Source organism: Eulemur rufifrons, chromosome 8 (assembly GCF_041146395.1).
Source record: "Eulemur rufifrons isolate Redbay chromosome 8, OSU_ERuf_1, whole genome shotgun sequence".
In the NCBI taxonomy this organism is placed as follows: Eukaryota; Metazoa; Chordata; class Mammalia; order Primates; family Lemuridae; genus Eulemur; species Eulemur rufifrons.
Window position 1 is genome coordinate 78,542,939 of NC_090990.1, and position 144,179 is coordinate 78,687,117.

General features: G+C 37.0%; 1 protein-coding gene across 2 annotated transcripts; it reads right to left on the reverse strand.

Moving 5' to 3' along the window:
* Positions 1 to 7,537: 7,537 nt before the first annotated feature.
* Positions 7,538 to 120,304, reverse strand: PLPPR5 (phospholipid phosphatase related 5). Of its 2 annotated transcripts, none has more exons than XM_069478269.1 (6): positions 119,878 to 120,304; positions 75,333 to 75,465; positions 71,891 to 72,141; positions 35,855 to 36,031; positions 30,327 to 30,446; positions 7,538 to 10,392 (listed from the first exon to the last, which is right to left on the reverse strand). In XM_069478269.1, the coding sequence occupies exons 1-6, from the start codon at positions 120,112 to 120,114 to the stop codon at positions 10,360 to 10,362; spliced, it is 951 nt and encodes a 316-aa protein (XP_069334370.1). In that variant the 5' UTR covers positions 120,115 to 120,304; the 3' UTR covers positions 7,538 to 10,359. The 2 variants fall into 2 exon arrangements, with proteins under 2 accessions (XP_069334370.1, XP_069334369.1); XM_069478268.1 differs by having other exon boundaries at positions 30,312 to 30,446.
* Positions 120,305 to 144,179: the final 23,875 nt, after the last annotated feature.

Genomic DNA, 144,179 nt, shown 5'->3' on the forward strand with positions numbered 1-144,179 from the left:
TTTCACTTTTCCATTCCCTTTTAATCTCATAGATTTACATATATGATTTTTACATAACCATAATCATAGGGTATAATTTGCATCCCTTTTTAACATAAAATTATATCATAAGCATTTTTCCTGTTGCTCCATAATGTGCATAATTATCATTTTAATGACTACATAATATTCTGTGTAATTGGTAAGCCATAATCTATTTAACTATTCCCCTATTGCTGGATATTCAGATTGTTTATGCTATCATGAATAACATGCAATAGTCATCTTTGTGATTATTAAATTATATTACTTTTGGAGACAGATTCATAGGAATGAAATTACTGAGTCAAGGTTATGAGCATTTTAGTGGCTCATGAAATGTAATGCCAAATTGCTTTCCAAAGGGATTTACACTGCCAGCAGAAATATATGTTTGCTTCGGTTAAATTACATCCTTGCCAGAATTAGGCATTTGAATTTTTTTTCTGTGTTTTATAATTTAATTGTCACAAAATTCACTTTGAGTCTTCTGGTTATTGATGTAATGACCTAGGGTATTGGAAGAAAGAAAATAAAAACAATTATTGGGTGCCTACACCTATCATTGTGCTAGGAAATTTGCATTCATTGCCAAAAATATCTACCCTGCCTCTGTCTCCCCATTCTAGTGTCTCTCAACATCCATATCCTGTTTTATTTTCTTCATTACACTTATAAGTATCTGAAATTATATTACAAGTTTATATTCTTCTTTATTTTGCTAACTCCTCCAATAAAAATGAAAACTCACTAGAGGCAGGAGCCTTGTCTTGTTCATTGCTATCTGGCTGGTGTCTGGGACAGTACCTGGATAAACATTGTTGAATGAATTTATGAAGGACTTAATTATCTAAATTGACGACTATGTCCTGAAGGATGTGACGTCATTGAGACTGCTTATAGATATTTGGTGCTCTCTCTCCATTTCTGGCACTTCCCCACTCTCTTGCATTCCAGCATGGTTATGTGATTTGCTTTGACCAATGAAAGTGAGCAGAAGTGGTGTGTGTCTCTTTGGAGCAGAGTATTTGGGAGCAAGGCACCACTGGTCTCTTTCCCCTGCCACAGTTAGTCCTATGTTCCATATAGCGTCTCCTCTGCCTGCCTGGGTCTCAATTTAGGATGGCTGTTAAACACATTAGAGTCTCCACTTGAACGACGTGCAGTGTGAACTCAAGATAGACATTAATTACTTTGGGCTGAGATTTGGGAGTTGCCTGTTACTGTACTGTCATCTAGCGTAACCTGACAGGTACAGAGATCAGTAGGTTTAAATAACGTGGTCTAAGTTACAGAGCCAGCAGTGGAGAAGCCAAGATTCAAAGCTGGTTCTGTCTTTGCTTTTCTACTATTCCAGGAGGTAAGTAGGTGTATTAGTTTGCTAGGGCTGTGTACCACAAACCATGGGGCATAAACAACAAAAATGTATTGTCTCACAGTTCTGATGTCTAGAAGTCCAAAGTCAAGGTGTCAGCAGGGTTGGTTGCTTTCGAGGGGTGTGAAAGAGAATCTATTCTAGACATCTCACTAAGCTTCTGGTGGTTTTCTGGCAATCCGTGGTGCTCTTGAGCATGTAGAGGCACCATCCCTATCTCTGCCTTCATCTGCACGTGGTGTTCTCCCTGTGTGTGTGACTCTGCATTTGAACTTCTCCTTTTTATAAGGACACCAATCACATTGGACTAAAGCCTACCCTATTATGGTATGATCTCATCTTAACTAATTATATCTGCAACTACCGTATTTCCAAATAAGGTCATATTCTGAGGTACTGAGGGCTAGGACTTTAAACACGTGAATTTTGGGGGAATACATTCAACACATGGCAATAGGAATCAAAATGCTTGGTTGGTCTATTACCCACAATGAAATTTTATATATATCTACCAAAATTTAAAAATAAATAACATGAATTTATATCAGAATATAAATAGTATAAGCAATTTTGTGACAGCATCTAGATGAACCTGGATAGAAAAGTATTTAGCTTGATATTGCTTCTGTTATCCTTACAATGTTCCTGGAAATTCATTGAATTAGAAAGAGCCAGCAATAGTGAAAAAATAAATGGCAGTTGAAAAATAGCCATGTTATTTTTTAAAATATATATTGTTAAAGTGAGCAGTGTTAGAGTTTCAATTGATGTTGGCCCAGTTGTTTTGTGTGTATATCTCCAGCATTTCAAGATTAGAACCAAGTATTCAGAATAAATATAAAGGCGTCTGAAATGATATGGATCTGATCCCAGAGGCTGTCACCATATGTCTTATGAATTTACCATTTCAAAATACCTAGTCCATATCATTAGACTCATCTGGTATAATACATAAGTTGTTCTCCTATAATACAAAGCACTGAATCATAAATAAAGCAAACTAGCTAAGGGAGCTTGAACTTTTCCTAGCATTGAAGTTTCACTTTTAATCATTGCAATTTAGGATCCCAAAGGTTTATGTAAAGGTTTTTTGGATTGGCCGGCGCCAGAGAAAGAAAGACGAGCAGAGTTGAAAGGGCTTTATTGGGGGGCTCCTGGGGGTAACGAATCCCAAGAGAGGGACCCGGGTGAGCTTCACAGTCCCATGAGTGGACCAGAGAAATCACCCCGCCCAGAAGTTTGAATGGGCTTATATATGTTTTTAGGGCTGGGGGTGGGGGTTTCTTTGGCGGAAAGATTTATAGCGGGGAGAGCAAGGAATTTTCCGTTTCAGTTTTAGGGTAGGTGTGGAGAAATAGGAGGGGCTGGTGGTATGGGTGGACTCCAGGAACCAAGACAGACCCCAGGAGCGGAGACCCTTGTCATAGTAACCATCAGGTGTGATTATTCTTTTAAATCAGCTGGGCCTAGCAGGCATTGTTCTCAGCAGCTCTCGTGGGCTTTTTCTTTTTTTTTCATTAGGCAGGGGAGGGGTGCCCGCCACCAGCCTTACAGTTTAAATTTCATTTATAATATTATAAAACTATTTTAACATTGAACTATATGCTAAAATAATTCTCTAAGAGAGCAAACATTATTTGACATCTATTTGGGCTCTTGCAGATTATGCTTCAAAAATCTCGTTTCACTTTTTTACTTTTAATAATGAGAAAAAAAATAACTCTAAGATATACTTACAACAAATATATAATCATGGCCCCACTTTTGATGATCAGATGACCTTCATTTGAACCATAGAGAGCCATCTGAAATCAGAAGTGCAGCAGATAAGTCAGAGTAACAGCAGGGAAAACATCTATTACAAAGACCAAGCATTTTATTTTATAAGAGAGAAGTAGAGTACACTTCAGCCTAATTGACTTAATTTTACATACATTAATAATAACACCAGGTTGTACGTGTTACATTGACATCCTTTAGTTCTTCTGCAGGACATAACTATAGGAGATGGAGTTTAAGGCAGTGGTTAGCTGTTATGGACTGAATTGTGTTCCCCCACCCAAATGAATGTGTTGAAGCCCTAATCCCCAATGTAACTGTGTTTGGAGATTGGGCCTCCAGGGAGGCTATTAAGGTTAAATGAGGTCATAAGGGTGGAGCCCTAATCCTGTAGAACTGGTTTCCTTATAAAAAGAGAAAGAGACACCATAGAGATTTCTCTCTCGTCTCCTCCCCTCCCCTCCCTTCCTTCCCTCCCCTGTCCTCCTCTCCCCTCTCCTCTCTTCTCCTTTACTTTCCTCTTCTCTCCTCTCCTCCTTTCTCTCCCCCTCCCCTCCCCTCCTTGCTTCCTCCGCCCTGTCACTGTCTCCATTTGTGCCTAGACAAGGCAGGACAAGGCAGATGTCTGCAACTCAAGGAGAGAGCCCTAACAACCCTGCTGGCACCTTGATCTTGGACTTCCAGTCTCCATAACTGGGAGAAATAAATTTGTTGTTTAAGCCACTCAATCTGTGGTATTCTCTTACGGTAGCCTGAGCTGGCAAATACAATAGCAGACCTGAAGAGGTGAGAAAGTTTCTAGGAGAGTTTTCAAGCAAGAAAAAATGAGAATTAACAGCAGAGAGCAGAGAAAGCCATAAAAAAGGTGAATAGGAAAAAAAAAATCAGGTAAACAATCATAGCTTCTGAGATTCTTTATATAAAGGGAATAAACTCCCCTATATATCTCTTTATAATTCTCAAGAGCTCTACTTAATTAGATCACCAAAAAATAATTCATGTTCAAAATGCTTGATGGAGATATTTATGTACTAAGTTAGAATGTGAGCAATATAATTTTATAAGATTGCTTAAAATCTCAAGCTCAAAAAATTGGGGGAAAAAAACACTTTTCCAGATCCCTCTTCCTCTCCTTCCAATGAGTACTCTGAATAGCTGAGTTGACGCTCTAATACAAATACTTTCTATCCTTTGATTTGACCAGTAATTTTTAATTTGGCCATAGAAAGATAAGTGACTAAATAATCACAATAAAAATAAATCTAATAATTGACAGTCATTATTTCTTATTTCTCTATATTAATAGAAAGTATCAACAAAATTACTTCTAAAAAAGAAATCTTATATGGGGTTTTATACATATACAGGGGTATGTGTGTATGTGTATATATAAACATTCCTATATATAAATATAAACAGGCAGTCCTCACTTCATACAATACTGTGGGATCAAAAAAATGACCATGTAATCTGAAACTATGCCAAGTGATCTTAAGAAGCAATAGGAAAAATTACAGTTAATTGTTACTTTTATACATTTTTGTCGAAACATTAAAAACTCTCTTATGTACAGTTTGAAATGCATAGAAAATGAAGAAATAGCTAAGCTAATATTTATTTGGTACCAGGTAATTTAAAATAGAAACATTGAGAATTAAATGTTTCATTTCTTTGTAAAAATTTTATCAAGAGTAGTTTCATTATGGACTGAACATTTGTGTGCCCTGCATATTTTATATGTTGATGACTTAATTTCCAATGTGATGGTAGGTGGGGCCTTTAGGAGGTAATTAGTCTAGATTAGGCCTTGAGGGTGGGGCCCTCATGGTGGGATTAGTGGCTTTATAAGTAAAGGAAAAGACCTGAGTGTGCTTTCTGTCTCTCCACCATGTATGTGCACATCCAGAAGGCACCTGCATGTCTGCCAGCAAGAGGGCACTCACTAGAACCCAGCCAGGCTAGCTGGCACCTTGATTTCAGACTTCCTAGGCTCCAGAACTATAAGAATTAATCAATCATGCACTGCATACTAACATTCCAGTCAATAACAGACTGCATATATGAGGATGCTGGTCCCATAGGTCATAATACCATATTTTTAGTGTAACTTTTCTGTGTTTGGATACACAAATCCTTACCATGGTGTTACAATTACCTACAGTATTCAGTACAATAACAAGCTTTATAGGTTTGTAGCCTAGGAGCAGTAAGATATATCATGTAGCCTAGGTGCGTAGTAGGCTATACTATCTAGGTTTGTGTAAGTATACTCTATGATGTTCACACAATGACAAAATCGCCTAACAATGCATTTCTCAGAATATGTCCCTGTCATTAAAACGATGCTTGACTGTATTTAGGCCACTCAGTCTACAGTATTTTGTCATAGCAGTCCAAGCCAAGCAAGTCAAGTTTGAACAATGTTTTCTGTTGCCTTCTTGTCATACAACTTAGGATATGGGGTGAATATCTTTTTTTTAATGCCTTGGCTAATTGTCATATTCCTTTCTAAGTTTGGATCAGTTACTAATATTTTATCCTTTGCACTTTCAATGTTGTGAAATATCTCTAAGAGTTCTTTTAATGTGAAGTTTTTGTTGTTGGAATCACTTCCTCTAGGACATCTTCATCTTTGTCATCACAAACTTTTCCCTCATTTATATCAATACGCTCACTTTTGCTAAGTTTTTCTGGTTGCACTTCTAGAATGTCTCAGATGTTGGTGGCAGTGTCAGTATTTTCAAGGTCAGCTATGTCTTCTGTAACTCTATTTATGTTCAATTCAAATTTCATTTTCTGTATTATCACCTTTTTTTATTTGCTGCTGTTCCATTTTGTTTTGACCAGATCCTCTTTAAATTATGCATTTTTTAAAAAAGATGTCATGTGAATTTATTACTGGGAAACAAGAAGTCAACGTAACTACATGCTTTGCTGAGCATGAAGAGAATAATAAATGTGCAGTGACTGGTCACTGGCAGACTCTGAGAGAAGTGACATGACTGGTACTGACCGTATGTGCATGTGTTATTTATATAGTGACTTGTGGACTGAGAGCTGGCAGCAAAGTCTGCACATTATGCAGTTACTCACGGTTACTATACCAATAACTAAAATTTGAACCCTTTTGTTGGGAGAGTAGTGTTGTTTAAACCTTGGTAAGTGAAATTTTTGAAAATCAGAACTGCACAAAGCAAGTACACACATACACCACACACACACACACACACACACACACATATATAATTAATGTATCATAATCTGGTCTTACATTTCAGTTATTTTCCTTTTTTTTTTGTCCTAAATGGTTTTTTTTCCTATTTTAATTCTGCTTTAAAATTATCTCCTCTTCCTTTACTATTGCCTATAGTAAAGAACTAGGAAGTTTGTCTCTAAACAAAAGCTTCAGCAAGTTCATAAGACAGAGTGGGGAGGTCAGACATTTTATTAAATGTTGACCATGTCCTAAGGTTCAATTAGACTAAAAGTCAGGTATAAACTAAAGAGCAAGGGGGCTGGGCACGGTGGCTCATGCCTGTAATCCTAGCGTTCTGGCAGGAGGATTGCTTGAGATCAGGAGTTCGAGACCAGCCTGAACAAGCGTGAGACCCTGTCTTTACTAAAAATAGAAAAAATTAGCCAGGCATGGTGGTGCATGCCTGTAGTCTCAGCTACTTGGGAGGCTGAGGCAGGAGGATTGCCTGAGCCCAAGAGTTTGAGGTTGCTGTGAGCTAGGCTGACGCCATGGCACTCTAGCCCAGGTGACAAAGTGAGACTCTGTCTCTGAAAAAAAAAAAGCGAAGGGGACAGGAAAGAAGAATTTAAATATTCTTTTTTCTCTTCTTAGAAGACATTCATTCACTTAGAGTCTGGAGGAAATTTCCTTAATATTTTAAAGGAATCATAATTTACATTTCATTAGAAAATCCATGCCTGGAAAATTGTGAGAAGATCACAAGGCATAAATAGAGTCATCTGATATATTTCCAGAGCAACTTTTCATGCAACCAAAATTTAATACATGGTGCCCTAAAGGCAGGAACAAGATAATTTACATCCATTCCTTTGTGCTTTGCTCATACACAGGAGGCAGATTATATAGTGGATCATATACCTGCTCAGTGCCCCAAATAGTTTTCTGGGGGTTGTGATTTTGAAATAAGAAGATTGGTAAGATCCCAGGATGGCCCATGGGATCCGGGGTCATCAAGCTGTCCAAACAAAGAACTGGCCTAATCTGACCCACTGTGATCTATTTCCAAGCATTCTTCAGACACTTTGAGAATTCTGCTTTTCACACACATGAACAAGCATTCATTGTTCCTTCACTCCCAGTACAGACCAGCACGTGGGGAAAAATCAAAATTCACTTTTTAAATTTAATTTTTTTAAATTTTATTTGAAAAATACAATACACAGCAGAGAATTATTTCCTCCCCTACTGCTCTTTCACAAAGGAAATTGTATGGTAAATGTAACTGAGATATTTGGCTAGGATAGATCCTGAGAAAAGAGAGGCCCAGTTAGAAGTGGAATAGACAAAGTCTGTCAAAGAAGTTTCACCTCTCTTTTAACATAAAAGAGCCTTTTAAGTTATCATAAGAATCAGATAAAACATGTGCAGAATTTCTGCCATGCAAACAGAGACTACCGAAATTTTCAGGTTGACCAATTTATGCTGACCTGGGCCCCAAGTAAGTAGAATAAAAAGGAGATGTCTTTATCAGAATGATATGTATTTGCCTGCTTTTACTAGACTATATATGTACATATTTACATATTAATATTTTCTTAAGTATGTTTTTCATTATTCTCAGTAATAGCATCATGACTAAGGGCTCTTTGCTGGCTTTTACTTTATTCATATATATCTTTTTTTTAATGAATTACCTTCATGACAGGCTTATTCATTACACAGTCTTGGGCCCATGATGTTTAAATATTAGAGATGATCTTACTCTGATCCTGGGTTAAATCTAGGTTTTTGAGCAATTTATAACTCCTGCATTCAGACCAGGTTTAGCAAGGTGCAATGATACAACATTGATATACAAATGTATAGCTAAGGCTTCCAATAGGAAAAACAATCTTGCTTGGCTCCTTGGAAAACTGATGTAGAGCCAATAGAACTAATCAAACACTGGAAGCCTTACTAGTAATCCCACCTTCTAGGACATTATGATCATCCCTTTACTTCCATTCCAAGTGAATAAACTCCACATTGCTGTTATTGCCTAAAAAGTCTTTAAAGAGGGTCAAGGCATTAAAAGCTTTTTCATGTTCTAAATTCCCAAAAGAATTGAATTGCTATAAAGGTCTGAAATGAGTAGAAATACGAATTTTTTTTTTTTTTTTGGCCCTAGTAGAAATGTTTTAATCCCCACAGTGATGGAAATGGGCAAGTATTAATATAAATATCATCTATTTTGAGAGTAAGGGACAATCTTTGGTTATATTTATTTGCTGATTTCTGTTGGAATTACAGAGAAAATTAAAAGTTTACTTTCTTTAGTACTATCAAGGTTAGGAAGATTCATTTTAGTCAATTAACTACTTTTATATAAGCCAAAGTCACTGGGGTAGCTTTAAAGATTGCAAAGTGGTCATTGAGGAAGCTGTCTTCCTTGTATTACTGCGATTTCCATCCTTAGCTCCATATGCTCAATGGAAGGTCTGCCCCTCGGGCCTCTCCTGAGTTGGGACTGGGTCTGGGGGTGAAGGCAGAAAGAGAGATGCTGACTTCAGGCTTTGCTTTTACAAAGGGCTTCACATCTAGACTCTTGACATTCACTATTTTTAAAAAGGTTTATAAATAGGTTACTATATATCTGTTTATTTAAAAAGTGTTCATTCTTTAAACATAAACATTTAAAATACAGCACAGCTTTCATAACTCTATTTTGGCATTTCTTCATTTTTCAAACCATAGGTAGTTGCCCAGGACTCTACCGACCTCTGGAAGGCCTCCGTGTCCAAAATGGCACGGCAGCTGCGGCATGTTTGAAAGGGAAATGGGTTTGGGGTCAGACAACCTGAATTTAAGTTTCAACTATGCCTCTTACTAGCTTGGGATTGGGCATGTTATTTACCCTGTCTTGGCTTCATTTTTCTCATCTACAAAAATAAAGCCATCCTCTTAATGTTTACGGTGGGCTCTTATGAGGATTAAATGAAATACTTTGTAAACTATAAAGTACTACACAAATGCAAGGTAAAATACATTAACTATATTTTTAGCATTTATATAATTCAAATTATGTGTCAGGGTGTGGTTGTTTCCCATTTAAATGATGCAGACTATTGACTAGTAAAAAAGCCTCAGAATGGAGCCTTTGACCACTTTCCAGACACTGTTACCAATGGAAAATTACTCAATAATAAGGTACCAGTGCTAGATTTACTCATTTAAACTATCCTAAATAAAATACTGCCTGTATTCAAACCTACAAGTCATCAATTAAACCACAATTGTCAGGAGAAGAAGTCCAAATAAATAATTTTTAATTATGATACATTACTTATTACAGTAAAAATTGGCATTTTCCCCTTCAAAAGCAGAAGCACCAGTCTTAGAATGTATAGTATGAATGATATTTAAGTGAAATATAGCATAATATAATGTGCAAACATTATTTTAGTACTTTCTAAAAGTAAAGTAATTTCACACACTGAAATCTGTTAGGATGGAAATAATGTCATGCTGAATAATAAAATAAAAGCCCCCATGACTTTCAAAGTCCACTTCAAATTAAATATGGCATACTGTTGAATAGATATATGAAAAATTAAAAAAATTTAACTAGCCCAAAATAGAGGGTTTTCATATACAAATATGATTCATGTAGTGGTTTCTTTTAACATAGGTACAGTGATTCTGTGAGAAACTAAAATGAATGTTTTATTTTGGAATTAATTTGTTCTTTCGATCATCAAATTTTTATTGAACACCTACTCTATGCTAGGCTTTGTGGTAGGTGCTGGGGATACGGAAAAGAACGACACAGTCCTGCCCTCGAGGAGCTCACAGTCTAGTGGGGGAAACAGATAGGTTGACATTGATTTTAAAATTATAAAAATTATTAGACAACTTTATAAACTTCTTTTGTAATCAAACAAACTTTGGGTGTTATGAATGAATGGTAAAAAGAGATGATGTCCAATGCAGTGAAAAACCATCTGCTTCAATATCATGTGACTTCCGCGAAGGCGGTGATGTGGTTCTGCAAAGAGAAAAAAGAATTACAAAGTGAGAGGCTTGGGAAAATTGGCTTTGTAACATATGTACCACTCTTACAAATAATCATTAGCCCATATACTGTATGTTTAAGTTGCCAAAACATACAGCATTCTTAAACTAAATTCTATGTATTACTACATAATTTTAGCTGCTAATTATATATTTTATTTAATGTTCTTAATTAACCAAAGAGATTAAAATGTTATACCTATTTTATTCAAAATTAACAGTGAAATTTGGAGAGATAAAAATGGCAATGCAAGACACCTTAATATTCTGTTCAGTGTTAATGGAATTTTAATGCTGCATATTAGAGTTTCAGATTAATTGCTCCCTGTGAGACAGATGGTGCAGAATGAAGTGGTGAAATGCTCAGACTGAAATGGCATTTGGTAGTTGACAAAAATCTACTTAAACACTTCATTTCTGATGCATGAATCCAGACTCCAGACTGCAATCCCTGTTGTTTACCTCTACCATAGAATTCTTTACAGAGACTTTTTTACTTTTTTTTTATAGCAATGGAATAATTTACAAAGAAACCCTGTGGAAGGGTTAATATCTAAATAAATTCAGGCATGCAACAGGTCATGTCATAGCTGCTGAAATACTGCAGTGAAAAATTGATTTACATAATTAATCATGCTACCTATGGGATTATGTCAAGCTCTAACATGACAGCCCCAACAAATAACAGCAACATTACAAATGGATTCTGCCATCACAATACCTGTTTTGAATGTTTTTTGTAGCAGTTTTTGCATATGAAGAGTAGTGGCTCTTCATATACAATGATATCATCAATAGAATTTCATATAATGAACGTATTCCATGAAATTTTTCAATGTACATGTAGCTCTTTTCAAGTTAAAGTGTTTTAACTAGTTAAAACATATTTAAAATGTGTGTGAAGAAATTAAAAGTCATTTTAATTGACTTTAGGCATATTAAACCACACTAGGAGAATATCATTGACTATAGTTTAGGGCATTATTTTCTAGGCTTAACTCACTCAATACCAGAGAAAAACAATATTAATAAAAATCAGTAGTGAGCAGATCATGCTGGCTTTTTCACTAATGCCTGATAACACCTTAGAAACTTAAATTTCTCATTTAAAAAAATCCATAATAAAAATGTCAGGAAATTCAGCAGCTCATCTCTAAGTTTTCTTGAGTTCTCCTTACAAAAACACAAGCATGACTTTAGGACAAAGAAGACTTGTCAGAGTTATATAATCCACTATGATTGAATAAAAAACATGAGAACTGTGGAAATAATACATCACAGTTTTATTTCCAGTGGCCCCACAGGGACTTGAAACCAGTGAACTGAGAAAATACAATTTGATATAGAGTGTTTCAGCACAAAACTGCCATAAGCGTTACACCTCTGGACAAGACCTAGCACAAAATAATTGCTGGAAAGATATTAAGATAGAAATTGAAGATGAATCAGTCAGTAAGTAGCAACTGGTGGGCAGAGAACAGGCAAAGAAGGGGCAGCAGAGAGAAAGGAAAAGGTATAAAAAAAGAAAAGGGATGGTGTCCCAAAGGCCATTGGCCTGGGCCTTGTGTTCCTGTCATTGACCCAGATAAAGAATGGTCCATGAGGCTCATTAAATTTGCTGAAGATGATCTCAAGGGGACATCCATCACCCTGGAAGGTAGAATTAAATATTAAAAGATCTTTAAAATGCACAGACGTGATCAGAAACAACCTGCTGATGATCAATGCGAAGCTTGACAGAAGCAGAGGAAAAACCATGCATACGAGTGCAAGCTGGACAGTGGGACAAAGGAGTGATGACTGTAGGGTGACCACATAATTGATCATCTCACCCTGGACACGGGGAAGGGAGAAGGGGTGCTATTAATATACAAGGACAACAGGTTTAAATCAGGACTGCCCCACACAGAGATGTAAGGTCACCTTATGCTACGTTTGAATGTGTTGGAAACTGAATCCCCAGAGCAAGTGTTGAGAGGTGGGGCCTAATGAGAGGTGATTAGGCCATGCAGGCTCTGCCCTCAAGAATGGATTAATGTCACGATCTCAGGAGTGGGGTCATTATTAAAGGGCAAGTTCAGTCCCCTTTGTCTCTTGTTCTCTCCCCCTCACTCTCTCTTTGCTCTTCCACCATGGAATGAGGCAACAAGAAGGCCCCCTCCAGATACCCGCCGTCGATCTTGGACATTCCAGCCTCCAGAATTATGAGCCAATAAATTTCTGTTCCTTATAAATTACCCAGTCTGTGGTATTCTGTTATAGCAACACATAATGGTATAAGACACCTTAATAATGAGGCACAGAACATAGAAGTGCGCTATTGAGATTGAGAAAATACTGGAATTCAGTCTTTACATTTAAAATCATGTGCTTCCATGGCCACTTCCTTTCACTGCTCATAAATTCCAAACCATATCACCCTTTTCTTCATGCCAAGTCATGCCAAGTCATTACCACGTTAAACTACAAGGGTAACAGTTTGTTTCCAGACTAACTGCATTTTTAGATCCCAGTGTTCTGGGGAAAACTCCTGCTGTTTCTCCCCCCCCCCCAATAGCACCCTTTCTAATTCACACAACATTTAAGTTTTAACCTGTGAGATGATTTTTCCTACTTGACTGGAATTAGAAGGAGCCTGCTCCAGGCTCCTCATTTTAAGGTGGTCGTGGTTAGCAGAGAGATAAACATATGAAAATAAGACACTGAAGTGACTTTGCATAGGGAAGAGAAAAATTAAGAGGAAATTTAATCACAGGTTCTAAGCACATGAAAAGAGTACACAGAGAGGATAGGGACCTTATGTTCATTTACTTCACTGTCTGAGAGCAAGAGCAAATGAACCATATCATAAATGAAGGGGATGGATTATTTGTTTCAGTAGGCTTTAAAAAAATAAGATTAATTGTCTTCTAGCACAGGGGTGATTTTCTCCCAATCTAGAGAAGGCAAAAGATAATTATTTAAGGTCCTTCCCATCTATAAGCCTCTACAATTCCATATTATAAAATTTATATTAGCAAGGTATGTAAATGCACAATTTGAAACATACAGATGGCATAATTCCCATGCAGGAAGCTATGATATTGTTCACTTCCCCATCAGCATTTTTCTCAGTAATATAAAAAAACCAGAATTGCATTTAACATTTTCAGATCACTTATCTTAAGAAATGGCCTCCCTATGAAGCAAACTAGCTGACAAAAGGCTTTCTCTTTTTAATCTGGCTGAATTCTTAATACTCACTACTAAAATTTATTAGCAGATGCTAGTGCAAACATGCAGTAAGCAAACCAAAAAATTCAACCACAAAAGATTAATTCTGAGTCACAAGAAGAAAGTGGTTGTATAATTTATCAGCACACTTCCTGGTACTTTCCACAATCACACATACAGAGGTTTATAGTGAAGATGATAGTTGAAGGTTAGAATATGCTACACGACTTATCCATTAGAAAATGTTCATTCAAGTCCACAGCAAACCAGGGAGCAAAATACTGAGTCTAGTCCTTGAGTGCAGGTGTTCCATAGGAAAACAAGTGCTTTGTTTCTGAAAAATTATTTTGGATTCTTTAATTTGGTAAATTCTAGAGTCTATTTTAAAAACTCTAAGTTCTACTCTAATATTCATTCCTATATCTCCACTCATAGGAATTATACTCTATAATTTTTAAAAATGTTATTTAAAACAAAACTGTCATATATTTATGATATAAAACCTTGGTGATGACTGGTCACTTGACAAGATCTGCCAGTCACCATTTTTCTTTGAAGACATAGGGGAAAATGCAAAAAAAAGAACTCCAAGGAAGTGTTCAGAATTACAGCTATAGGAAAACAAACACAAAAAACCAGCCATTAACAGCTAGTTAAGGAATGCTCAATTCCCATTGAGTGAAAAATAAAATATATTTAAAAGATTAATAATAACAGCAATAACAAACTCTAGTTCCTAGATCCCTTTTGTCATAAGGGAAACCTACACAGAAGGACATGTTTTTCTGTATTTGCCTTAGCTTTGCAACCCAACTCCACACCAGTGCGCTCCAGCGCACATACGTTTATTGCCTTAATTGAAGGTGTTCACGGTGGCTTATTCCCATTATCCAGCTGAAGAGCCTGGCAAGACAGTCTTTAAAGGGCCTTCCCTGTGAATTTTCTTCTTGAACATTCTCAGTAGGGTGGTTTCTGGACACCTACAAAATGTGTTTTACATATTATTTAAATGTTCATTTAAATATCCACTTAATTTACTTAAAGCACTAGTTTATTTCAAGTTCTATGTTGTTATATTGTTAGAACAAACGCTGAAATTCAATATTGTTCCAGTTCCATTCTTTCAAGGTGACTGATGATAAAAAGCTTTTGTATTAGTAGCAGGCTGTCAACAATCAGCTTAGGTTTTTAACCTAAACATAAAATGGGTCTGTGCACATGATGTCTTTGATTCAGTGATTTATGTCTTTAGCTCCATTGGTGAGGAAGCTGTGTGGTACCGTGGACTTTGCAATCAAGTAGTTTGCATATCAAGAGTTTGAATGAGGGCTGAAATTTTCACAAACAATTTAACCTTTCACAAGCTCAGCTTTCTCGTCTGTGAAATGGAAATAATAATCCCTATTTGAATGAGTTTTTATTAAAATTAAATGAGTTTATATACAAAATGGTCCCTATTCTTACTCAAACATATCTGCTGTTCATTTATAGTTGCTTATAAAAGTCACAGAAAGAAGCTAAAAAGAAAAGTTAAAAAAATAAAGAAATAGAGAAGAATTTTTTAATGATTAATTGGAATTTTATAAATAAAACTCATCATTTGTTTCTTTGACCAAAAAGTACAAACTTCTGCCAATCTACAATTCTAATAGCCAAACAAACTTTAAAACCCAAAGATGTTTCTTATAAAATTGGTGCAAACTCATTTGGTGGCAAAAACATGACCTGAACTGATGAGGTAATTTATGCCCTGTTTTGCTGCAGAAATATCCATCTTTGATTATAAATTGCTGTTTCAGAGCATGCTTGTGTAACAGAATACACATATTCCTAAATATAAAATATTTTGAAATCTGAAAAACATGTGGCACTAAGGATTTTGGCTAAAAACTCATGGTCTTGTAATTAAAATAATAAACAATCCTAATGCTATGCAGATGAAGCCTACATTTTATCAGGAAAAGATAGATGGATGTCATAATCCTGAATATTGTCCGTTGTTATTTTGCATTCATTGTGTTCTTTTATGAGGGCAGAGTGGGCAGGAGAAGAGAGAAGAGACAAAGCATAGTATATGGACCACGTGCTCCAAGGCACTACTGTGTCATGTGAAGTCTTCCTTTGATAGGTTGTGAAACTGCTGAGTATTTTAGTAAAGAGAAGTAATGTCAGACCCATTTAATAAGAAATTAGTGAAATTTAGGCTTGAAGCTGTGACACTGATTGTGAAATTCAAGTTAAGCCAGTTCTTGTTGCTGTAAGAATTTGGTGATGTGGAGACATAAAAGCTAAAATGTGACAGAACCAGAGTTCTCTTGGGAAAGAAGACTCTTTTGGATTATTTATTTCTTTATAGTGGTTCTGTTTCAGTTCAGAGTTTTATATTAGTTCAGAGTTTTGTTTCCATTCAGAAATTTCCCTTTTGTACTGTTCAGAGAAAGGGGCTAAGAGCTACTTTCTGAAAGAATCTTTTCTCCCCCAAGAAAGGAGAAATCTCTAGGCAGCTTTCTCTGATAAGCTAATTAAACCAGAGGCAGGCCCAGCTTTTACTGGAGTATTAGCTAACAGCCCTTATGAAGTATTTCCAGTCCTAAGAAGCCAAAGAAGCTAAGATTTCCACACCAAATCTTTAGGGGCACTGGTTCTCCACCATGGCTTCATATTGGAATCACCTGGGAGCTTTAAGAAAATACTGATGCAACCCCAGAGACTTGGATTTAATTGGTCTGAGGCATGGCCTGGTCATTGGAATTTTTAAAGGCTCTCTGATGATACTAATACACAGCCAATAAGCTCTGCAGGCCCAGCTGGATCCAGGCCACGAGTTGGCTCCATATCCAAATCACCTGACATGCCTGATGTAGTACAGACCTCCAGGCCCGAGCCCAGGCCTACTGGATCAGAGTCTCTTGGCATGCAACCCAGATATTTTCCATTTTTGCAAGTGCCGCAAGTGATGGATTCCCTTTACAGCAGTCTGAGTACTACTGCCTAAAGCTGCAGAAAAGTGATTAATGAAGTAAGCCTTATCAGGGATATAAAATCAATTCTTTCTGTAAAATGCTGTCCTTTCACTGGTACAAGACTGCCTTAAAAAGCAGTCAATCTGAGTGATTCTAAAAATAAAAAATCTTTAAATTCAAACCCTTTGGGACCAAATGCACATTATATGCCTTGCTTAGACCTTCACAATGCATAAAGGTGTTGAGAAGGCCTGCCGCAAAGACTTGTTTCACTTTAACTCAATGTTTCCCAAACGTATTGATATGAAACTTCATATAATTCTATCAGTACTAATGTGTTTATGTTATTTGGTAGATGTGAGTATTCATGCACTCTGTCCTCTTAACCTCCATAAGTCCAATGACTATACTGTGTACCACATTTTTATTCCATATTCACAGCTCTGTTCTCCACCATCAATCCCGTTAGCAATATAAAACCCCAGTGTACCTCCTGCCATACCTCCAGCACACCACAAGGCTTCTTTGGCCATGCGCAACTTTCCTGACTGCTAATTTATCCATCCACTCCGGTCTACCTTGCTCCTTATGAATTCTATGTCTTTTCCACTCACTCTGGACCCCATAGTTGATCAGCTGAACAATCTTTAAGAGCATTCTCAAGTCTCTTGCCCCTGTACCCTTATCTTACCTGCCAAACAAAACCTTTGCACAAGCTGATTCCCCTATCTGGAACATTATTTTTTCTCCTCTTCTCTTGGCTAATGGTCCTTCAGATTTCCCCTTAGATGACGTTGCAAGATTTGCTAAGTTTAGATACGTCCCTCTTTGTTTGCTCCTCCAGCATAGCCAGCCCCAGCTCTTCTGTATACGGTTACAACATTTCCTCTCTCCCCATCAGCTGCACCACACTGCTTCTTATATGGTATTTGTTATATGTTTCATTTATTACAAATCTGTGATAAATAAGTTTCACTGTGCATAACAACTAAAGATAAAGGTGACTCATCAGCAAATTGTACCAGTGCTTTGTTTTATACTAGTTTTTAACTTATAAACTTGAATTCTTCTTAGTTATTTCGTTTTTCTCTAACTTTTTAAAATGCTTTAGATTTGCTGAGGAAGCATCCTGATGCTACTTTACAGAGAAGAATCAGAGAATGTGGATAATGGACCCCTAGTGCATGATAAATTCTTGTCTAACAGGGAACTGATTAAAGCTCCTCATTTAAAAACATTCCTATTTTCACAAAGAGGCACCAGTTGGTAAAAATCTGAATGATCTGTATCAAGATTCACTTTAGAACCATTCAAAATCATAAGTGCCATTAGACATGACACAGACAGTTTGGAAAAGTTTTTATAAAAGTTAATATACATTTGCTGTATAGCCCAGCAATCTCACTCCTAGGTATTTATCCAAAAGAAAGAAAAATATATATTCACAAACAAACCTGTACATGAACGTTTATGTCCACTTTATTCAGTTGGTGACTGAGTAAACAGACTGTGGAACATCCACATAACAGGATACTATTCAGCAATAAAATGGGGACCACCCCCAACTACTGATACATGTAACAAAGAACTCAGACTCAAAACCCCAAAAGGCTACATATTACACACATCTATTTATATAACATCTCTAGAAAAGCAAGACTCTAAGAACAGAAAACAGATCAGTGATTTCTAGGGGTTGGGGGCTAAAGGAGGGATTGACTACAAAGGAAAGCAGAGAACTTTGGGGAGTCATAAAACGTTCCATAACTTGATTATGGTCATTATAGGACAATATGCATTTGTCAAAACTCATGAAACTGTATGTCAAAAATGGATAATTTTACAGGATGTAAATTATGTCTTAATAAACTCGTATTTTTTTTTTAAAAAGTTAAGACCACTAGCCATGGCATGAATTAAGTCTTAAGACAGCCAACAGATATCTAAAATTTGGTTTGTCAGTTATTGAAATATTGTTCCAACATTTGATTGTTTCAGTGACAAAAGAAAAATAAAAAATAAATTTATTGAAAAATATTCAAAAATACAAATTAAAATGAGTTACTTCATTTATTTTTGGCTTAAAAGATCGGTGAAGATTATGAAAAACAATTATTCTCCACTGTTGGAGAGGATGTAAGGATATGAATCAAACCAAATCCTTCAGAGTATTCATCCTCTTTGTGTCAGCATTTCCACTTCTATGAATTTATCTTAAATTATTAGTTGAGCTTACAAAGATATACATATTTTAGGGATATTTACTCTAGTAATATTTATAATTGTGGAAACTTGGAAGTGGAAACAATCTTCTACATTTAACAAATGTAATGGTTAGGTAATTTATATGGATTATAGCTTTTTAATATATAATTTTATAACATTATATAGCATAGTGATTATGAGTTTGAGCTCTGAAGTGATACTTCCATGAAAATAGAAAAATTTGGTTTCATATTATTTCAGAATACAGATCAGTTTTGTGACCTTGGGCACATTACTTAACCTCTCCATGCCTCTTTTTCTGTAAAATGGAAACAAGACACACTCAAATGACTTCCATACAAACCAAAATGCTATTTTATGTGTGAAATTCTCTGCATAGTTCCAGGCGCATATAATAAGCTCTAATTGAAGATTACCTTTTACTGTTAAGTGTGATATGATTACTATATTTATTGATCTGTAATCATACCCATGATGCAGTGTTCTGTGAGCAAAAGCAGAAAGAGGATATATAGGGAGACGTGTTATACGCAAACCCACATACACATTCATGGGGTCTGGAAGCCTATTTTAAAAAAATGTTTCCATTGATTACTGTGATGGCATATGGATACTTTCTATTCATTACGTGTTTTGCTTACCCAGATTTTCATATTTTAAACAATATAAACAGATTATTTATTAATTACTTCTTAAAAAACAAACCGTGATTGTTTCATAACACTGTGAATTGGGTCTTAAATTCCTAATTTTAGTCAAATAAAATTTTACACTTTTTTCTGCAAAACCTTCTCATAGGATTGTGGTGCTGTGATTGCTTTTGAAGTCCTCGATAGTATCTCCAGGATGGTCCACCACAAGTGAACAGATCTGAGAGAAGAGTGAGTAAATGCCGTGAGCAGTTTCCCATGTGTAACTAATTATGTGTGCATTGGCAATGATTTTTAAATCTATCATTGTTTATTCTCTCCTTAACTAATGACTGATTGAATCATATAATCTAAAGATGTAGTCATCAACTCTATATTTATTCACGCAAATGAGATGAGCAAGCTTCCTACCTATATTCAAAAGTGATTTACTGAAAAATTCTTTTATAAAAGGCCTGTTAGATAACTGGGGTAAAAATCTGGCTTTTATTCTTCATGTAGCATATTATAATTCATAAATAGTGTGGAAAAATAAATACTGAATATATGGGAGCACAAATAGGAAAATGACATATGGTAAAGTAATAACAGAATGTGCTAGTATTTTTAAGCTAAAATAGTTGATGCCTGTTGGAAAGTTTTAAGCTTCCATGTTCAATTTACTGTTTTAAAACACAATTAAATTTAATAAATGAGAACAGAGTACGGCTTGTAAACATTGATTTACTTCAAATATTTTTTGTAAATGTTCAAAGCTTAGATTAAGGAAAAATGCCTAAAATATGAATATATTTAGTTCCACTAACTATTCCAATATCTAATCACTAATAAGGTTGTTTTGACAAGGTCCTATATAACATTTATATTACAGTTCAGCAGCTCTGTAAAACAAAGATTTGCATTATAGAAAAGCAACTGAATCTTAAATAGATTGCCAGAGTTATTCACACACAACATTCTGAAACCTCAAAGGAATTTATTACAGGATGCAGGGTAATATATAATCATATTTGTCTTGGCAAGAAACCACAGGATTGTTTTGCTGTTGCTACGACACAAAAGTATGCCACATTTGATGCTATAATATTTTCTGCCACATGTGTTATGTATGAAATACACAATCTGTATAAACTTTCAAATCCATGAAATATTTGTATAGGGTTATACTGGTCTGAAATTTTTTTAAAAATCCCATTAAGAGAATTATTATTGCAGGAGAGAACTATTACAATATGTGTGAAGCACCCACTAGGTGCCAAGAAGTTGATCTGTGAACTGTTACTTCCAACGATAACCCTACAGGGGAACCATCACTGTATCAGTTTTTCAGGTAAGGAGAGGAAAAGTGATTTGTCCAATGCCACCTAGTTATTATGCAGCTGAACCAGGCTTCAAACCCAGGATTTCTAGTTGCAAAAGCTGAGCTCTCCGTCCAGCCACCACTCTGACTAAATTTCAGTTCATGCTTTATCTTGACCCCTGTAATCCTATAATCTTTAAGTGTCAATATAAAGGTCAATGCTTATGCTTCCCTGGGTCACTGTGAGTTCTCTTAGAACTGTCCTATCCATATAATTTTTCTTTGCAGTTGCCCTGGAGATTTTCATCTATAATAGCACATATTCATTATGATATTTCTAGATTTTTGGAACTGTCATCACCACTTACCACTTTCATTCAGCTGATGCTTCTGGCATGAAGCATGGGCTTTTACATTCTGAGCTTTGTTGGGTAGTACAGGCTAGTGAAAAGCTCCTTACCCCAGATATAAAACTGGAATCTTATAAACTATTCCTATCATTACTTTCCCTTTCTTGTTGGCAAGAGGGAATTCCCTTTGGTTCAACTGATTAAGATCACAACAGCCTAAGAGAAAATAATGCCTGGGTTTAGATGGAAGAAAATTATTTTCTCAGAAAGCCTTTTCTACATCTGGCTCTATTCGCTTTAGCTGTCAAAGTTATCCCAAATTAGCCACGAGTGGCTATAGTGGCCTATTGTAACTGCCTTAATCAAACTATGTGAATATTAATTCCCCTTAGATCTATTTGAAATATTCCATTTTCGACAAAATTCTATCTATCCTTAATTTATATTTAAATAATTTTGTTCCTTTGCCAGATAAAGTGCCCCTTTTCTCAGATTTTCTGTAAGACATCAATCAAAATAAATATTGCGTACATTATTTCCATGCGCTTACCTATGCCGGTCTCAATGTCGGTACTGGGCCTTAGAGTGAGAACAAGCAGGGTCAAGAATGAGGAAAGAATAAAAGAGCTCAGTGCTTTGCTGCTGGGATGAATGAAGTTTGACCTGAGAGGATCATCTGGAAGGAAGGCCAATGTACACGGTACCCATTAATTATGAGCAAGAGAAGTCTCTGAAGAACGGATAGGGAGATGCCATAGAGAAAGGATCAGCAGGTTCTTTGGCAATGGGGAGAGAAATGATTTTCTTAGTGACACCATGTCTAGCAGCCTTTTTCTACTGTAAATCATGGGGATAGCTAGGAATCAGCACCGAAGTGAAAGAGACTTTTCCAAGTGATACTTGGCCAGTCAAAATGGCATGACGTGGCTTTATTGAGATCTAGTAAACGTCATCAACAGCATTCAACTGGATTTCTACAGTAGCCTCACAGATTTTTTTGTTATTGTTCTGTGTTACTCTAATTTATTCTCCTTTCTGAACATGCCATTTCCTTCCATAAACTCTTTAATGGCTCCCAATTTCTTACCAGGTGAGAATCAACTTCTCAATATTGCATAAAAGACCCTTCAGGAAATTTAATCCAAAGTGACAGAGACTTTTTCCATGTATTTATTTCCCAATTGTATTTGATCTCTAATGATTTGTCCACTTATGGGCTTTATCCAGTTTTCAATTAGGATGTTTTAAATGTTATAGACATCAACACTTTGACATGTGTGTTGTTTGTATTTTATACTTTGCTATCGACCTTTTGTAAACTGTTTTAAACTACTCTTGGTAAACTTTATTTTTCAAAATGCTTGAACATTTCTCTAGTTAGCAATTCTAAGAATGAAGCAGTGACACTGAGTCCCTCCTATACGAAATCTGACAAACTTCATACCTCTACACTTTTACCAACTCCAAATCCTAGGTATTATGTAGGGTTTCTATCTCATTTTGTCATTTTACATTATTTTCTTTGGTTAAATATTTCTTTAAATAAAATTTATAATTTTGCACTGTTTCTGTTACTGTATTTTATTGCAGTTAATTCTAATTAGCTTTATATTTAAATGATTTCTATGCTTTCTGCCAATTGTTTTATGTCATGGTTTTCCTAATTTGATTTCTGGATATTGGTATATTACTCAGTTAGTAAACATTTCTGGTACCTTTTCATAAGTAGTACAATTCTTGAATTCTTGTATAGTTGATTTTTTTGTGGTTATTTGAATACTTAAATTACTTTTTGGGTGGGAATAGAATTCTCATGTCACAAATTTATTCCTTGAAAACTCTGAAGACATTACTTCATCTAGGATATATCTTGCATCTCGTATTACGAAGGTACAAGTCTTAGGCCAGCATACTATCAGTATTGGGTAGGTAAACTACTTTTTCTGCCTTGGTGTTTATATCAGTTTTCACTAGATATACTGTATAACAACCTCAAAAGCTCAGTGGCTTCCAACAATAAATACCTATTTCTCCCTCATACTACATGTTGGTGGCCAGGTGCTATGGGTCTGCTCTAGGATACATGTCGGATGAGGGTCTGTTTCCTCTGCCTTTCTATTCTGGTGTCAAGGCCGGGGGAATAGTATTTATCTAGAAAATGGCCTTCTCCTGCAAGAAAGCGTAGGAGCAATAAAGCCGGCAGAAACTCATGATGGCTCCACCAGTTTCTGATTGATGAGGAATATATCAGGTCAATTCATATGTTATTGACCAACTTCAAAGTTCTTGAGCAGGAAGGATATTCTGCCTAAGGAAGGAGGTAGATAATAATTGGGAACAATACTATAAAATACCACAGAATTTATAGTATTCTTTCTTCAGTTTTGAAATTCAAATCTTCCACTGAGAAATATCTACTTTTTGGTACATATTTCAATTTTTACTTTGTATCCAGTTAACTCTTCTAGCTTAAAGATTCAAGTATTTATTTAGAAGAAGTTTTCCCTTAAAGAATCTCTCTGAATTTTGCTATTGCTCCATTTGTCCTCTTCTTCGGGACATATGATGATTCATATGCTAGGTCTCTGTGGCATGTCCTCCGTATCTATTATCTTTCCTCTGGCATCAATTTCATTCTTTTATTCTTTCATTACAAAACCTGTCAGTAACATAGCTGATTTGACTTTCTCCAGTGTGGATTTAGTTCTTTTTGGTTTCCAGTGTTGGTTCCAGTCCTACCATGCCATTATCTGTTTTCTTACATTACTTTCTTGGTTGTGTCAACTATCTTTCATCTCTCATTTCACATGTTTTCTTTAATTTCCTTGACTGTGGAAAGGAGATGCTATCTACAATAAAGTTAATTAAATTTCTTATAGTTGATCTTTAACAAAAATGCGCTATCTCTTGAAATATGTCTTTCCCTCTCTTCTGTGTCAAGAAATCATTTTAAAGAATTTAAGTTCTTTAAAATCTGATTAAAGTTCTTTAAAATTCTTAAAGAAATTAAGTTCTTTAAAATCTGATTAAGTTCTTTAAAATCTGATTATTCATGCTTGAAACAGGATAGATTTAGCTCAGTTCATTTTCCTAAAATGAGTGGGAGAGAATTCACCAACGATCTCTTAACTATACCCATGAATAGTTAGGGAATCCTCTACTTAGATCTTGAGTGGAGGATGTAGTTTTGTATCATCATATAGACAGATTTACCAGCCTGAGTGTACTGTGAGAAGAAGCTGAGACCATGGGCATTTCCAGGAAGGTCACTTTGTTTCTATACAGTTTCATTCCTCTGTTTGTTGAAATCCAAAAAGATTGCTGTTTTCTTTAGTTTAACTTCTACTCCAGGGGGATGATGCAGTCCTTGGAGACAGTTTTTGGTTTTGTTTTTTGAATGAAGGTAACTCCCTCTCCAACTGTAGGGTACCCATTCAGTTTAGAAAAGGGTTCCTTCATCTGGCAGGAACCCATATTAATGAAAAGCCTGATTTGAGGATAGCTTCTTGTCTGAAGGCTTCTCTGGGTGAGCATTTGCCTGTTTGCTGACTGTGTCTCAAAATGGTCCCAGGGGCTGCAGTGTGCTCTAACTGGAATGGGCTCCTCACTCTCTTAGACACTGCTCCAGTCCCTCATCTTCACTCTTTGAAATTTTGGGGTATTAGTGGGACTCTATAGGATTTTTAGCTACACCTACAATATAGTACTTCTTGAATAGCAAAAAAAAAAGAATTTAACTGTCCTTTGGAGGATTCCCTCAAAATAGATTTATTTATACTGTATCTAGTTGAAATGCCAAAATTTTACTCTATCTAGTTCTTACTCTTGGTGATACAGCTATAAAGATACTAATTCCTACTTTATTTTTGTTAATATAGGAGGTTAAAGATAAAGAAATGTAAATGCCTCCATCCCCACTTCCTAGAAGGAGAGTCAGACATTTGTTTCTTAGACTCCTCGGGGTGATTAATAGGGTCTTTGCGTTTTTGGAGACATCCTGAAGCCAGCAACACTGAAGCTTTTGTTTGAGATGCATGGGCCCTTGAAGGCAAGAGCCAGAAAATCATGAGTTTGAGAGGAAGGGTGGTGTGACCTACGAAGAAGAGATTTGGCTCCCCGGGTAGTTGGGTGGGTGGGAGCTTTGCGGATCCTGTACATGAGAGGCACCTGCACACAGCTCACGTGCAGTGCCGCGGGGCCCATACGACCTAAAGTAGGGATGGCTGGAGGTACCGGGGAAAGCTGGACCCTGGGCATGAAGGTATGGGAGCTACCACCCAGATTCCCATACCCAATTTGGTAGAGAAAAATAAATCAAACACTTTCAGATAGATCATGTGAGTCGTAAGAAAGGAGCACAAGGATTTAGATTATCCTGGTGGAATTTATCCAAGGGACTTTGGTCAATCTGAACACATTATTTGTCAATAAAATGAGGAAGCATTAGAACCACGTTAGAGAACAGCTTAAGAAAATTAAATATTTCTTAAAATTGTAGTTTTCTTAGTTATAAAATTAATCATGCATAGTATAGTATTTCATGATGGAAAGAAAAGAGAGAGAGAGAAAGAAAAAAAAGCAAAGGAAGGAAGAATGAATCAGGAATGCAGATAAAATCTTGGTGCCCTATCTCAATTGCCTCCTTGGTTTAAGTATTGCTCTGGCTTGTCTGTTTCTCTCTCTCATCCACATGCGCCTTTCTAGCCTCCTAAAGATAAATAGCTTGTGTGGTATTTTGAATAACTGGTTTCATTATACATATACATATACATTTTATATATCTATATAAAGTTTTTTTAAAAAACTTTATAATATATATTGGAAAAATTTCCACATCTTGATCTACCTCATCTATTTTAACTGTTAAATGGTAATAATAATTATAGTTGGCAATTGTTTAGGGTTTCATAGGTGCCAGACATTATTCTAAGTGCTTCACTATTAGCTTATTGAACCCTCATAATGATCAATTTATGGAAGAGAAAACTGAGTCACCAAGCGCTTAAGAGTTGCCTAAGGTGAAAATTACCCAAAATTCCCAGCCAGTCTGCCTCCAGGACCTGTGAGCAGAAGCACCACATATAATGTACTGGATCTCATTGTACAAATGTGCCACGATTGAGTCAGCAATTCACTACTGATGTACATTCAGGCTTTTCATGATTTGATGTGACAAACAGCTATAAGGAATTTAGTGGACATTGGGATACAATGATCCAGTTTCCACACATGACTAATTCTTTTCAAAAACCAAATGTAATGAATGTTCAAATTTACTTAGCTTTCAGAAAAATCATGACTTTTCCTAATAAACTATGGTAATTAACTATATGACAAACTCTCTGTAATTAGGGGATAAATTGCTGGCATAAAAATAAAGAATGCTTGCATGCTATAATTACTCTGTAGCTTATAGTTTATCAAACATGTACTTTGAACATAAAAGGTTATAAAAGTACATTAACTTCTAAAAGAAATCCTCTACCTTCTCCATACAAAAGTGACAACCAGAAAATGATAGTTTGGCATAATAATGTTAAAACTATTGGGTATGCCTGCAACCCTTACACTCCTCGGGAGGCCAGCTTTGGGGATCTAAGGTCACTCTCCAACTATCAATTATGAAGATCAAAGTACTGGCAAGAATTTTTCATTTACTTGTTTACTAATATGAACTATGATGAAAGCAACACAGTAAATCCTCACTTAATGCCATTGATGGGGTCTTGGAAACTGTGACTTTAAGCAAAATGACATATAATGAAACTGATTTTACCATAGGCTAATTGATGTAAACAAGAGTTAAGATCCTACTACCCATTCCTGGTCAGAAAAACTGTCATCAAACTTCTAAATAAAGACCAAAACACTTCAAATACTAAACATTGAAATAAATGTTACTATACATACATTTAAGAAAGATGAAAAAACACAAGATTTACCCAATTATAGTAGTTCAGAGTTGTGGGCCGCCAAAGCCTACCCCTGGAGCTCGGTGGACGAGGCAGGCACCAACCCTGGCCAGAACGCCATCCATCACAAGGTGCACTCACTCCCACACCCACACCCACGCTCACTCACAGTGGGGCCATGTAGACACACGAGCTCACCTAATGTGCAGAGCTTTGGGATGTGGGAGGAAACTGGAGTACCCTAAGAAAACCCACGCAGACCTGGGGAGAACATGCAGACAGTGGTCCTGGCCAGAAGTCATTTGTTTTTTTCTCATCAATGTTGAATGAAATGAAATGACGTTATTCAAGGACTGCTGTATATTTACTCCAAATATTCCTTATCACAAAGAGAAAAGAAGACAGCTCTTATAGGCTTCCCTTAAGTGAAGGCCTGCCTTCCTTTCTGGCTGATGAGCACCAGTACGTATCCTCTCAGCAGCAGAATTCCAACAGGAAGGCTGTTCCAACAGGATGCATTCTCAGCACCTGGCCCCCCCATCTTCCTGTGGTTTGTGTGAGTTCGGGGCAGCAGGCAAACAGCCTGTGCTGCCAGGGAACAGGAATGGAAAGACAAAAGAGGAAGCTGGAGCTCAGCAGGGTGTGGTGCCAGAGCACCTTGGTGAGTAAGGGGAGAATGGAATCAGGTTCAAACCATCTGCATTCCCTAAGTACAGAGTGAAGGCAAAAAAAAGAGTTTTCCAGGAACAACAACAAAAAAATTAATAAAGAAGTTAAAAAACACTCAACTCTACCAACTTATAGATTCCAGTAGAATATTTCTGTGTTTACCATCTACTACTTTAACATTGGGCATAAAAATGAACTATTAACATAAAATCAATAATAGGAATTTTGAAATCATTTAATATATAGAATGCTGTAATAGTATATAAGAATATTTGGTAATGGTAGGAAGCTACTAAAGAACCCTCATGCAAATAAATATGTTAAAAAGCAGAAGATTGTGATTATTATAAAAGTTAATATCAGAGGTATATAAAAGAAAAAAACTCTGTTATCCTGACTAAATGTTTCAAAATGTTTCAGATCACTTTCTAAATTCCACTGCTTTCTATCTTTTTTTATTAAGTTAAACATGATCTAATTTTGTACGTATTATTCAGTTTTTAAAACATATTTTCTCATATAGGTATGAATCTCAAAACATTATATTGTATATTTTTTCTCTGCTACTTATGAACGATGTAGACTCTTGTGAATTACTTAACCATATGGAAGTTCAGTTTTCTTAACTATAAAATGGGGACATTTATTGTAATAGGACATCAGCTAAGCTACTGTAGAAGAGAAATTAAAACAATCCAATGGCTTAGAGGAGAAAGTAGTTCATTTCTTTGTTAGAACCCTCTAGGGTGGGTGTATGGGCTCTGTTCCATGAGCTCATCCAGAGACTCAACTGGCAGAGTAGATCAGTCATCTTACAAAGTGACTTCCAAGGTTGTTCCAGTCATTACTTTTTCCATTTGGTGAGAAAAGGAAGAGAATGTCCAGGGCAAGAATTTTCAAAGACATAAACCAGAGGTTACATTTATCCCTTCTTGGCCACATAGTTACACCGAAATGCAAGGAAAGCTGGGAAATACAGACTGTAGCTGGGTAGTCATGGGTGTAGCTAAAATTGGGGGATTCAATTACTAAAGGGAAGAAGGTAAGAAGGAATAATGGTGGACTATTAGCAGTCTTTGCCACTATGATGAAACCCAGCTTTAAAAATTGTTGTGAGGGCTGAAATTATACTGATAGAGCATAGATGTGTTTTGGCAGAATTTATATAAACCATCAACACAGTACTTGACATACTGATGATCATTACATGGTAGCCATTATTAGTATTTGTATCATTATTATTATTTAGTACCTCTGTCCTTACCTGAATGTTTGAATTCCCTCCTAAGTATCATGGATAATTGATTGTTTAGCTATTTTGGAATCTCTATAGTAAAAGGAAATTTCATCTCTCTTAAGGCTGCCATTCCATTTTCAGAAAGTTTTTTAGCCATTATTTATCTTCTCACATTCATTTTCCTTCTTTTGTTATAATTGTGATCTCTGACACTCTCCAGAACACATCTCTGTTATATAACAGTCCTTCAGATACTTGTGGGAAGCAATTGCTTCTTTCCTGAGTTTTCTTTTTTGCTACACTAATCATTTTTTTGTTCTTCCAATAGTCCCTCCTAATGTATGACATTGAGTCTAGATACATCCATTCACTCATTTAACAAATATTTACTGAGTGCCAACTATTCTATCAAAGCCCACTTTATAATTGTGTTGTCGAGGTCACAAGTCTGATCTGAGCTTTAGCCCAAATATGAAACATTTCCTTTCTTTCTAGTTAATTATTGTTTCTTGGTGCAGTCTCTCTAATAAGAATTTTTATTCTTTTATCCAGTGTATTATCTCTCACAACTTCACACCTTCTGAGCACCTGATTAGCATGAAACTGAACTGTTCACCTAAGATATTGATCAAAATGTGGAAATGAACAGGTCTGAGGAGCATTTCTAGTAACCTTCTGAGCAATCATTTAACTAGTTACAATGCACATAACTGCATCAACATTTAGCAAATATCCTATCTGGTTCACAAAAGTGTCAAGTAAAGTTTTTGTCAGGTTTCTGTGCTCACTGCCATGCTCAATGAGGCCTCAACCTGCCGGTCAGAGTGCCGCCTGCTCTGGCTGCATTCAGCCTAGCCTGACCCTTGATACCTCCCTGATTAAGAGAGCACAGTTGGTGTTTTCCTGCTGTCAGAACTTTGTACATTGAGATTCAACAAATATTTTATTGAGCTCTGATCCTGTGCCAGGCATTGTACTAGGACCTAGTATTTTCTCATAGAAATGGAGCATGGAAGAAATGGAATATATTTTGTGCAAATGTATGTATTTTCAAGTAAACCTACCTTATTATTTTGCCTACATGAGAGACCAGTGCATGATGTTCTTTATTTAGAATCTATGGCAAAATACTAAATGGATTCTTTGCATAGGTACTCAGCTTTCGAATGAGGGATACAAAGAGATACTGTAAATGTGATATGCATTTTCCTAAGGTGATCTCATCAGTGACTAAATTCTTGCTAAATGCCACATTAGAATCTGAGGTTTAAGTAAATCAGCAAAACTGTGCAGGCACTCTCCATATATACACATAGGAATAGTTATTCACTTGCTCTAGATAATCACGTTTTAGGATTTAAATTATGAATCACCTGTACAGATGTTACCTTTTCCAAAGGACTTTCTACTCGAGGGATGCTGATCATTGGCGTCTGTGCCAGATTATCCATGTGTATATGCTCATTTTCTGGTTGTCTTCCTTTGAAATTGTTTACCACGCATACGACCTAAAATTTTAGAAAAAAATTACAGTTAAATTAAACCTATGTTCCCTGTGACTATCATCACCCTTTTGAGGAGCTTAATAGATATAAACATGTAATAAAGTGTTAAAATTACTTAAATATTGCTTATATAAATTTATATCCAAATTTATCTTGTATAAATTTTAATAGCTACTCCAATGCAGTTATGTTCAAGAAAATGCACCAAATAATACGTAGCTCAATTAATGACAATTTTATTTTTCTAAAATTTTCATGACATTATAGTCAATGCTCAAATCAATCCAAAAATAACATCATAACCTTATAAAAATTCATAGCCAGCTAACCTTTCCCTAATGTGGCTAACCTACAACTTAATTTAAATGATAATTATTTTCCATTGCTTCAGTATCATTACATTCATAATAAACCTTCTACAATTGGCACTCTCTAATTTAGTAGCATCCCTTTAATTAACCTAGTTTATCTTCTATTATTGCGTCCTATATATACTTGCCATTTCAACAATAGCTTTCTGAGGCTACTACTGAAACACGAGACCCTTTACATAAAAGAAATTGACCCTTGTTTCAATTGATTATATCCCATAAGTGACAGAATTTGAACTAAACCAGAGATTCTCACACCTTAGTGAGCGTAAAAATAAAGTTCCAGCATTGTTAAGAAATGCACACTCCTAAGCCCTCCCCTAAAGATTCTGATTTAGTAAATAAAGAATGGGGCCTAGGAGTTAGCAGTTTTAAAATGCATTCCAGAAGCTTCTGATTCAGGTGGGTCATATTTTAAGAAATAATGAGTTAAACAAACCGGGAAAATTATTTGCTATATTAACTGGTATGTAAGGTATTGTTGAATTTTCTTTTTCTGGATTTTATATTCTATTACAATTAAAATACAGACCTTACTTACAGTTATAACCTAACATTCATTTTTATAAAATAAACATTTAATATACAACTGTATATTCACATTGCACACTTTCACAAATGCTCCATTAGAAATCTTTTTGTTTAGTAGGACTCATTACTGAATATCTTCAAAGACCAATTAGATCTTAGTTACTCTCTGGTTTTTTTTTTTTTTTTTGAGACAGAGTCTCACTCTGTTGCCCAGGCTAGAGTGAGTGCCGTGGCTTCAGCCTAGCTCACAGCAACCTCAAACTCCTGGGCTCAAGCAATCCTCCTGCCTCAGCCTCCCGAGTAGCTGGGACTACAGGCATGCGCCACCATGCCCGGCTAATTTTTTGTATATATATATTTTAGTTGTCCATATAATTTCTTTCTATTTTTAGTAGAGACAGGGTCTCACTCTTGCTCAGGCTGGTCTCGAACTCCTGACCTCGAGCGATCCACCCACCTCGGCCTCCCAGAGTGCTAGGATTACAGGCGTGAGCCACCGCGCCCGGCCTACTCTCTGGTTTTTAAATGACTTTACATATCTGCAAAATAATAACACATACTATGAGACTTTATGTCAGGAAAATATTTCCTTGCAAATTGTTTTAAACTTCTTCTCCTTTCACTTCCCAGGAGAATTAGAGATTGGAAGCATAAGTCAAAGCCTGATGATAGCTAGATACCTCAGCTTGACCACTGCTACCAAGATCTTTAAAGTAAAGAATGGTAAGGGCTTGGAGATGGATACATGATAAACCTACTAACAAATGTTACCAGCTTCATGACCCCATAAAGGACTAATAGATACTGATTGTCCTAGAAATAGGGTCAGCAAATTTTGTCTGTGAAGGGAAGATAGTAAATATTTTTGGCTTTGCAGGCTTATAGTCTCTGCAATAACCACTCAACTTTGCCCTTTTGTGCAAAAGCAGCCATTGGCAGTTCAGGAATGAATGAATATGTCAATGTTTCAATATAACTTTCTTTATAAAAATAGGCAGCATGCCAGATTTGGTCTGTGGGCTGTAGTTTGCTGACTGACCACTGCTCTAGAATACAAAGGATGTAATCAAGAATTTTAGCCAACAATAACAACAATGAAACAATCAAGCAGTTTCACATCTATTCCATGAAACACATACACACATATTCCTACTTTCTTTTTTCATTGGTATTATAAGTTATTGGAAAACTTGGCAGACGAAAAACTGCTGATAATTCTTCTGAAGTAAAATTTGTTGAAATGAAATAATTATGTACATAGACATATGGAACTAATGGGATGATGAAAAGTTCATCTAAAGTTAATATGGGCTTCTGAAATTAGTATAATTATGTTTTATATTATTTAGCTTTGAAAAACTCTTTGAAAGGCTGATCAGTTATCTCTTTGCCTTAATTAAAGGTCAGGATAATACCATTGAAGCAGCTGAGAATTCATATGTGAAATATTTAAGTACTTAACACATAGTCGATATTTACTAAACAGTATCTATTAGCAAAATGATGATTCTTCAGTACTCTTATTTAAATTATTATAAGGAAGGAAATTTCCAAAACTTCTTTAAAATCATATTACATATTTAAGAAGTTTTGTCTGCTAACATTCACAAGTATGGAACTGATTTTCTATTAGTAAAGATGCTGATAAGAAAAAGCAAGGAAACCTGGTTTTCGATCCTGAGCATTCCTGAGTCTATATGTTCTTGGATGGTTCTCTGGGTCTTAGTTTTCTCAATTAAAAGTGAAGATACTGCAATAGATCACTAAGTTAGCTTCATTTCCTTGGCTGGCAAAGGTATGACAAATTCAACAAAAATTCAAAACTAAACTCTAGATCTGCCCATCCCCCAGTCCCACTTCAAACCTCTATCTTTTTCTGGACCCTCTCAAGGAAAGGCAGCTCCCCCCACCACACACACACACACACACACACACACACATCCCCCCACTCCAATGCAGTTGCACAAGGCTGAAAACCTGGATTTATCCTTTATGACTCTTACACTTGACCAATTACTGAATCTACTCAATTTTACTTTCTAACGATCTTGATCTCTATTTTGGTTTCTTATATCTGCTTCATTCCATCTCCACCACCAACTCCCGGGGCCAAGTAGCCACCACAACCACCTCTTGCCTAGATTCCTGCATAGCTTTCTAAACTGTCCCTCTAAATCCAATCTTGGCCCCTCGGATCTATTTTCTATAATGATGTGAGAATGACCTTTACAAATGTAAATTGAATTATGTCATCCCCTTAAAGCCATTTGTAGCTTGGCTTTCCATTTCTATTAAAGTGAAACTCTGGCCCACCTTTGCAGCCTTCCTTCTCTCAATTTTCCAAACACCTCTGTTCCCTTTCACTTCCTGCCATTTGAAATACTCCCCATCCCCACTGTCTCTGATGCCATAGCCAAGTGGGCCACTATCTCATCGCAGCATCACTTCCTCATGGAAGCCTTCCCTGAACTCCTAGCTGAGACAGTTATTTTGTTTCTGTTTGCTTTTTGCTCACGTGAGACTGTAATTCTTTTTATCAAAGCACTGATCTCAGTATGAAATTATACATTGTTTAGAGTAATATTTTGATTGACATGTGTCTCTTCCAAGGCTATGACCACCATCCTTATTAGATGATACTAATAAATCACCACTATCCATATATTTTTCTTTTTCCAGAAGTGATAATAATTTAATCTGATCATTTGATCATGTGTTCATTTTATTGCATGGGGTTAAGTGTGTGGACTTTGGGGTCAAACAGGCCTGGATCTTAATCCTGGGCTCTGTCCTGTACTAACTTTATGAATGTGGGCAGGCTACTTAATATAATCAGGCCTCAGGTTTTCTCCTGCAAAATGAGGACAATAATAACTACATCTCAATGAGCTGTTGTAAGGATAAGTTAATGTAGTAAAGAGCAAATGACTATTATTATTTTACATATATTTTAAATACATGCCAGCTATTGTGAAGGCTCAATAAACTTGAACTATTCTGCCTGACATTGTCATATATATCATTTTTGCAAGTATTTGAAAGCAGACACTTTAATAAAATAATAATAATCAATCTATAACTGTTGTTCAACTAGTATTTGTTTTGTATTTTGCTAAGCATGAGCATTCTGCTCTCTAAACTGAAACAAAATGCACATGGGATAAGAATGATACATTTAAAACAGAATATAATTCTGTATTATACTGTAACAGAAAAGACTGAGAGAGTAGTAGAAATTCAGGAAAATGAGAGAACAAGCTAATCAGAGAAGGTTCTTGGAGAAATAAGAACTTATCTGAGACCAATCTCAAAGGTGTAAAGGATTTGAATACAGTCACCAAAGGTGAGGACCATGATACCCAGTGCCTTCTCTGTACCAGCCCTTCCTACATGTGGGAGTTCATTTAACCCTTAAAAGAGTTCTGGAAAGCAAATAAAACAGTACTTAATTCACCCATCCATTCATTCATTTATCAAGCATTTGCTAAGTATTTCTTAGTTACTGGGGATACACAGTGAACAAAAAGCAACACAGGACGCAGTGCAAAGGTGAGGTCGTGGTCATCACTTTACCACAGGAGATTCTAGAGGAAACAACTTAGAACGTCCGATACATAAATTGTGCTCCAACCTTTGGTAGCTGGAAAGGTTCACATAAGTTTTTGCTTACTAGCTATCAACATTAACTAGTAAAAGGAGGCTGAGAAAGGAAAGTTACATCTAAGTAGCAATTTAGATGTAATCAAAATGGAAGTAAAATATTTCTTAAATTATAATGCATCAATGTAAAAATATGTCATGATTTGCAGTCCACACATTTTGTTTTCCTGGCAAAATGTTACATACCCATACTTATAGAGGACCAATGAATATTAAAGTCAGAGTAAACATATTTTCCAACAACCAAAACCCTATGGGAATATTCCTAGGAGATTTTATAAGAGCACAGATGGCATGCTTACTTCATTAGAAGTCACTGCGTATGCTCCTCACTACTTGGTAAAATATGATTTGACATGGTATGGTCTTGGTAACTATTGATGGCTTTTTAGTTCCTGAAGTGAAACAGCTCATCTCATAGGTGAGGTTACCTGTTAGAGAGCACTGTGCCATGGGGGCTCATGAAAAGGACAGCAGGGAGTCACTAGGGTACTTTGGGATGCTCCAGATACTCCAGAACACCAACTGTTCTGAGGAAATTTTAAAAATATCCTAACAACCCAGTCTTAAAAACTATCTGGGGAGGACTGGGTGTTTTCAGCCCTGTTCCAATTTATATGAAAAGGTTTATATTCTTTTCATCCCCAAACCTGACTTTAGGCGGAACATATGGGGGAAGAGGAAGAAATGAATGGTTTGAAAATATATACATATATATTTAATATACGTATATTATTGTTTGATATAACACATTTAGACAAACCCAATGATGTATACTTGTATTTTCTTATAGGTGGGTATGAAAATTTAATTAAAAGCCCAATAACATCTAAATAACTTTGTACTTACCAGAAATACTGCTATAGATATTCCAACCAGAAAGCCTGCTATCACATCTGACCAATGATTTCGATATTCTGCAACTCTGTTGAGTCCAGTAAGAAAGGCCAAACACATTAAGCCCAAGCACAGAACTGGCTTAGCAAGTCTGGTTCCTTTGGCTTTGATTGTGTTTGTAATATACATCTGAAATATTAAATAAAAAATATGAGTTTTCGTGAAGATATTTCCTTTATATGCATAGCATATTTTATGTATGTATACATATATATTTAGAAAGATTTATATATGGCTATATGGTTCAAATCATTAACTACAGTTTATGAATTTTTGATAGAAGTTTCTTAAAGTAGAATTCAAAAATAGCAATTATTTAATTTTACTTACCTGATACGACAATTTCTTACTAATGGCCAATACTTATGTAACATTATTAATCATCTAGGAACATTGAATACAAATATTCCAAGTGACCCTTTTTGTTTTTACTTTTACTGTACCTATTCTTGTTTTATCTGAATTTTTATTTTAGATCAATCTCAACAATATTGTTAGAAGGGGAAAACTAATGGAGTGTTTTAATGTTTACATTTTGTATGCCATATTGAGAGGATGCATACTTGATAAAACTCGAATTGTGAATATAGCTAGAAAAAATAAAATGGAATAGATTTCTACCAAATAGATGTTACTTTGAAGAAAGAATAGGTTCAACACAGCATCAAGGTTTGCTTTTATGCTGTTATCCGAAATTATGAAATCACTTTAATTAAATTTTATCAGCCAGAATTAGGACAACCAAAAACTTAAGTACAACAAGGGAAATGTGTCAACTAAAACCAAAACAAAACAATGAATAGATATCTATGTTTTAGGTATTTTCACATATACTAATGAAGAACAAATAGTGTCAAACTATTGCAGTGAATGAAATGCCTCCAGGTAATGAGCCACCATCCTCAAGAGAAACTTGATCCTCCCTCATGTGATTTATTCTATGGCTCAGTTGTTCATAATTTAAACTATGTATTACTCTATCAGCAAATCTGTTGACTGCAAGTGGAATGTGTCAATTATTATTTCATTAGTAGAGTTATTAGGAAAGAGATGGCTTTGACAGTACAATCAGATTTTATGGTTTAAATGTCAGTTTAGTATCTGGTACTGATAATATACTCAGAAAAATACTGAGAAATGCATACAAACACTTGACTGTTTTCCTCAGTTAAATAAACAATATATCTGCTTAAGAAAGTAAACCAAAATCAGGTTTTTAGTCCACAGCAGCCATTTTAGTAATTATCTTCTCAATTTTATTATTTTTTTTTTTTTTTGCTGGACAAAGTTTTCAGCCCTTTTATCTGCCAAAAGAAGCTGTATGACTATTTAAAAAGTTCAAGCTGTATGACTATTTAAAAAGTTCTCTGTAGCCAAGTTCTAGCCTTTTGCAATCTATCTCAGGTCCTAATACTCCAGGGGAAAAATAGAAGCTGAATTGTCTCCATCATGGCCCGTGACCTTCAGAGCTAGATCTGTGTATTATAAGCCTGTGCTTGGAAGAGCTTAATAATTACAGTTATGAAGGATAAGTATACATGAGAGGGAAACAAGAGGAGATGAAGAATAGAAAGTGATGCTTTTGCCATTTGTAGAGAATGTGTTAAAGAGCTCTGCCTACATGAATAACAAGGTGCGGATATCACTCCACTTCAGGTTTCCAGTGGTGCAGCTAATAGAGTAATTCCTTGTATGACGAGTACACATGAGTAGAGAGTGAAATTCGGGCTGCTTGTGAGATTTTCTTTAACACAGCTATAAGGTTGGTTAATGATTTCTTAGCTTTGCAGTTATTCACATTTGTCAAAACTCTAAAGATATCCTATCCTCATGAAGACAAAATAAATGCGGGATAACTGAATAATATTAATACTGCTAATATTAATTATAGCTACCATTTAAGGAGTGATCACTGCTCAAGGCAATATAAAACAACTCTTCAAGTTAGGTGTGATTACTATGTTCATTTTATAGGTGAAAAAATTAAATCAGGATAAAGTTTATTATGAAGACTATGCAAACTCGATGATTGGGGTGGCACTGTTGAGAAGGGAAAGATGTAATGCGAAGTAGGGAGAAGGCGCTTAAGTACCTCTTAACGTTCCTTTATTCTTTCTTTATTGATTTCTTGCCTGCAGGAAATGGCCATGAGTATCAGTGAATGCAAGAGAGTTGGAATTAAAGATAGGAGAAAGAAGGCTGCCATAGTATCATAGGAGTAAGACTACATTTACGCTCTGCTATTAGGGAGAAGTAGAAAGTAGTGTTAATTGCGGTCTGTGTGCAAAATCTCCTAAAGAATCTAAATGGCTTTGAAAAACATTTGCCTTCCTCTCATCCCCAATAGCCATCTCAGACACAGCCAGCCCTTACTTGTCCATAGTAACCTGTGGGCTTGGGCTACAACACTCTGAAGTTTCTCTTGAATTTGAGTTGATTCCTAAATTGTAGTAATTACTCAAGCAAGGTTATAAGGAGCCCAAAGACAGTCTGGCTACAATGAAAACTCATGAGAAATCTTCCATATTAGGAATAGCCTGGGAGTTGGCTTTTTCTCCAACAGATCTACACATTACATCTAGACCCAGAGTGGAGAGTGAAAGTGACTGAATTTCACGGGTTATAGATTTAACTCTAAGGTGGATAACCACAGTACTTTATAATGCAAAGCTTTTTCTGGAGCATAATCAGTTGGCATAAATGTCACAAAAGAAAATTAGAGAGTTTTCACTTGTACTCAGCAACTCTTTAGTATTTTATGAATATAAGTGCCTTTTAACCAGTCTAATTGTGTTATCCTTACAGGAAGTCTATTATTCCTAATTTGCAGAAGAGGAAATTATGGCATAATAATCTATTAAGCAAGTTGGATACAGGACAGGAATTGATTATTTATGCTCACTTGGTTTTTAATTCACTTATGAAACCATCTAGGATAACCAGATGTCAAAATGTAGCTAAAATAAAATGCAAACAGAAGGGTGTGTGATTTGAGCAGGATGATATTAATATTTACTCAGTCCTCTAGGGTCAGTGGATGCTCACCACCTTACAGGCCAACCCATTTAATCATTATTAGTAGTCCTTATGCATCCATTCTATCTTAGTGCAAATACCTATCAGCACTAAGATGTAGAAGAAAGTCAAAGCTGATCATTTTCTCCCTGTTAATAGCCAGGTGTATTTTCTTCTACAATTTTCTCTTTGCTTATACAAATATATACAATGATTAACACATATATAAAAGAGTTTTGTTTACTTGTTTGCCTTTACTACAATATAATCACAATACCCCGTAATGTGAATTGACTTATTTGTTACAATAAATATCCATCTTTTGGGTCAATTGAGAAAACATTGCTCTATTTATAAAAAATATTATTATCAAAATAAAAACACACAAATGGTTGTTAATCACCTACTATGCACCAGAGGTTGAGCTAGGTTTCTGCAAAGAGGGGACCTCAAAGGTTAGATCCTGAGGAATGAGCGTGAGAGTCCCAGGCAAAGGGGAGGTGGTGAGGGAAAGTGTCCTAGACACAGGTGACAGCAGAGATTATCCTGCTCTGTACTCTCAAAGCACTGTTTGTCCTTTCCCAGAACACTTGCCACAATGTATGGTTATTATTTATTTTTGTTGTTTCCTTTGCTAGACTGAGGATAAGCCAAGTTTGGGTTCTTTATTGTCAGCCCTGGGCTTAGCACTTTGCCTCACACACAGTAAACATTCAATAAAGACTAGAATTACCGAATAAAAGAATGAATAAAGGAAAAATACAAAGGTACGGGGGAGAGAGAATAGAATATTTTCTTCATAGCATTTTCTCACTATCTAAAATCATGGTCTCCATTCATATGTATATATGTCTGTTCTCTCCATTAGAACAGAAACTCAGTGCTCTATTTGAAATGCATAGAATGCCTTTTACATAGTAAGAATTCAAAAATTACTGAATGACTAAAGCATGAATGGCATGCTTAAGGAAAAGTGAATTCTTCAACTTTTATTGTCTGAAAGTACTTATCACTATTTGAAATTATCTTGCATATTTTCTTGTTGTCTGCCTCATGTTGCCTGGAGCAATCTCTGGTACAGCGTAGGCACTTGTGATAGGAAAAATAGCTCCCTAAAGATGCCCATGTCCTAGAAAAAAGTGAATATGTTACATAATCACAGGAGTTCTTAAAAGTAGCTTCCCTGGCTATAGCCAGCGAGAGATCTGAAGATGCTATGCTGCTGCCTTTGAAGATAGAGGAAGGGAACACAAACCAAGGAATGCAGGCAGCCTTTAGAAGTTGGAAAAGGCAAGAAATAAATTCTCCCCTAGACTCTCTTGAAGGGATCCAGCTGGTTGACAACTTGATTTTAGCCTAATAAGACCTATGTTGGTTGGACTTCTGATCTATAGAACTCTTAAGATAATAAATTTGTGTTTTAAGTCACTAAGTTTGTAGTAATTTGTCATGGTGTCAACAGAAAACTACCAAACTCAATCAGTATCTGTTTAATATATGAATGAATAAACATACTGGATTTTGAAGTATATTCCACAGGATGAGATAACAGGCATAGTGCTTAGAACATCTACTTTAGAGACAGAAAGATCTAGCCTGAGTCCTAGCTCTGCCACTTACTTAAGACAAGTTTTTCAACCTGTCTAAGCTTTGACCTCCTTATATACAAAATACAATTGATAATTAAAATGCTGTCATGCAGTCTTGGAAGGATTAAGTGTCGTAGTATAGGTAAAGTATTTAGCACAAAGTTTGGTCCACAGTGAATCCTCAGTAACTGCAGGGGTCATGTCAGGGCCAGACTGGAAAATATAACGGGACCAGGTCCTCGATTCTGTGGGCTGTGCCTGGAGAATGGAATAGACTTAATGGACATCATTATTAGATTTACTGGGGCATTTGGCCTAGCACCTGGAGAACTTTGTTCCTTCTCTCATTTTCATGCTTCTTTCACTTTTTCTATATGCTATTTTGCCATTTTCCCCCTTTTACGTACTCTGCTTAAAGACATTCACTAACTGTTCATTTGCAGGTGACTGTTATGTACTCCCTTACCATTTGCCTCTTCTTTCCTATGGACTAAACAGCCTCCATTCCATCCATCAGTATAGGAATGACTTAGTGGCCAGATCCCTCAGCAGCTTGGACTCTAGTGCTTTTGACATTTGTTAGTCCTTCTCCGAAAATGCAATCCATCAGGGCACATATCTTCTGCCCAGTCCAGAGTGCAGCTGTTGACTTTCCTGGATTGCACCCTATAGTCTTCCTCATTGATCCACATCTCATAGTCAGTTTAGGATCAGATTATCTTTAAACTCATTTCTGGGTTTTGGCAACTTTGGTTAATACAATCTAATAAAGCACTAGGTTTGTTGGTAAGTTTGTTTGTTTTCTAAATAACCTCTTGCCATTATTGGTCATATTAGTCATATTGTGTTTGTGGTCTATTAAATCCTGCATGACTTCCTCACATGAACTGATGCCCTTTCAAGTTCCCCTTAGCCTGGACTCTTAAAATATTTCTCAAAAATAAAAGAAGTTTCTTATTGTTTTCAAAATAGTATTCCACCCTGTAAAGGCCATTCTGAACTTTAATGTTAGCAGCTACATATTGGCATTCTAACTTCCAGCCTCTATCTAGTTAGCTCCAGATATATCACCAATAACATGATAGCATCAAGGACAGAACCTCATGGCACTCCACTAGAGATTGTTTTGCAAACTGGTACAGTGACATTTTTGTACAAAAAAAATTTTGTACAAAAAATTTGAGGGTTCATTTGTTAAGCCAACTGTACAGTGTCCTGCAACTCTTATTATTGTACCCACACTTGATATTTTTATCCACATTCATAAATTTGCCAAATAGCAACATAAAGGTGTCTGATGGGGTATGTAACAGAATTGTGATGCAATGGTGGACTGTACCAGACAGATTTGTGTTCACATAATTTAGACCTTTCAGGGCTGTGATGGGAGTTGGAGGTGATGGTAGTGGTGCAATAGATGGTGGTATACTGAAGTCACAAATTTTAAATACAGTACTGTAGTCTAGACTGTGTAAAACCTAGAGCTACTCTAGTTTCTGTAACTGACCTAAACTTCATCATGAGCACCCATCTTACACTGAGCAGGAACAGGATGGAGAAGGGAGGAATTCTGAATAGATGCACAATTGTTCTCAGTTCTTCACCCTTCCCTTCTCTGGGAAAAAGCAAAACAAACAAAACAAACAAACAGAAAAACACTGCAGTCTAGTTGGAGACCTGTGGACCTCACAGCCACTATGGGGAAGCAACCCACCAGCCCTCGCCGGCCACCACTGCCATGTGTGTGTCCCACTGCATCACTGGTGCCCTACTAACAATCACTACTAAAGTCCCTGTGGCCCCATGCTGACTTGGTTCACCTAGGCTCACAGACTATAAAGATTCTATCATGTCCAGCACATCCTCCTTCTAGCTCCCGGTGGCTGTCTGCCTTCTCAAGCACTGCCGCAGGGTCCTCAGGCTCTCATGGCAGCTATAGTCTCTGCTGCCTGATACCTGCTGCAGAGGTATACTGAGAGGAGTTCTCCCAATTTTAAGCCAGAAATGAGGTACAAGCCCTTCCACTTTCTCTTATTTCTACAATGTCTCTGCAGTTTCTGTTATCCAGTGACCAACTTCCTTCTCAGAGTTTCTAACCTAAGGATGCTCACCCCAATGTGCACATCTGCCATTCTGCCCTTCCTTCTTCTCCAATCTCCCATCACCCAGGCCAGAAAGGGATCCCTTGCCCTCCCCTAGGTTGGTGAGTACCATCCATTTCATCCTGTGTTCTCTCTATTATTGGCTCATAATCAAATACTCAGGTCTTCAAATTGTGCTTTTGGTATGGAAAAGTAGCTTTGAGATTTAGAAATTCCTATTCTTCTTTTGACAAAGCTAGCCTCATTTTACTATTGATGCTAAAAACTGTCTTCTTTTGCTTCTTCTCTTGAGGTCTTCCCTGCTCTGAGGCACTGAATCCAATATGGCAGCCACTAGCTATCCTAGCTATTGAGCACTGGAAATGTGGCAAGAGCAAGTGTATTAATAGTCCTAAATTTTTATTTCTATTTGATTTTAATTAAACATTTCAAAACTGGCACTTCATTAGTTTATTAAAAAACTTTAAAATATATTTGGAACAAATTGAGTTTGCACATTTATTTTTTACATTGTAAATTTTATGAAATTCAAATACAGATCAAATATTTCAGATGAAAATTTAGTATCTAAATTGAAATGTATTGCAAGTGCCAAATTTACACTGGATTTAAAAACTTTGAAAACAAGGAATGTGGACCTTATCACTCATTTTTATATTGACATATGTTGAAATGGTAATATTTTGGATAAACCAGGTTAAATAAAATATATTTTAAGAATTAATATCACCTCTTCTTTTTTACTTTTTAAAAATGTGACATTAGAAAATTAAAAATCATACATATGGTTCACTTTATATTTCTATTGGACAGTGCTGACCTAGACAAGAGTATCATAATTCAAAGGGTATGAAAAGTGATCAGTGACTATTCCAAAAAGATTATATCCATTTCAGCATTTATCATTACTTCATTATTTTTATTTACTATGTTGGTTGGAATAGGTGCTAAACCTAAAACCAGTTTTTAGGCTGCCTGTTCTTTCTCAGACAACAATTATCTGTATCTTTTTATCTATATCCATTTTTTATATTTATTAACATATTACTATTTGAAATAGCAATACTGCAATAAAATGAAATTGGTATGGAATTATATTAAGTTTTCTGAGTATCACATTTAGTCAAGTTATTTTCAAGTTCTAATTATCACATTATCACATTTATTTTCAAGTTCTAATTATCATAACAGCAATTTTTTAAAAAATGTAATTCCATCAAAGTTAACCAATTGCTTTATTTATTTATTAATATCCTTTAGGTACTTGGGAGATTCCATATTTAGTCGGGATAAACCTGGAGGAAAAGCTCACCTTTAGGAGTTTAATAATCTGGGTTAAAAGATCAGTCTACCACCCAGTAGCTCCATCACCTTAGACAAATTACTAAACTTATCTGAGTCCTAGTTATATCATTTTAAAAATTAAAACGACAATGCTAGTTTGTAGGATTTAGAAGAGTAATCACATAAGAAGTATAAGTTTTATTATTGTGACATGGCACCTTGAAGATTTGTGGTTACTTTGCAACTAGAATAAACTAAAAGGATTAAAATGATAAATTTAAATGAAAACTATACATTTGCTGGGAGAAATAATAAATTTAATTGCCTAACTTACGGGCATGGGGATAAAGGTCCTGACTGTATTTGAAAATCAAGAGTAAACATCCATTTTCTTTACAATATCCTTAATGGGTACCTAACAAAAGATTACATCATTACGAACATAGAATTTATCCTGTAGTTGATGTCCTTGAATGGGCAACACTAACGAGTCACAAATGCGATGTAAGTAACAACAACCTCAGTGTTTGGGACCAGCTGGTACATGCAGTTAAGATCTGAATATGCTCAGTAACTCAGCTGCCCTCGGCACAAAGGCCGATTGATGGCTTGGTTGTGAATAACAGCTCCTTCATCCCTGACACATTTACCTAATCCCTGAAGTGCAGCCATGGCTGATGTTACACGGAGACGGTCTATCTCCAGTATGACACTCCCTCCCCCCCCCCTCAATAAATATAACGCACATGTGCCACTTCATCCATCACAAAGAACAATGAAAACATTTTTATTTGCTATGGTCATCTGTGAAATCAAGCACAACATATGCTGACCATTTAACATTTGTTTCCAGATATCAGATAAAAATTAAGATGATATTTACTAAAAGACAGGCTGCTATCCTATTTCTGGTTCTGAATCAAAGAAAAGAAAGCTGTGTAAAATGTGAGAAGTTACCTGCAAGCACAAGATATATCATTGCTATAATTTTAAGAATTACATCATCTTTAAGATTTAAAATTTTCTGACTAGCAAGTAAGGAATTATGTAAAAGACCATTCTGAAAATCTTTCAGTACTACAAAAATATGCACTAGACTGTTAAGTGAATTGAAGGATTAGACGTGGTTTACCTTAAAGTCAAATGAAGAATGTAGAAGCTGCAAAGCTATTAAAATATGCAAATAAAAAATTTAAGTTTAATGTCAGGGACAAGAAATTACTGGTGAAACAGTGAAAGCATTAGTATCTCTGACTAGTCCTTAAAACTGTTTGAATTGGCAGTTAAATCTCTAGGACTCAAAATATTTCTCAGACTTTCTTCGGTTAAGGAAAGAAACTCTAATTAATGATGATGTGATTATCTATATATGAGGTCTGTCCAGAAAGTATCCAGACATTATTAATAATAATATAATGAGAACGGTTTGCAGGACATTGATGTAACCTGGCAGCCAAGGAGGGCGGACTGGACGGCACATGCGTGAACAACGCCTTCACTGTACTAGTCAGTGGGGCGCTAGACACTGTGGAGTGAGCATGTGTACTGTGTGGCCATTGCATTCAAAATGACTGAGTAGAGCAATGAATCTGCATCAAATTTTGCATTAAGCTTGAACATTCCTCTGTAGAAATTATTTGGATGATTCAGAAGGCTTTCAGGGACAATGCAATAAGTGCAGCACAAATAAAAATATGGCACAATTGCTCTAAAGATGGTTCAAGAATCTGTTGAAAGTGATCCACGTTCTGGAAGGGCTGCAACAAGCAGAACACCTGAGAATGCTGAACGTGTATGGGCTGCAATCAGCAAAGATCAGTGACCGACAGTGCAATAACTAGAAGCTGATCTGGGGATTCCAAAAGCTACTGTGTCCAAGATTTCAACCCAGGATCTTGGCATGAAATGTGTCCTGGCAAAATATGTTCTATGGCTTCTGCTTCCAGAGCAGAAGGAATATCGTGCTGCATTTGCTAATGACTTGCTTCAAACCACTACCAATGAAACAGATTTCCTCAAGAAGGTCACGGTTGGAATTGAATCCGGAATTGATCCGGAAACGAAGGCCCAGTCATTCCCATGGAAGTTGCCAGGTTCTCCATGCCCAAAGAAGGTGCGGCAAAGTTGCAGCAAGATCAAGACCATGTTAACTGTCTTGGTGTTTTCTGTCCATCATGAGTACACTCCTCCAGGCCAAACAATTAACAAGGAGTACTACCTCAATGTTCTTGAGATGACAGGCAGAGAGATGCAATGTGACAAAAAAAGACTGCAGCTATGGGCAACTCGTGATTGGCAGCTTTCATCATAACAATGTGCCTGCCCATGCATCACAGCTCGTGTAGAATTTTTTTGGTGAAACATCAAATCACTCAGATGACTTGGCCCCCACTACAGTCCAGATTTGGCGCCCTACGACTTCCGGCTTTTCCAAAAACTAAAATCACCTTTGAAAGGGAAGAAATTTCAGAATGTCGATGAGATTCAGGAAAATACAATGAGGCTGCTGATGGCAATTCCAACAAAGGATTTTGCAGAGTGTTTTGAACAGTGGAAGAGATGCTGAGAGAACTGTGTGAGGTCCCAAGGTGCCTACTTTGAAGGGGACTGAGGCATCATTGTCCTATGTCCTATGTCTCTTGTATCTTATATCTTCTTCAATAAATGTCTCTATTTTTCAAATTACATGGCTGGATATTTTTTGGACAGACTTCATATATGATTTTAATGTGATCTACACTATATATAATACATCTATATATCGTACAGTCTCAGAAAAAATTAAATATTAAGAGCTGGATTCCAGATCTTGAGATATCGTTTTAAATTATATAACACCAGGAAAAGACTCATATCATACCTTAAAAAGATAAATATAGCCTTGCAATGAGGAAAGAAAATGTGTGGCACAAGACACAGGCACCCCTACACACACACACACACACACACACACACATATACACACACACTACACAAAGTCTCATGGTCATTGTGGGTATGTATGAATAGAGAGCATATGTAGGTTTGCAACCAGCAACACATACTTTATCAACTCTACACTATACGATATCCTTGACCTCATTCCTACCCCTCATCAGTAAATAAAACAGCAGGATGGGGAGAAGTTTTCCTCACTGGGGTCTTAGAAGTGCTCTTCTTTTCCTCCCTCATGGTTAGAAATTTCCCTCCCACACTCCCTCTCCCTCTATTTTCATTCAACTGAAAGTAGCCTAGATACATTCCCATTGTGCTCCTACCTTGCTTTCCAATTCTCACCTTAGTCCCTTTCAAGAAGAAGGAGGAAGGCGGGGAGAATGAACCCCTATAACTTCTCTTCTCCTGCACCTACCAGCTCCTACCCCTCACACCTAAGCACTCTGCATTTAAAGCATACAAGTTGTCGAAGATGTCAAAAGAGATCTCTCTGCTAGAGCTTACCTCGCACCTCCAATCTCATCCTCCCCTTCAGTTCCAGCTGTTGGGGAAAGGGGATGATCTCATTCTCATTTGCTACCAAGTATTGTGTTTGTAACTATTATAAAAAGAATTATAATTTTTATATTGAAATAATTTCTTTTTCTCCTTTGCTAGCTTATGAGGGACAGAAATCTCCTTTTCTCTTTGTAACCTCAGTGCCTAGCAAGATCCTTGGCTCCCTCTCAATAATTAGCTAATCATAATGAAAGTTAAAATTTGTTCAATGCTTACCATGTGTCAAGGACTGTGCTAAGTGCTTTACATGTGCTCAATCAAGGAATCCAAATAATTCCATGACATTGGTACTTAGCAGTAGAGGCAACTAAGACACTAAAAGGTTAAGAAACTTGCCCATGGACTTCAAGCTAATAGGAGATGAAGCAAGGATTCAAACTCAAGCAGTTCAGTTGCAAAGGCCATGCCCTAACAAGGATGCTATGTGCAGTGCAGAAGTCAGAGGAATTCTCTCTTCCTCAGCCTTAGAGGTGGGGGCAGGACTCAGCAGTCTTCAAGCAGAGGTAAGAGCATGCTTAAAGGAGGAACTGGGGGAACTGAGAGTGACTCAGGGTGTCAGACTGAAAGCTGTGTGGGTAGGGGTGTGGGTGAGCGCAGAGGGGAGTGGCAGGAATTAGGCCAGAAAGGTTCCCAGAGGCCAGGCTACAAAAAGCTTTGTGTGTCAAGTGAAGGAATTCTCTTTGCAAGGAAAATGGGAAGCTGCTAAAGGGAAGTGAGAAAATGACAAGAGTACACTTGAATTTTAAAATATTGCTTCAGCTGAAGTGGTTCCAAGTGTTGGATCATCACATCCTGAACTGGAGTAACGGCTGCAGTCATGAACAGACTGGAATGTTTAGGAGGTTGAATGGGTAAGAATTGTTGGTTAATTAGATGTGTGCTTGTGTGCGCCCCTGAGTTGAACTGGATTGAGGTCAGTAGTAGAAGTGGAAAGTGCAGCAAGGGAGGAATAAAACAGCACTATCCTCAAGCTTCAGCAGCAAACAGAAGCTTCTAGGCAGGAAATCTATATTCCCACTTGAAGGGGCAATTATGTTCAGACATACACCAAGAATCAAAACATTCCACCTGTTTTCTCATGGAAACATTGTATCCCATGTATCCCGTGTATTCCTATAGCACAATTAATAATTTATTTTAAGTACATAATGGGTTAAACAGGCATTTGAAGGCTGAGCTAGGTACCAAAAGTCCAGATATGGCATGACTTTCATCATCACATCACAGTTTCAAACAACTGAGTTAAAACACTGACTAGTCCTCCATGCAGACAGTGGTGATGTGTGTCTCGCGCTCTAGTTTATACTCAGACCCTAGCACTGTGTTTACTCAATGAATGAATGAAACAAGCATACGTCTTTGGAGAACTGGGCTTGTGTCTAGATTACACTAGTAATATCTAATTAGAACAAAAATATATACAAAATGAGTATCAAATTCCACAATGAATAAGCTAACTCAATGACTGACCTTTCAGCCTTATGTGTTACTTTAGCTATTTTTAAAGTGTGTAGTAGTTATTATATTTTGGAAATAATCACTTAGAAGTTGTACATTTTCTAGGAATCTATTTCTTTTTTGAAAAACTAATGCATTTGACAGGCTGAGGTGAAATGATCTCTATTTCCGCTCCCCTCTCCACCCCGAAGTAAGCATCCACACTAGGTGTCGATATGGAGAGGATTATGCCCCCAGTAGAATCAGAGGATCTGAGCTCCAGCCCTAGTCTGCCAGCACACTGGGGCTCTGATGCCATGGGAGGGACTTATCCTCTCTGAGGCTTAGTTTCTTCATTGGTCACATTTGGAAAGTAGCAATGTGTGCTTTGCTACAGCTCCACAATCCCTTATCTAAACTCCTAAGTTGAGAAGTATTTCAGAGTTCAGAACTTTTTCTGAGTTTAGATAATAGGATCCATGTACCGTCCATGATGTGATACCCCCAGTGTGGTCAGATGTTGCACCTCACAATAAAATTCACATTTCTACATCAGAACATACAGATATTCAAATAAGTAGAATATGTGAAGAATTGTAAGTAGCCTCTCATTAATTTACTCAATGAATTGGCAGGTCAGATCAGGTTTTTTATTAATCCAGAAACAAACAGAATAAAAAACAACCCGTGAGAGGGCTTTTATAAGATGTCAGAATTAAGAATAAAAGATTATGAATCTGAGCTGCTTTGAGGACCAGTTAAGATAATGAAGCTAAAAGACTGGGTGCAAAGATGAGGATCTGAGCTTCATATAACTAACACTGGTGCTGGAACATCTTGGCAGTTCCAATTACGGCATCAGGAAGGCCATGACTCTAACTAAACCGGGAAGGGTTCCCATCCAGCTTTGAAAACTGAGAAAGTACTAAAGACATATTTACCACTCAAATAGCAGCAAAGAATTTGTTCATTTGGGAAGTCCTTTCCTTGTAAAGGGACGGCCAATGCTGGGATTGCATTTGATGCAGGTGGTGACATGGGCAAAGGCACTGTGGGGTATGGGGTGAGGCATGTTCTGGGAGAAGTGAGTAGATATATATTCTACTAAAGCTGGTGAACTCTGTTGGAAAAACTAGTTTGGTTTTGAAAGCTATGTGAGGGAATTTTTTCCTTATCCAAAGGGAGAAGGGGTAGTATCTTAGCTGCTTGAGGTACTAGAGGAAAGTGTGTCTGGCAGGTGGTAGAGCATGGGCTGCAGGGGAGGAAGACAGAACGCAGGGATTCTAGGTTCTCACCATTTTAGCAGAATCAGGAGATGTGAGAGACAGAATCAAGAGAGATGGAGGTTTAACTGTACTCAGGGGATAAACCTTGATGAGAAACAGAAGAAATCATTTCATAGGCCCGTTGTCCCAACTATTTTGCTTTGCTGGGACCTGGAGCTTAGATGACTGCAGGACATAGCGGAGGGAACAGAGGCAGGAGTGTACTTGCAGACAGATACGAGCCAGTGGATACAAGCTTGTCATCCCCTGTGCAAAGCAAAACAAGGACAAGAGGAAGCAGGCCGTATGTTTCTTGACAGACAAAAAAAGATTTCCTCAGAATACCCACTGAAAATACAGTATATGCCAAAAAAAGCTATTGATTAAAAGTTTAAAAACAGCTTGAGGCTTTATGAGAAAGAGATGTATATATAATTCATTCATTTATTCCCTCATTCATTCATCCATTTTCAATTAATATTTATCATGCCTTTATACTGTGTCCTGGACAATGTGCTTGGGCTAGGGATACAGAGATAAGGGAGTCTGTCATTGCTGACCTCAAGGAGCTCTTAGTCTAAGAGAAGAGAGAAACACATAAAAAGGATTAATTAATAAGAATAATTGAGGTATATGTTCAGGAGCACAAATCACAGAAAGGATTCACAGAAAACAGAAGTCAGATTGATCAATAGTTTTTTCTAGGCCCTGAGTTTAAAAAGATCCTTTCCTTGCCTCAAGAAAAAAATTCATGCAATAATCAACCCAGACCTGGGGAGAAGGTTAAGCAATGCTTCCTGTGGGTGTTCTTTTCATGAGAGAGTGAAAGATGAGGAAACAGGAAAAGAAAGAGGGAGTGGAAGAGAATTTTAGGCAGAAGGAAAGAGGAGATACCTTGTGTAAAAGGAAGGTTACAAATTCACTCATCTTAAGGGCAAGTCAGGTAATATAAATGAGCCCAGTTGTCCCAGTAGAGAAAATGCCAACAGCAAAAGCATAACGATGTAAGGTTAATGGCCCCAGCCTCATGCTGAAAGAATAATGAGTGAGAAGGACTGAGGCCAATGGGAGAGAACACTTGCCTTTTGAGGGGGAGCAGTGTTCTTCTCCATCCAGTTATTGCCATAGAGAACTTAATTCCAAGCCACCATATCACTCATATTTCAAAAATAAGTAGGCATACAGCTCTGATATGAAATTTATCAATTTGAAAAGCTTGGCAAGTAATTGAAAATGTTAAAATGTGCTAGACTAAAGCATCTGCTGGTTGGATTAGGTATGCATGATTAATTTACCTCTCTCAAGGGGTGAACAAGGGCATGGATAGCTCACAGGGGGCAAGTAAAGTAAATCCTTGCTGTTTTCAAAAAAAAGTTCCAGCTTTTAAGTATGATATATAAGGCCCTTTCTGATGTGGCCTTTCATTGTTTCTTCAGTCTCAATCCTATCCCTCTCTGCCAAGAATCTATGCTCTAGCCATGCTAATCTACTTATAATTTGCTCTAATTTGTTCTCTATTATCTCTCTGACTCCTTGTAGTGGGGTAAATAGTGGCCCCCAAAAAGATGTGTCCAAGTCTTAATCCTGGGAAGATGTGACTGTTCCCTTAGGTCGGGGGTGTGGAACCTTTTTGTGTTGGAAGGCAGTATTTAGCTGTAATCAAATGAGGTCACGTTCAAGAAACTTCAATTAGATATACTTAAAAATGTATATTATTTTGTAAAAATCTCACTACTATGTACTTAATAATTTCAAAAAATTAAAACTATTTGTTAATTTTAAAGATAACTAATCTTTTATTGACTTTGTTGTGTCTGCTGTTCATTGGAAAGCATTTGAATATTTGGTTGCAGCAAGGAGGTCTGCAGTTTCAGCCGATCCTCTAGATGGGTGTCAATCATTTGTGACCTTAAGGGCATCTTGATTTCGATTAGGCAGGAGAACGTAGATTTGCAGCCATTAAGTGGTTGAAAAGCAAGAAACCATTTTTCTGGCATGTTACCAAAGGTGTGGGTATTCTACTGCATTTTTCCATATTTCAATTGGATCTTTCTTAGCATCAAACAATGACTTTAAAATGTCATTTACTGAGAGCTCGATCAATTCCATCTGTAGTTCTTTACGTGCCTTGGTGATATCAACTAGGTGAGGCTGAAATGCTAATTTGAGCATGATGTCATTTCATTGTATTATTCTCCAATGAATAGGTCTATAACAGCTGCATATTCTTCACATGATTCGAATATATCATCCTGCTCATCAATGACCTTTGCTGGGGGAAATGTTCCTCCAAGATTTGCTTTTGAAGAAGTGTTTTGAAAACAGATAGCTTTTTTTGAAATGCTTGGATTTTTTTGCCACTTATCATATAGACTTAGTTTTACCTTGCAAAGATATATTCAAGTCATTTTGATTTGACATGATATCACACAAAAATGCTGCATTCCTATAGAAATCATCTTTCAGTAATTCACATTGCTGATTCTGTTCTTGATAAAACTTTACTATCTGTTGTTGCAGAGATAAAATTTTGGCTAACACCTGTCCCTGTGATAGCCAACACACTTTAGAATGATAGGCAAATCCACACTGAATACCTCATACAGCAACCAACAATGCCATGTTCCATTTGCACCAATATAGTTAACAATACTTATAACTTGTTGCAAAATGTCACTTAAAATAGTAGCTTTAGCACAGAGATTTTAGTGATGCAAGATACAATGAAAAGAAATGAGAACATCTGGGTCTGTTAATACTTTTTTAACCTGTGCAACAAACTCTTCATGTTCTCCTGTCATGGAAGTTGCACTGTCTGTAGATACACTCACTAAAGTTACCAAATTCAGTCCAACTTCATGACATTTATCTTGAAAGTTGTGGAAGATATCTATTCCCCATATTCTGTTTGCAAGAATGCTAAAAACATAAGCATAAACCTGTGCCAAGTCAGTAGTACCACTTGATTTCTCCAAAGCAATTGAAAAATATACATTTTCCTTTTGAAGTTATTCTGTTAAGTTGAAGGCTAATTTACACTGCTGATCAGTTATGGTTCTCCTTGAAAAAAGCAGCTGTTTGTGTTAATACTTTGACATGTTTTCAGGTCTAAGCATCCTACAACTTTGACAGTGCATTCTTTCACAATTTCCACATCACTGAATGGCTTCTCTTTTTTCTTGAGTATATAAGCTACTCTGTAAGTTGCTTCAGTGGCATTATTTCCAGGTCTTATTGCTGCTTGAAAAAAATTGTCTTTTCTTTTTCTTTTCTTCTTTTGCTTTCTGCAATACACCCTCTCATGCCTCTCCTTCTAATTTAAAATATTTGTGGTCCTTATCAGTGTTATAATGGTGATGGGCATTGAATTTCTTTAATGTTGATATTGCAGTGTCACAAAGTAAGCAAATCATCTCATCTTTAGCAGAAACAGGATCATATTGCAACTCCCAATCCTCATTAAATAATGTTTTCTTCTTTCAGTGTTCTCTTGGTCTTCTTTGACAAGATGGGCTATTAAGCAGACAGAATTAAAAAATACTGTCCAGCTGTCCAACTACTCACAAATTCCACCTCAAAGAGAAACACAGTACACCATTGTCAAAAACTGACAACAGACTGGCATACTCAACCACCATAAACTCTCACCAACCAGCCTAGTGCGATAGTGGTGCCAGCAAGGTGCAGAGGGCGGATTGGGGGCGGGGAGAAGTTAGAGCTAAATCATGAGCATAACAGCCTTGCATTTAGCCCTTATGTCTTACTAATGTTCTAACTGGGAGGATTATTCCATTGAAACTTATTTTTAAATACATTCATTTTTAAAATAAAATAAAAATATAAAAGATGAACAAAATGTATCAACAAAAATAAAAGGATTTGTTCTGTAAAATTTGGTTCAGTCAAAAGGCTGCACTTAAGGACCTCGAAGGCCACATGTGGCTTTAAGACTGAAGATACCCCACCCCTGTCTTACTTGGAAAATGAGTCTTTTCAGATGTAATTAAGTTGAATATCTTAAAATGAGATCATTCTGGATTTAGGACAGATCCTAAATCCAACAGGAAGTGTCCTTAAAAGAAGAGGAGAAGACACAGACAGACGGGAGGGGGGATGTGCAGTAAAAGGCCATGCGAATGTGGCCCTGTGGAGGCAGAGATGGAGCTATGCTACCACTAGCCAAGGAATACCTGGAACCACCACAAGCTGGAAGATGCAAGGGAAGATTTTCCTCTAGAGCCCTCAGAGGGAGCATGGCCCTGCTGAAAACTTACTTTCAGATTTTGAGGCCCCAGAACTATGAGAGGATAAAGTGGTATTGTTTTAAGCCACCAAGTTTGTGATACTTTGTTATAGCAGCCCTAGAAAACTAATGTACTTCCCAACTGCCTACCACACTTGCCTGGCTCTTGCTCCCTGAGATATCACTTCTGTCTCCTGAAGCCCCATTACCCCGGGCCCATCTATGAAAGCATTTACAAAGCACTTTATTGATAATGTTGGGTAGTTTTTGGCCTCCCACCCCCACCACCATCTGGGTGTTAAGCACCCTCAGTTCGTCTTTGAATCCTCACACCTCCTACATGCTCAATAATCACTTGCTAAATTGACAAGTAAGTGAATCAATTGTTATATTCAATGTTTTGGAATTTAACCAACTGTTTAAATTGTTTATAATTTTTTGGTTTTATAGCCTACATTTCTTCTCTAATATGCAGTCTAAAAGTTAAAAATGGATATGAAAAACTAATGCCATATTTGGTTCATTACCATTGGATCAGTTTTTTAGGTGTTTGCATAAACATTAGGTCTTTGAAACCGTTTAATAACTCCATTTGTAAAGCACTTTATGGTTCAGAGAGTCAACACTTAAGTGCACGTATAGTAATAACATTCATCAGGTGTCCAGCAGATGGGAGGGGGAAGGAGGAGATGGGTATATTCACACCTAATGGGTGTGGTGCACACCATGTGGGGGATGGACACACTTCAAGCTCTGACTCGGGTGGGGCAAAGGCAATATATGTAACCTAAACATTTGTACCGTCATGATATGATGAAATAAAAAAAAAAATCCATTGGTTTAATCTTTTAAAAAAAATAATTTTAAAAGTAGAAGGAAGTTTAAAGAAAATCCAGATGCTTCTGAACCATATTCATGAATTCTTAGGAAATTCACAGAGGGGCTTCAAGAGCCTTCACGAGGTGGGGTTGGGTGAAGGATAGATTACATAATTGTATTTTATACAGCTGGTTATATAATTCATAGGACCCAGTACAAAATAAAAATGAGGGGCCCTATGTTCAAAAATCAGGTAAGAATTACAAAACTGTGACAGCAGAGCATTAAACTGAACTTAGAGTCCTCTCGAGCATGGGCCCTGCATGAGCACAGGCTACACACCCACGGAGCCGGGCCTGCGTGACATGATCTGCATTTTAGAAAGTTACTTGGGCAATTACACAAAGAATGAATGGATTACAACTGGCAAGAGCAGAGGCTATTAGGAAATTTTTATTAGTAATCCAGGAAAGCGATGATGAGGGCCTGAACTAAGTTGTACAGGTGGGAGTGGTGAGCAGTTTTATCATCCTAAAGTAATACTTTGTATGACTGTTCACCTTTACTGTTTAATTTTATCTATTTTAATTATATTTGTAATAACTTCAAAGTTATGATCTCAATACCATAGAGTTTCATGAAATAAAAAGTATCCAATAAGAAAATTTTATGGGATAAGGAAAACCTATTACAAAAATGAGTTAAAAGTCCCTGTGACTCTATGTTAAAAATAGCCCAGCTAAATTAGTAGGTGTCATTGTAAGTAAGTTAAACTTAAAAGCAACAAATATGGTAACACAAGGGCCATTAAGAACACTTACATGTGAGAAATATGCCTGCTCTATGTGCAGTGGCTTCCGGTAGTGTTCCTTGTCTGGCCGGGGCACTATGATTTCTTGGTCACTCTTTACTAAGAAGCCAATAGTACTAGAACACTACAAAGTTGGCTGCCAAAGGGCCCAAAGCTGTGCTGTACAGGATGCTGAGGATGTGGCCATGAGCAACCATAGACTCAGCTAAGGACAGCAACCCCACCAACCAGTATCTCTGAATACAACTCAGTTGCCTCTATGTCCAAAGGCATGTTAGGGGTATGTAGGATTGTTTATGGGTGTGAACCAGGAGCTGTGATATTCAGGATGTGCATGGATCTCCTTTAGGCAGTATCTCCAACTATGAGATGGATTAAGTTTTCTCAGTTGAGGTTAGAGCAGTGAAGAGGCCCAGTGGGGTGATACATGGAGTCTTATATCAATAAAAATGCCATGGTCACGTGTATAGCCGAGGACCATGCTGGGAATCAAAATTCTACTCTCTTCCAGGAAACTACAGAACCATCAGCTACCCAGAACAAAATGCCCAGGGTAAGGGACCTAGAGTTCTGCACTGTCAGCTACCCCAGAGTGTGCACTTTAGTTTCCTGGCTGCAAGGAAGAGGTAGTAGAATGGAGCAGTTCAGAGAGTACACTTGGGAGGCATTCAGGATTCAGATCCTTGTTCCTGCACATACTAGTTGTGTGACTCTGGGTAACTTATTAAGTTTCTCTGAGCCTCATTTTCTCATCTTTAATTTGGAAATTATAATAGTATCTATGGCACAAAACTATAAGGATTAAATGAGATAATCTATGTAAAGCACTTAGTGCAGTACTGACACACATAGTAGAAGTGACTTATAATTCCACTGTTCACACAAATACAGTGTACCCCTTTTTGAAAAATAAAGGTCAAAAGATCTTATGTTTTAGAGCTTTAGAATGCATAAGGAGCATTCAGAAGTTGGCTGCCAAAGGGCTCAAAGCTGTGCTGTACAGGATGCTGAGGACATGGCCATGAGCAGCCATAGACCCAGCTAAAGACAGGGACCCCACAAACCAGCATCTCTGAATCCAACTCAGTTGCCTCTATGTCCAAAGGCATGTTAAGGGTATGTAGGATTGTTTGTGGGTGTGAGCCAGGAGCTGTGATATTCAGGATGTGCATGGAGCTCCTTTAGGCAGTATCTCCAACTATGAGATGGATTAAGTTTTCTCAGTTGAGGTTAGAGTAGTAAAGCAGACCAGTGGGGTGATACATGGGGTCTTATATCAATAAAAATGCCAAGCTGTATCCCAACTACCTCTCTTGGATTTAATAGAATTGTCAGAGAAAATGCAAATGCGTAATTTATTTAAGGAACTAGACCTATTTATTTAGAACAACTGATCCAGTGCTTTGTGCAGGCACAGCCTCTAAGTGTTTGAATATTCTTTTCTGTACCAGTATACTTTGAGATTATAAATTTATTAGGCAACAAGGACAAGGTATCTATTGAAAACTCTTAATTCCAAATAATGAGTGCTTAATATGTGGGTGTAGTTCTTTGCACAAATCACCATACTTTCCTAAGTCTGCACTATCATTCACACCCTGGCTGGCATTGTGAGAGCTATAATGAAATGGTCTCTAGCTTCAGTGAATTTATAACCCACATTAGAACAGAATATACAAATAACAACAAAACTAGGCTAATCTCTAAGTTTTTTAAGTGCCACATGATCAAGTCTTCAGAGATCAGAACATAGGCAGTGGCAAAAAAAGGCTGGGGAGTAGCAGCAGGCTGACCCAGGTGCAGGCATAAGGAGATGTAATGATAAAACCAACTAAATGTCTACCTGCTCTTTATTATCTTGGTGCTCTGGCAACTCTAAATGATACCAGTGACAATGTACTCCTGCCCTGCAAAATCTTTTGTTGCAGACTGAATTCTCCAAAGATGATGGCAATAGTCCCCCAGGCCCTTACATCCTTAACACTCTCCCATCAAGAGGCGGAGTCAAGTTTCCCTCCCTCTGAATCTGGGCAGCTTTGTAATTTGCTTGTAACCAATAAAGTGCTACAGATGTGACACTATAAACTCAAAAGCACATGAATTTATGCCTCCCTCACTCGAACACTGCTGCTTGGAGTCTTGTAAGAAGCTGGACTCCCTGGGGCTGCCATGCTGTGAGGAAGCCAAGACATGTGGAAGGGCATGTGTAGGTACCCTTGTCTTCACTTTCGGCCAGCCAGGTGCAGAAAGGGGAATGAACAATCTTTCAGATGATTCAAAGTCCAGGCTAGCAAGTCATCCTCGTAGTCAAAGATGAAATTTTCCCAGTTGAGACCAGAAACATCGAGAAGAAGAGAAAAGATGGCCACACAGGCCTTTTTCAAATATCTGACCTACAGAGTCTGTGAGCATAGTAAAATGGTGGTTTTATGCCAAGTTTGGGGTTGTTTGTTATGAAACAATAGTAAATGGATCATTAGTCTAGGTTGAAATAATTGTTGCAGTTACTGTTGAGTGTTAATATATATGCAACCTTCAAATAAGCACATTTATATTACATAATGTCTAGCAAACATTGTATTATACATGGAAGTCAATTCAAAGAATGCCCAGCTACACATTTATCCTCTGGCAGACAAGTGGACTCAGCTATGCATATTGGTCCAGAGAGTAAGTTCCCAAAGGTTGGGAACCATTTGTGGCTTTGGCCACAGTTAGTGTCTCCACCCCCTGTCATGCTGCATTTAAACAGTAGATCTGAGAAGAAAACAAATAACATGATAGCATAGGAATTGTAAAGATGAAGAAAGAGAACTTGAGCTATTTCGATTCTTCCAATCTGTGTGACTACTTAGACTTTTTATTTATGTCTAAATCATAAAACAATAAAATAATGTGAATTCAAAGCACAGTATTTTTGTTGAATAAGTACAAATTTTAGTTCATACATGAAATAGCATACTGAATGTTTACATCTTTAAAATGAAAATATATTTATATTTTATACAAATATAAATATTAGAAATATATATTTCAAGTTTTTCAAAAGTTAAAAATATGTATATAATATAATTTTAAAATATATGATAATATTTTTATATATTCTTATTTTCGGACAAAAATGAATCAATAAGATGATAATTATTATCACATAAAAACTATTAGTGAAAATAATTTGTCCATATAGAGGAAGAAATGCTAAAAATGATTTGCTTTGGTGTCAAATATGCTAGGTGCACCACTGAAGATGGAAAGATTAATTTCAATTAACAAGATGAGACAAAATTTGAAAAAGGAGAGCAACCTTGAGCTCAGGTGCAAAGGTAAACAGTACTTTTTTTTCCACCATTGCATCTGAACTCCCTTCTAACTGGGAAGTTCCTCACATCTATTATCTCCTACATGGGAAGCTTATATTCTATCCCACCACCAAAGCCCAAAATATCTCAATATGGCCTTCCTCAAAGCCCTGGCAGGCACATGAACCACACTCAGTCAATCAGATGCTCCTGCAAGGGACACCAGGAAGCAGGTGAAGTGAAACATCCTGTCCACTGTCAGCTGCGGTGGCAGCAGCACAGGTGGAGACAGGGAGAGGTGGTGGCAGCCGTGAACAGGGTCTGCCGTTCCAGCTGTGCATCCTTACCATACTCTCCTGGGGTCTGATTGGCTGACCCCGCTGCTCAGGGTCTATCAGTTCCCACTCATGCCCTGAGCCTCATTTTTTCAGCCTCTCCTTTCACCTTATTTTGCCTAAATCAGCCTGACTCACTTTCTATTACTTGTAGTACAGAACTCTGATCAATACATAAAAAGGTGAATACAATTTTGACCAGGTAATAAGAGGGATCAGAGGCACTGGAAATGTGGGCTGAGAGAATAGCAAAAGTGGTCTCATGTGAACCAGTGGTCTGGGGTGGCGAAAAGTGGCCCAGCATAGATGAAGTTCACAAGAAGTGAGAGACAGTATTACAAAGTGAGGTGTCTAGGGCATGTTGGGCCGCCATGACAAATGCCACAGGCTGTGTGGCTTAAACAGCAGCAGTTTATCTTCTCACAGTTCTGGAGGCTGAAAGCACGAGCTCAGGGTGCCACAACGGTGGGGTTCTGGGGAGGCCTCTCTTTCTGGTTTGCAGATGCCACCTCGCTGCTGTGTTCTCACGTGGCCGAGAGAGATAGGAAGCAAGCTCTCTGATGTCTCTTCTTACAAGAGCCCCACTCCTCATGAGCCCATCTTACCCTAATCACCTCCTGAAGGCCCCATCTCCAAATACCATCACTTGGGGGTTAGAACTTCAACATGTGAATTTGGGGGAACACAATTCAGTCCATAGCAGGAGGGAAGACAGCTTTCAGCCAGGGCCAAGAAGATTTTGTGTGCTACACATAGGAGTATAACCCTTGAAGGGCTGGTAAGGGCAGGCTATGGAGAGCTTTTATGCAAGGAGGGACTTGACTCAAACTCACTTTGCAGTGGCAGAATGCAGGACAGACATGGGTAAGAAAAGATGTATGTTAGGAAGCTTATTTAAGAGGCTCCTGCGATAGTAAAGGCAAGCAATATAGAGAAGCTAAATTCAAGCAGCAGAAGAACATAGATAAGTGGAAAAGACAAGCCTGGCTTTTGAGAGAGATTTCAAATGTGGAACCAACAGAATTAATCAGACATCTGGATGTGGGGGTGTGGGAGAGGGAGGAGCTGAGAATGACTCAGAGATTTCAGGCTTGGGTAACTGGGAGGGTAGCAATGCCAATAATCAAATCAGGAGACACAAAAGCAGGAGCTGGTTTGGAGCAGTGGCAGCATCACGATTTTGGTTTTTGAAATTCTGGGTTTAAGGACCTGATGGGACACCACAGAGATATGTTCAAGTTAGGAATAAAATCTGGAGCTCAGGAGAGAGGCAAAGGTCAGTGAAGGAGTTCGGGGGTTCACCTGAAAAGACATGGAAGTGGGAATGCATGAGCTCACCCTTGGGAGGGACTACAGAGGGAAGAAAAGAAAGTCAAGAAGAGAAACTTGGTGGACACTGGTAATGGTTTTCTGGCATTGTAATAAAGCATTTAATGAAGAAGGAAGCAAATTTGGAGAATCTGATGTTTTTCAATGTCTCAAAAAGAGAGATGCTGAAATAGGAGTGGGTGATCAAGAGTATTACTATTGAGATGGCAGCAAGACAAGGACCTAAAGATGCTCTTGATAAGGTCTGGGGGATGAAGTCCGAGGAGTAGTTTTAGGAGAGAGAGAAAGAGAAAGAGAGGGAATGTGTGTGGGTGTTGGTCAAGGGAAAGAGGCAAAACCCATGTTGTAACTGGTTCATAAGGTGAGGAAGTATAAATTAGTCTTCTTAAAGTTTCTTTCAGAGATGGAATGGTAGCTCAAATAAACAGAAAATTTTTGTGTGGTTGTTAGTTTTTTTTGACAGTGGGAATTTTAGCATGCTCAAGGAAAACATATTTCCCTACAATGTACATAAGCCGATAGCATAAGTCCCTATATATAGAAAGATGCCTGATTAATGTATTTGACAAAGGGAAGCAAGCAGTACATACTCTGTATGTAAAGTGCTTAGCACAGGAAGCACTCAATAATACTAATTATTATTATTATTTTTATACTCCAATTCCTATATTATTATAGAGGGATTTCTCCTTGTTGTTTGGAGTCCTTTGTTCCCCTTCCAAGATTTTCTTTAAGTGGCATAAACAAGCAAATAGCTCAAAGCAGACTGTGTTCATAAGAAGGTGGTAACCCCTTTTGTAATACAACAGAAGAGGTGCCAAATCTCCTTGATTTAACTATATCTGGAATTTAGAAGGAGGTTGATGACTGAAATTATGGTGCTATATTTTTTTCCTATGTGTTAAAGCACCTAAAATGTAAATATATTTGACACAAGGAGGATCAGAGAAGGTAACACATCACGCTATTACTCTCTTGCTATGCAATAGCTTATTAGACCCTCTCTGAGTGAGAACTGGATGAAAGGAGCGTGGCAGCCACAGAGGTAAGTTGCTCTGGCCTCCACTCAAGAAATACCGTGCCATTGTGCTGTAAGGAGAGCTGTGAGCTGAGAGTTTCCACCTGTAGCACATTAGATGGTAAAAATTCCCTGCTGAGCAGCTCCTGGAAGCCTGGAGAAAGTGAAGGCTCCATCTAAATGAAGCTGAAATGCCTGAATTGCCTTGGCAAATGGTGGAGGAAGGAATTAAAATGCTCAGGGAAGTGGGCCTTTGCGGGAATGCACACATCATGTGAGGCTTGAGGGCTCCTCTGAGGGTTATGTGCCATGGGGGGTTGGACATACCCTTCGCTGCGGCATTAGGAATGTGCTGGTGAGAGGGACACCAGCGTCACTCAGAAGTTCAGTGAGGCCTCTTCTCTGTGGGTCAGAGCTGATGGTTAGAGAGGCTGTCACAGAGCTGGGCTCCTTAACGCTGATGGGAATTATGGGGTTCCTGAAGAAAAAGAAGTCAGATGCCAGTGCTTAACCACCAAAAGCAAGCGAGTCTCAACTGTCATGCACAATGCACAAGGCCAGAGTGACAGCCAAAGGGACTTGACCCACAGAACGTTTTAAAGAGCATTTATAGAACACAGCATCCCCTAGGGGCAAAAGAGATGGGAAGCCAGTAAGATTATTTCATATAATTCATCACAAGAAAGTAAGATTGTATGAGCTGGGGGTAGATGCCCCAGTGCAAAGCTTCAATCCTCTGCACAGTTACCAAACCTGAATGACCTCATTGACTGAAGAGGCATCAGGCCCGCAGAGGGGAGGACCCTGCAGCACTCCAGAAGGCATATATTGTAATGATTTCCCCAGTCCTTCCCCAAAAGAACCCATGGCCATTTACTCAGGTGTCCATACACTGGGGAGAATAGAATACCCAGATATTTGGGGGACTACTGGACACAGGGCCTGAGTGGACATTAATACCTGGAGACCTGAATTGGTGTCATCATGCCCCCCTATTAGAGAACATTTGGGGACTGGTAATAAATGAGTCCAGGCCAAAGTCTGGCTCACAGTAGATCTAATATGTCTATGAACACATCCAGGGGTCATTTTCCCAGTCCATGAAGGTATAAATGTGACAGCTATTACTTGACAAGTGGAACAACCGCTCATTGGGGGAATTCAACTAGAAGCTTCTGAAACTGTACCTTCCGATTCCCTCCAAGATAGTAAATCAAAAACGACTGCATTATGGGAGGGAGGCTGATGAAGATTTAATGCCACTGCTTAGGATCTCAAGAACACAGGGGTGGTGGCTCTAATATTTCCATGTAATTCACTAGTCTGGACAGATCCTGAAGAGTAAGTGTAGACCACTGACTCTTCGACCAAGTAATAGTGGCTATTGGTATGTCCAATATGTTCTTTTCTAGTGTAGTCAAGAAAGAGGATGAGAAACATTTCATGTTTACTTGGAACAGGCAACTCCTTATATCCTGGTTTGTGCCAATGTTATATTAACTCTTCCACTCTTTGCTGTACCACAGTCTGAAGAAATACAGACAATTGGGATGTCTCATAGTTTGGCTGACTTTGATGGTTTATATCAGAGACAAGATAAACAAGATGTGGCTAGCACACTGGAGGCCTTGGTAAGACACAGGCATTCCAGATTTTTGGAGATAAACCCTACAGTATCCAGGGGTCTAGGACATCAGTAAAGATTTTAGGGGGCCAGTGGTCAGGCTAGATATCTCCTCCAAAGGAAAAGACAATTACTACATTTTGTATCCCTACCACAAAGAAGAAAGTGCAGCACCTGGTAGGTCATTTCAGGTTCTTAGCAAAACACACTCCAATAAATACTGCTCTGGTCCATACACTGGGTGCTATGGTCTGAATGTTTGTGTGTCCCCTTGCCCCCGATTAAATGTTGAAATCCTAACCCCCTAATGATGATATTAGGCAGTGGGGCCTTTGAGAGGTGCTCAGGGCCTGCCTTCATGATTGGGCTTAGTGCCCTTATAAAAGAGACCCCAGAGAGCCAGCTCATCCCTTCTGCCATGTGAGGACTTGGTAAGAAGACACCATCTATGAACTGGGAAGCTCACAAGACACTGCATCTGTCAGAAACTTGATTTTGTACTTCCCATTCTCCAGAACTGTGAGAAACAAATTTGTTATTTATAAGATATTGAGATTATCATATTTTGTTATAGCAATCTGAATGAATTAAGGTACTGGGGGACATGAAAACCTGCCAGCTTTGAGTGGGACCTGGAGCAGGAAAGGACTCTGCAGCAGGTATAGGATGTGCTCTGGTACCTGGGCCATGCATCCAGCAGATGTTAGGTGCCTGAGGTATCAGTGGTAGGAAATATACAGTCTGGAGCTTATGGCACGCCCCAGTGGAGAATCACACTGCAGGCGCCAGGAATTCAGGAGCAAGGCCATTCCACCTGCAGCAGACCATTACATGCCTTTTGCAAAACAGATCAGAGCATGTTACAGGGCCTGGCAGAGAAGGAATGCTTGACTTTGGGATATCAAATGACCACACATTCAGAGCTGACTGTTAGAAGCTGGTTTCTGTCAGACGCCTTCAAAGTTGAATTACCTACCATGGAGTTCTACTCAGCTATAAGCATTGCCAATGCTAGTTATATTATTATGTATCTAAGTACTGTACACTGCAAAGAAGTTAAAAATAACCTACAAATTGCCATTTTAAAAAACAATTAAAATTCTTTAATCTTAAATGATGTACAGAGCATAAAATATTAAAAATCAAAGGCCATAAGAATAAAATATGCATTCACTTAAAATCAAAGTACAATTAAAATCCAATGATCAAGACTATTTATATGACTTTTAGTGCTTGAGCTACTTGGTCACCTGGAAAATAGGACATGAGCCGGGAATTTCTGGAGTGCACACTTTTGCAAATATCTTCCTAATTCACATTAAGCAACATCTAATTAAAATCAACTAACAAGTTTTCTTCACCTACTGTGTGTAAGGCACTGCACTCAGAGGATCACTTAAAATGTGGCTATCTCCAATTCAATGGGGACACATCCCAGGAGGTAGTGTGATGTAACAGTCCAACTGTTGGCTGTGGAGTCCCAGTGACCTGGGTCACATTCCTGGCTCTATCACATAGCTAAATAACCTTGGACAAGTTAACCGGCCTCTCCTGTCCTTAGTTTTGTTAGCCATACTTTCATTTGAGCCACTCTGAACATCAAGGCAGGTAAAGAGCTAAGGCACATAAAGTATGACACTAGGCCAATGGTCACTTTTCAGTAAATGGTAGCTGGGGACAGAGGTTTGACATAAAGCACAGAACCAGATACTGCAGTTGGGCTCACGGACTTGGCTACATTTTGCCACAGTGTCTGAGTAAGCTGGTGATGGGGCAGAAGCTCGAGGCACACACCAGAGTACTGGCTCTCGGTCCGGGTGGGACTTCCCCATCTCCGTGCTCCGCGAGAGAATGCTGAGGGAGTCCGAGCAGCTCCAGTCTGGACTCATCCTGCCGTGGCTCAGCTCTGGGCAGCTCCCAGCATCCTAGCTCATTCTATCCCTCAAAAATTATGAATTTCATTTCATCTGACTCTGCTCTCATCAGCACCAGGGCTCCTGATAAGGACCAGCTGAATCCAAACCCTGAGATTCTGTCTCAGGATTTTCATTTTATGTCTGAGATTCTGTGACAATCTGCTTAAAAAGCTTCCCTTTACTTTTAGTGTCTTCCCATTTTAACTCTTCTTTACTCTCTCCCAGACCATTTTTAAGCTTCAGAAGGAGTTTATATCAGTCTGTAGAGGGTTGATGCATTCTAGGTATTCAATATATATTTACAGAATTGAACTAAACACAATCATTCCGAAGCACTGCTTCTGTGATGTCATTTCTCAGTTCAGCGTTGCTTGCTAACTCAAGTCACGAAGGCTTAGGTTGTTTGACAAAGTCTTTCTGATGTATTTACTCTTGCTAATCCTTAAATCCCATAGTTCCCCACATATGCCCCTGCTTTGAGGTCCCCTCCACTTGTCCTTGATTGTTTCAGTGTGTCTTGCTCCTGCCTTTGTTTCTGCTTTTGCCCTTCCCTGGGCAAAAGGGATTCTATTCAAATCATGTGCATCTTCAAGACCCATCCCAAGTACTGCTCCCTTCGGAAGCATGGCCCTGTGATGCTTGCCAGCAGGGACCACCTCCCTCCCAGATGCTGGGTGGCACTCACTGACATTACCAGATACTCCAACAATCATAGTCCATCTAGAATTTTATTATGTACTATCCTCAGGGCAGACTTATCCAGTAGGTAGATTAGGCACAGTACCTAGGGCCCCTGATATGTCTAAGGACCCATGAAAATATCTTAACTTCTTTTAAAAGCAGAAGGTAAAAGTGAACTTTTAGGTTGAAGAAAATGTTTAATATATGGTATTTATAAATTATTTTGATAGTAAGGCAGTTGTAAAATCTCATTTTTCATTTTGTTTATGGTGGAAGGGGCCCGTGAAAGGCCTAAGTACATAGGGCCTAAAAGAGTCAAAATGCAGCCCTGTCTTATATTGTCCCATAATAGTAAGTCCTTTTTTCTTAATTAAAGAGTTCAAGATGCTACTAGAAATCCCCAAGCTTAAGTTTCCTAACACCTAAGAAATTCCAGACATTAATGGAATTCTGTGACACATTTTTCAATATTTCAAAAAGCCTAATAGAATAGTATATTTACTCACAATAAGCCCACATGAACTAACTAAAATGTCAATGCTCTTTGATTTTGGCTGGAACTACAGTAAGTTAGTTGGCAACACTGGTGATTTCATGCTGCTTAGTGCTTCTGATATGTTGCTGAATACATGGAAATTTCCGTGATGTGACTGTAGAACCAGACACCATTATAAAGCCACATGTCCACCACAGAATACCCGAATAGAAGTGTCATATACAGAAGCCAGGTAAAATTTAGGTAAGGATGCTGAATACACATGTCTTTAATCATTTACTTAACTGCTTATTACCATCTGAGTCATTTTAATAATTATATGTCTGCAATTGCAAAACAGCATTATTATATTTTTATTATTATGAACAATTATTTAAGAATTGGGCCCAAGTTGGGATGGGAAAGTAATATAATAGAAGATTTTAAAACATGGGATTTATGGAGCAGTGTAGGGACAGGGAAACAGAGTAACTGACGAAAGGGTCCACGGTAGTGAAAATACTGGAAACCTGTGGGTGCTTCACAGACATCCTCTGTACCTCTCCCCCACCTGTACTAATCACACATAGCTGAAGGCTAATAGGAGAAACACCAGTTGACTAATAATAGTGGTTGCAGCACCAGTAGTCACAGTAATAGTAAAGCAGTCACATTATGAGTACATGCTCAATAAATATTTTTGATGTATTACCTAGTAGACATTTAATCAAATTTGCTCATTTGAAATTTAGAGCACAGAAACCTTACACATTTTAGCACTAAATTACTCCTAAGGAGGGAAGCTTGAGAGCAACGGCTTTCTGATGGCATCTAGATCTCATTAGCCAGTGAAGACACATACATGGAGGCAGCCCGGAGCTTTTCTGTTTTACTCACCCTATTCCTTCCCCTTCAAACACAATCCCTGACCAGCCTCATGAAATCAACTGCTATAAGCAAACTGGCAAGCATTCCCCAAATCCTTGAACCCTAGAGTGAGGGCTGGCTCATGCCCCTTTGTAGAATTAGGTAAGAAGTCTCTAAAAGGGAGGGGAGCAAACAGATAGCAGTGAGTCATGTTTATTGAACCCTGTCTCAGTAGCTGGTGAGCAGTGTTTGTTGCACATGAGACCTTGTGAGCTTATTATAAAAGAAGGCTGTGTGGGAAGTGAGAGTGGGATGATGCCAATGACTGGCCACCAATGAGGAGGGGGAGAGGGAGATGATATTTTAGAGCTCCCCACTAATATTCTGGAAGAAGACTGCAGTAAATTGTTCAATGTCCACAAATTCCTCCTGTCCTATGTATTCACCTTTTTACAATCTGACTTTGCTGTACTTCCCATCCATAGGTGGAGTCTATTTCTCCACCCTCAAAAATCTGGGCTGGTGTTGGGATTTATTTGGACAAATAGAATACAGTGATGGTGAGATGTAGAACAAGTTTAGGAATGTCAAGCCTCAAGAAACCTTACAGCTTGGGCCTTCACTCTCTTGGAAGGCAACTCCGAGATGCCATCAGAGAAGATGACCTGTGAGAAAGACCTCTTGAGAATGAGAGTAGTCCAGCTATGCCAGTTGTCCCAGCTGAGCCCAGACCCCAGCCAACTGGTCAGCCAAGTGTGACCCATGAGAGAAGCAAGGATTGACTACCAGGAAAACTGTAAGTCAACCCACTGAATCCTGAGGATAAAAGATTATTGTGTTGAGGTTTACGGTGGTTTATAACGTAGCAACAGATAACAGAGACAGAGGCCTACAAATGTAGCTGACCCTTCTTTTTTTTTTTCTTTCAACATCTTCAAAAAGTCTATGGACAGAGTTGGAAGTGACCAAAGGGGACCCTTTTATGTCTTTCTGTTTCAATGATTTATGAAGTTAACTGGAAATTCACCAAACATAATTTTTCATTCTCAATGTTGAAGTTCATTGGCCTTTAGTTGGAAATTTTTTTTTACCCATTTCATATAAAAATAAATACCACAAAGCTAAATTTAAATACTATTCTAATGTAAACACTGAATTATAAATTTGATGGTTGAGGGTTAAATAACCTTCAAAATTTTTTTCCTTGGAAACGAAGAGCATTTGTAAAAATAGGAATAGGGATTTTTTTTTTTTCCCCCTGAAAGTTCTCAGTAAAGCGAAAGAAAGCTCTGTGATCAAATTATCTCGAAAGCCTTAATTAAAGTCTAATGCTAAGGGTGAGTTCAACTTCCTTAATTTTTTTTTTCTAATCCACATAGAGAAGCATCAGAAAAATATTCCTCAGTTCTTATTTACATACTTCATGATAGGGCTCATTTATTATTTATGAGTTTACATATATTTATAACACCAACACCAAATTAAATAAATATATCTCTAACTAAATATAGCCATAAGACTATTTCTGCAGAGAATATTAAGTATATGGCTATTTACCTACTCATCGTTATTCTAGCAAGCATTTCATGAGATAGATTAGTTTGAAACACCCCAACATTTCTATTATAAAGTTTTCTCAAGGTGACTCTAGCAAGGCTGGGAAGAAATGTATTTGTACATAAGTTCAAGTATAACGGGAGAACCTGACTGTAAAGCGTACATTTGCAGCAGGAGTTATATTCAGAGTTGCCATAGCAGCCACCCACACTTACACACACACATAGAGGTGGTGGGGAAAGAGAGAAAAGCAGTTAGCAGAGAACAGAATCTATTGTTAAAAAGACAGAGATATCCATCACTGTAATTACAAGCAGGAGCCTAACGTTTAGTCTGAACCATTGTTTAATGAGAGAAGATTTCCTGGTGTTGGAGTGTTTATTAAATGATTTTTCTCTAAGCGAATCTACCATCTGCATCCTTGGCTTTGAATTTTACTGGATGCTGAGATTATGCAGGAGGAGGAGAGAATTCAGCTGAATATGCACACACTAGGGACAATGTGATTTAATGTTTCCCTCTCTGGAACATTCAGAAGCATTGTCACCAGAAAAATTTGTGGTTCTATGCATCTGAGCAAGTTACTTCACTGAGTCTCCTCATCTATAAAATGGGTATAAAAATAGCATATACTTTAAGGAAATGTTATGAGATTTCAATAAATTAGCATGAATAATCAATTATTAAATGAATAATAATGGTGAATAATTTTACTAATACATAAGAATTAGTAAAGTATTAAATAAGTTAGTAAAAGTGAAGCAATTGGTGCTTGACAGATAGTAAATGCTCAATTAGTGTTTGCTATAATAATAGCTATTATTTTTATTATTAATATCTCTAAGTCTTTATTACAGTCTGGAACAGTATCATTTATAATTCAAAAGTTGCTAAAACAAATGTATGCGGGTGGCCAGCAGACCAGGGGCAAGACAAGATGTTAAGATTTTTCCAGTACATAAAAGGATAATGCCTTCTCCCATACAAATGCCTTTGAAACACTATTTTGCCAGAATAAAAAGCCAAGTATATTATTATAGTAGCATATTCACTGCTATTGGTAAACATTGGTTACACAGCAAAATCTAACATCTATTAGTGCTAAAATATTTGTGTAATGGTATTTGAGGTCAGAGAATATTCCAGAATTTGTCTCCTATCATTGGCTTCATCACATATTTACATACAGATATATTTGCAATTCATACCCAGATACAAATAGAAACATCAGATTTAGATATGATGGCAATGAATGAAAAGTATTCTGCGATTTCTGATTCACTCAAGTTTTAAATCTCCATTTTAAGGCTGAGTGCTTCATATTCTAGCAGAGGCAAAACATGTAGTCAAGCAACTTAGTGAATAGGGAAGAAAATGTATAGGTTAGCATATTTTATATCAGGCCCAAAGGTACCTTAGAATGTGAAGGAGAAAGCAAGGCTGATGGGCTAAAGAAATCAGGGGAAATTAGAGGAATAAGAGTTGAGGAGCACAGTGAAAGGGCAAGGAAGGAGTTGTAATAGACAAATTTTGCAAAAGTCAGAAGGCAGTGGAAGAAATAATGGATAAGATAGAATTGAATCCTTAACTCTATAATAAATTTTTTTAAAGTTCAGGTGGTGAGGGATAGAATTAACTTGGCTTAAAAACTTTAAAATTGTTAAAATGCATACTCTATGGCCTCTAAAATTATCCTGCCACTGTAAATGTTATGTACAATGGTATATTTGCCCTCCTAAACTGTCCTTCTATTTAGTAATCTTTATTTCCAGTCTCAAGCAGAGATGTCACAGATTATTGCTATACATTCTCTCTGCTTTTAGTGATAAATTGACACGATTGCATTGGAAATATTTCCATTATCAAATAGATCTTTGAATGTAAAAATAATTCTAAGTTTTCCCAAGTCATTAGAAATGATCACATTTGGTTTTCAATTGGTCCTGAGTCTTTACAGATCTCTCATCAATGAGATGAAATTGGAAAGAAGTAGATACTGGCACCCCAAGGAGTGGGGTGAAGGAGAATCCCCCCAAAACGTTTAAACCTCTAAAATTCTTACTGGAGTTTGTGGGAAAGCCTGCAGAGAACACACCTGGAATCCAATGCCATAGCTGCACGGCACATCCACGTGATGCAGGGAAAGGCTGATGACAGCTCCGCTGGAGTCAAGAGTTGCCCACTCACACTGCTCTTCTACTTCTGCATATCTGTAATGCACTCACTCACTTCCACCAAAAGGTCCTAATATAGCTGTACTTGGGGCCTGGCTCTTCCCACTAAAATAATGGCAAATACTCAAGAATAAAGGAAAAAATATAATTTCTAAGGACATTTTGGTTAGTTCTATGAGAAAATATTAAAACACTGATTGAGATATTATGATGATCTAGTTACCAATAACAAAAGAGTTTTCTAGAAAAAGAGTGCCTCCTTCTCTACTCCCACCAGGGAATATGAAAGCTTGAGTAGGCAGCTAAGAATCCTGGGTAATCCTCTTAATTGTGCTTTTACAAATTCATGGGGAATGCCTCAGAACAAATTTGTTTCCATTAAGTCCTATTTAATATAAAGACAAACATATTCTCACATGGAAATGTTAATAGCTATATTTTTTGATACAACAAACTACTCACACATAATCTCATGAGAGTCAACTGACTTAATTTTATTCACAGTACAAACAGCTATTATTAAAAATAAATTAAATGGCCTCCAGAAAGCTGTTAATGTCCTATAAGTGACTTTCATTGTGGCAGGGAAAAAATATTTCTACATTAGAAGAATCAATGGATACACAGACTAAAGCAAGTTTATAATCCTTACTTACTGTCAGATACATAGCTGCATAGACACTGAGAGCTGCTTCTTTGGATGGAAATGTTTTCCTTGCTCTCATGATAAGGTCTGGGTTGCCGGTGCAGGCCTCTTCCCCGCTGATGAACTGTGTATACTGCTGGCATCCAAGTGCTGTATAGTTGGGCTTACACAGGGCAAGGAAATGTGGAGCCAAATTTCCTGTAACGACTTGCCCAGCATTTACAAAGATATCTGTAGCAAACAGTCCAAATGTATAAATTCCTAAGGAAGAAAACAAACAATTTTAATCCTTTGCTTTTTTTTTTTTTTGTATTTCAGTATATGATAAACCAAAATGGAAATAACTTAGAAACTATAAACTATTCTATACACATATACACATGGTTCCTTTCATTTCAGTCCTCCCTGGGCTTTCTGGAGTGATGGTAGTGGTAAATTATTTAACATATTGAGCTTTTACCACGGGCTACGTTTTCCTGCATGGCAGGTTTATAAGACATAAGATAAACAAAGAAAATATATTCTAAGACTGTGTTTTGGGTCATGCAATATTGTATATGGAGACACAAATCTCTTGAGAAGGTATAGTCTGTCTTGTTCTACTCATGTTAGCAATCTTTATTTTTCCCCTACTTTTGAAAATATTTTTTATCTCAGTAGCATGAAACAAAGTAGCTATCTCTTTTTGATTATGCCTCTTAAGCCCATTCAGATTGATATTAACTCTGCTGGAGGTACCAATTAGCAGTAAAATCCAGGGCCATCAGTTTTCACCTAAATATCATGGAAAATCTTAAATAAAGCAGAATGCGTTCAGATTAATCTCTACCTTGACTTCAGAAACACATTTTTTAAAAGTCACAGAACAGCTAGTAATTTACTCCTACCTTATATTCTACAGATTGGCTTTCAATTTATCAAACTTGGGGAAATTTTAGTAAACAACAAAGCAATCAAAATTAAAATTTTGCAATTATCTTTATAGTCATAAAATTTATTTGTTTTGGTTGTCTGAAGGCATAAAATTAAGTGCTAGATACTTTTTTCTCCTTTTGTAAGGAACTTGGTAATTTACGTAAATACCAAAAACATTTCCTAAACTCAAAGTCACTGGTCATTATTATCAAAACTTATTTTTCTACTTAGGCAAAATAAATTCTTTGGTATTAATTTCAATTAAATTTGCAGATATAACCTTCAAGGATTTGGTACCAATGTAAAGAAACTGATTCTTTTATAATTTGGGGAAATGAAATCCATCAGGACCTTTTAAAACTGTACCGAAATAATACTTCCAACAACAGTTGTTTTTTTAAAAGTTATATAATTTTAAAACAATTAAATGCTTTTCTTCTTAGTCATATATTTCCGGATTTTTTTTTTATTGCCGAAGCATTTTCATCATTACTGGATTTTGTATGGGAAATCACCATAAAAGTTGTACAGGATCAAATAATTTTCTAGTATTCGATGCATAGCTAGCCTTTACATTTTTAAACTATTATGCAAGACTATAAAAGGTTTACCCACAAAAACCTGCACATAACAAGACTATGTGTATCCAAATGGCAATGAAACAAAGGCATTAGTTCTCTTTTCACCTGAAAATTCTAAAAGGAAACAATAAGAAGCTCCTTCTTTATATCTCACCAGCATTCCATGAGTCATACAAAGTAAAGGTTTTCAAAAACAGAAATTTGGGAGAGGCAGAGAAATGAAAGAGAACTGAGATCAATAAAATGTTAATGTATAAAACCTCTCCTTCTGAAATCTCATGGCCAATCTTGGGAATCTAAATTACAATTCTTTTTTATCTGTACTCCTTTGAAATCTAGGCTAAGGTATACTCATTTCATTTAACTAAACCATTCTTTTTTCTGGTGTAATAGGTTTTCCTATTTAAAATAGAGAAAAATATTTGAAAAGAATATGGAAATGTCTCTTGATATTTGTAAAGTTCCCAAGTGTGTTTTAGAATTAAAATGTCAGTGCATCAGGCCCAAGGCCAATATTGTAGTTGACTACACAGATAATTATTAAAGTGAGATCTCATGAATGTATCTACTCTGCTGACCTCAAGAATAAAGTCACTATAAAGACTGATGTGCTATCATGTAGTAAGGCTTTGCCTACAAGCTTCCATTTTATAACTAGAAACATACAAATCATAAGGGAATAAGAAACAAGTGCAGCTTTCCTAAATGTTTTATAAAATCATATAATAAGTGATAACCACACACAGACTTAAAAGCATACTTTACTTTGAGTCACATATTATTTAGAAATATGTGTATAAATGCAGGAAAATATTTTACTTAAACAGGTATAATATAATTTGCTTAACAGTATTTAGGAAAGCATCAGTTTAATTAAATCCTTTCAGGTCTGAGTATATCATTGATTTTGTTGTTAAATGACTCCTACAAAAAGAAATAAGCCAAGAACACAGTGTTGATACATGTGAAAAAATAATTTTTTAAGGTTTCATATAAAATTTATCCCTTCAACAGGATAAATGAGGGCTTTGGAGCATAAAACTTATGGCGAGAAAAAGGACAGACTTGGAAATGAAGACCTTTCATCTTCAGAGAGATCTGAAAGCCTGATGACATTTGATCAGTCTTTAATGGGTTTATATATAGATTAGGTGATTTATGCTTAATATCTCCAAATTCTTCATCTTGACCCCTTCCATATGAGAAAAATGTTGAGGAGTTACAGTATCCTTAATATATCTCTTAAGCATTTAAGAATTTATCTTAAATGTTATTTATTAAATACTTATATACTTATTTTTATCTGATAAATACAGGAAAAAATAATTTATATTATATTTTATTTTGTCAGTTAAAATTTTTATCTAGGCCAAGTTTCTTTTGAATTGAAATGATTTTCAATAATTCATTGATGTGCATATTTATTATTGCTAGCATTTGAGATTGAAAGTTAAATTATCAGTGAGTCTTGTCCTCTAATAAAATCACCAGTACACTTTTGCTTAAACAACAGCTCAGAAGTAGTGCATGGAGTGCTCTATACAGTATTTAACAAATATAACATTTCTTCTATTTGCCAGACTATTTTTCTTGTCCTTTAAGATATTTAACCACCTATCTAGATTATCATTTCCTCCAAGGATTGTTTCTGAAATTTAATAAACACAGTAAATCATTTCTTTTAATTATGTAATTTTTAATTTCTTAAAGAATATTAAATATCCAAGGGTGGTGTTATTTTTTCCTTAATGTGATGTGAAATTGACATCCCTAAGAGGGGTCTTGTAATATTAGAGAGAAAGTAGGATGTAATATTGATTTTAAAAAACAAAGTGAAACATTTCAAAGAAGAGATAGCCTAATATTTGCATAAGTTAAATTATGGGTCATTTTAAAGGTTAGCTTATACATAAACATTGTTTCAGCAAAAACATAAACAATTTAATGAATACACACCAAGAAATCGGACAGTTCTCCGCACCAGTGGGTTTATATAGCAACAGTCTCCAGTTAAAATAGTTTTTTCCTGGTTTTCAAAATCCCTTGTGGCTAGTTGTAGGCAAAACACAGCAGTTTCTCCAACTATTATCTTGAAAGGAAATAAAAGATTAAAAATATTAGAATATAAAAGTATAAATGTAGAATATTTTTATTTAAAAAATGCAAAATGGAGTTTCTTTGATGTAATAATCTCATGTAAAACTGAGCCATATTTGCTTACTTATACCTTTTTTATTATAACCAGATCCCCATGTATGTAAACCATATTTCTCTCAATTCCAGGGAATCCTAAATTGATAAATTATGAATAAAAATGAATTATAACATTTTTGCTTTCTAAAAGCCTTCATTAAAAGTAAATAAAGTATCTTCACTTATTTTTGGTGTGTAACAAATTCCACGTTTTATTTTTTAAGTAACTGTGTCTTGTTTAAATTTGACTCTGCTATGGAATTCAGAACAGATTATCTATGCAAATAATTTCGAAAGGATCTTATACAGACATACTAACTTAAAATCGTATTAGTACTTTTATAATAAGAAAAAAATTAATTTGTATATGTTTGGCCTTGAGATTATCCTATTCTGAGACATTATTAAGAATTTTAATATATTAATATTATATATTAATGGGAAATATATAATGTTTAATATAAATAATATAGGGAATATATTAATAAAAAATAGTATATTCTTTATACTTAGTATAAATATATTATTTCAATCTTTATAAAAGCCATAGAAAACAGGGAATATTATCATACTCTTTTTATAAGTAGAAAAACCAAGATTTGGAACACAAGTGAATTGCCCACCAGCTAGTAAGGAGAACTAGTTTCCGGTACAGATTCTTTGCTCTACTATGCTGACTTATTAAAGGACCTGGCTATCTTACTTACATCACAGTGGTTTTCATACATAGTCTTCAAAATCCATCCAGCAAGATATTAAAGCAAGTACTATTATTCCATTTTACGATGAGGAAATGGAGATTTAGGGAGGTTAAATAATTTCTACATATTGAGGCCAGTCAGAAGCCAAGTAGAAATTTCTGACTCAGCGTCAGATCTTTTGGCTTTATTTAATATCATGAACAACAGAACAAGAAATAAGATAAAGAGAAGAGGAACCCAGAGCTAATAGCATGTCTGCTGATTTGTCATTGTTAGGTTTGTTTTCAGTATGTTTTGTCAAATTTAGTTAAGATGCTATATAGGGAGCCCCTGACATTCCTCGGGGAAATGCTTTTGTGGGCTCCATGAAAAGTGATATCTATGATTACAAGATATTCAAAATAGCAAGTGGGGGGCAGAGAAGGAGGAGGAGAAGATACAGCAGATTAGGTGTTTGACCTATTTTTACCCCAATATGAAGACAGATTATAAAGTAACTCTTCATTTTCATCCTTCTTTCTACCTCCTTTTCTTCTTTTCTTATTATACCTCTTTTTCCAAGTAGACCACAGTTTGGGGTTAAACTAGAAGTTTCTGAGCTGAACTAAATTAAAAAAGAGACATATCTGGTGAGATGTGACAGAATTAGGAAAGACTAGAACTTCCAAATTCCTCCTTAATTTTAACTTTGGCTCTAGTGAAGTAGAGCAGGTGTGTGATAAAACAGTTCATTCAGCCAAAGGAGGCACAAGAATTATTTCTCATGGGTATGTCATCTGGTACCAGGGCCCTAGTAGAAACTGACAAATAGACAAGCTGTGTAATTGACATGTTCTTATCTCCCCTTTCCTAATAACTGTTTCATGTCCTACTCTTCTCCACTGCCCCTCGAAAAAAAATTACCACCATGATGCTTTCTGGATTTTCAGGTTCAACTTCTTCCCGATCTGTTTTACCCTAGAATGTAACAAACTCTAATAATCCACCATCCACTCCACTTTATGAGCTGACTGGTTCCCCATCTGACTGCTGCCCTCTCCACTTCCCCATCTCCACAGCAGCCTCCACTGGGTCTCCACCCCACAGCACGCTTATCTCAACTCTGGCTATGAACACACTAAACTTCCTAGAATGTAGCAGGTACCCAATAATTCTTATTGAATGCATGAATAAATCCCACCCTCAAAAAATACCTCATCTTTAATAGATCAGCTTTGCTTTGGATCTTTTGCCTGACTTCAAATAACCAACTTCTTCTGCCTTGTTCTTGGGATGAAGGATCTACCCCATACTCTGGTTCCTGTAACCAGATCCTGTAAGTGACATCCCTGCCTTGATAACTCCTTTAGTAACCATGTTCCTGACAGACTAAGAACTGCTGTGTTTGGGCCACTTTTCCCAGGGATATTCTTCCCAGTGGCTTCCCAATGCTGACTTCTTTCCTGCATCCCAGCATGTTTCATACTTCCAAATTTTCTGTTTGTGTCTTGGGCATATCAGTCAATACTGTTTGGCTGCCACTACAAGGAACCCACTCAAACTACAGTATGCAAAACAGGGAATTTATTCTAGGATTACTTCCATCAGAACCTAAGGGAGGGGTGGGTTGGGAATTGGATCCATGAATGGAAAGTTCTCAGGAGTCCAGCAACAACTGCCTCCATCTCATTCTCCCTCTTTCCTGGAGTGACACTGTGTACATCTCAGCTCCTCTGTGTACATCTGACTCATTCTTGCCTTTCTGGAGGCTAGTTCCCCTGATTCTCAGCACATGTGGTTTCCCCAACAGTCTCCAAAAACCTTATCTTGAATGTGTCAGTTCAGTTCAAGGAAACAGTTCAACTGATAAGATTTATCAAACCCCAATTCCCAGGAAGTATGGTTTGAGATAGGGGTCTTTCCTGGTCCAGTGAACCAAGGTTAAGTAGGTGTGTCATAGTATATGAAAACTACTTCTGTGGCTAGAGAGGGAGTTCTCAAAAACAGAGTTGCTATGACCAGATGTCTACCTCAAATTCCCATCCATCACATCTCAAGGCTCCCCTTTCTGTCTCTAGGCTTAGCCCCCAAACTCTATCTTTTACAGGAATTTTTTCAAACAAATATCTTGCATATCTTAATCACATTTGCTACTATTTCTAGGAAAACATAAACTAACACAGCACCAAAGACAGACAGGGTGTGATCATGACTACAAAAGGGAGGGGTTGTTATTAGACAAGTGTAGAAGATTCAGAAACAACTCCAACCAGAAAGACAGTGTTAGGAGAGGAGATAGCCTTGACCTCAACAGGGACTAAAGTAGATTGAGTTTGCCTTGGAGGCAGAGGCACATAGGTAGCACTTGGTAAATGCTAACCGTTATTATAATCATTGAAAAAGTTATTGGTAACAAGAATATCATTAACAACAATAACAATGTTGTTATTAAGGGCAATAGCATTAATATACAGTCTAACTTGTATATGTAATCATATGTAATTGATGATATTGCTATTAATAATTGATATTCTTATTTACTCTTTCTTGCTAAACTTAGCACAGTACTAGATACAAAGCAGAGATTTTTCACTATTTTTCTCCTATTTCTCTGTCCTTATGACTAATTTAATACGAGGTCATATTGACTCTAATGCTTACATTTCTCTTTTCCTCTTGATTTTTAATTAGAGGCTCTGGTCAGTGAATTACAGAGCTAAATTCTATATTCTCCAGTATTTTATTTTGGCTCTTTTTCTTCTTCATCCAGAAGCCCTCCCTGGTGGACATCATTCCTCCCAAGGTTTTGCCAACCTCTGCTCCTCTAAGGAATACTAAATATGTACCTTTCCCCTGAACTCCAGATGTAGGTCCCCATCCACCCAGAAAATGGCAATATCTTAACATGCTCACATCTACCTGTGGAAGTCCTCACAGCCTTCCCATCCAACATCAAATCTCAGCATCCCATCCCAAACCTCCTGCTCTTCCACGTCACCTTCTCAGTTAATACATTCATCCTCTACTTGGATGCTCAAGATAAAACTCTCATGCCCCAACATGTCATGATGATGCCTTCATTTCCCTCATTTGCTTCTCTCAATTGATTTTTACTTATTTTGGTTTTTAATTGACAAAAATCATACATATTTATAGTGTACAATATGATGTTTTGAAATATGCATATTTTATGTAATGGCTAAATCAAGCTAATTAACACATTCATTACCTCACATAGTTATTATTATCTATGGCCAGAACACTTAAAATCTACTCTCTTAACAATTTTTAATTATACAGTACATTGTTATTAACTGAAGTTACCATGTTGTACAAGAGATCCCTTGAACTTACTCTTTCTATCTAACTGAATCGGCATCAATTGCTAAATCCTGTTGATTTTGTATCGCAATTGTATTTCAAATATGACCATTTTTACCATTATTCCCATTTTAAAATCTAGTTCCTCTTCACTTTGTTCCTACATTAAAGTATCCTTGGAACTCATGTTTGTGCTTCTATTTTTCTCTGCTTGTCAAACCATTACTGCTAGAGTAATCTATTGAAAACAAATTTTGAGCAATTCAAACTTTCTATTTACAATTTTCAGTGCATCTTCATAGCCTATGAATTAACAGGAAATGTCATAAGAGATCATTTACAACTGAGCCTAAATCCATCTTTTTCAGTTTCTGCAACTCTTACACAGCCTTCAGACATACTGTGTTCTAGTAACAGCTAAACATTTGCATTTGCCAACATATCAGGCATTTTCATACAACCAGGCTTTTGTACTCGGTCCCTGGCTTACTATAGCTTGGTAGGCAGGGCATTGTTCTGTGCTTGAGCCATGATTTAATGCCTATTCTATTGCAACTTTATGTCTATTCCTGGTGCAATTTATCCTTCCCTGCTCTGTGTTCTAGTGGCACTTTGTACCTTTATTATGGCAATTTCCATGTTTTTATAGTATCAGTAACATCTGTCTCCTCCACTCCTCAACTGAGAGCTTCTCTGAGGCAGGGATTGTATAATGTTTACCTTTATACTTTGAATATTCAAGCACCGTGACTGACAATAAATGTGACTACTGTGTGAATGAATAAAATCCAGTTCAATCTACCCATTTTATAGATAAGTAAACCTATCCAGAGAGAGATAGAGAAGTTACACATGCTTGAGTTGTATAGTTACTGACATAGCCAGAATCTAAATCCAAATTCAGAACCACAGTCTCTGCCTAGGGACTTGCAAACTTTTCCTCCAGCGTTTCCAAGTTAAGACAGGTCAGCTCTGCTCTCCACTTACAGGTTACGCTGGAGCTTCACCACATTCCTAGCGTCTCTACAGTTTTAAAGGGTAGGCCATGGGCACAAAGCACCTCATCAGGACCTTCACAACTCCTCTTGTGTTCAAAGCGTAAGAGAACTGAGTATAACAAAATGACTTTCCTGATCCCGTTAGCACACACGCCAGCATTCCAACAAAGACCAAAAGAGTTCACGCCATCCTTTCTAACTCCATTGTTATTTTTTGAGATCTCTTTTCACTAAAATGTCTTCATGTCTTCCCTGCTTCTAGGTGGAATTGAGGACCTAGTGTTTAGGTCATTTTCTCACCCCTTGTCAGGAAGGGGTTCTTAATTCTGGAGTCACTGGCTGCCATTTTCACTAGATTCCCAAAGCAGCTCTTGGGTAAAAAGTATCGTTGGTTTCCTTTCCCTCCAGGGAGTCAGGGAGGAGAAACGAGAGTACAAGGGCAAAGAAGCCATACATGGGGATGCTAAAAGCTTTGTCACTTCATAGTTTTCCTTGATAAAATGTCCTTTCTCCTGTGAACTAACAAATGAAAGCTGTTTCCAGAGAGAGTTGAGGTGGTGAACGGCGTTAACCGAGATGGACTGAGAAGGAGCACGGCCCCTCCTCCTGCCACAGGCACCAGCTGTCTGCAGCTGTGAGCAAGGAGTAGAACGCTGGGGAGGACACCTGTGGCCCCGGGGTGCGGTGGGGGGGAGCATTAACTGGCATCCCTGTATCAGCCTTTCATGGAGGTGCTCCTCCCCCAATTCAGCAAAGCTCTCTATTCACTGGGACATGAAAGAAACAGGAGGAAAAAAGACCCTACTGGTAGCCAGAATGTAGGCTGGCACAGTAAGTGCACAGCTGTCAACATTCACCTCATTTCTCTTGCATATTCCTTCACCTGGGCCCACTCACCTTATCCTAGCCCCACTCCTCCCTCCGCCATGAGAGGCAAAGCCCCTACCTGTTCCCCACTTCCATAGGAAGCCCTCAAGCAACCTCCCTGGAAGATTAGCGACTGTTCATGGTCCCCGTCAATCTGATGTGGAAGGTGATGAGATGCCCACCAAGAGCTCAGGGGCTGATCCTGAAAGGCCCTCACTGCTTTACCTACCCTGCTAGGGCTGTTTCTGAGCAACCGTGCAGTTCCTGAGTCCCAGTCCCCTCCCACTGCACCCTGGCAGTCTGCCTCCTTGGGGGCAAGAGTTCTGCTCCTAAAACTGCCTGATAGAAGCCCCGCATCCCACTGACACACCTCCCCAAACTTGAGTGCCATGTTCCCTGTTACAACCCATCCCTTTAGGGGGTCCTGTATTATGTTTCATTAAACTTGGTGTTGAACGTGACGAAGCCCTCAAGCCTTGCCTAGCAAGCTGGACCTACACACTACCCCTTCCTATGACCCATCTAAGTCTCCATCCTGTCTTTGAGGACAGATTTGGTATCCAGCCCTATTTTTTATCCATTACCTTGTTTGGCAGAGAGTAAAAAGCCTCATCTTGCTGATGAATAGAAACATACAAAAATGCAGTTGTGAATCATAAATCCCTAGGTATAAATGTCTCCAGTATAAGTATATAACTTGGCTCTCATACCTCAACTCCCAGAGGCTGACCCTTTGTTATCTATATTCCTTAATGACAGAATACTGAACTAAGCTTTTCTTGGAAGATAAAATCATTGTAGATGTTCATCAAATGTCAAACTCCAAATAGTTTCATGTTTACATTTATAAGAACTCAATTAGAAATTCTTCTCTCTTCCAACTGGTGGTGACTCAAAGATATCTATGCATCATTGATTTGAAATTGGTACAAAAAGCCGTTTCAGATGTAATGCAGCAGAATAGGGGTCATGCAGTCAGAGTGATGGTATTCAGCACGCATCTCACATCCTTCAGATATACGTGAAATAATACCTGAAAAGCAAAGTTAATCCATAGTAGTTATGGGACACACTTAAATTTTAAACTCTAATGTGTGAAGCCAGTGAAATGGGGGCGGGGGGAGTATCTGTTATAGCAGCTAGAACTTGCTAATCTTCCTGGTTTTTTTTAAAAAAAAAAAGAGAGAGAGCAAATCTCAGGTTCAGAGCCTTTAGCAGAAAACAGTAACTGTATAGAATTTTAAAACAATCGTTTTTATTATATTTATTTAATAGCTTCCCTTTATCAAGTGATGTTGGTTTTCTACTTATGGTAATGGTATAAAGTGTTCTTTTATAATAGTTTGCTGGTAAAGTGGATCGATTTAAAGAAAAATAAGTGATAGCTGAGGTGGTATGCAGCTATGACAGAAATCATAAAGGCTATGCCCTGAGAGGGAAATTTGGAAAACATTTAATGTATAATAAAAGTTAAGTTACACTGAGGTTTACTAGGTTTTAGGCATTGTTCTAAGTGCTTTGCAAATATCTACACATCTTCCAAGCAACACTATGAGGTAACTGCTGTTATTAAAATCCAGTTACAGATGAAGAAAATAAAGTATAAAAGTAACCTGTACATGTTACTAGCAGTAGTTGAGATTGTGGGCATGTGGCAACCAGGAGGCTCCAACACCCCAGGAAAGAACAGTTTGAGTGAAGTGGTGGGCCAAGGGCAGCTTAGCTAGAAGGATCAAGAATTGGATTTGATCCTTCGAGTCAAGGTTTTTAGACTTTAAGAGACACTTGTTAAAATGTAGATACCAGAATATAAGAAACACATGAAGCTGTCATCCCAACCATTGGGTGAAATAGCTTATTAACTCACTTTTCAATTGGGAAACCAGTGGAAAGATACTTGTCTGTTTTGAAAGCTCTATAGGCAATGGTTCTCAGATGTGGTCCCTGGACAAGCAGTATCAGCAACAGCTGAGAACTTGATGGAAATGCACATTCTCAGGCCCCACCCCTACTGACTCAGAAACTCTGGCCATCTGTGTTTTAACAAGCCCTCCAGGCTCTGTAAGATACGTTAAGGGGTCTAAAATTCCTTTTTGACACACATTTTAAATTTGTCAGGGATATTTTAAAAGAGATTTTTAGATATTTATTTGAACAAGTAATTACTATGTACTTGTACTGTGCAAAGAGCCTTTACAGGCATTGTAGTGAAGGGTGGGATTACAGAAAGAGAGGTTAAATGAATCCTGAAATAAAAAGCAATCCAATACTCTTACTTTTCAGATATTTCAAATGAGACTTGAAGAGATGAAGCGTCCTGAGAAGGATGGCTCAGCCAATCAATGCTCAGCACCCACCAGGTCACTCACGTCCTCTGCCTCAGAGTTCACTGCACTGCTCGCTACGGTCAAATGGACAAAACTATCAAAGAAACTTGCAACTTACCTGCCAATGCAAATATATGTACAAATAATGCTAGCGAATGATCAGATCAGGGGTAACTGACGACTGAGAACTGAGTGTGCTCGTGATCAAAACTTACACAAAAGGGAATTTGCTGTTCCTTTTTGGAACATTCTTGCAGAAAAGCATTCAGTCCTCTTCAGTCCCAGCTAAGTAGTATAGTCAATATCAACCCTCCAGGGCCTGAGGACCTGAGAACATAGGTTGGAAAAGTACTGTCTAGAATGTTTGTCCCAAGCACCGCACTTGTCTCTCCAAGGCAGTCCAGTGAGTCTGAACTTAAGAACCAGAATGCACGGGGGTGAGTGTTGGCTTTACTTCTCATTAGCTGAATGACCTGAGGTAAGTCTGAGAACTTCGTTTCACCTCAGTGTCCTCATATATAAAACAGAAACAATAGAAATAATGTCATCATAGGGATATCATGAAGATTAAATGAGTTATTATAAAATTCTGAGAACAGGGACTAGCACAGAGTAAGTATTATGTAGATTTTAGCCATTGTTAGATTACATTAGTTCTGGTCAGCTCAGATCTGTGATGAGTTAGTGTTTTTAGTAGAGAGTAATGGAGTCTGGGATGCCTAGAATAGGACAACAGAGTTGTTTGGTGATTTGGGGTGATGCAAAAGTCCTGACATTTTCAGTGTGCATGTGAATGGAGGGTCAGCAGGAGAACACAGAAAAAGGAGGTAGGATCTGCTTAACCAGAAGGCATAGATTTAAACACTATGAGCGCTCTTTCCTTAAATGGCCAGAAGCTTGTGAAAACCATTTAAAAACACTTTGCTAGTTAAAATAAATGCTCCTGATTAAACTTTATGTGATCTTAATGCTTTGCCCAACCATTCATATAAATGTAGTGAACATAAGCTATAAAAAAATTAATTATAAGAACACTGGAATACAAACACATTTTGTATAGTTGTTTTGTTTTTAATTTTAATACATAAAATCAATGCCTCTATGTTCACAGATCTGCTGTAGGCCAGCACTGTTATAATGTACCTCTTATGCCTCAAAAAAGGTAACTCATAATTAATAAAGATTGGTATACAGGTTATCAGCAAGCTTTCCAGCTCTTCTAAGTTACACATTAGAATTAATTTCCCCTCTTCTTTATCAAAAATAAAAAATCAACATGATACAATTTAAATTTTCTTTGGGATTTTAGGATGATGGAGTTTTTAGAAATAAGCCTTTAAAGCACAAGTAAAAATTAACTGTCCCTATGTCAGTGCTTCTCAAATGATATTTAGCAGCATGTTAAGTGATATTTTGCAGGGAAGAAATAATTTCTGTTAAAGAAAAATCAGCTGAAACCTTCAAACTCTGACCCCTCCAAGAAATTCAAATGCATATTAGTACCTCAAGATTCATAATTTCCAACAGGTCCGTGATGACATTATTTCATTGTCTTCATCTTATAGATAAGGGCACAAAGGCACAGAAAGATTCTATTATGATTTACCTAAGGTCATTCAGCTAAGACATAAAGCCAGGACTCAACCCCTGCTACCTAGTCTGGAGTTCAACTTGACACTGTAATATTTTATTATTTTGCTCTATTTGGGAAAGAAAAGTCTGGAAGCTAAAGAGTTCTTGTATGACCTTCTAAATTTATGAGTGTAAATTCCTTCCAGTTAGGTTTCCTGCATGAACCAAAAGCATGACAATCTGTTCAAGAAAACAACTGTTACCTTTACTGCCCAGTGTTTTCCAAACTTATTTGATTTCAGAAATCTATATTCTAGGGACAATCATAAATATTTGGTAGAACTTGTGTCCCAGAAACACGAGAGACAGTAGGTAAAAGCAAAAGTCTTCTTCCTTCTTAGAGGCGAGAAATCAGAATTTAGGAAAGATTGACTAGTATATCTATGAGAATTAGAGTTCTTTCAGAAAGAAAAAATAAAGCTGAGAAAAGCTGACTTTAGAAAGTGGCAATGAACTCATTCACCACTTCCATGATTGTTATGATGGGGAGAAAGGAAAATTAAAAACAAAAGAGAATAAATATTAATTCACACAATGGTAGAGAAAAATATTACCCTAAAAGGAAATAGAGGTGGGAAATGAAAAAGGCATTTCAGTAGTGTTTTGAGATTTATGTGCAGCAGCAGGTGGCCGGGAGAGGATATTGGGATTTATCTGACCTTTCAGATCCACAGCTTAGAAAGAATAACATTCTTTTCCTTACAGTACAGAAGAGCTATACCTTTCCTCACTGGATTTCCTTGGGGTATGTGCTGACAACTGTACCCGGGAGAATTGTCAGAGACCTGAGCCAGTGGTGGCTCTTCATCTATGTCTGGGAGCAGATAGTAAATTCCACCTCTTTTTCTTTTTCTATCTTATTTTCGCCACCCCCCTCCCTTTTTTTCTTTTTTGCAAGTTCAGAAAATCTATGTTGCTGTATGGTTGAGATGTCTTTGGCTCCAAAATATAGGTTTCTGTTGTACAACGGGACTGAATTATCAGTGGTCACCTTTAAGTGCCCTACCGCTGCATTAAGGGAGTATGTATTCAATAGACTAAACCGTGATACTCTGAGTAACACTCTTCTTTTCATGAAAATAGGCTTTTGAGGTGACAGCTCTGCCTGGGAAAGTAGAAACAGTATTCCTTGCAATTTCAAATTCATCATACAGATCGTTCCCTTGAGGCCATCTTCTTCCGGGTTTCTTGGCTTTCATTTCTCCCAGCTTTAAACAGACTGCCACAACAAATGTCTTTTAAGGCCACTCATTTTTACTGAAAAAAAAAAAAAGACTAGACATTTGAAGGACTTTATTTTTAAAACTCTTTCACAGGAAGAGTAAATGTTGATTACATAGGAAATCCTTATACTTTACCAAGTCATTAAAAATGCTTGATGAGAATACACAAAGAAAAGCATGATTGAAACCCAAAAATAAATGAATGAGTTGAATTTTGGAACGTAAACTCATTTTGCAGTCTGGTCTCATTTGCACTCAGTATAAGTACAACTTTCCAGCTTACTGCTCACAGTGTATTAGAAAGAGATATAATTTAAATGTGAAATCCTAACAGCTCTGAATTGGTTGAACTTATTAAGCAAGCCAATTTATAATGCTTTCCAATATATGATGGGGAATACATTCAGAAAACAGATTATTTATTATCGCAAATACATTTAATTTCAGTTTATGATATATGTATATTTATTAAATTCATAAATTCATCATTTTATTATCATTTTAAAAAGTGACATATAGCACTAATCACAGACCAGGTCCTGTTCTAATATCTTACATATATTAATTTTAGTTGGTCCTCACAACTACCCTATGAGGTAGGTATTATTACCCCCACTTTACAAATAAGGAAACCGAGGCACAAAGAAGTTAAGTAATTTCCCCAAGGTCTCATTATGGCAGACCTGGCAGTTTGACTCCAGTCTTAATATTATATTCATCATAAGAGATTTTTGTAGGAATGTAATCAAAGGATGCTGTAACATACACTTTAATCTACTTTATCACTCAATGTCAAACTTAACATTACAATATTTTATTATTTTGCTTTATTTTAGGAAGAAAAGTTAAAACATTTTTATCTGAACTTCTACACTTATAGATACAGTTTGTCCCAATTAGCTTTTCTTATAAAGCATAAGCATGGAATCTGTTTTTTTTTTAAAGCTAAATAAGGCCAATAAGTTGCTCTTATAAATAGTTTCATTTATTCAAATGAAGAGTAGAGTACAGAGTCTGTATTGGTAGGCAGAGTGTGGTGGGGCTGGGAATATTAATTTCTGCAGTGTTTTCCCCTACTGCATCTTATTTTTAGAATCAGCCTGCTTCTCTAAAATGCTTTTTGAAATATTGGTGATGGGGCGGTTTGGTGGGAGGTAAAGAAAGTAACATGGTTTCAGATAATGTTAACAGGAAGTTCATTTAAGAAAAAATAAAATTTGGAAAAAAATTATAGATTCGTATTATTTTTCAAAACAATAATGATTACATATTTATTTGCAAACATTGAATGGCATACTAGGAGGCTAAACAACTGATATAAAAGCCTTTCTAGTGATTCTAATTGTTCGGAGGAACAAAAGTATGACTTTGGAGCCCACTATCTCTTTCATACATAGCTTACAAAGTTTCTATGCTATTTTTCCACTACCCCTCCTTGCAAAATTCAGATTGGCATTTCCATTATTTAAATATGCATGTAAAAAATCACCCTGAGATAAGAATCCCTGACTTTTACACTTGGAAGGAAATCAATCTTATCCAGTCTTTTCATCTTTTAGAATGCTTGTTCAAGTGTCCAAATCATGCATAATCTGAGACTGCTTCTCTCTGTGAGTCTTATTGTGGGCTGACAAAATATCGAGAGTCATCACATCTCTGCAGTCAGCATGAGTGTTGCTGAGAACGTAAAATGCCAGCTGCAAGCCCCCTGGCACTGAGGTCCATAACTCTGAGTGGCAATGCCCAATGGAGGTTTTAGAAACAGTTTTCCTCTGTTCTGTCCTTTCTATTTCATTGAGAAACAGAATTAGTCTTTCTGATCCTTTTATCATGAGGAATATTTTCATGTTAATAGTGGCTCCTTCTCTTCTTGGCCCAGACTGTGCAGGGGCCCCTGTAGTCTCCCCACTGGAACCATCTGTATTGCTGACGGGAGACAACCCTTCGGAAGGTTGAGCAAGCCCCCATTTGTATAGTATTGTACTAACTGCTGTGCCATATTCTCTGACTTCCACTTCTGACTTAACCATGGAGGATCATGACTGATGTTTTTCCTGAAAAAACCCTGGATCGGAAGAAAGAAAGTCCTTCCTGGGTATGAGAAATGAGGATTCTCACAGAGCAGCCTCTCTTCCTAAGCTCACCTTGGTACTACAGGACATTTCAAAATCACAATTTCTTGACCTATTGTTTATCACATTTCACAGCTGGCAGACAGTTGAGAATTCTGCAATTCAATATCAAAAGGTAAATTTGGAATAGATATTTGAACTCCTATGAACATTTGAGTCCCATGGGCCTCAAACACTCAGGAAATTAAAAAAAAAAAATCCCTCAAAAAGCAACAGAAAATAATTCCACTTAATGAGCACTTCTGAGCAGTTTGCTGGCCAGCAGTTTTAGATGACTCTTAAAATCTCAATCAAGTTTTCTTTCAAAATCTAAATTATAATCTCTCCATATGAACTTAAGTAAAATAGTATTAAAATGAACCTGTTATATGAAGTACTGATACTTTTGAAAGCCTATTTAACATCAGTTTATATAATTCATGACACCATTAGAATATTGAGGTAAATTAAGGTTCTTCATATCCTGAAGTAAAACTAAAACTCTATTTAATAATTATTGATTGGACTTAAACTTATATAAGAAGGAGACACTGTTGTTTGCCTAATCAGTGTTAACTATATCTCTGCCTCAAACAGCCTTGATTTTGTTCACTTATACACCTTCTCTGACCTTCAGGGGAGTCAGGACCATCCTCCACCTCAAGGGATGAAAGATTTGCCAAGTCCTATGGGCCTGTCTCCCAATCTATGGCTAATTTAGGCCTGAGTATGAGATGAAATTCTGCCCAGTGAAGCATGAGGAGGCTTCTGCTGGGGATGGGTGCTTTTGAAATAGAGGTTTCTAGCTTTTAAAGGCACTCACAGAAGAAATTTTTTTTTCTGCTGAAAATCATAATGTTTGCATATGATTTCTAGAAAAAGGGTGGCCACTGTGTAATCACAAGGAGATCCAGCCAAGAGCAAAACAGACACATATTATGGGTCTTTGATCTGTTGTTCAGATACCGAATTAGTTATTTCTGAGCCATCCTAACTTAGCACTCCTTGGTATGTGATATAATAAGGTTTCCTAATTGTTTAGATGTTTAAGTCAGAGTTTTCTATTATTTGCATATTAAAGTAAGTTAATTGATACAAGGACCTTGAACCTGTGAAGTATCATGGAAGATTTAAAAATATACAAATAACTATATATAAATACAAATAACTGCAATACCATGTTGGTAAATGTAGAGGTTGAATGTAGGAAGAGAATATATTAAATTGGCGAGAGGAAGGTGTGTAAAGAGTAAGAAAGTCTTACGAAAGTTGATGTTTTTATATGGCACATGGCTTGAAAAGATAGGGTTATGCTCACCACAAGTAAAAGAGTGGTGATTGGGAAATAAGATTGAGAGAAGGAATAAGAGAAAAGCTTTACAGGAAGGCTGACCATGTAATAATTTATCATCCAAACTACTATACTTTTAAGTGTGAAGTGGGAAGCTTAGTAATAATACTGATACTAAGACCACAAGAATAAACCAGAACTGACCCAGGAAAACCAAGACATATGGTTACCACAATGATAGTGGTAAATATAAATGTATAGGTTTATATAAATAGAGGAGAACATATATAAAGTCTCAGAAGAGTAGAAGTAAAGGATGTCCTTGAGAAATAGTTAAGTGGCTCAATTTTGCTGGCATGTGGACTAGATATGAGAGCCTAATGGGAAATCACCTTGGGACCACGAGGTAAATGCTTTGGGATCCAGGTGAGAAGTTGGTACTCAATTTTTTTCACAGTGGGAGGGGTGAGAACAGACCTGTCCTTCAGGAAAATCAATCTGGAAAGAAGCAGAGGAAACTAGAGAGAGGAGGTAAAAAGCCCAGTGAGTAGCTACCGTAGTAATTCTTTCCAGGTAATGAACCAAGTTTAAAGCAGTGGGAAACTTTTGCTTAAAAGGCCAAATAATGAGGAGGGGAGAGCACATGGAAAGAAAGGCTCCAAAGTCAATTTTGAAATCACCTACATTTGGGGACTGGGAAATAAAAAGAGAAGCAAACAAAGGACACCAAGCACGAGTGTCAGCAAGTAGGAAGAAAATTATCCTGTCATGGAACCCAAGAGAGCACAGACTTTCAAGAGGAGCATTGTTGGTGCCACATTCAGTCTTGCAAGGAAGTGGAGGAAGTAAATGTCCAGGCAAGGAGGTTGTTGGTGACCTCCGAGAATAAGCTTGACAGTGATGAATCCAGAAAACTTTTTCACATTGTCTTTATCTTTCAGAAAATCTTGTTGGTTAAATCAATGGAATAATTCTCAAAAAAAAAAAAGTCTGACATCAAGTGACTTGGCAATGGCTTTGACTTAAATAATGAAATCAATTAGTGGAAGAGTAGAAGGTAGAAGGAACTCCGAAATGGATTACAGGTGTTTCATCCTACTTCCTTCTTAGCTCCACCCTTCCCCCCCCCCTCACTTCACAAAGTCAGAGGTGCTTGTGTGTATTTCTTCCCCCTTGGTCTCCAAACTTTAAGCTCAGCCCTCCCTGATCTCTGAAAACTCCAAACTTAGGCAGGAGAGAATAACACAGCTATAGAATAAGCTGTGATTCAGTATCAAGTCTCCTTCTCTGCTAATTCAGGTTGAACATTCTGGCCTATATTTGAAAACAAGATTTATGCATTGTCCTGAAACTCAACTTCCACTTTGTACCTGATCTCTGTTAGCTGATCTCTGTTCCTGAGTTTCTGCTTTGATCACCTATTTAGTACCTCAGTCCCTCTAAGGTTGGGACTGTCTGGGACTATGGTTCCTGTCTGTCTTCCAGGTACTGGATTTTTGCTGCTGCATCCTATACAGTGGCTAAGTCACTATTCTCTTACTTAGCAACAGATTTCTTAACACCCACCTACTCCCGGATTCCTGGGAGCTATGCTCTGCCCACCTATAGGACATGCCACTACTCCCCACCAGGCCTCCCTGATGCAGACTCTTTCCTGGAATACCTGGTGTCTGTAACTATTCCTCCTACAGCTCCTGTTCTGTTGTAGAACCAGATGCCCAGAGCACCTTTGGGGGAATCTACTCTTCCATGCCTTTACTGTATCCATGCCTCAAATGTGCCCATAGCCTGGTTCTTGCTGATTTAATCCACACCATTGGGTTACACAGAATGGGTTTCTGCCTCACCCAGTGCTGGTGCATGATAATAAGTTTCTGTATCCAATCCTATCTTTGCAAAAAGCATGAGGCAAGTAAACTAGAACCAGGGGAAAACAGATTTTGCATTGCTCCCTTCCTTCTAATGACAGAAATCACTGGATGCGATTCATGTCCTTGGAGATATACAGGAAGCCATGAGAAGCACTGATGCATACAGATGAACTGAAGCCTTTTGGGATTGCTGCAGCATATTTGTTGCCAATACTTACAATATGAATAAAGTTGTCAGGAACAATCGCTTGCTGATAATACTCAAATTAAAAGCACAAATATAGCCCACATGTTGTTGATAGCACAGTATAGACTTTTCCCAATATCTATCTATCCCGATCAATGGCTCTGATAATCAAGCACAGATACACACATACGCTTCTCCTGACAGGGATATTTGCCTGGAAAAGGGGGGAAGCTGGACCCATAGACATTAATATCATCAGCACCTTTAATAAAAGTGAAGACAAAGAAAAACACTTTCCTATTTCCAGCAAATCAGGACACGTGGACCTAAGCTCTGCCATCCAACAAAGGATATGAGCTGTCTGTCGAGGGGAGTAGTGGACACCTATGTTAATATTTGCAATTTTCCCACTACATTGTGAGATCCATGAGAACTTCCTTTTCATTGTTTAATCCCATTTCTAGTGAGCTGCCTGGCATGTCATAGATACACACTGAGAGTTGTACAGATTAATACATACATATATTAAATGGACTATGGCAGAGCCAGAGCAGTTGTGGCTCCAGGAAATATACAAGCCTTGCAATCTCCAGGGCACTTGGGGCCATGGTGTGTGCTGGAGATGAGATCATACTACTCAAAAAAAAAAAAAAAAAAAGCAAGGATGCCTAAATGATGCCATGAATAACCTTCCTCCGACAACTTCTTTAACATATACACAGAGCTAGCAAAAGGAAGAGGGGGTGGGGAGAGAATCCACACTCAGTAATGAGTCTTTTCCTCCCACAGTGAGACACATGGAAGGGAAATCTGTAATATGTTCTGATCCAAATTTAAGCTTCAAAAATGTTTGAATATTTTCACATCCTTCTTCATTTCCTAACCTTGATGAAAAGGGTATTTGACAAAAAGGGTATTTTAGAAGTTATATTCGAAACAGTGACAGTAATTCAAGTGTGTTTTAATTTCAGAAAACTTCAAAAATCTATTCAGTTGTATTAATATCTTCTGAAGTATGGATCAAAACGGTGCAGCTCAATTCAGTGGCATTTCCTAAACTCATAGAAAAAGTAGATTAGGAAACCACTAAGTTTCTTTAATTAATAGGAAAAAAAGATTTCTAGATCTGCCCTGCCCAATGCAACTGCCACTTAACCTTGAGCACTTGACTACTGAGCACTCAAAAGGTATCTGATCCAAATGGCAATATGTTGTAAGTGTAAAATTCACACTGTATTTCAAAGAATTAGTATAAAACAGAATGAAAAATAACTTATTAATAAATTGTATATTGATTACATGTTGGAATGATATTTTGCATATGCAGAGTTAGTGAAATATAGTATTACAATTAATTTTAGCTGTTTTTGTTTTAATGTGCCTACTAGAAAATTTAAAGTATAGTTCATATTATATTTCTATTGGATATCATGGGTCTAGATTCTATTTTTATGTCCCCTGGCGTATCTTAGCTACAGATTGTTGCTCAATAATCATAATTGCTCAATAGGTCCTAGGTTTTATAAGGAGCAGAGCAGAGAGAGCTGCATGGGTATCATGGACACAGACTTTTGAAGCTTTATTTTGTATGCACAGTTAATTGATTTTCTAAGGCAGAAATATAAACTTAAATGTGAGGAGAACTTTTAGAAAACTTTTCATCATGTTTCTTTATTACAGTGTCTTGGTCTTTAAAAGATTAAATGTCCTTTGATGAAGACTCCACCAAGCAATTGGACATACATTTGTGGACAGTTTAAATAAATACATGTAAAACTCTAGTTTGTTGGATGGGTACTTTAATCATCTGCCCTGACATTTATCATGTTCCTGAATTGCATCCAGCTCTGGCATGCCAATCACATGTGAGGTCTAACCTCCATTATTCCTACATATTCTAACTGAAACAAATAGACAGCAGAGGAATCAACTCACTTTGTACTTTAAAGTATTTTCTACTTTCCTATCTGAAAGCAATGTTGTCATTGTTTCTATGGACATGAGCTAATGTATCTAGAATTTCTAACCCAGTTTTTCTTGACTGTGATTTTTTTTAACTTCTCAATTAAGACTCTTAAGTGAGCTTTTTAGAGACAAAAGTTATGTGAATGCAGCAATTTCAATACATTCTTTTCTTTGAACTGTCTCCCCTTATCTGGTCCTCATCCTGACATTATTTGGACATACCTTCTTCCTGGTATGTTTTTAATCAGTTTAGTTTCCCTATAAGTGGTAAACTAATCTCTGATATTCGCTTGGGAGGAAGGTTAATCCTCTGGTAGGAAACTGGCCTCTTACCTAGAGAAGGTTCCTATAGAAAATTCATATCATTTACAGTATTAAAATATACATATACTACAGTAGATGGAGCTTTAGAAAAGTACCTGCAAATCAATCTTATAAACCAAAAACTAAAGAAAACAAATGACAATGGCATGGAAGAATAACAAGAATGCTTATTCTTTCAATATGTCCATGGATAAGCCAATCAAAACCACCTCTGGTGGTATAACTATGAAATAGATCATGAATGTAACTTTAGACAAAAGTTCTGAAACCTTTTGAGAGCTTCAACTTTTGTACGTCAAAAGCAAAAAGATAAAAGCAGTTATGACTTTTTAATTCCACTAACATCCACAATGATGTCTCAATGATGAGTTAGTAACTCTGATTTGTCTTTGTATCACTAGACCTTTGCCTAGTTCCTGGAAAAGGAAAGATTATCAACAAATGATTACTGAAGAAAGAAGAGCAAAAAAGAAAGGAAGCAAGGAAGGAAGGGAGGAAGGAAAGGAGGGAGGAAAGCAGGGAGGAAAAAAGGAAAAGAGGAAGAAAGGAGGAAAGGAAGAAAGAAAGGAAAGAAGAGAAGAGAAAGAGGAAGGAAGGAACAAAGGGCCACATTTTCAATTGCATATTTCAACTGTTCAAGTGCTACATTTTCAACTGCATATTTCAATTGTTCAAATAAGTGCTGCATTTCAATTGGCATCTCAGCCATTTAATTTTCATGTAGAATTTTTATCCCATCCTCTAATCCTCTTCTTTTCCATTAATGACGGTTTGGTGTTGCACTGGTACTTCTTCCCATTACAGATAAATTATTGCTCTTTTCTCTTGTTCATAACTTTCCTTCTCCTTCTACAAACTCCCTAATGCAGCAAAGAGAATAAAGTGGAAGAAGTACTCTCCTTCGTCTCAAGATTCCCCATGGACTCCTGGAACACATCCCTTGCTGTCACTGAAGAGTGACAGAAAAAGAATGGGCTTTGGAGCCAGGCAGACCTTCTGGTTATAAATTACTTAACTTTATGAAAATTACATAATGTTTTTCATTCTTTTTTTTGAATCTCAGTTTCTTCTTCTGCAAAAGGATAATGATGATACAAATGATAGAACTGTGGTGAAAATTAAACTACCCCCCCAAATTGTTAGTATGTTCAAAAGCACGAGCTTCTATATAAGAACACCTACTATAAGGAAACTGAGAATCAATGAGGTCAAGTAACTGGTTCCACAATACACTAAATTGTAGTAAAGCCAAAATCCAAACCCAGGTATACCTGATTCTAAGTCTGCCTCAATAAATATTAGTTCTTTTTCCCTCCCAACCAAACCCAAACACACCTGACAGGATAACATGGAAGCATTCTGTCTTTGAGCAGCTAAAATGCCATGTTATCAGAGAAGTCTTATTTATAGCCTGAGTTCAACTTGATTATTTTCTTCACTGGGCTACCACAGCATTTCATTTGATATTCATTTATACAGCAAACAGTGACAGAATGCTTCCCAGGACCCAGGTACTCTTCTAGGTATAGGAATGAGTTTTTGAAATTTTAGCTTCTCATTTTATTTCTGCACATATCTGAGTCCTTACATAGATTATAAACTTCTTGAGGTCAGAAAGCCCTTCCCATTTATCTTCACACCAGTTGCCCATTTCTTTACTCACTGCAGAGTACTTAACGAAGGTTTAAAATGCCAGGGACACATTCTAATTTAAGCTCTGGCACTGTTATGGCTGCATGACTGTGAGCAAATCTAATTTTTCTGAGTCTCAGTTTTATCATCTTTATATGAGTATAACACCCCTATCATGTGATTACTGTGAGCCATTCTCTGAGGGATAGAACACTACACAAATGTAAGGGGCCATGTTGCTGCTATTGTTGATATCACATTATTATTTAATACATGAATGCCAGAACGAACGTTCTGTAGATGGCTTCTGCACTAGCAACTGTAAGGTCAGAAGTTTGGTTCCATATAAAGGCTTTTTTAATTCTATTACCTCACATGTGTTGTTTAGACTCTGCCCAGAATCAATTTCTGACCACCACCCTCCCACTCCCCAGTTGTGGATTGCTGCCTCCTGACGTGGGTTCCTGGCCTCTGACTGCTGGGGATCCTGGTGCGGGCTGCCAAGCCCTCCACTCCAGACTGTGTGCCTGGGATCTCACCTTACCTCCCTGTTCTGTCCTTCGCCACCTCTTGACTTTGAATCTGACCAATCTGCTTCGTCTTACTCAGGTGTGCTTTCTTCTACTTCACCACCGCTTTGCTTCCTGCATACTACCCTGCTCTGCCCACCCCCCAGCATCCTGCTTCCAGGATGTCGCCTATTCTGCAGTCCTGGCTCAGCACTGCTCTCTAATGCACAGTGCCACCCTTCTGCTTGTCAGAAGCCTGCCTGCCCACAGTCCAAGCAGTCATCCTTGTCCTGGCTTTTCTGGTCCTAAAATTATACCACTGGTCTCCCCGGTCTCTGTAACCAAGCCCACGTCAGACACTGGAGTTGCTCTAGCCTCTTTTTATGTTGAAAGAAACACCCAAATCTTATGGTCTGTCTGAATCTCCAATCTCTTCTTTCCTATGCCCAGCTTTCCTACTTATTGTCAGAGTGTTCACTGCTTTAGCTCCTTATGATTTGGTCTTGCCATGCCATTAACCTGATTGCTTTCACATGCTCCTTTTGCAACCTTTAATGTGTTTCCTCTTCCAAATTCCTTTAAGTTCTCTCTTCTAAGTGAAAGAAGCCAAGACACTAGTACATTCACATCATAAAATTTATGCAAACCCAATTAATCCAATCAAAGCTTGTTTGTTTTAAAGCTTGTCTTATGTGCTCTTTTAAGTCATTTCCCATGAATGGAAATCTTAATTAGATGACTAAATTTAGAAGGATAGTGCATCTTGCAAGAAAACCAAGCACATTTAATCCTTAATTCTATAAAGTGGAAAATCTGAGTTTCACCTAACAAAACTAGTAGTTTGATTCCACATAAATTTCAACCAGTATTTTTCTGAAAGATTTTCAATATCATATTCTCCAATATTTAGAGCAACACATAGATGAATACATTTCACTTTAATTTCCAATTTATAATGAGAAGATTGAAGACATTTATTACACAGGTGAACACACCTGTTATGCAGTTTAGAATATACAAATCGAGATGACTTAATTATAAAAGCAAAACATAGCCATAGTAATAAAAATAACTTGGCCAATTTAAATTTTAATTTACACATTCCCAACACAAACTTTCATAATTGGACAAATTGTACTTAATTTTAGCTTTGTCCACGATGCAAATGATTTAAAATCATGTAGTATGTGTGGCACAGCAGTTAACTTCTTAGGAGCTATCTAATTACAAATGTATTCACTACTGTGCATTTTTATTTGAATGTGAGAAAAACCTAATAATTCTGGAACACACTTGGCAGCTGAGACCCCTGTGCTAAACATTGCTATAGATTCCTTAAAACTCTAAAACAATATTCCAATTTTTCACTTTAGTTTACTAAGTTAAAATCAGTCACTCAACTAGTATTACTTTTGTGAGATAAGTAGATTTAGAAATTCCATTTTGCAGATAGAGAAAGTGAGGCTAAGAGGTTAGACTGTTTATTACAAATTTACCTCTACAAGCTGGTAAGGGAATCTTGAACTTAATCTCTGATTTGCATTGTAATATATTATATTGAACGGAATACTGAATACTGAACACCCTTATGTTCCATGCTATATACATTCCTATTCCAGACATTCTTCTTGTTCCATCCACCTGCCGAATTTTCTTAAGCCTAAATGACTTTGCGTGTTATTTGTTGGAACATTTTTCACTTCCCCAACTAGCTAACATTCCCTCCACTCAGAAACCTTCTCTTTCAAGATTCCCTTTCCATCTTCCTCACCCACCCCCACCATTTCCAGTTATACATACTTCCATCAGGATTATTTAAAGTATATTAAGCTAGAGATCCTTTCTTTCATCTTTGAATACCTAGAACCCATTACACACAAAAAGACTTGTCTAGGAACAATTTGGTAAATGTTTCCTAATAAATATATAAAGGAATGAATTAATGAATACTGACTTAAGTAGACTTAAGTCATTGTACCTTAACATGACTGCTGGTAAGCCATTTCATTTTTACCCATTTGATAAGGTGGGAAGCTAATTTTCACTTGCTTGATATTTTACTCTAATTGTGAAATACTGAATTTCACTGAAAAGTATCCATGAAAAATACAATCCTAATTTCCTTTTCCTTGTTCCTCCGGAAGTTAATTGAAGGTGTAAGGGATTGCCTGCCCAAGCAGCACTGAATCTTCCTTTACTCGTTAATGCCATTCTCTAAAGGCAAGGCTTTCCTTTTGTCACTAAGAAAAGAAACTCTTCTCAAAAATAGTTTCATGAATTGAGTCAAATGTTTCAACTTTCAATCTACAATGACTGACAAAAATGTACAGAGTATGACTCAGAGATCCTGAGTGACAAGGAAATCACGACTCATCCCATTTAGAAACTCTGCCAGCTATCTGAATGCAAGTATAGCTATCACATATACAAATTTCAGATGTAAACTGTACTGGTGTTGTTAGGTGAAATTTACAGGAGATCATGGGGTTTTGACCGAACTCCTGCCCTTGACCCAACAGACTACACCAAAATGGAGCTACTTGTGCTGAAGTTCCACACCACCAAGCCAAAACTCACTTGTCTATCTGAACATTGAGCACTCAGTAGAGAAAGAGATAATGACCAAATCCCCAAACAAGCCAGTTTTAGCTGGCATAATAAAGAAGTCCCCTGTGCTTTAAAGGAAAGCAATTTTGAAATGACCAATCCATGTTTTGTTCTGTTTCTGCTTTCCTAAGCTCTTTTGTCTATAAACCCAACCTCCTCTGCTCAGCTCATCAAAACATTCATTCTCTTTTATATAATAAGGTGTTGCCCAATGCCAGAATAGCAAATAAAAGGCAGTTAAGATCTTTAAACTAAATGTGTTGTACTTTTGTCTTTTAACAGTTGAGGTATTTGGGTTCAATTCTCTTCATTTCTTTTTCTTGCACAGCTTAGGTAAGGGAGGCCTCAAGTGTCCAACTAGGTTATACAGAAACTAGAAAATCACTGGTTAGGTTGGTCAAATTGCTCTCAAAGCCAAAGCTACAGCTTGACTAGTAGGCAAGGTCCAAGCACTTTACAGGTATTAGAGCAACCCACCACCAAAACATAGGACTACCATGTTAGGATAAGCTGGACATGGGCCAGGGTAGCACCTGCCAGCCTCAAGACAATATCCATGGAACAAGATATACTACGAAAGCATTACATGACCCAACCCTGTGGTCTTTTCCTCACAGGCTTTTATCTCGGCTCTGAGAGACCCAACATTCAATGTAAAAGTGGGATCCTTAATTTCTAAACAACTAAGGACTCAACCTTCTAGCTATGCCTACTTTCTACATGTATAAGTATTAGGCTCTGGAAGTTGACATAAATGGAAAAATCTTGCTAGAGATAATTTAGAATTAAGATGGCCATTATGTGGAAAGTTCCAGTTGAACAACACTGCACTTTAAGAAATGAATCTAAAAATGAAGGCTCTCAAATTAAGCCAACCCAGGGACACCTGTGATGTGCAGAAGCTTCTAAAAAGATTTCAAAATATTTTATTGCCTCTTTTAAAAGATTCCTTTACAAAGGCAAATGAAAAATTTAAGTGACTGATAAGAAAAACTGAATCTGCTAACCTTTTCGCTTAGTAATTATCCACCCCAAATGCAAAAAGAAATCTGAAATGTTTATAAAGTTTAGACCCTCAGGTCAAGCAGGTTTCCTTCTCTTTCAGAGGTGAAAAAGTCTATGCTGAGTCCAGGTATAGAAAATGCTTTATTTGCTCTATTTGTTAATGGGATCTGCCCTGAAATGAGTGATCTAGTTAAGAAAAAAGGTAGATTGAAAATTTACCTCAATTAATGACAGGGATAATTTCTGATAAATGTGGTGTTAGGTGATTTCATCATTGTGCAAACACAATAAAGTGTACTTTTACAAACCTAGACAGTATAGCTTACTATACACTTAGGCTATATGGTATAGCCTGTTGTTCCTAAGCTAAATTAGTTGCCTATCCAACTAAATCGGTCACCACTTTATGTCTTTCTGGCATTTAGCTGGCTATTTTGAAACTCTTTGTAAAAATTTTGTATCTATAAAGAAAAATCACTTCAAGTTTTTTATAGTGGGAGAGATCATTGGTCTAAACAAGCCTCACCTTTGACCATTTTATCTTCACTGGGCTTCCTATCTACACTTTTCTTTGTCTAGGATGAATGGGCTCTTAGAAGACTAGGTGATGGTCTGTGGAAAGGTCTGTGTGGTTTGGTGAAGTCTCCTCTCCTGTAATAAAAGTTAATCTTCCCTGATTGCTGGAACTCCCTGGTAAGAGGATTAACAACAATTGAGTTCCTTTGGGAGGATCTCTCTTTAGGCAGATAAGGGGAATTCATAAAGCCCTGTCTTGGATTGCTGTTTTACAAATGCCTTTAGCTAAAAGTAATTAATACAGTTATGCACTGCATAATGACTTTTTTTGTTAATGCAGACTGAATATACCACCACCATAACCACCACAGTATTTCCATAAGATTATAACGGAACTGAAAAATTCCTATTGCCTAGGGACATTATAGCCATCATAATATTGTAGCATAATTAGTTTTTAGAAATTTGTGTAGCCTTAGTGTACAGTGTTTATAAAGTCTACAGTGCATACAGTAATGTCCTAGGCCCTCATATTCACTCACCACTCACTCAATGACTCACCCAGAGCAACTTCAAGTCCTGTAAGTGCCATTCATGGTAAGTGCCCTATACAGATGTACCATTTTTGATCTTTTACATATTTTTACTGTACCTTTTCTATATTTAGATATGCATATACTTACCATTGTGTTGCAATTTCCTACAGTATTCAGTACAGTAACATGCTGTACAGGTTTTTAGCCTAGGAGCAATAGGCTATACCATATAGACCCAGTGTGTAGTAAGCTATACTGTCTAGGTTTGTATAAGTACACTTTATTGTGTTTGCACAATGATGAAATCACCTAACAACACATTTATCAGAAAGTATCCCTGTCATTAAGTGACATATGATTGTATACTAAAGTGACATATTTTGGGGTAGCATTTCCTGAACTCCTTCAATAGTTTTGTTTAACGAGTAATTCAAGCATTATTATTAAGAATGAGTAAATTCAGAGATGTAAATGGGATAAAAGTTTACAAATGAATGTGTCATAGTTTCAAAATTCTTTTTCAGTAATTTGAGCTCTTAAAGTCATGTTATATTAAATTAAGTAACATATTCATGAAATGTCTGAGTCATTTCTAAGTAAGCTAAAATACGGAAACATTAATTGCTGCACATAAGTTTAAAGTACATATACTTCTGCATCTTGTTTTATATGGTATATAGATGCTAAATATATTTGGGTCTGTTAGTAAACATGAAAAATTGTTCTATGAGAAAACATATTTCTAGAAATCATGAAATGTATATTCATAAAATGTTGTTATATTAGAGGCAGTTCCAAATAGCCTACTTCCTAGGTTTTTACTAAAATTTAAGGTTACTAAAAGTTAAAAATTCTAATTCATATTTGGCAATTAAAATTATAAATAATAAAGTAATCAACTCTGTATGTGAGGGAAGTAAGGCATGTTTTATAAAGGAAGTTACAAAGTATGAGGTTGAGCTTTTGTTGAGAAAAAAAGAGTAATTTTTGTCTTAGAGTGACAAGATGTTCCAAAATGAGAAAGAGGAAAAGTATAGGACAAAAACTGAATGGATATAAGAGAATTGAAGAAAATTTGGGAAAGATGAAACTTATGAAAGTAATGTGTGATAGAACTGGCTAAAATTAGAAGGGAATTATTTATATTTTTCTAAAAATAGAGATCCAGTATCAAAAGCTCACTGATGCAAAACTAGAATTTGGTCCTCTCTGTTAAAACAACAAGGTTTTCTTGGAATGCTGATGATTTGCTATTGATAGGAAATAGTGAATGGTGTTTCTTTATCTTTTAGGTAAATGGCTAGAAAACAAAGATTCTGTATTTTATCAAGATGATTGCCTGTGATTCATGTTTTCTTTATTAGATCTTTACTTAAGAAATTGAGTCTTCTGAATATTAAAAGAGCTAAGGTCTTTTTTACAACTATGCAACTTTGCATATTAAAGTCTTTAACTCATCACTCTAGTTAAATAAATGACTATTACTCCACAGTGACCTGTAATATTGTTTTGATCATGTGTCTTTTGATAATGACAAACTTCCAAAAATCATATTCTAAATTAAATCTTCTTGATCTCAAATTAACTTTTGGATTTTCCAGTGGAGCCCCTGGAAAACACTCAATGATATAGTTCTTACCTTGTATTAACAAAAGAGAAATATTAAACTAATTAGGTTTATTTGATATGTTAAATTATATGAGAAGCTTGTCAAATAATAAGTAATGTTAAACCTTCTTTAAGTTATATTTATGGGTATGTTATTGATATAAGTGTTCTAAAAAATTGTATGAAATTCCTAAAAATCAGATGTGTTATCAGTTATAATTCTATTTTTTATGTTAAAATGTTGTATGCCACAGAAATCATCAAATTTCCTTGTAAGCTGTGTCATTATCATAACGAACTCACATCTGAACTTTAACCATGGTCATTTTAAGTCTTTTTGTTCACAGTTGATTGGTTTGTTCTGATGCTTTTCTGAAAGCTTTTTGCAAGCAATTATAATTGTAAAGTTTTATTATATGCCTTCAAAGAGATTCATGGAAAGGACTCTGACAAGCATAGTTTTCTAATAACTTTGAGATCAGACCATTGGACTGATTACAAATTTCCATAATTAATGAAGAAACTGAGGGGTTCATGGAACTACTAAGTTCAAGCAGAATAAAAATTAATTACATGAGACTGAATAAACTTATAAGAATGATAGGTTTTTTTAAAACATTGTTGGTTCTTTTGATGTTTTGTTTTCTGATTTAAGAAAACTTTTTTTCTCTTAAGCTATCTATAACTTAAAGAATTTTGGTAAAGTATACTTCTGTGAACAAAAATTAAAATATTTACTTCTCTTTACCTCATCCCTCCAGAATTTGGAGCATTCTTATTTTTATGGCAAGATAGTTATTTACACAAGTACAATAAGAATCTGTTCAGGATGCAATTAGAAATGTTGATTATATTACCAAGGCTTTGATTGGGATGTCATATTTGAGAATGTACCTAGAATAAACTGATATATATTGTAGGCGAAGTCTGTTTGGCTTCCTAGTCTTGAGAAGTTTTTAAAAGTCAAATCTGAGATTCCTTGTCCAAAGTTCCACCAAAGTAAACTTAAAAAGAGCCTATGTGGTCAAGCACTATTCTTAATGTGCTTATGTAAATAATCAGGCCAAGTTTAATGAGACTAGACTTATTACACAAAAACATTGGTCTTACTCTGACAATCTTTGGTATAAATGTGGGTAACTGTAGAGAACAAACTTATATTTCTAAAGAAAAAATATAGTACCCATGTTATTTGATTGTAGCCCTGTTCATTGTTTTTAAGTTTTTATTGTCTACCTGTAGACTGGATTGTATCTTGAATTCTTCTAGTTTGCTTCAATATCTGGCAACAACTTTCAAACTAAGAACAAGAACTGTTCTGTTTCTGAAGCCATATAAGCTGAAGCTGGACAATTCATTGTAAATTTCAAGGGACAAGTTTCATAATTAATGTGCTGGCCACACAGAGAGCTCACCAAAACAACCCAGGCCATAACCCAAGATATTCAAACTACAAACCAGGGCAAGAAGTTGATGACTTCATGTTGTGGACAACTTTTCCCAAGTCATCTGAACAAGGATCCTTAGCATAATGAGACTCTTAGCCCTCTCAATTTTTCCTTGCTTGTGCCTACCTTTTTCTCTTGGCAGTATAATGCTATGGTTGGAATTTCACAGTCAGTAACTTCAGTGGTAACTTGACAAAATGATGGCTCTGTCATGCCAACCCCAGATCTTTACATGACCTAAGGAATCCTTCAGTCCACCCAGTAAGTAACTTTAGCAACATCCCTAACACAAACAATTGTTGTTCAAATTGTACCAGTGGTCCTTTATATTAAGAATTGTTCTGACTCCTCTTATTTAACACAGTCATGGAATATCAAATTACCTACTAGCTGACCAGCAAGGAGTCTGCATAGTAGCTGACACTTCTTATTGCACATGAATAAATACATCAAGTATTAAAGGGGCTCAGTTGCAAAATAATTAATGAACAGGCTACTTGGTTAAAACAGTCAGACTCTTCATCTGGCTCATTCTTTGATCTATTCAATTTTAGTTGGTTTGGTTCATGGGGACGTTGGCTAAGAAGCATATTCCCAACACTTGGTATTATTCTCCTGATAGTCATAAGAGTAGTCTCCCTAGTATGGTGCATAATCTTAAGTTTTAAATGTCTGCATGCAGTCATCCAACAAATATCAAATGGTCTCTTTGGCTGGAACAACAAAAACTCAATTGATCATGAGGACACTGTAACCAATGAATGGTGTGTTGAGACCAGAAACCCAGAATGATACTAATAGAGTAGTGCTAATGCGCCAAGGTGAGAGCATGACCACAAGGGGGGAATTGTTAAATCAAATGTATAGGATGACATCGACTGGGACTGAGCTCCTGCACTAGGCCCTATAAATCAAACCAAAACAGTCACTCATGCTAAAGTTCTACATCACCAAGCCAAAACTAAGTTGTTTATCTGACCTTCCAAGAAATCAAGAGGTAATAGCCAAATCCCCAAACAAGCCAGTTTGAGCTGTCATGATAAGAAAGTTCCCTCTGTTTTAACTTTTACAAGGAAAGTAACTTTGAAACCAACAATCTACTTTTTGTTCTCTGTTTCTGCTTTCCTAGCCATAAAACCAACTTCTTCTGTTCAGCTCATTAGAACCCTCATTCTATTTTATAGAATGAAGTGTTGCCCAATTCTAGGATCACAGATAAAAGCTAATTAAGATATTTAAATTTGTTGTAGTTTTGTTTTTTGACAGTAGTTTGATTTACAAAATTGAAAGGAAGATTATCTGCTTTTAAGTCACCTCATTAATTTCAGAGAAAAAACATTTAAAAAGTGTACGAAATATATAAAATGTCATACTTGATACAGAAAGAACACATCAGTACCATATAAGTGCTTAAGCAGTGAAAATTTAACATTATGAAAATATGTATAAAGACATGTGAAAGTGAAATATTAGTTACAGAGCCAAAATATGATGATGTTAAAGATATTTAAAAGAAAATAATGAGTGCGTGAAATATTATCCATTTGAAGTAAATGAGATTTCATTTGGACTACTTTCTACATAACTTTAATTAAACGAAAAATTAAATGAATACATAGGGGAAAATATTTGAAATCAGTGAAGACTGGGAAATGTAGTAAAACATTAAAGACTTGGGTTTTAGAAAAATAATTTGTATTTTATAACCTATCTATGAATGAGTAGTACACCTAAATATATTTTATCATAAAAATTAACATTTATTTAAATGCCCCAGAAATTAATAATCTTAAAGAAACAAGAGTTTCTAAAATAATTTTAATTTCCATTAATTCTATTCTTTTAAAATATACAAATAATTATTTATATCTACCATTTGAAAGGCATTATGTTAGGCAGGATATGGTAAGAGGCAAAGATATACAAGATATATTTGCCAGTCTATAGGAATTTGCAATCTTTTGACAGCCAAAATATTTGTATGTTATTAACTATAATGTATAATCATGTAGTACACTAGATACAATTGGAAACATTTTAATAATAATGTGATTCCAAGATGGCAAATTCAATTAGAAGAGGTTGCCTGGGGTACTGTCTTAAGCATTAGAAGCCCAGATCAGTCTCAGCTAGAGGTGAAAATGCCATGATTTCTTAGCAGTGTTTGTTGTGGTCAGGGGAGTGGGACTGCATACATCATCATGCTCTGTTTTGCCTATTTGGAAAAAAGAAGAACCTACTCCCTTTAAAGATGAGATAACTGACTACACGATGGCTTTATTATCCCCTTACCCCAAATCCCAAGGCTAAATGCATTAAGAAAAAAAGTAGTATGCAAAATAGGTATAATTCCTGCTCTATTTTCCAGGGGTGAAAGTACACCTGAAATACAGCATTCAGGTTAAGAACCATCATACAACGGTTAAGAACATAAGACATCTTGAGTACAGTCAGATGTGACTACCCAGAATGGCTATGCCATGTGAATCTGAAGATTCTCAAATCCATGCCATGTGAATTTGAAGATTCTCAGTTCAAGAAAGGAAGAGTTCAAGAACTGGAAAAAAACTTCAAACATTGGGAAACCACCAAGATTGTTCCATATAGCTTCAAAAGGTAGTACCTCTTATACTATTCCGGATGGAGATGAAGCCCATTCTATTAAGTGAAGTATCACAAGACTGGAAAAACAAGCACCATATGTACTCACTGTCAAACTGGTATTAACTGATCAACACTTATGTGCGCATATGGTAGTAACATTCATTGGGTGTCGGGCAGGTGGGAGGGGAGAAAAGGGGATGGGTATATTCATACCTAATGGGTGTGATACACACTGTCTAGGGGATGGACATGCTTGTAGCTCCAACTCAGGCAGGGCAAAGGCAATATATGTAACCTTAATATTTGTACCCCTGTAATATTCTGAAATTAAAAATAAAGGAAAAAAATAAAAAGGTTAAGTGAGGCCAAGAAGGAAAAGATTTTGATACACAGACTTTATTTCATTGGAAGGTAGAGTGTCCTAATAGTCAGACTTGTTTTTAACACGGAAAGGGCTGCCTGGGGAAGCAATGAGTCAGTATCCTGCCCCAGTTGGAGTTCGAACCTTTCCAAACCAAATACCTAATGAAACAGAGGCCAGAAAAAAATGACTTGACTTTCTCAAGGGATAAACAATAGCAAGCAACAGAGCAAGGAGGAACACTTGGGTACTAGCCTGTCAGGCTAGTGAGTCACTCGTCATTTTATTTCATTTTGCTTTCTCTCCAGCAACCCATCCCACACCCATGACTACCTTTCTCTTTTTGGAGGGTGTATAAGATAAGGGAAAAAGACTATTATCTAAAAAGGAGTTTATAGGGAAGATAGATCAGTGTTGAGTAGAACATCAAGGAAAGTGTCATGAAAGAGGGGGGATTGGAACTACCTAAATTAAAGGATGAGAAGTATTTAAATAGATGGAAATGAAGAGCAGAGAGAATAACATAGACACAGCACTGTACAGAACTGCTTTCTCAAGTCACTGTTGCTTCCCAGGAAACGGCAGCAGGATTGGACCAAATGCTTTTGCTATTATCCTGAGAGTATTTCTAAGACTAGATTGTGTCCCTTCAAACACAAATACGAGTTAAAAATATAAATATATAAATTTCTATGATTTTCTCCTAAATGTATCTCTAACACTGAATAGTTCTTCCATGTCTCTAGCTAGTTGTCAAACCTTAAAGTCATGACTATGTCTCAGGTGCAGCAGATATTCTATGTTATTAATAGCTATACTGTTACAATTATGTTAAAATTATGCTATAAGAATTCAAAATCTACACATAAAAAATGGGTAGATTTTTGTTATAGCTACTTATAGCAAGTTTTAAATGTAGTTTTACTTTTCACCTGAAAAAAAATATGATGTTAGAAACATAAAAGAAGCATCATAGAGCCAAATGACTTGAGAATTAAATGTTCTTTTTCCTTATCTTTTGCTATCTCTTTACTTTCACAAATTAAGTGTTAACTATGAATACAGTATTCAGTAAAAAGTTTTTGACATATAAAGTCACAAGAAAAAAACTATCATAATAACCATATTCTCTTCATCTCTCTCTTCTAGTTAACACCACCTAAGGTTGGCAAACAGTAACACAGCACTAGTGATAAGGGCCATCCCTGTGTAAAAAGCACATATAAAACCGTTCTGCCAAGATTATCTCACTTCCTGGTCGCTGTGGGGTCATGGATTAGTTGCTTGATCTTTCTGTACCTCAGTGGCCTCATCTGTAAATTGAGATAACAATAGGGTCTACTCACAATGTTGGTGTGAGGGCTAAATTAGGTAATATGTGCAAAGTACTTACAAAAATTTCTGATATATACTGAGTGCCCCATACATATTAGTTACTTGTGTATTTTCTTATTAGCTGCATAACCTTGGACACATCACTTGATCTCTCTGGGCACTGATTTGAAAATTAAGAGAAAAAAACTATATGATCTCTAAGTCCTCTTTCACGACTAAAAAGTTCCAGCTATGAAGAAGCATGTTCTCTTTCACATTGAATTCACGAATGTTTTCCAAACATGGAAAGACAGAAAGAGACTGATAGTGTGGCTTGAATAAAGTGTCTACTGGATTCTCATATCTGTATTCTAGACTTAGCCCAGGAAAAATAAAAAGGGAACCCCAAGTAATCATGTGATGAGGAGCCAGAGAGAAGAGAAAACAAAGGTCTCTTTGTAAAAGACCAAAAAGGTTGTCACGTAGTTTTGACTCATCTCTTCATTCATTTTAGTAACTGGGCAAACCCAATACTGCAAAGGCACATGTGAAGGAAGAGGCCATTGTCACCCACCTAAGGATACTGTTTTGTTTTGTTTTGTTTTTTCAATTCTGAATGTCCAGAGTCCATTTTTAATTATAAGATGAATCCTCAGGTGCACTCTCTCTATCCAAGACTGCTCAATTTTGGTGTCTGTGGGACATGGCGTTCTGCTTTGATAAGATCTCTGGAAATACAAGATGTTTCTCAGTGGGAAAAGTGTCTGCATGCACCCTAGTGTGAGAAAAAGCTAAATCCGAAAAAGAGATTAAAAAGTGGTTTCTGCTGGCACCATCAAAAGTACCCTTAAAAAAAAGGGATCATTGCACTAGAAACACAATTTCCTCAGCATAGAGGTTCTGGTTATATCAACACAGATCCTGCTTCCCTTACGGAGGAAATGCCACAAGTTATTTCAGCAATATGTAGATATGTCAGGAGTACATTTGTGCTTAACTGTCCTAAAATTTCATAAGTTTTTTATTTCCTGATATTTCTTTGAGATATTTGAAGAAGAGGGGGACTGGGCTTTAATCCTGTTTTTAGAATTTGGAGCAAACCATTTATCTTCTTTAAGCCTTAATTTCAAGGTATGGTGCACATGGAAGATGTTACCAAATGTCCGTTCAGAGAAAGTAGGTAGGAGAGAGGGAGGTTGGGAGGTGGAAAAGAAGAGAGGGATGAAGGAAGAGAAGGAGGGAGGGAGGGAAGAAGAGAGAAAGAATGAAAGTATAAAACGTTTCCTCCCTTCCCCTTCTCTTTTTTATACTTCCATTCTTTCTATACTGTTTCAATTCCAAATGTTTCAGACATTTCCTCACCATGCCATGCACAAAGTAGGTCATCAATAAATGAATGAAAAATTCAAAAGACTATAAAAATATGATTGTGACAATAAGGCAAATAAAATTAAATCAATTCCACAATAATAATTAAGTCATCCATTAGCTAACAAATTTTGAATGTCTATTCTAGAAATAATGAGGATAAAGAACACCCAGTTCCTAAATTATGAAGTCTGTAATTTACTTTAAAACACATCAGCATAATCTGTGTGATATGAAGGTGCCAGTTTATGTTCTAATTCTAGGAATGGTCAGCTAAAATGCTATCAAAATGCAAAGTGCTAGGTAGTCACTAGCATTTTATCAGAAAGGTCTCACTCCAAAAAGGCTGCTACAAATCTTTCTGCTATCTGTATGTTAATTAACACTGATTTAATTAGCATTGCGGATGTAAAAATTTTTCATTGATGAAAGTTTAATTAGCATGATGAATGCTAAAAATGGACTCATTGGTGAAATCAAAGATTTTCAAGCTATGTGGATTAACTAGTAGTTTGGAGACACTTCCCAACCTTGAATGAACAGAGTATAAGACTCCGGTAAGGCCTGTACCCTATACCTCAATATCTTATTTTTAATGGATCCAAAGTCTAGCTCTTGGGGGGTTTATAAGGACTTCTGCTTGAAGCATGTCAACCTGGGAACAGAGAATCCTACCTTTGTTGTGCTGACCCTTTCATACAGGGTTTCATAAACCTAAACCCCCTCAAGGACAGAAAGCTGTGAGTTCGTTGAACTTACAGAACAGGATATGTAGACTGTTTTGCCTGTTTTAATGAATGATTATTAAATATCTGCATGTGCAGCAGAATTTGGTCTGACACTTGAATTCAAATTCATTATAACCTCATTACTACAAACTTCAGTTGGTGCCTGTTACCTTAACTAGCAAAAATAACCTAAAAGTTGGGCATGACAAAATTGGCTTGATTCAGATTATAATACCCTGACTTTGAGATGATCAAATCTAGTGGTGGAAATACAAATAAAAATACAATATAAAGAATTATAGAAAGTTTAGTGCTACAATTTGTATAAGAGATGAAGGGATCATAGAGGAATGCAGCTATTTCAACTGGGGGACTCCAAGAGATCTACACATAGGAGATGGTGCTAAGTCTGGACGATATATGAGAATGTTCCAGAAAATTGGATTTTTTTTTTTTAGTGAGGGAGGTGTCTGGGGAAAGCATTATAGACGTTAGAAGAAAGAAAAAAAAATGAATCCATACAATAAGTTGCAAATTCATTAAATACTAGTATATATACACACACACTGCACATACATACACACTCTTTCATTTACATATTTCTTAGTGAGAAGTGCCCAACAACAAAAAAAAAACTGTTGGGGCCAGGCGCGGTGGCTAATGCCTGTAATCCTAGCACTCTGGGAGGCCGAGGCCGGTGGATCGTTTGAGTTCAGGAGTTCGAGACCAGCCTGAGCAAGAGCAAGACCCCATCTCTACTAAAAATAGAAAGAAATTAGCTGGACAACTAAAAATATACATAGAAAAAATTAGCCGGACATGGTGGCACATGCCTGTAGTCCCAGTCACTCGAGAGGCTGAGGCAGGAGGATCACTTGAGCCCAGAATTTGGAGGTTGCTGTGAGCTAGGTTGACGCCACGGCACTCTAACCCAGGCAACAGAGTGAGACTCTGTCTCAAAAAAAAAAAAAAAAACACCACACCACAAAATAAATAAATAAATAAATAAATAACTGTCTTTTGAGTTTTATGTGTACCTGGCCTGAAGAAAAACCTCTAGAATTCTGTTTTTACAAAAAAAAAAAAAAAAAAAAAATGGTGATTTTACTGACAGTGATGCTCAAACTACATCTGTCATTATAAGACTAAAAAAGTAACCAGCCTGCTGAGTGAAAACTGGCATTCTCATAAAAAGTTTAAATAGTACTGAATATAGAACTCTAGTTCACATATTTTAAAATACTTTTCATCGAAATGATATTCCTTATGATTTTCCAAAGTCCCTTGCCTTCTCAGCCTGTATGGATAGGAATGCTGAGCTGGGAAAATTGAGTTCTACTGGCTATTCCTCTGCTCTTAGTAATCAATGAAGTTTTATCTTGAACATAGATTTTAAATACCCCTTTTCATGTTTGGTTGTAACTGAGTTTATATATTAACAAGCATATGGATACTGTAAAGAACACATTGATGTACAATCAATATGTTTTAACTCTCCCCTGCCTGCTAGGAATGCCATCATTTAGGCTATGAATCAAATTAGTGGGCAGCTGCAGCCAACAGAGCATTGGACTTGAAGTAATAGGTTCACATCCTAGAAGTGTCATTTACCAACTGAAGCAAATTGTGTTACTGCACATACTATCTGAAAAGATTAATGTGAAGAGTAAATGGTTTACCTCATTCATTCAACAAAAATGATTAAGTACACATGATGTCATTTTGTTCTGCTATCAAAAATTATTAGCATTTATGCTAAACAAGCAGCTATCATTTATTGCGCACTTAGTACGTGCATATATTTAATTCTTATAAGATATCGTGTTAAGTATTATTATCTCAATTTTATAGATTTAAAAAACCTGAGGCTTGGAATCGTAATTTTATGCATTTTGTCTGAATTTTTGAAGGGTGAGGAATATGCCTTACTCATTGTGGAAGCCCAAGGAAAAGCACTGTGCCTATTACACAGTAGATACATTATCATCATGCAAAACTTTTACAAATAATGTCTTTTGGCACAGTGCAAATTTAAAAATTAATATTATACACTACATACTTAACACATGGTATCAGCCATGCTCCCTGGAAACATTATTTATTTCAAAATACAGAAATGAATGGGATGATTCTTTATAATAATCTTGACAACACTCAGAGCTTATTGAAATATTTTGAAAACAGCATTGGGTATTGGAGTAATTGTCCATAATAATTAGTTAGGAGACCATTTTATATCGTTGGCTTTTTATTTTTGCTATTCTTTCTACAGGAGAATCAGAAAATAAGTATAAAATCTCATTCATTTTTCCACACCACAGAGTATTAGGTTGGCAAAGTAGTGCTGCCAACAGTGGTTACCATCCCCAGTGACCAGGTGGCTACATAGCCCATGTCACCTGCTCACAGTATGTTTTTATTACATGTATGAAGTGATTTATTGTCTCCAAAGTGCTTTCTCATTCATTTGATTTTCATAACATAACTGAAAGGTAGGAGGGAGTAAGTCCACATTTTCCACATACGATAACTCGAGACAGAAGCCACATAACTAACGAGCGACGGGAGATGAGGGGCAGAGGGAGAGAGGGAGAGGGCAAGGGGGAGAGAGAGGAAGGAAAGGGAGAGGGAGAAGTAAAAACTAGCTGGTGTTCTGATTCCTCGGACTTTGCTTTCCCCTCAGCATCACCATCTCCTTAGTACGCAAAGGAGAGGGATACGTGGGGAAAAAAGAGATAAGGAGGTCTGAACAGAAGAAGGGAAAAAGAAATGGAAGGATGGAGGAGTGAAGAGAGGATATAAACAAATGAATATGAATGAGACTTAAAGAAAAGTCCCAAAAGACACAAGAAGGAGTTTAAACAGACCCAAAAGACTAGTTCTTAACTTTTAGGGGCTCTTGGACGTCTTTGACAATCTGATAAAACCACGGAAGCTGTACTATCTCATATGTACATACACATATACACCATTTTACAAAAAAATTTCCTTGCATTTGCTGCACCCCTAATCTAGTTCTAGGTCTCATTTTAAGAAACCTGCCTTAAAAACAGGTAGCTTCACCTCTGCATGCACCATGGTTTGCAGATCTAGAACCAGAGGGTGGAGCCACATAAATGTGGGCGGGTGCCTATAGCACTGTGTCCGTGTGTGCTGCTGAGATAAGAGGCATGCCTTCAAATCAGAGCAGAAATATCTCTGAATCCCCTCTGCTGCTTCTCACTTCTCCACATTTACAAGCTTAATAGGAAACAAAACAATTTCCGCCACCACACATTGAGACCGTTATCTACAATGGAACACAAAGCTTCCCGTCCAAAACTGAAATCAAGGATAAAAGGTGTGAGAAAATTTTGACTCTCCTGGTATTCAATCACTATGCCTAAAAATCGTTAAAGACCAATTAACATTAGGATAAAGGTAGACAACGAAAGAATTAAACACATAGGCTGTGACGACTCTGGCACCGTCATTGTGTGATGCTGGATTGGGCATCTAAGGTCTTTATGTCCAACTCTCCTTCATAATTTTGTGGTTAAAATTAATCATATTAATGAATTTAAATAAAGTCTGACATATAATAATCTCACTAAACTTCATATTTTTTATTTATAAAATGTATTTAATGACAGCACCTATGTTTAAAAAAAGTACTATCACGGTGAGTGTTAAATGAAGCAATCCATTAAATGTACCTAACACAGTGTCTGGTGCATAAAAGACGCATGACATATATTAACTAGTGTTAGCCCACTTGGAGAAACAGGAGACATCAAAAGTAGGAATCATTAATTTGATTCTAAGAACAGAATTCTGATGGAGTTCTGCTTTTCTTACTATTCAGACTCCCAATTTGTGAAGGTGAGTAGATTGAACTATGTGGCTTCTGTCCACCTCTAACATCGTACCGGCCTCAGAATCCACTAACAAAGGTATTTTGCTAGGAGCTTTAAGTTAGTTTTCCTGATTAATCATCACAACCTCGAGAGGTCTCCTGGGAGTTAACACATAGATAGCTGGGCACTGCTCTGACACGTGTATTAAGCCATTTCACACTCATAACAACCCTGAGAGGCTAGTACTCATATTGCCCATTTTACAGTTCAAGAAACTGATGCACAGAGAGAATAACTGGCTCAAGTTCCCATCACAGGGAAGTGGAAGATCTGGGCTTCAGACTCAAGCAGTCAGACTCCAGAGTCTGTGATCTTAACCCCTACATGCATGCACTGACTCTCCAAGATGTGTGTGTCTTTATGTCCAGTTCAGGAAAAAAAAAATTTGCCCAAGGTTATATGGCTAGTAAGTGGGAGAAACCAGGATAAGAATCCAGACTTGTCTGAAACCCATGAGTGTGCTTTTTCTTCTACACCACACCACAGGAGAGTGTTCCAGGAGTGGGGATACTCAAGATAAGAGGATACCCAAGGTAAGGTTTGGGGGGAAAGAGGTCTAGGTATTTTGATCCAATGTGATGGAGATCTGGGTATGAGATGCCATTCTGCTGTCTGTTAATACGTTTTCCATAATTAATGATCTTTGGGATAGCAGCAGTAGGTACATGCCTCAAATCTGAGCCTCGGGGTCTAGAGGGAGCTTCCTGAGGATGCAGACATAAAGAATCAGGGATGTACCTCAACCTTGGTCCCACTTGGGGTCAGGGACCACCTTGATTGGCACTAGTTTGCTTTATCTATATTCTAGCTCTATGATGATGGTGACCTAGTTTCATCTCCTTTAAATCATTTGTGTTGCTCAAGGGTCTAAGGAACAACAGCTGCTAGTTGCCACTGTATCCAAATTTGGGGAGCAGAACCCATTGTCATCACCAATCCTTTTAATCAATGAAAATCACAGATCACTAATTAAATTTATATCTGTATGAATTATACGCAGCACTTTGGCAAACGATATACATATCAAACTGAACAGTACCTGTTTTCAAAGAGTTTATAAACAATGTCATCTATGTAAATAAGCCCAAATTACAGGTGTTTTCTGAAAACACAATGAAAATAATATTAAACAACACAAAATAGAATTAGGAATTATTATCTTATACAGATATTTTGATAATAGAAGAGTCTTACGTACTACTGCCCAAAAAATGTCCTGAAACACCATCCATCAGACTTTGTCCCTGCTTAATTCCTAACAAATTGAGAAAAACTCTCCGCCTGGCATTCCAGGTCCCAGCAGTGTGACCTCAGCCTTCATATTTAGCAGTATACCCCGTTTTCCCCACATACCACTCTTACAAACAAGACTAACCGATTGCTGTCACAAGAGTACAGTCTGCATTTGCTGCCTCCACTGGGTTGTTCACAAAGCTGCTTCTTTGATGTCTTGACTCAAATTCCATTTCAGCCTCTCTTTCAAGATACAGCTCAAACACCACCATCTTCCCCATGAAGCCTTTCCTCACTCCTCCAGACAAAAATTATTTCATCCTCTTCTGAACCACGAGAGGTCTTTGCAGTATACAAATACATATATATGTATATATGTATAACTTTTATCATTAATATTTATATTATGATCTTTAATGTGTTTACCTAATTTCCCCAATTAGGCTGTAAACGCCTTAGAATCAGTGACCATGCTTTACTCCTAAAGTTGCTCTTATAACCTCTACTTGGCCAGATATAGTCCTTGGAACATTGGAATTAAATAAACACTTACTGAATAAACATTAACTGAGTTATTATTTTACTACTAATAATAAGGTTAATGACATAGTGACCACTTATGGAGTATCAACTATAGGCCAAGGATTACATTTACATATTATAAATAATCTGATATTCAGAATCCTGTGACTTAGGGCAGCAGTGCCCAACCTTTTTGGTACCAGGGACCGGTTTCATGGAAGACAATTTTTCCATGGATGGCGGTGGGGGGAGGTGGTGTGGATAGCTTCAGGATAATTCAAGCACATTACATTTATTGTGTGGCCAAACCTCTCTGCTAATGATAATCTGTATTTGCAGCCACTCCCCAGCACTAGCATCACCGCCTCAGCTCCGCCTCAGATCATCAGGCATTAGATGCTCATAAGGAGCACACAAACTAGATCCCTTGCATCCTCAGTTTACAGTAGGGTTCTCGCTCCTATGAGAATCTAATGCAGCCGCTGATCTGACAGGAGGCAGAGCAGTGGTGATGCCAGCAGTGGGGAGCAGCTGTAAATACAGATGAAGCTTCGCTTGCTTGCCAGCCACTCACCTCCTGCTGAACTGCCCAGTTCCTGACAGGCCATGGACCTGGGGCTGTGGACCCCAGACATAGGAAATTGAGGCTTAATGAGCTTAAATAAATTTTTCAAGGTTACACAGCAAGTAGAGTTCCCAACTCTTAACACAGCAGCAGAGTATACATTGGATCTGAATCCAAATATTTAGACTCCAAACCTGAGCCCCAAGTCAACACTATATAAAAGCAATTAAATTCAAAATATATATTGTTTTTAATTTTTAGATAAATTAAGTAAGTATGAAACAAATCCACAGATTGTGACAGTGAAGAAATTACTCTGAAAGATTAGAAATGAGTTTAGAAAATTAAATATATACATATTTTATACACACACACACACACACAATGAAGAACTTTTACAATACAAGAAATGCAAGAGATGAGGAAAGAGACTCTTTCTTCAAGGCATTTATTTTGAAGAATGATTTATGAATTTATGAGTAAACTGTAAAAAAAGCATAGACTCGGGAATTTGATAGACTAGGGTTAGAATTCTGGGTGTAATATTATCAGCTCTGGACCTTGGACAAGTTACTTACTCTTTCTAAGCCTCAGTTTTCTGAAATGTCAGATGACAATAATAACAACTGCTTTCAGAGATAATGCAAACATTAGATGGGTATAATGTTTATAGAAAGTCTATTAGAGTATCCAGAACAAAGTAATAACTCAACAAATGATGAGTACTATGAATAGTATTATTAACACTATTATTTTATGCCACAGTGAGCATGCTAAGCCCGTGTTCTTGAGAGGAATGGGGAGGCAAAGCTGCCATTACTGTTGTAGCTCCTTACACAGTGACAGAGTGTGCTATTCCTAGGAGTAGAAGGAGAAACAAAGGCCCACAACATAGCTATCCACCAAAACTCAACACTTTCTTCTCTTTTAACTGACTCCCAAATCCATTTTCTTGTACCTAAAGAACTGAAAGTCAAAACATGAAAACCAAGTTGGATCCTCCCTTTAAAAAAAATCTATCCAATTACATTCTTAATGCCTGCCCTATCAGGCATCTCCCATCCTTCAAAGAATATGCTCTTTGGAAGCCGAGGAAGTAACATGGCATTTGGCATCAGTCCTATTAGCATACCAACACCATACCCAACTTTTTTGTTTTCAGATATTTCTAATTTATTATCTGAACCTCAGTTTCCTCAAATGTTAATTGGAGATAATATCTTCTGGAAGGGCTGTTAGAAGAAATTATGCAACTGTGACTATTCAGTACCCAGCACAGAGTATGCATTCAATAGTGACTCATTCATTCCCTTTCTTCCTCCTAGGTTCCCCCTAAGTGGAGAATCATCAAGATCTTTGGGCCAATGTGTTCTTGTCTCTAACTAGCACCTGCCACATGGATGGATGGTTAGGATCTGAAAAGTGTTATCTCATTTTAAAAAAGACACAGAATGGCAATTACCAAAAGATGAGTGACAGACACTTTTGATTATGGTTGTGACCAAACCAATGACCTAAAAGTGACAGGCTTTTTTTTTTTTTCTTAAAAAAAAAATTCCTTGAAAAATCTGAGCTAGTTAGTCTCCCAGAAAACATGTGCCTGGAAACCCAGCATCTGCAGAAAGTAAAAAGGGAACCCCAAAACAGACCAATTCAAATGGAAGAGAGAGAACACAAACATGAAGCTGTATTTGGAGTTTCTGACAAATTTTAACAAATTACAATATTAAAAAAAACAAAGCAAAATATTTTCTGGGGCAAGGTCTAACACATTTCAAAAAATTATGCTAGACCTAATTTGAAGTCAGTTATCACAGTATACGTGATAAAGTTACTTTGAAGTGATCAAGAAATTCGTTGGTTTGTTCATAGAATTCAATTTTGTGTGTTAGGAGTTTTTCATTATTTTGTAACTTTTTAAGTCATTTGCTCAAAAAATCAAAGAATGTATGAATATCCAAACCTAATGGACATAACAGATGTTTTTAACATTCATTATTGTAATTTACACATTCAGCTACTGAAAATAAAACTTCATTTTCCCTTTCCTCTTCATTTTCTGATTACTTATTTGTTATCTATTGAGAGACAGAGAGACAGAGAGAGAGAGAAAATCACAGGAAGGGAACCTCCAATACTTTGTCAATATTACAGGAACCATAATGTAGCAGGCTTTCTAAAGGAACACTATAATTCTCCTACAAATAACTTTGCATCATATTCACATATGTAAAGTACTATGTGATTATCCCAATAATTACATATGTATATGTGTGTGTATCTGTATAGTCATATATACAATATATAGTTATACAGATAACACACACACATAGTGCATAAATCCAAAAAGCATTCTCTGTAAGGTTCTAAGAGAAAAGGACTTAAACTGTCCAAGGAGCAGAGCAGCCTTTAAATAAATCTGAAGAGCTCTTGTAATTGAGGCACAGCTCCTGCTTTTCAGCAAAGCACTGTTGCTGAGGCCTCTTCATTTAGAAATCCTCAAATTCTTTTTTATCTATTTGTTCCCTGGTCAGCTTAGTCCCATGGGCACTTTCATCTGAAAGGGAAGGAGGTGGTAAAATAGAAATACACGCCCGGACTCTGGAAGTGGGAGTCCCTTGTACACCCCAGCAATTGATCCCCTCTCACCAGCCGCTGCTGCTCATCTTCCAGGGGCAATGGGAGAGGAGGCAGTCAGTGAAGCAAGGCCACAGAGTGGATGAAGTCAAGATTCACCCCAAAAGCTCACCTCCTTCCCAGCCTAGACCCTCACCCATCACCTCCTAAGGCTCCCCGCTTCCCTTCCGTCCTCCTTCCAGTCACCCAACACTGCAGCCACCACAGGGGGTGCGGGGGTGACGTGTGGAGAGGGCTGGGGGCTCCCTTCGCACCCACCCCTTCTGCGTCCTAGAATGTCCTCTGGGGAAGGGGCTGCCAACAACTTGGAGGAACTTAGAAGGCAAAGGCTGCAGCGCCCCAACCTTCAGCGGGGCCTCAACCCCGAAGGCGAGGGGCGAAAGAAGGGAGTTGGCGGCGAGGGCGAGCACCCCCGGGCTTACCACGAGCACGGGGACGCCGGCGGCCAGAGAGTAGAGGAGCACGGGGGGCACGGCGCTGCTGTCCTCCGGGCCCGGGTAGGGCTTGCGGTAGGCGCTGTCGTGGCAGAAGAAGCCCTGCACGTTCACGGTGAACGTGTCCGTGTACTCGAAGTAGTACGCCAGCATCACCGTCCCTGCCATGATCACCATCTGGAAATAGAGCATGCTGCTGGTGAGCGCCGCGGGCAGCAGGGGCATGCACGCCTCCCGGGCCGGGCCGAGCCGAGCCGAGCTGGCGGCCGACGCGGCGGGCCCCCTCCCCGGTCCGCCGAGGCAGCCACCGGGGGCGCGGCGGCGGGGGCGGCGGGAGGACGAAGCGCGGGAGGAAGGATGGAGCCGCTGGAGGAAGAGGCGGAGGCAGGTCCGGGTTTCGAGGCGCGGGCAGGCTGCAGAGGAGGCGGCTACCCCCGGATGAGCCCCCACTCCCTTGCCCGCCCCCTGCCCGCAGCAAGCGCCGCCCGCCCGGGCGCGGGGTCGTGCGGGGGGGAGGGGAGTCTCGGACGACAGGCAGTGGACGCTGAACCCCCGCACGAGACCATTCGAGAGACAGCAGCGCTGGGTCAAGCCCCCAGGCCAGCCCGGCGGAGGCGGCGTGGGCGGACGGGGTGGCAGCACCTGTACCCCTTGGAGGGCGGCCGCTGTGGAGCTAGAGAAGCTCTTCGCGGGGGCAAAATCCAAAAAAAGGGGGGAGGGAGGCAGTAGAGATGGAGCTTCTAGAAACTCCCTTCCGAAACACCAGCTGGGCGGTTTAAGAAACCCGCACAACGCCTGTGAAAATGGTGCGTGGACGCGTCTTCCGAGCGCAAACCGCACCAAAGCGCAAAGTGCTGGATGCGGTGCAGCGAGTTCAGCCGGTGCGTCCAGCCGGCAATCCCTCGGATTCCTTCACCCCGCGCAGGACGGGAGCCCAGCGGTGGCTTCTAGGCACGCTAGAAAAATAATCTCAAAGGATTTTAGATTGGGGTTTCTTTGCCTCCCCTCCAGCTTCCCAGGGCTTTGTATGTAAAAACACAGAAATCATAGCTCAGTAGCTCCCGAAGCATCATCTCTTGTACAACGGTCCCGGCCCCTTCCTCTTTCCTTGAATTCTCTTGCTCATCTTCTCAGTCTCCCTTTATTAGCTTGTGAGAGGAGACACTGCAGATTCCTGGGACCCAGCAGTACCAGTCGCCAGGGAAGGGCTATTTGCCATATCTTCCTATTTATTCCCTGAGTTCCAGGGAACTGCAGGGATTCCTGAAGTGTCAGGTGAAAGGAGAGGGAGACCAACGCAAGCTCACAGCACATGAATACAAAATACAACCATCCGTGGGTATCCGCGCGTATGTGTGGGTTCGTAAGTGGCCATGGAACTGCATATATGTAAGGAGCCGGTTCTGTGATGCCAAGTGGGTCCCTGCATGCAAGCTTAGTTAGCAGACTCTCAAGGGGCCCTTCTTGGAGCCCGCCACTGCTCACGCCCTCCACTCCAGCGGGCAGGTAAGGAAGGATGTATACAAGGCAAGGGGAAGAAAATGTTCTGACAGCCCTGCCCTCTCATTAAAACGTAGAATCACCTTAGCAGGTTTGGAGAATGTTAATTCATTTTAAGGGGTTGTAGCTTGATGATTTCTAGAGGCGGGTCTTTATCATCAGGAAAAAACAGCATTGTTAGATTTAAAAAGGCATTTAAATTTGGCAAATGATTGGTGGTTTGGAGTGCAATAGTGGCAGTGTGAATTTCTTTCATGTAGAATGGGTACTATATATACCTCACCCTCCACGTTCTTACATACATCATTCCACAGCTAATTACTTAGAGACACTAAGCAATGTGTTTAACAAGCAATTTTGGGCAGTGGGAGAAAACTGTTCTTTAATGAATAAGAGTGACTTACCATATTATGAAAATGTAACTACTACAAAGATACGTGGTTTAAAGCTTCATTCAGAAAATCATTCCAAGACTGTAAGAGTGAACTGCTCCTTTGGTTCTAAATAGGAACAACGTAAACGTTCTTACTTAATAGAATTTTTGTTAGAATTGTGTTAATTTGTAACGGTAACTTATTTGTTAAAGCTAATGAAATTGTGTATAATTTTCAAAATTAAAATTACAATGCACACTCAAAACACATTTGCAATGCATTACACTTGCGATATAATGCATTGCGAATGTGTTTTGAGTGTGTATTGAGTTACTGGACATGTAACAAAGCAGGGTCCTTGTCTCATTCACTGCTCTATCCTAAGCATGAGCAGTGTGTGGCACGTTGTAGGTATTCAATAAATATTTGTTGAATAAATCAATGAATTTACTCCTTTAAGAACAACAGGAAAGTGTTTTCACATATAAAATTTATCACAGGGTAGGGAATCACAATTTTTATGTCTCTAGTCAAACACAGCCCACACACGTAGAAGTGTAGTCACACTGACACAGAAGGATAAGTTCAGTGTAAGAGCAGCGACTCTGGTACTGCCTCAGTTCTGATGCCAGCTCTGCCACTTGCCAGCTGTGGAAACTTGACCAAGATACTCGACCTCTTTCTGTCTTAGGTTCATCACCAGTAATACTAGTACCCACTTTACAAGGTTGATATAAGGAGTAAATGATGCTTAGTTCATTATGTCTGGCACAAACTGTAAACTTTAGCTTCTGGATGTAAATGTATCTAACCTACCTTAAGTAACTCAGGTCATTTCAAAATCCACCACCAGTTCACTTCCTTCTCATTTTATTACTTACAAAATGATACTGGGTGTACCCGTATTTCCATAGATGTGTACATTTTTTCTATAGATTTGTGCATATTCTGTCTTCTCCTTCAGAAGCAATCTATCTCAGGAATAACATTATTTTCCTTCAGAATTCTAATATGCCCATTATTTATCTGTTTTAGACAGTCAAAGAATGTTGTTGACTGATTCATGATGGGCTAACCATCCAATGATGAAATTCAAAGTTATTATTAAACCTTAACTTATGTTATAAGGACACCACTATTAAATTCACCTCCTATGAATATTTGAGCAGACTAGATATTCATAGAAATGGTTTGGGCTGGATGAAAGAGTGTAAGTTATGTGCCCTTGGGCTGATTCCTTTACCGTCCTAAGCCTGAACATCTTCAGGGACAAAATGAAGTAATTTTTCTTAACTTTGGGCTTATTTTGGCAATTAAATGAGAATATGTGAAGTCCCTGATCCTGATCAGGCACTTATTTAGTGTGTTTCTTCACTTTACTTTCTATTAAATCACTTAAGTTAATTCTTTCCCAAAATATATCTTTTCAACTTCAAAGAATCCTTTGGAATCCTGCCTCAATTTTTATTTAAGTTTCTGGTTCTTTCTAGATTATAAAAAGCACTACTAATATATTTAATCCTTTGGAATCCTGCCTAAATCTTTAATTTAATTCTTAGGCTTGTCATTGTGCTTTCAAATGCATTATAGCAGTCTGTCTTTTTTAACAAAACATTGCCCTGTCCTTCAAACTCTCCCTATGTCAACTCCTACCAACATGGATAATATAGTTCAAAATTTGGAATTTATAACTTTTATTTTCCAACTTTCAGTAATTCTTATTATATTCAGATGTGCATGACTTAACAACCACTCCCCCCCACCACCATGTTTCTCCACCATAAAACATGAACGGAGACAAATACTGAGACAAATCTTGGGGGAATCATTTATCAATTCCAATACGTCTCTTCTGTCCACCCCAATACTATATGCTCTAATAAGAACTAGTAAGGTGCTAGACGAGCATGCAAAGATATCTATATGGTTTATAACTATTCTTCTACCAAAGAAAGATGTACAAAAGATCAAGGTGGAAGGGGGCTTTATGTTGATAGCAAGTATAAGGACAAAGTGGATAGTCCTTGGATAGGCAGGCAGTGAATATTTGTGGATGGCTACATAAGTTAATGTATTATTCCTATTCAACTTTGAAAACCTAAGGTACTTGCTAGAAGGGTTCAGAAGATCTTTACCTGGCTCCTTAAGACAAATACCAGTTGGGTTCCACATAACAAATCTTTTATTATTGAGAAAGCCAGATTGAGACTTTCTGTTAAGAGACAAGGATTTGACCTTTATTGTCTTATAGTCAGAAAGTTTTTGGCAAAGGGATACCTGAGCATTTCCAAAGAGGACATAGAATGTTAAATTTCAATGTGTTTCAGGTAACTAATATATAAGCCCAGCCATTTTTCTGAAATTTTCTCATTCCATGTGCAAAACAGAGAAAAATAACATTACCTTCAATGCATAGTTGAGGTGGTAGAATATGCAGGATTCAGAAGGTTTCTATGTAAGACAAACTATGGAAGCCTCTCCAAAAGAATAGATTCCTCCTTCAAAAAACAACATCTATATTCATAATGCTAAATCTGAGCTAGAGATGTTTACAGAGATCCAAGAGTGTGAAAAGTTAAATAACTTTGCACTAGTGAGGAACTCTGAATATTAACATCAAGATTTTTGGATTTCAGGAGATTAGACTTGGAATGAGATGTTTTTTAATAAGCCAGGTAACTACTTTCAGAATAAGTAAGAGTATCTGGTATTTCATTCTAAAACTATTAAAAAGCCTACAAAAGGCAATATCTATTAATAGCAGCTCATTACAGAACTGAATCTGGAGAATGAACAAAAATACACTAGTCTACTAACTCCCAGACTAGTTGATGTATAGAACATCCCTGAAGCTTCAGTGAGGAATAGGAGGTACAACCTGGTTAACTCCAGAAATGTTGTGCTTAAAGACATTCACATAAATTCAAAGATACAATATCCTCAAAGGTAAATTCAATAGAAGTAGGAACATTTGGAATTACACCCTTATCCTCTTCTTATTGACATCATGGAATACTATAGCCTTACAGAATTATTTGCAGTGCCTGATTTAGGGGATAGCTGCTGTCTCAAGAAAACAGGAAGAAAAACAGTTAGGGTAATAATTTTAGTGTCTATTGTTGAGGTTCCAGCTGTAATGGGATGTTTATCTCAAAGGCCAGATGCTTCTGACCTGGACACTACTGGTACTTAATCTTGGGACCACTGAGACATTTTTAAAGTGCTTTACTTTGTGACTGTATTACAGCTTATTCTGTTCTTCTACATTTCCAATATTTTAAGTTTTCACTTTCAAAGCATATATTAGAGAATCTAGTTATATTTCACTGAAAGTACAGATATGAAATTAATGGAATGAGTGAAAAGAACCAAAATTATTTATAAAATATTAAGGCTAAGAAAGAATACAAATATTTAATATGGTATAAAGGGAACACTCCTATATTGAAGTAAAATTTTTAAGTTAGCAGAAGTTAATTGGAACATGCTGATAATCTTCACTATGTAACCCTGGCAATTACTTAGCCTCTCTGAGTCATAGTTTGATCATCTATAAAATTGTGTTAATGAATCTTAACTATGCAAAGATTATATTTGTAAAATGCTTCATAAATATTAAAGTATTAGGTAAATCTTCATTAGAGAACATATAATGAGGAGGAGAGAAAGCCTAATCTAAGCAGGTCCTGGGTTCTCTGCCCATCATTGAGTTCTAATTCACAAAAACTTAGAATAATCACTACCTGGTCTGTTACCATGTCTGTGAATTTTGAATTGTTTTGTTTTAATTGTAACAATATACATAGTTTTGTTAAACATAAATCCATTGATCCAGAATATCAGGGTATGTTGCAAAATATTCAAGTTCCCTGAGAATAACTTTAAACAATTATTAAGGAAAAGGACATAGGAGTGTGTCTGTGAAGAATGGTGATTAATCCAAAGGGCTGGGGACTTGATAGATCTAAATGTATGTCTTCGCTCTGAAGAATCATGATTTTGGGGTATTGTCAAGTTTTTTTTAGTTTCTCAGTATCTACAGTCCCAAAATAAGAATAATTTTGCCTACTTCACCAAGGTGTAGTACAGAGCGTAGGCCATCCGCAGTCAATGATCGTTACTGTCATTGTTATTCCTCACCACACTGGTATGATTTTTTTACTGCTGGGTCAGCAAAACTTTCATTGATCCATTTGGAAATGTGCCTGCATAAAATCCTGTTGAACTGTCTTTGTAACTTCATGTTTCTTGAAGACGCCTGAAAGTCATATGTACTAAGATAAATGAGGACCATCCTAAACTAAATCACAAATCTTTCTAATACTTTGAGAAACAAAGATTCTTTAGCAGTGGTATGGAACTCTTGGGGAAAACAATGCTCATGACAGCTGCAGATCCTTTGCCAAAGATCAGCAGCTTGTGAATGCTAATCAGCATTTGTCTGGTTGTCCTTCAGGGTACTGTACTAGGTAAGTGATTGAAATAAAAATATAGCAGAAACTAGACACTCCGAATGGTTCCTTTTGTTCATATTTGGACCATAATCATCTATTAATTTAGCATCTTTAAGAACTGGGATCAAGAGCAAATGAACATAGCTTGAAGTCTGATAAATTGATGCCTCCTAGTTTGTTCTTTTTGCTTAAGATTGCTTTTGCTATAGGGGGTCTTCTCTGGTTCCATATGAAGCATGTAATTATTATTTTCTGCAAAAAAAAGGATTTCATTGAATCTGTAGATCACTTTGGGTAGTATAGACGTTTTAACAATGTTGATTCTGCTGACCCATGAGTATGGTATGGTTTTCCACCTGTTTACATCCTCTGCTATTTCCTTCCTCAGCATTTCGTAGTTCTCCCTGTAGAGGTCTTTTACCTCCTTAGTTAAATATATTCCTATGTATTTTAATTTCTTTGTTGCTATTGTGAAGGGTATTGAGTCTTTGATTTGGTTCTCAGTTTGGCTGTTGTTGGCATAGAGGAGTGCTACAGATTTCTGTACATTGATTTTGAAATTTGAGACTTTGCTGAATTTGAGCATCAATTTCAGTAGTCTTGTGGCAGAATCCTTGGAGTTTTCTAGATATAAGATCATATCATCAGCAGAGAGCAATAGTTTGACTTCTTCTGCCCCCATTTGGATGCCCTTGATTTCCTTCTCTTGTCTGATTGCTCTGGCTATGACTTCCAACACTAAATTTAATAGAAGTGGTGATAGAGGTCAACCTTGTCTGGTTCCAGATCTAAGTGGGAATGCTTAAAATTTTTCCCCCATTCAGTAATATGTTGGCTGTGGGTTTGTCATATATGGCTTGTACCATTTTTAGGTAACTCCTATCTATGCCTGTTTTGTTAAGCATTCTTATCATAAAAGGGTGCTGAATTTTGTCTATAGTAACTAAAACAGCATGGTACTGGCACAAGAAAAGAGGCATAGACCAATGGAACAGAACTGAGAACTCAGACATAAAACCATCCAAATATAACCATCTAATATTTGACAAGACAGACAAAAATACATATTGGGGAAAAGAATCTTTATTCAATAAATGGTGCTGAAAAAATTGGATAGTGATATGTAGAAGATTGAAACAGGATTTGCACCTTTCACATCTCACAAAAATCAACACATGGTGGATAACAGACTTAAACCTAAGGCATGAAACTATAAGAATTCTAGAAGAAAATCTTGGAAAAACTCTTATAGACATTAGTCTAGGCAAAGAATTCATGAAGAAGACCCCAAAGGCAATCACAGCAACAACAAAAATAAATAAATAGGACCTAACCAAATTAAAAAACTTCTTCACAGCCAAGGAAATAATAATGAGAGCAAACAACCTACAGAATGGGAGTAAATATTCGCATGTTACACATCTGATAAAGGGCTGATAACTAGAATCTATATAGAATTCAGGAAAATCAGCAATAAAAAATCAACCTCACTAAAAAGTGGGCAAAGGACATGAACAGAAACTTTTCAAAAGAAAATAGACTAATGGCCAAGAAACATATGAAAAAATGCTCAACATCTCTAATCATCAGGGAAATGCAAATCAAAACCACAATGAGATATCACTTAACTCCAGTGAGAATGGCCTTTATCAAAAAGTCCCCAAACAATAAATGTTGGCATGTATGTGGAGAGATAGGAACACTCATACACTTCTGGTGGGACTGCAAAGTAGTACAACCTCTGTGGAAAGTAATATGGAGATACCTCAAAGAGCTACAAGTAGAACTACCATTTGATCCAGCAATCCCATTACTGGGCATCTACCCAAAGGAAAAAAAGACATTCCATAAAAAGGACATCTATAATAGAATGTTTATAGCAGCACAATTTACAATTGCAAAGATGTGGAAACAACCCAAGTGACCATCAATACATGAGTGGATTAATAAAATGTGGTATATGTATACCATGGACTTCTACTCAGCCACCAGAAACAATGTTGATCTATCACCATTTGTATTATTCTAAGTAGAGCTGGAGCCCATTCTACTAAATGAAGTATCACAAGAATGGAAAAACAAGCACCACATGTATTCACCATCAAATTGATATTAATTCACTTAACTGACCACCACTTAAGTGCACATATAGTAGTAACATTCATCAGGTGTTGGGCAGGTGGGCGGGGGAGAAGGGGAGGGGTATATACAAACCTAACGGGTGCAGTGTACACCATCTGGGGGATGGACATGCTTGAAGCTCTGACTCAGGTGGGGCAAAGGCAATATATGTAACCTAAACATTTGTTCCCCCATAATATGCTGAAATAAAAAAGAGCAAATGAACAAATCAAGGTTCATAATCTTGATTAGTAAAAACCTGATTTATTCATAACCGGACTCTCCACACACTGGAAGCTTCATGTAAGTGGAGAAGTTTTAGTGGTAGTATTCTGTACACCCCTTTTTGGAAAAGAGGTAAACCAAGTCTGAGGCTGTTACATCTCTTCAGTAAACTGAGGTAGCTGTGAGGATCAGAGATGTGCGAGTAAAATACCTCCCCCTGCTTGTGGCATATAGTAATTGCTAAATAGTGGTGTTGTTTCCAAAAAACAAACATATTTGAGGCATTTTTTCACAAAATGTCCAGAATTCATCCTACTATTAGCACTTACAGAATCAATCTCCTACATCTTTACTAGTACAGTAATGAACAGTGAGAGCTAAGCTTCAAAATAATGACCTCTGTGTCAGATCATCAAAGATAAGTGCAGTATAGTCAGCATGCTTTGATGACTAATTTAAGAGTTCTGACAAAAAAGGTGGAGAGTTTCTATTAATAAAGCTGTAGTTCCCCAGAATACTCTATTTTATGAGAATTTTATGAAGTTAATTAAGTTTTTACTATTCATGTTCTATTTTTATTGGAGATCTATATAAGCCTATTAAACAAGTCATCAGTGACTAAAAAAATAAATGAAAATATTTTATTCTTATCCATTAATTAAATTGAAATATTACACATTGAAGCACTGATTATAATAATGTTATTGATAAAATATGATTAGTAATACAAATTTAATAACAGAGTGATAACCAGTAAAGTAAGAAAAACCGTATGCACAGTGAAATATTTCTCTTCCAAATACCCCAACTTTCTTTCGGATGATTTTGTTAAATTTCACAGTGGTACAGTGTATAAATGTTTATATATTTTAGGGCAAAACTTTCCACTACTTATTATCTTCCAATTCAGCAATTAAGACATTATTTTCATCCATTGAACAAAAATTATTTTCTTTGCTTATTGTTGTAAGCTCTTGGGGGTGGAGGAAGGCTAGTTAATTTAATAATCCATTCAAGCATGATGAAATTTAGGTCAGAAAATTAAGCCAGAGATTTTCACCATCAGTGCAGTAGCATTCTGAAAATCATCTGAAATTTTTCTGGAAAAGCACCCTTGAGACAACTGCAGTTTGCCCATCTTTGCATTCCTCATGGCACAGTGCCTCACTCAAAGAAGATGATTAGGAAACCAGATAGAGCATGAAGCACGCCTGTTTTTCCTAAATCCATTATCATACTCAAAGACATGAAAAGCCAGAAGTGAACCTTATGGTAATCTATTATTTGAATCCCATTCATTTTAGACAAAGAAACCAAGCTCCAAAGTAGCTAATTATCTGAGGACACGTCACGGAAAAGAACCTCAGTTCCCTAATTTCCATTCATTTCATTGTTGTTATTTTTTTCAGTGAGACAAAGTCATGTTTTTATTATAAAATAGCTTAGTTCTTTTGACTGAGTGTATCCATATCTATTAATATTATCTTTAACTCTATCTAAATGACTTTGGGAAAGGATTCCTGGCATGTCCAAAATCTAGGTTCTCTGTACCTTAGTCCAGGTGTTCTTCCACTGTAAAATATTGTTTCTTTACATAGCTACCTGAATAGTGTAAAGATAAACATTAGGGAATTAAAATTTATGTGGGAAAGTTCACAGTTTGCACAACAGGCCTGATAATAATGTGTATTTGGAGTTGAGAGAAATAAATAAGATAGCACATACAAACATACTTTGTAACTTGCGGTACGAAGGAATATCACAGCTGTATTTGCAGCTTCACATTTAAAACTGGTTAACCTCAATGAAATAATTGCTAAAATGATGGCAAAGTGGCAAAATGAATTTGGGACAGAATAGGCAAAATACATGATAGGCATAGGACCTTCATGTGCCGTTACATCGCGCAGTACGGAGGCCTCAGTTAATTTAGAGCTTCAGTCTGCAGACTTTTAAAAATAACCTATTTGTGATTCCATAATAGCATTAAACTACTCTTTTGGAAGTAAAAATGGAACCTGCTCTTGAGTGACACGGAGTTTTCATTTTGTTGCTTAGTGGACCTGGAGACAAGGCGGTAGGCTCAAAGGGTAGGTGCCACTATGTCTCTTTAACGTGTGATGATATGTTTTGGTTTCCGAACCAGGAGATTAGGGGAGGATTGGAGATGAGTACCTGTATCAGTCTCCTTGGGCTGTCATTACAAAGTAGCATAGAGTAGGTGCTTAGAAAACAGAAATTGATTTTCTCAAAGTTCTGAAGACTTGAACTCCAGGATCAAGGTGCTATCAGGGTTGGTTTCTGGTGAGGTCTCCCTTCCTGGCTTGTACATGGCTGTCTTCTCTCTGTGTCCTCACATGGCCTTTCCTCTGTGTGTGCACAGAGAAAGAGAGCTCTGGTATCTCTTCCTCTTCTTACAAGGACACCAGTCCTATCTGATTAGGGCCTCACCCTTATTACCTCATTTAGCTTTAATTACCTCCCTAAAGACCCTGCTCCAAATACCATAACACTAGGGGTTAGGGCTTCAACATATGAATTTGAAGGGATACAATCCAGTCCAAAAAGCACCCATTTCTCTCCCAAATCGACATCTTAGAATATTTCATTAGGTGGAACCATGTGAAATTGTCATTTCTATATGTGAAAAACAGTTAATCACTGACAACTTCAAATGGAGCAACCTATACAAGGTCACTGCGGGTGTATGCTTTATTGCTGAAATATCCAGGTGATGATCTAATAAATTATAACATTAGGAAATACTAAATTATATGTACTTATTTTGAATGATGTCTGTGCCTCCCAATCTGATAGATTCCCAGCTGAACTCTTTAAAGTTAAGTTTGAGACGAAGTTAGTTTTTATTACCTCATTGTAAAAGTCAGAGAGCATAAGTTAAAACTGAATCAATGGCACATAACTTTAACGATTTACTGGGCAAAACAACTCCACTACAACCCTCCTCGATGTGATTTTCATATTATAAATGTTAGTGTCAAAGGACACTCTTACTCACTTGTGTAGCTAGAAGTATTAAATGATAAAATATGTGGAGTTTGGGATAAGCACACTCATATTTCTTATCTTTGGGTCAGAAATTTAATTGCTTCTTCTTGCTTATACTGATAAGGAAGCCATATGCTATGCTCCAGGAATTGCAACAAATCAATTACTGACAAGTAATGGAGTCCAGTATCAAGTGAGATAAGGAAATCAGCTTCATTAAAGGGCTTTACTAATGCTGTCTGGACCACCCAAGCCTCCTATGTATCTAAGTTTTGCCTCTTCTCCAGTTAGGTATGACTGCATGACAAGGATAAAATATACATCAGTCATGTATCATCATCATATTACATGAAGCCCTCGTTCTGCTGGTAAACAAATTTACCAAATTTCTGACCTCTAAGAACTCACTCTGTAAGATAATCTTGTACTAGAAAATCATGAAAACCAGTGTTTTACACTTGTTTAGAAACATATTCGTTAAGATTTACAGTATGCAAAGATCTCTACTATGCATAGTACAATAGATTATTTCCCACCTGCTAACAAAACCAATAATTAAAAAAGTGAGTATTATGAGTTTTCACATTTATAAATCAAGAGGACAAAATTTCTGAAATTATATAATATACTATGCTACCTTACCTTTGTGACAGATGGGAGGAAAACAGACATGTTACTATTTACTATGTAGCACACACTTAACACGATTTAATCTTAATTGTTTCTAAAATCCTGTAAAATAAATATCGTTATCCCCCCCCCCCCCACTTTGCAAAATCTGAAGCTCAGGAGACTTTCCCACTTGCCCACAATTCTTAAGTAACAGAACTGATGTTTAAATCTATATCTGGCTAGTTCCCAAGGTATTTCTATTGCATTATGTTGATAATTTTTAATATGTTATAATGATTATACAAAGACCATTATATGTATTAAAAGATATATTTGAATAGGTAAACAAGCTGTGGTATGTTCTTATAAGAGAATACGAATCAACAATAAAAAGGAACAAACTCCATAATTTGATGGACCTTAAAGGCATTAAGCTGCATGAAGCAAGCCAGTCTCAAAAGGTAACATACTGCGCTATTCCATTTCTACGTCATTCTTAAAGATGTTCTTTGGGCTGATGGAACTGTTTTGGGTCCTGATTGTTATGGTGGTTATCTGAACTATAAATGTGTTATAATTCATAGAACTTTAAACCAAAACATCAAGGAAAAAAGAAACATTGAAAACATGAAAAATTATAGAAAAGATATCAGTATATGAATATGACTTATATTTTTATAGTTTGATTCTTACATAAAAGGCAACACGTTTTGTGAGAGTTTTTAGTCCCATATGGACAGATACATATTCTGACTTATTTGTGTTTGTGAGATGATAAAACACAATGCTTCGGAATAATGAGACTGATATAATAGTCTTATATCTAGACATAGATATATTTATCCTATACATAGGATACATAGATATATTTATCCTAAGGAATATTGTGGACATCTCAGATAATGTGGTATATGTATACCATGGAGTTCTACTCAACCACAAAAAACAATGGTGATCTAGCACCTCTTGTATTATCCTGGATAGAGCTGGAGCCCATTCTACTAAGTGAAGTATTGCAAGAAAGGAAAAACAAGCACCACATGTACTCACCATCAAATTGGTATTAACTGATCAACACTTAAGTGCACATATAGTAGTAACATTCATCTGGTGTCAGGCAGGTGGGAGGGGGGGAGGAGGGGATGGGTATATTCACACCTAATGGGTGTGTTGCGCACCATCTGGGGAATGGACATGTTTGAAGTTCTGATTCGGGTGGGGAAAAGGCAATATATGTAACCTAAACATTTTTACTCCCTTAGTATGCTGAAATAAAAATATGATTAAGAGGAAGATGCCATCTAATAGCTGGGGAGAATGTAGATAAAGCTCTACTCCAATAACTCCTTGCCATGATAGCTGGCGGCAGGAACAAGCATCCTGTCCTAGTGATTAGGCAGAAGTGTACCGATTTGTGTGGAGAACTAGAGGGCCAGGAAAGAGGCATTGGAACAAACCACATTTGTGTCAACTGAGCCTAGAAAATGGAGTTTGGGAGGAGGCTGGGGCTGGTGGAAGGGGAGAATGTCAGAATGCAATATGACCATATTGGATTGTGGCGCACCCTCTGACCACATCCACTGACTATGTCCACTCACCACACCTGAATCCAACAGCTTAGTCAGGATTGGCTTAGGGACTTGCATCACTGAAGATTAGTGACAGAGGCTAAGGGAAGGAGGAACTGGCTCTGTAAGTGGTTCACCTGTAGCTTCAAAAAGTTATCGAGCCTTCCCAAGAGTTGGAGCGTGTTAGTAAATTAGTTCATGCATGTGAAAAGAATACTATAAACCCTAAGGTACCACAGAGGCATTAATTATTATTAACCTTGAAATCAGGAGACTGACTTAATGGAATAAATCGAACTAGAGGATTAACATCTGTAAGGTAACCAAAATACCAAATGCTCACTCTTTCAAATTTTGAAACGTGCATTTCAGGTAAACATAATCCATATGTGCCTGCATATTGTGTAAATATTCATACTGCACATTAATAAACACATATAAATGATTGAAATTGCGAATTACTCAGTAAAACCACAGCAGCCCATCTTGATCAGATTACCCTTTCAGAAAAATCCATTAAAATGTAAATATGTTAAATAAATCAAATTTGGGGGGATAAAATTTTCTGGGGAAGTACAATCTGTTAGTAATATTGCATCTCTACAGAATTTCCATCTGAATTGTACTAATGATGTGCAGACTGTGAGTGCAATGAAAGAAAAATTTCTAAGACTATGGGCTTCAGCTTTAGCAGATGCTGTATGTTCTGACAACTAAATCAAAAGGAGATGGATAAAAATCTTTGCACACACTTTATATATGTTAGCTATAAGAGAGATACTCTATAATAAGCAATTCACAGGGGAAATAAAAACGTACACATTACTTTAAAATAACATAATTCACATGTATCACAATATTAAGTATGTTTACAACTTTATACTAATATATTTTACCAGGCATACTGGATGAAGGTTTGAAGTCTGTTTTAACAATGACTTTCTCGGGCATAACTCCTCTTCACCCAGGTGATTCACACGTGTGATACTGAAGAAGTCACATATGATGCATCTGTGCTGCCAGGCTTCTCAAATGAAAACTAAGATTTATACTGAGATGGTAAATAGCTATTTGCTTTATCATCCGTGTTTCCTTCTGCTGCATGCTTAGTCTTATCCTTTTTAATTCATCCAAGCAAGACTATTCAAAGCCACTGTCTAAGGTAACCAGTAGAGACGAAGTCTGCCAGACTATCAAAATACTGTTTGTTGTTTTGCTGCTGTTGTTGTTTTTTTCTTTTTGGATATTTCAGAGTCCTTGCATCCCTGACTGTATTCTGTGACTCCATCCTTTTTACTCTGACAGTGTTCTCAAACTTTGCTGCACACTGGAATTGCCTGGGGATGCTTAAAACTCTTGCTGCCCAGGTCACATCCAATACTAATTATATCAGAATGTCTAGGGGTGGGAGCCAAGAAGTCATAGTTTTTAATAATCCCTACATGATTTGAACATGTAGCAAAATTTGGGAACCACTGCTTTATGGTCAATCTGATGCAGAGCATCGTGTCTGATGCATGGCTGGCACAGCTCGTGTATTTGCAGAATAATTCAAAGAATCTAGCCTCAAGACAGAAAGTCTTCCAGTTATTGAGGTTCACTTGAAGCTTTTTTGCAGTAATTTCCCCAACACTCAGTCTCTCAGATAATGTACAGACAAATGTCAAACCTCATTAAATACAGATATGCAAATCAAAATAACCCCACCATATTGGTTTTTTTTTTTTAAAAAAAGGTTGAACTACAAAAGATATATGCAATGATGAAAATCTATGTGAGTGAGATTGTGCTGAGTTGAACACTTGCATATACTATTTGTAATGCAGCCTTGCTGTAAAGCAATTAGGTGATAAGTAACAAAAACTGGCTTCTTGACCCAGCAAGTGCATAGTTTAAAATTTATACTAAGAAAATAATTGAGACTAAGAAAAATTATGGTTTAACCACATTATGTACATCATGATGAAATGGAAAAATTAAATGTCCAGCCACAGGGCATGACTGAAGAAATTATGGAATGGCAACTCAATAGTATATCGTGCAGCAAATAAAAATATTACCAAAGAATTTTTAAGAACATGGAAAATCTTTTATTGTAATTCGACTCAGGCTCTTATTTGCCATCTCTTTTTCTCTATTTTGTGAAACTTTCTTTAGAAAAAAAATATCACATTCATAATGAAAACAAAACAAAAAAGATATTGCTAAGAAAGCCATAATCTAGGTCTAAACTGACATAGTAAGCCAAGATTATGGTGCCTAAAATGATAAATAAATTATATCCCACAAAGGAAATCTGCCTGTACTTGTTTAGCTCTGTCACAATTACACAAGCAGTATCGGGCTTTAGTGAGAAATGAGCACACATGATGGACCTAGAGTGGTGAGTGAACAGTTCACAGAGAAGGCAGGATCTGAGTGCACTGTGGAACCTTGAATATGTTTGACTTTTAGTAAGAGGAAAAATTTTGGCAAGAGTTTCAAAACCTCAAAGTTGTGAATAAAGAAATGGAAAGCAGAAGTGAAGCAGGTGTGTTTGGGAGGCAGGTGGAATATTGGCTTAGCCAAAGAAGAGAGGCAGTATTACGGAGAAGTGGGAAATTACTAATATTTTGGACAGAAAGATGGGGCCCAGATGGTAGAAAGCCTTAGCAAAACAGACCTAATAGTTTGAGCTTTATCCTAAAAAACAATTGGAAGTCATCTAAACTGTTTGGGAAACAGATAATCTTCAGACAGCACACTGAGAGGCTCATGTGACTATTGGCTTGTATAATAATTCACAAGGTGGAGGGACGGGAGGTGCACATGCAGTCAATCGGGAAGCAACGGCAGCAATCCAAACGTAAGAGTGAGCTTTTCAAAATTCAATCTAATCATGTCACCCCATTGTTTTAACATATCAATGGCTTTCTTTGATCTCAAAATAAAGAAAATACTCCTTAACATGGTGTTGAAGGCCTCCGTGGCCCCTACTTACCTCTCCAGCTCCTTCACTCTATACCATGTTCCCCCAAGTCTGGATTTAGCTTCCTGCAACCTCTACTCACCATGCTACCTCCAACCATAAGGCATTTTCACATGTGGAGTGCTACTCTTGCTCTCTTTGTCTAACTCCTAGTTATACACTATATTTCTTTTTTATACTTCAAAATATTAAATAAGTGGATACAAATGTTTTTGTTATAAGGATATCTTATATAATACTTAAGTCAGGGATTTTGGTGTGCCCATCACCAGAATAGCATTCATGCTACCCAATAGGTAAGTTTTGATCCCACATCCACCCTCCTGCCCTCCCTGCTTCTTGGTTTCTCATGTCCTTTATATCACTTTGTGCTCATGTGTACCCATGTATTAGCTCCCACTTACTAATGAGAACATAATGACATTATTTCATTCCTTCTCATGGCTGAGCAGTACTCCATGGTATATACACACCACATTTTCTTTATCCACTCATGAATTGAAGGGCTCGTAGGCTTATTCCACATCTTTGCAATTGTGAATTGTGCTGTAATAATCATTGTAGTGCAAGTTTCTTTTTGACAAAAATCTCTTAATTTCCTTTGGATAGATACCCTGCAGTGGGATTGCTAGATCAAACAGTAAGTCTACATAAATTTCTCTGAGGAAATTTCCACATCGTTTTCCACAGATGTTGTACTAATTTGCAGTCCCACCAACAGTGTATAAGCATGCCTTTTGCTCTGCATCCATGCCAGCATCCATTGTTTTTTGAATTTTTAATAATGGCTATTCTGATAGAGGTAATGTGGTATCTCATTGCAGTGTTAATTTGCATTTACCTGGTGATTAGTGATGTTGAGAATTTTTTCATATGTTTCTTGGCCATTTGTCTATCATCTTTTTTTATTTTATTTCAGAATATTATGGGGGTACAAATGTTTTGGTTACATGGATTGCTTTTGTAGTACTTGAGTCAAAGTTGTAAGTGTGCCCATCACCCAGATAGAGTAGATTGTACCCATTAGGTATGATTTCACCCATCCCCTTCTCCCCCCTCCCACCTGCATGATTTCTGTTGAGTTTTACTTCCATCTATGCACATGAATGCTGATTGGTTAGTTCCACTTTAATAGTGAGTACTATTTGTGGTGTTTGTTTTTCCATTCTTGTGATACTTCACTTAGGAGAATGGTCTCCAGTTCCATCCAGATTGTTGCAAAAGATATCAGTTCATTTTTTATGGCTTAGTACTCCATGGCTTAGTACTCCACATTATATTAATCCACTCATGAATTGATGGGCACTTGGGTTGATTCCACATCTTTGTGATTGTGAATTGTGCTGCTATAAACATTCAAGTGCAAGTGTCTTTTTGATAAAATGACTTTTTTGCTTTGGGTAAATACCCAGTAGTGGAATCGCTGGATCAAATGGTAGGTCTACTTTTAGTTCTTTGAGGAATCTCCATACTGTTTTCCATAGAGGTTGCACTAGTTTGCAGTCCCACCAACAATGTATAAGTATTCCTTTCTCTCTGCATCCATGCCAACATCTATTGTTTTGGCACTTTTTGATAAAAGCCATTCTCACTGGGGTTAGGTGATATCTCATTGTGGTTTTGAATTGCATTTCCCTGATGATTAGTGATACTGAGCATTTTTCATATGTTTCTTGGCCATTAGTCTATTGGCCATTAGTCTATCTTCTTTTGAAAATCTTCTGTTCATGTCTTTTGCCCACTTTTTAATGGGGTTGTTTTATTCTTGCTGATTTGTTTGAATTCTTTGTAGATTCTGGATTATCAGTCCTTTGTCAGATGTATAGTTTGCAAATATTTTCTCACATTCTGTAGGTTATTTATGCACTCTGTTGATTATTTCCTTTGCTGTGCAGAAGCTTTTTAATTTAATTGAGTTATTTTTGTTGTTGCTATATCTTTCTTTGGGGTCTTAGTCATAAATTCTTTGCCTAGGCCGATGTCTAACAGAGTTTCTCCTACATTTTCTTCTAGAATTTTTATGGTTTTATGCCTTATAATTATTTAATCCATCTTGAGTTAATTTTTATATATGGTGAGAGATAGGAATCCTATTTCATTCTTCTGTATGTGGCTATCCAATTTTCCCAGCACCATTTATTGAATAGGGCTTCCTTTCCCCAATGTATGTTGTCTGCTTTGTCAAAGATCAGTTGGTTGTATGTAGATGGTTTTATTTCGGGGTTCTCTATTCTGTTTCATTGGTGTATGTCTCTACTTTTATACCATTACCATGTTGTTTTGGTTACTATAGCTTTGTAGTATAATTTGAAGTCATATAATGTGATGCCTTCAGATTTGGTCTTTTTATTTAAGATTGCTTTGGTTATTCAGGCTCTTTTTTTGGTTCCAAATGAAGTTTGGGACTTTTTTTTTTTTTTTTTTTGAGGTCTGTGATATACGATGCTGGTATTTTGATGGAGATTGCATTGAATCTGTAAATCACTTTGGGCAGTACAGACATTTTAATGATGTTGATTCTACCAACCCATGAACAGGGATATTTTTCCATTTGTTTTTGTCATCTGTGATTTCTTTCACGAGTAATTTTTGTAATTCTCCTTGAAGAGGTCTTTAGCCTCTTTTGTTATGTATATTCTTAGGTATTTTATTTTCTTTGTAGCTACTGTGAATGGTGCTGAGTCCTTGATTTGGCCCTCTGCTTGACTATTATTAGTATATAGAAACGGCAATGAGAAAACAGAGGTAGTGGGTCCAGATTATTTATTCTATACGTTTGAGAATCAATAATGGAAGGGGACTAGAACAGTGGCTGAAGGAGGTAGCAAGATAAAGACATTTTGTTCTAGTTTGTTTTCCCAAGAAAGGGAAAGTCAGTGCACATGTTGGATCATTAAGAGCCCACAGAAGTATGAATGAATGAGAGGCTAAAGGGTGAGAACCACTTCATAGGGGTGGATTATGAAAGTGACAGAAGAGCATGAGAAGGTGAGCTGGGTCAGCCCTTGTGGAAACATGCTTCCTTCACACAGACTGGAGGGTGAAGGCAGGTACAGCCACTTGTGCAGACAAAGAAGAGAAACCGGTGGGAAAGTTGAGAGAAAAGGGCCAGTGAGAAAGTAAATCAGTAACAACCTGATGTTCTCAAGAAGTCTGGTGACTCTCACTTTATCTGAAAACAAGCACTTTTTCCTCTTTAATTTAGCTCTGGTATCAAAACCTCTCTTTTAGTTCATAGAGTAAGTGAGAAGTGTACCAAAATAGAACACTCTAACCCAATTGAAAAGCAGAGTTTTAGAAGGATATATATACATGAAGGGACCTAGGCATCCCAATTTGGAAACCTAAAATCTCACGACAACAAAGCTTAATCTTGAAGTCAAAAGGCACATCTGTAAAATTGCTGCCTCCAGGAAACATGTCCTCCACTTCCTGGATTCTATCTCCCATACCCACCTTTCCTTCCCTTTCCCTTTAGGAAAAAATAGCAAGGGCACAAACATTTTTATTTTTCTCTTTTAGCAGCTAAAATATCTTATGAATATCAGTACTTTTTAAAGAATCCTATATCAGAGCAATTAAAGTTGTGCCAGATTCACTGATTGATCTAATGCCATGTTTTGAGGCTGAACTAAGTCATGGGGCACATCAAATCAGCACAGCATGGGAAAAAGGCAAAAGAGAAAATTAATCTCATGGAGTTTTTCATGTGGTCTAGCACCTGTCAGTGAAAATCAGTAACGTGTTATGCCCTCCACCTTTATATATTTATTTATTTTTTGATGAAAAAGGTGAAAACATTTCAACTGCAGAGTAAAGGAGTTTGTATTACAAACAAAAGGCGAATGCAATGTAGTCATTGACAAGATTAGTTACATAGGAAATCATTACATTTTAATAACGATTTTCTTCAAGAAACTTGAATCATAGAAAAATAAGCTTTATTAACTGTCAATTTTCATTTGTTCCCATTTTAAAAACAGGAAAATGGAGGTATAAGAGGAATGAGATAATTCAACAATTTTCCCTGAATCAATGAGTTAGTATCAGTTGAAAATAAACTTCTTAACATAAAAGCAATGAAACAATTGAATTATAGAAGGATGCTAGTTACTTTCAGGATGTGATAAAATTAAGATCTCTAACTTATTTTGTGTTTCTTACATGGTAGGCATTATACTAATCACCCTAATTTTTGCATTATTACTGTGAAACATTTCAACCATTCAGAAAAGTACAAAAATAATATTTTTGAAAACCTGTGTCCCTGCCATTGTGCTTCAAAAATTATGGAAAATGTTAAAAGTACATATAATTAAAGTGAATAGTATAATAAGCCATCCTGTCCTATTGCTCACCTTTGATAAGTATCACCTTATATTCAATCTTTTGTTATCTTTACTCTCACTCTCCATTCCCCCCAGATTATTTGAAGTATATACCCAACCTGTCAATTCATCCATAAATAATTCAGTATGTGTGTGTGTATATATATGCATATGTACATTTATAAATAAAATAAGCACTCTTTTAAAAGACAAACCAAAAATAGAATAATCACACTTAATGATTAATATTAACTGTTTAATATCACACAATATCTATTCAGTATTAAAATTTCCTCATTCTCTCTTTTTTATAATTTGTTCAAATAAAGATCCAAATAAGGTTCAAATTTTGCAATTGGTTATTATGTCTCATTTTTATATTAATTTATAGGTTCCCCTTCCATAAGTTTTTCCCTCACAATTTATTAAAGAAATCAGTTATCTAAACCATAGGGTCCCCATAGTCTAGATTTTGATAAATTTATCCCAGTAAGGTCAGTTAACATGTTCCTCTGTCCCCTATATTCCTTCATATTAGAAGGTCAATATGTTTTTTTGAATTTTTTTGCATGAATGCTTCATAGGCATTGGTATGTACTTTAGGAAAGACATAACATCTGTTTTATTTTGTTTTCTTTTTTTCTGTTAGTGATATTATCAACCAGTGATGATTATTTCCTAGATCGGTTAATTCTTTTAGGGACTAAAAATGTTGAAATTTTGATTTTTATCATTCATTTCTTAGCTATTAGCTATAATGCCTCCATAAAGAGGAAACTTCATTTCATCAACTATTTAGTTATTCAATAGTACCATTTAGGTAGGAAAATCAGGATAAATTTTTGATTGGTTCCCTCTAATATAGTTCCTTTTTACCATTTTAAAAAAATGAATTGGTTTTCTAGAATCCAAAGTGAACAATAAATGAAATAAATTGAATAAACTAAATAAAAATAAAAAGTGAACTCCAAAAGTAAACAATATATACTTTAATATATTTTGTGTGATATATGTATATAAATTATATATAACCTATAAATTTTCATATATTACACATATCATCATATATTATATACAATATTAATATACGTTAATCATACTATTAATATAATATAAAATTATATTAATATAATATAATACAGTATATAGTATTTATTATATAAATATCAATTATATCATTAATTATATGTTAAATATAATTATAAATTTATGAATTTAAAGTTATTTGATGTGTTTCAATCCATTTGGTTGTTATTCTTTATACTTCAATCATCCTATTTTGGTCCAGTTGGAGACTCTCCACATTGGATTTTCTGTATCCTTTTTAAGTAACTAATTACAGTATCATAGTTAGCTTACTTATTTCTGGTATAAGACATAACAATCATCTTATCCATGTTATTTCTTAGACCTAGAACCAACTTTTTTTTTCAAGGTATTTTGGTTCTTTTAAGGGAAAATGCTATTTAGAGACCAAAATCTGGTCAATAGGGGTTACCAATTGCTACCAGGTTGGTCACTGTTTCTAGGCCTTTTCAGTGAAGAGAACTAGAACTTTTTTTCTTTTAAAGAAAATATGCCATGAGTTCATACTGACATTCCAATTCAAAGTCGGAAATTTAGGATTTGCACTTAACCTCTTTGGTCTTACATCTGTACTTTCTTTCTTAGGTGCTGAATATCTTGCTTCCCAAGGATACTAATATAATTATACATCTGCTTTATCACACCACACACAAAAAACAGACTAATGACATCAACACAACCACAAAGTTTTGTTGTTTATTGGGTCTTAGGGTATTTCCTGCTGGGAATATAGAGATAAATTTAAGGTTATTTTAAATAGTTCCTCCTTATGTAGTTATTCCATCAACTTGATAAATAGTCAAGTTCATTTGTTCCATTTTGCCTTTGAGTTTTAGGGATTACATTTTTCCTTCAAATTTTATTGTATAGTTATATAAACTACTTACAGGATAATTTGAAAGAGAATTCTTTCTTGGTCAAAACTTGAGATGACAGTAGCCCTTGCTGACTTGTAAGAGACCCTGACCCAAGGACTCAGCTAAGCCATACCTGAATCCCTAACCTATAGAAACTGTAAGATGATAAATATGTATTGTTTCATGCTGCTAGATTTTGGGATACTTTCTTACTTGGCAACAGATTACTATTAGTATTAGTATACACTGCATTTATTGTCTTGTTCACGTCTAGTCTAGTTTTCTGTAAGGTCATTGATACTTTTTTTTGAAGCTCTTAATATTTTAGGGATATAATCTCTTTCAATGTAACATAAATAAGTATATTCTCAGTTTTAAATTATCTTATTTCTATGTACTCAAATTTTTCAATCTTTTTCCTATTTTTCTCAATTTTGAACATAGTAAAGATTTCCCACTACCAACTTACATAAAGAACTTACTGGCTGGGCGCGGCTCACGCCTGTAATCCTAGCACTCTGGGAGGCCGAGGTGGGCGGATCGTTTGAGCTCAGGAGTTCGAGACCAGCCTGAGCAAGAGCGAGACCCCCCTCTCTACTAAAAATAGAAAGAAATTATATGGACAGCTAAAAATATATATAGAAAAAATTAGCCGGGCATGGTGGTGCATGCCTGTAGTCCCAGCTACTCGGGAGGCTGAGACAGAAGGATTGCTTGAGCCCAGGAGTTTGAGGTTGCTGTGAGCTAGGCTGACGCCATGGCACTCACTCTAGCCTGGGCAACAGAGTGAGACTCTGTCTCAAAAAAAAAAAAAAAAAAAGAACTTACTAATGTATTCATTCTATTTCTTTGTATGGCTTTATTTATTACATTTTGGTCTCTCACCCATTTGGATTTTATCCACAAGTTGCACTAGTATAAGACACTAAAGCATTGTATAGCTTAGGTAACCTGGTATAGTGGAATCATAATGTTGGAAATTAAACAGATCTGGGTTGGAATCTCAGCTCTACTTTTACAAACCCTGTAAACTTGATCAAGTTATTTTACATCTCTCAGCCTGTTTTCATATCTCAAAAATGAAGTAAAATAAATTTAAGGTACTTGGCAGAGTGTTTGACCTCAAATAGTTACTGATTCTATGTTAGCTGCTACTATTGTTCTTATTGTTAATACATACCTGTGATT

Coding starts and splice junctions, on each gene's coding strand:
- PLPPR5 (XM_069478268.1), bottom strand. CDS start 120,114: ATGCCCCTGCTGCCCGCGGCGCTCACCAGCAGCATGCTCTATTTCCAG. Junction 75,466..119,877: donor CCGGCGTCCCCGTGCTCGTG/GTAAGCCCGGGG, acceptor TTTCCTTTCAAG/ATAATAGTTGGAGAAACTGC. Junction 30,447..35,854: donor TATCTATAGCAGTATTTCTG/GTAAGTACAAAG, acceptor CTAAAATTTTAG/GTCGTATGCGTGGTAAACAA.